Source organism: Ricinus communis, chromosome 7 (genome assembly GCF_019578655.1).
Source record: "Ricinus communis isolate WT05 ecotype wild-type chromosome 7, ASM1957865v1, whole genome shotgun sequence".
Lineage (NCBI taxonomy): Eukaryota > Viridiplantae > Streptophyta > Magnoliopsida > Malpighiales > Euphorbiaceae > Ricinus > Ricinus communis.
In genome coordinates this window covers 1941260-2066881 of record NC_063262.1, presented here as the reverse complement: position 1 = coordinate 2066881, position 125622 = coordinate 1941260, and the positions used below count along the sequence as shown (strand labels likewise).

Below are 125622 nucleotides of genomic sequence, written 5' to 3'. Positions count from 1 at the left end.
AAGGTTAAGATTAAATGAGGTGGCAAGATCGTGTATTTCGCGTGGATTGAAGAGACGCAGTCGATCATTATCCTCTAAGGTCATATGAACTGTAACCCTCGGTTGCCAAGCAAATCATGTTTTTCTTTTTTCTACGATTTTATTTATTTATAACTTTTTCAAATTTAATTTCAGTTTTTACAAAATAACCAAAATTGTACTTAATTTTTTATTAAAAATTAATTAATTAACCTTTTATTTTATAGGCTAATACATTATACCGTGTGATGTTTTCGAATTTTATGATTGTCATTTCTATTTCTAAAAATTTTATTTATATTTTACAAAATTATTGTTGAAATAGTTGTTTGTTTTCTTTTTTATGGACTTTTATTTTCAAGCTAGTCTCTCTCTATATATTTTTTTTGTACGTGTGCTTAATTTTTAGCACATAATTTTTTTATTTTGATATATATATTTATTTTGACACATAAAATTCAAATTTATATGTATTTTTATAATTTTTATAATTTTTTATTAATTTATTAATTAATAAATTATATTTTTAATCAAATATTCATTCTAATCCTAAAAAAATAACATATTAATAATAGATTAATATTTTAATTAAAAAATAATTAATTTTTAATTAGATAATAATTACTTTAATTATATAATGATTATTAAAAAATAGCATATTAGTTATATTTTAATATTATATTAATTAATATATTAATTTTTAATTAGATAATAATTTTAACTATAAAAATGATATTTTTAAATATTATATAATACTAATAAATAAATTATTATTTATATAATAATATCTAATTCTAAAAAATTAGTAATATTAATTAGTATTAATTTATATAACATTAGAAGTAATAAATAAATATTCTAAAGTTAATTTTATATTATTTAATGAATTAAATTTTTTAAATATTTAGAAATAATTAATTTGCTACTATCTTTTAAAATAATTATAATTTAATATTAATATTAAATAAAATATATTTATAAATATAATTTTATAATTTTAAAATAGTAATAATAATCGTGCATGAATGAAAAAATAATTAGTTATAAATTTAATAAATTACTTTTGTTATGGTTAATTACATGTTTTTGTCTCTCCGCCAACCAATGAGCAAGAGAGGAGTCGTTCGTTCCACATGAAAAAGAGCCACAAAGAAAGGAGTTGGGGGCCCCATGTCAAGCACCCAATTTACAGGGGAAGGGCGTTGAATTGAAACTGATAGGGTCTTGCCGTTCACGCAAACGTGTCGCCACATATGGCTAGAAAAATAAATTAATTAAAGCTGTTGTTTATTTCTCGATAAGATCTCTCTATGAGCAAAATTATTAATATATAATATATTTATTTTAAAATTTAATTTTTTAATATGAAATTTAATTATATATAAATTTTTTATTCATATATATATATATATATATATATATATTATTTGTATATATAAAATTTAATTTTATATATAATTTATATTTTTATTGATTAATAAATTATAATTCTTATTACACACTAGTTCTAATTCTCTTAAAATAGAATTAATATATTTTATTTAATTAATAATTATTTATTAATTGCTATAACATTAAAATAGATTTTATAAAATAATATTTTAAATAATATTTCTAATATTATATTTAATAATAAATTATTTTGATTATATAATAAATTTTAAAAATAGTAATATTAATTATAGTATAATATTGAAATTAATTAATAAATATTTTTTAGAATATTATTGGATTAATAAAGTTCTAAAATTTTAAAAATTAAAAAGTATTTAAATATAATTATTAAATCTATTTTTTAAAATATTATAAATTAATATAAAAATATTTTTTATTAAATTATATCTATCAATTTAATTTAATTTTTAAAATAATAATAATAACTATAAAATATATTGATAAACGACTAGTTATAAATAATTAATTTAAATTATAACATATTTATATCACATTATAGATTTGATATCGAATAATAATGATTTAAATAATATTTTTTCTTTTCATATAATTTAGAGTATATAAAACAATAAATATAAATATATAAAAGAAAATAATATGATTTTTATTCATAAAAGCTTGCGATTAAGATAATCCCAAGTGAAATGGTAGGATCAGGAGCTGAAATGTGTCAATGAAACAATGAAGTTAGTCATTTTCCTTTCAAAAATGCTCGTACTAAAATACCATAATTTCCATTAATATTAGTGGATGAAAATATTTTAATTTAAAAGTTTTCCCGAGTTTCGCACCAAACACAAACGTGTGAGAAGGCTATCCAAGCTTAAGCCCGTTTCTAGAAAATTCTGAGAAAATAGCTCATTATTTAATTTTATTTTTTTTAAGAAAATTACAGCTGTCTTCTTCTATTTCTATTTTAAAAAAAAATTACTTCGCCTGTCAATATCAAATAGCTGGTTGTATAAATTGTTATGAAAAATGTAAAATACTAAAAACCCTTGATATGTAATAATATAATAATCAGATCCCTATATTTCCAGAAACAAACTTACTAGTCCTTGACATTCAATTTCGTTATTAATTTAGTTATTGCATACAAATTGTAAGTGGAACCGAATGGGTACAAATGACTTAAATAAAATAAAATTTATTTATGTGTGCGCTGTGCCCTTCATAGCACACGAAATTAGCAAGACAGAATTTATACTTTCTTTATCAATTTTTAGGGACAAAATTATGCAAAAAGAAAACAGAAATAGTTAATACTGTTTTAAATCGTTATTAACTTTTTTGCCCTTTGATCCATGATTGTGTTTTCAAAAATTTTCAATCCATATCAAATATTTATATTTAATTTGATTTGTGACAGTCAACTGTTACTTTTTTTAGTAAACAATTCAATCCAGTTTTTAGTAGGCTTAATTAGTAAACAAATCAAGCTTGGATAATTGTTTTTTAACCTAACACAATACATCATATATTTAAAAATTAACCCATTTCTACATAGAGCGAAAGCAGTTTTTTCAGTTTAGACAGAACTAGTATTATTATTTGTATTATTATATAATTAAATAATTATTTTATTAATTAATATAATATTATAATTAATATTTTATTTTTAAGATTAAAAAAATGATCTGAGCATATATGGTAAACTAATTTATTTATTTTAGAGTATTTTTAAAATCTCTCTTTATTAATTGCTATGTGTAAAATTACTAATTACTTGTTTTTTTTAAATTTATGAGTTTAATATAAGCAATTAAGTTTTCAATTTCAATGTTGATTAACTATATTATTTTCAGTTAAAAAGAGGGGGAGGGAGAGAAAAGAAAAACCATATAATATTAATTATTTCTCTAAAATAAAAATTTACTTGATATATTTGTAAGTGTGTGCTTGATATATATCATTGGTGGCAATGTCCTTCTCTTATTGGTATGAAACTTTAAAATAAATTAATGAAATTAATCAATTAGTCAAATATGCAACCATAGTCATCCTTATCAAAACAGAGAATACTGGATCATGATAGTTTGAAATACATATAGAATATCTTCACATGTTATATATTTCATATTAACAACCGATCTTGTCAATGTAATAAGAATCTTGTTATTATACACTAAAATTGAGAGTACAGAACTCCAATTCATAAGTCACGACATACTTAATGTTAGTTAAACTAAAGATTTTGAACAATTTTCTACACTTGAAAAATGCAATAACATACAAATAAATAAAACTCGTGACACACAATATTAATTAAAACTATTTTTGTTATATAATTAAAGTAAACTTCACTATTTAATTAATAACTACATTGGTACATAAAATAATTCATCTAGAAACTCCTGTTCTTTTCCTTTCCTTTTTTTTTTTTTAAGTTATTAATAAAAATGCCATGCAATGATATTAAAAAAATATCTCATGCAATAATCAAAGGCAAGAATGAATATAATCTCTGCCAGCATCAAATTGGTACGTTAACCATGTGTTCCAGAATATCAATATTTAATTTCTCATTTCTAATTTTCTAACATAATAAAATGACAAATTCACATGTTTTTTGTTTTTATTAAATGCCAATTTTCGTCTGAAGTAAATTTTGTTCACATCATACCGTACTCGGTTTCTAATTAATGTTATCTATTTCTGTAAAATATCAGCATGTCTTATTAGTCCACAAAATTTAAAGTCATATTTCTATCCATTACTCTACCTGAAAATAGATAATTAAACTTAAATAAGGTAAAAGTATAGATTTTCACCATATTATATATATAAATATATCATTAAAGTTATAAAATATTTTTAAATATTTATATATAATTTGGACCGATCATACTCTTAATTTTTTTTTTTTAACAATTCTATTACTCTAGCTATTACTACACTCCTATTAAACAATGCCTTAATAGAGTTTATATGATTGGGTTTAATTTTAGCATATTGAGGTTTAGTTTACATAATTTTATAATTTTTTTTTTGTCTAGTTAGCGAGAGTATTACTCTCAATTTTATAATAATCTTAACAATTGTAACAAATTCGTCTATATTAGTTAATCGGATTACAAAAACTATATTAGTGATTCAACTCGGTTTAGTTTGAAGATCATTTTCAAAACAAAACTGAGTATTCGGTTAATAAAACTATCATTCAATAAAAAAATTCTAATTTAGGTTCGACTTAGGCAGCTATAAATAATATGTATATTCACCATGTTATAATAATTTTCCACGTGGGTAAATAAGACAGTTCTCACCACAAACAGTCTTCCTCTTAGGCTGCATTTTTCAAAGGTTTCATCCTAATCTAACACACACACACAAATAGCTTGCGCAATATATATATATATATATATATATACACGTCAAAGTATTTAATATTTGTGGGTCCTAAATAAAAAGCTTAGACCTGGATCTGTTGCTATAATTTGTCAACCAAAAGTTAGAGAATAGAGAAATAACTCGTTTTACGACTATAATTGAAGTTTGATAATAATGATATGACAAATGCTTAATTCAACTTAAAAGTAAGTAATTGCTTTTAGGACGACAATGAAACCTAACATCAACAATATTGTACGTAATTAGACTTGAGGTGTAACACATCATGAGAGCCCTACGGCCATATGCATGGTCTTTTATTTGTTTTTCTTGAGATTGTTTCATTTTTCGACTTCAAGCAGATGAATTTTTAGTTTCGAATTTCCTAGGAGGTTGAGTGTAATCTGAGTTACAAATTATTTTCTTATATTTATTAAAACTTAACGGAAATAAAATAATTTTGGGAGTATTTGGTTTAGAAGTTTGATGCAACTGATCTAGACAATATATTAAAGTATTTGGTAAAAACTTAAAAAACAATAGTTGATAGCTGATTTGATCTCAACTAGCTGCTGACAGTATTAGCTTTATTTTACAGCTTTTTCTTATCATTTGATAACTAATTTGATTTTTTAATTTATTTAGACATTATTATTTTTATTAAAATTTATTGATAATAACTTACTTTAAGTTGTTATTTTTTTCTAATTTTAAATTGATTTTATATAATTAAATTTTTATATTTTATAAATAAATAATTATTATTTAAAATTAAAAAATTTCATTTAGTAGAATTTAAATTTCTATATTTGAAAATAATATTTATAAATATTTTTAATAATAAATACATTTGAGCTAAAAAAATTAATTATAATATTTTTATCAATTTATAACATTAAATATAATATAATATAATTAATGATAAATCATATTCTCAATTGTCATTTAACAAACTAATAACAACCACTAATAAATTTTTACTAAATTGTTTAAATTATAAGTCATCAGCTAGCAACCACTAGCTACCATCTACATTGATCAGCCGAGCCAAATACGTCATTAATGTCTAAATATAAACTTTGAGTATCAATGTTTTTCTTTTCTGTCCTCTAATTATGAGCATAGGCAAGTAAACATTCAACACAAATTTTCTGAAAATATTTTAAAAAATTTCTTACATTTTATAGTTTAGATTATCAACAATTACATGATTATGTCCTTCTCTTTGAAAAAAGAAAGTATGAATACGAAGCATCTTTTGGCAGTGTTGAAGCCACTAATTTAAGTTCAACTAGGCATTATTGATATATTCCGAGGATAATAGTAGTACTAAAAATGGAGGCGATGGAGATATCACGATCGGTAAACTGAAATTTATGATATGATGCTGACACTATTGGAATGACCAAGACGCCAACAATTTAGTTCTACCTTTTGAGCAATAATTTTTGGAGGATTGGATGCCTTGCTAGCTTAAACTTGGTTTTACACAGGCCATTCCTACCACATGCACGCTTCCACTTGGTTGCATTGCATCCCAATAATTCACGGGCACTACTGATATTTTCCAATGGCTTGCCACCCAAAATTCGCCCCACTCATAATGTCAATTCAATTCAGTCTTAGAAATTGTAATAGGGTTCCTCACTGGCCACCTAAGAATGATTGTTTCTTTCTGTAATCTTCTTAATTTGGTTCGTTAATCCTTCCCCTCTCTTAGAAGCCATTTTTGGTGTATGATGCCTCTGTTGAATGTCAACTTTACGTTTACAAAAAGGCCGTTTTAGAGAAAAAAAGAAGAAGAAGAGAATCATTGCATATGGTAGTTTTTGATTAAATGTTGCATTTCAATTTCCGACGTAAGCAGCTTATAATTACTTTAATTAAGTTTGACAAATACCAATACTTATTAGGTAATACTTGAAAAAAGACGAAATTATTAAACTCAAAGTCTATCATTTTTTTTATTGTGATAGCCAAAGACACCCAAAGAAAAAATTAATAAAGAAAGAAAGTAAAAAGGCTAATTATACATCAGATCGTATATTTTCTCATATTAAAATCACGTAAATCTCCTTAATTTGATGTGTTAGTTTTGGTTATTCATAATTTACATTAAAGTTGGCATGCATGTCATGGAAAGAATGGCTCATAGATTTAATTTTAAAATAATTAATTCTAAGTGTTAATTATTTTAAAACTAGTTTTGTTACGGTATATTCTATATATATTATTCATTCAGCCATTTGACATAATATATTAGAATAACTAAAAGTTTCCTTTTAGGATAAGAAATTATTATTTAACTAGACATTCATTTATAATTTAAAGTATTCATTAAGTGAATTCTTTTTTCTTTATTCACATTGCCAAAATAACCAAAAGAAAGGCTATCTTGGGATGCTGTTTTGAGAGACGAATAACACCTACAATGCTGCATTGGCTACTTTTGATGGGTAAAGGTAGGAGTGGCATGTGAAAGATGTAATGATATTTACGAGTCAAACATGTATGTAAAAACATAAGAGAAGAGATACTATATTCAAGAAAAAATTGAAGAATCCAAAACCTAGCTAGTGCACATAATCTTTTTATTCCTCTATTATCATCTTTATTTATACATGCATGTCACTGTACGCTGAAACAAAAATGAATAGAAGAAAAAGGATATTGTTGGACTGAAGGAACCCTGTCTAGTCGCAGCATCATTACCCATCTGTCTATTATGGGGTTCATTACATTATACTTAGATATAGTCGTAGGCATATATTCTTACAAGAGTTATTGGCTTGGGGATGATGTCTATTGTATATTGCGGGGTGGGATCTCTTTTTGCTTCGCCGCACAAATTCTCCCATTTTTATTCCTTAAATCAAAGCCGTGGAAAATGAAAGCTGAGAGATCTTGTTCCAAGTGACGTGGATATGGGTCAGCCTTCATCCTCTTAATCTTATTGGTCAGCTTCCCTAATCTCAAGTATGTATTTGCTTTGCATTGAGAGGCTACAATTCTGTTCTATTTAGTGTGTCATGCGGGACTTGCCACAGTTCTTTCAGACGCATTCTGTTCCCTACAAAAGATCTCATGTATCACAATTTTTATGATAAGAAAAGGAGGCTTAGGATTTGTTTTCAAAGATATATAACATTTTCAGAATTAGCTCAAGACTTTTACAAGTGAAAATTCATCCTTTGCATTAAATGATTCTTTTTATAATAAATATAAAGTGACGATTATTCGGCATTATATAATTCACCGCTAATTGATCTTCTTATAATAAAAAATAATTTACTATTATACGTGATTAATTTATTAAATTATATATATGAAGGTTAGTTCAGATAAAAAAAAGAAAAAATTGACGACTATAATATAGAAATTTCAAATCAAGCATTCTTTAATTGGCTTTGTTTATAGCACCATATAGTTACTTTCTTTTTAATATTTACGATTTGTTCCATTTTCTTTCTTGTATTTTAATTAAGAAAAAAGAAAAAGAAAAAGCGTATATCTTTGGCAAATGAAGTGGAATGCATGACAACAAAAATAATGGGTACTCTGATTCAAGCCTTACGCAACCTCGTTAATGTGGTCTCTCCTTAATTTTTTGAAACTTGCTTGAGATTGAAGCATGGCAGCTGCTGTGTATATCTTGTTTGTCCAAATATGCTACAAATCCACCCAAGTCAGTCGCCTACTGCCTTAGGCTAAACGTTTTAAACAACTACTATAATTCTTAATGGATGCTTTGTCATCCAAGCCAAATAAAATAATTAAATAAATAAATAAATAAAGCTTTAGAAATTGATAAAGTTATAATTTTGATCATGCTCCATAAGATTTGCTTAAATAATCTTGTAATATCCAAAGTTTCATTTAATTTAATAAGAAGTTATTCAAACTAAAGTTATTTATTTACCACCCAGGAGATTTAGATAAAATGGTAAAATTTTCTTCTAACTTAACTAAAACTTCAAGTTTGAACCTTAGTTATGTATGTTATTTTTAAAGTAGTATTTTATAACTCGTAAGAATCTTACCCTACACATTTTAAACTAATTCTAAATATATTTATCAAAATAAGTTATTTATTTACAGTCGGCCTCTTAGTGATTAATAACTTTATTATATTGGAAAATTATTAGATGTTAATATCGAAAACTTAATAGACTATAGATATATTAAATATTAAAAATTAGAAGATTGACAGTATAAATTTTTCTATAAAAAAAAAAGAAGATTTTGGCACCCATTTACAAACAATTAAACTCTTAAGTAATATTGTGAAGTACAACACTCACTTATTAAGAAATTACTTTGTCCAAAAAAAAGAGGAAATTAAACCATAGAAAATGGATCATAAAGATTATAATATTTCCAGATATAATTAACAACAAGAAGTATGCTATGCATCCCAATTACAGAGTAGTCCTAATTAATATCCTCATATATGTAATTAGAGAAGCTTTATATTTGGATTTCATTTTGTTCTAATATTAATAAAAAAATCTATTAATTTTTACAATAAGAAAAAAAAGAGATTGCTGTCCTGCTATGTAGTTGACAGGACCAATGGGCATTCCATGAGTCAGAGTGATCTAATGACAGGTGGGATTAACAATAAAAATGGGAATGGGAACGGCACAAACTCAAAAAGGGGCTACTCACTCGCACAATGGTCCATTCCATATGTGCCTAAGGTCAATCAGTAGTGCGCAATTAATGTTTTAGACTTATTCTTTTTGGATATCAGCAGAGTTTTTGGTGGGTTGTTAAGAAAGGAGAGCTATAAAAAATAAAATAAACAAACTAATATGTAAAAATATTTAAGAACCTTGTCAACAAAGTACAAAACCTGACTCAGCAAATTAAACCCTTGAGCTGGCCTGAGTTTGCGCACCTTTAGGAGGTTGGAGCCTCTTTGCGCAGAGGCATGACACTATTGATGAATCATATCCGACAGACAGCTGATTAATTAATTATAATGCTTGTTTAATTAGTTTATCAACTAAGAAGAGTGATGGCATAATGGATAAGATTCCACACCTCCCTTCCTACAACCATATGAAACCATGTTTTTCTTTTTTAATGAAACCACATGTACCATGTTTGTTAGCTGTATTGGTTCCAAGTTTTTATAATAATGTTGTTGCTTTTCTGCAATTTGTTAGCTATATATCAAGATCAAGATTTAGATTTTATTAATGAGTCATTGCACTAATAATAATTATAGAAATAATCAATTCTTTACGCTCACTATAAAAAAATGATAAACTCTCATTAATATTGATAATATTGAAATCTTATGCTTAGGACAATGCCCCATCTTGTCCATCCACTTCATCTCAAGTTTTTGCTTATGCTAATCGTTCTTTTAGTGGGTTCCATCAAGAATGGATTATGCTGATATTCTAATAATAGAAGAATAGTATATATTGCATTCATTGAAGACATTCATGAATGCTCGCTAATTTTTGGTGTGCCTTGAAAACAGACTGAAAACATAAAAATGAATGTTTAGATGTGAGAGATAATTCAATTTGGAAGGGTATCAAATGTGTTCTTAAATCACATGGCAGGCAGGTTGTATTAGGTGATGTTTGAAGCCTCAGCTCCCCCGGGACAAGATCTTGAATGTATAGAAGAAAAGTAAACAGATCAGGACACTCCCAATTCCAAATTGTCTTAATGTAATACTCGAGCAGTAGGTAATTGGTCAGACACCAATTCAAGCATATTCATCTTGTTCCTGAATAACAATCCTGCTAGTCCCCTTTAACCAAGCAGGGATAGAACTATGAACTTATAAAAATATTGATGAGGATATCTATGTCACAAGAGTTCCTGAAGAGATTCCTAATGTATTCTCAGCAAAAGACAGAAATGAGGTTTCTTAGGTGCCGATCCATGAATTCCATTAGACAAACAATAATCTATACAGAGCTCCTATGGCCAAAAAAAAAAAATGAAAAAGAGAAAAGAAAATACACAGTGCTCCTATGAGCTTCTACCTATTGGACTATCATCCAATGTATGTGTACTATCAATTGTATACAGCCAAAAAAAGGGCATATAAGCCATAAATTTATAAAATCCAAAATGCTATGCCTATTTTATTGAAGGAATGCTTTTACGATCTCTGCAAGGATATGTCTTTGCCCAGTATCGATCCATCAAGTATGAGTAGAACAATAAAGCAACAAAATTTTTGCAGAACAAAAGACCTCTTGACTTCTGATGCCTAGCCAAGTTGACTAACCCAAAATGAGAATAATTTTCTTCCTGCAAGTTATAGTTGACATGATTTGTTGAGAAGACAGAATGTTTTTCTCACATATAGTTGAGGATTACCATCCCTGAGGCTACACTATCCTGATTCTGTGTATACTCACATTGTAGTACATAAAGATCCCAAGTGGACGTGTTAAAGAACTCCCAGAATATGCAGCATGATGAACCATAGCGAGTTTAAAGCACTGAAGCATCGAAAAATCCCACTAATGCTTATCATAGCACGGCCTAAAGCTGTCAAAGGTGTGGGTTCATGGTCTCCATCATAAGGCTGCATCACAAAGGAACTTTGAGAACACATTTCTGTCATATCCAAGTTACTCGTGGTTGATGCAGACAAACTTCATCATAGATAGGCAAAAGGACCACCACAATCCAGAGTCAAAATCATGGCCATTTGACTGTCACTAATAGAAACAGCACCATTTTTCTCGGTCGTTCCAATAGCAACGGGATTTCTATGGTCCGAAAGAGCTAGTCAAGGTACCAAACTCCCAGCAAAAAGGAGGTCACATATCTTCTCCTCCATAGGGAGACAGCTCAAACGATTACCATCAGCCATCAGGCTCCTCTTTTCCTTTCTGAAATTATCTGTTTCACAAACTCTGCCACTTTTTTCAAGACCAGCTAAAAGAACATTATATGTACCCAAAGAAGGATTTATGCTGTTCTTTTTCATAGTTTTATAGATTTTAAGTGCTTTTGCTGCACTACCAGCAGAAAAGTATACACCAATCATGGCAGTATAAGTAGCAGTGCACTTCTGTTCATCTGGCAACAAGTCAAAAATCTTTGCAGCACAATTGGGCCTTCTAGCAGATCCAAGCCTATATATTAAGAGAGCACTTAAATACAGTCCAAGAGAATGCCCAACCCTAATCGTTTCCTTGACAATCTCTAAAACCCGCAGAGATGTATTTGATCTTATCATAATGCCAATCAAGGCAAGATATGCTGTTCTCTCAAGGTCTATGCCCACTCTCATACTGTATTCAAAGGCCATTAAAGCACTATCAGTTCTACATTGACTACAGTTTACCTCAATAATGGTTGAGACTATCCAAGATTCTAAAACCATATTCTTATCAAGTACCCCGGCAAGTAAATGGTCAACTGCCACAAGATTTTGTTTTCTCAAGAGAATCAGTAGAAGTCCTTTATCTATCGGATCATTGTCAGCACTTGTAGTGAACTCAGACGAATCATCATTATTGATAGATTCAGCAGCACAATGAGGATTTACTTGCCTGAGGACTGCATCACACTCGCCGGCTATTCTTAGAATTTTGCGTGCTTCTAAAAAGATAGGATAACGAAGAGCAAGATGATTTTCTTTCATGTATTGAAGAATTGGGGTCATTGTCTTCGTCTCCCCAGCTTCGCAACATCTCTCGACCAAAATATTGCACATAGCTTTGTCAGGTTGTACGCCTGCTTCTTGCATTTTTTTGAAAATCTCAAGCGCTTCTTGGCATTTGCCTAAAAGCAATGACACAATAGAAAAGGTATGAGATTTAAAAAAAGAAATGCAATACTTCGACAAAAGACAGCCCAATAAAAGAATAACCATAAAGTTATCTGTGAAACACAGGAATGTCAATGATAACTAAAACAAATAACAAAGAATTCTCATAGCTTTTGCTATGATAGAATTGTCACTGAAAAGTAGTAAATATGGAAAACTTTGTTGTAATAAAACAAATATGACTTGGTATATTTCAAGAACAATCAGCAAGTACAAGAAAATTTGGCAGCAAGACTCTTATTTCTCCAGAACCATAAGTTATGATTTTAAATTAAATTGTAGGTAAATGGAAGTGTTTCCTTCCCTTAATATATAGCCGGGAATTGAGCCTAGAAGACTGACTTAGTGCAATTGTACTTTACCACCCTGGTAGTGCTACCGGTGTTTATTGTATCTATTACTAGTAACAATAGCTTGTAGAAGTTCAGTTTAATCAGGAAAGCAATGGATTCAGCTCGTCCCTTCACAAAATGTGGATAGAATGCCAAAGGTTCAAGCCATGATCTATTATTACATCCATATTGCTTACCTAAACAGCATATCAATTGTTCAAAAACAAAGAAAGGATAATAAAAGGTAAAGTTTTAAGTTCAAGGGACAAAGGTTATTTTGATGTAAGTTTAGATTGTTAGCCAAATTATAGAAAAAGGATAGAGTCTCAATTATAATCAATGAACACCATGAAAGAAGCCCTACAAGTTCTTAATAATAAGCACGCAAAGCCAAAAATTACCCTCCATGTATGTGGAAAATCTCATCTTGAAGCTTATATTATCATGCCTACCAGTGACAACTTCCAACAAACTCACATGGACAATAGAACAAACAGAAAGAGAGCAAAGCAGAACTCACCAGAAACAACCAGATACTCCATTAAGACAGTGTAGGTATGACAATTAGGAGGAATCCCACATTCAAGCATCTCCTTGTAAATATTAGTAGCCTCCTTAACTCTCTTATTATCAAACAAAATCTTCATAAAAGCAGTATAAGAAACAACAGTAAGATAAAGCCCTTTCTCTTTCATTTCCTCCCAAATCTTTATAGCCCCATCAACATCACCGTTTCTTGAAAGCCAATGCATAAGTGAAGTGTAAGTAACAGTATCAATCTTTATATCCTTTTCTTGCATTTGTTTAAATACATAATTCATAGACTCAATCCTACCAGCTTCTCCAAAAATATCAAGCATTGTTGTGTACGTAAATTGATCATGTTTAAACCCTTGAAATCCTGAAACCCAATTGAAAAAGATCCAAGCTTTTTCCATTGGAGGATGTGTTTTCAACACTTGATTGACTGTGTAAGAATCCCATTTAATACCCAATTTTAGTATCTGTTCTTTTGCAGTTTCCCATGTGGAATATTTCAAGATTCTATATATGTTTGAAACTGTGTTTCTTGTGTAAACATTTGGGTTCTGTATTTTATCTTTGTTTAACACTGATTTGGGAGGTTTTGTTGAAAATTTAGTGGATTTTGTGGGTTTGGATTGGAGAAGTGAATGGATACATTTTTTGGAAGTGTTAAAATCGTGAAAGAATAGATCTTTACAAATAGATGAAGAAATTAAAGAATTTACGAGGAATCTGCTGATGCCACTTAAATGCACCATCTCTAACAACTTAACCATCACAAATATTTTCACAAATAACTCAAAATCGTGTCAATTATTAACAGATAAAATAAAATAAAGCTGAATTATCAAAAAACAGAGCGCGCGGATTTATCATTTATCAACGAGAGACGTCAGGTCTCTTGTAGACGACAAGTCGTCGTTGTTTGTTCTGCCGATGCGTGTTGTTTCGTAAGGAAGTAGGAATCATAAAATGACGAGTCGTTTGTTCTCGCTAGGGGTTGTTTGGTTAATAAAAGATATGGTAGAAATGGAAAGGAATAAGGTTCAATTCGCCCCATGAAATTGTAGCTGAAGTTCAAATCAGCTGTTTTTAACCTTTTTCAGGCATTTTAGCCCAATATTTAACTCAATGTGATTCATTTAAACCCTTTTTTTTTAAAGAAATAAGAGCGTGAGTCTCAATCTCTTTTTTTTTTTAATAATACTATCTTTTGATTTTCTCTCTCTCTCTCTCTCTCTCTCTCTCTTTTAGTCCTTTCTCCCTCTCTCGGAACTATCAATCTAAGAGCCACCATAACTAAAACTACTTGAATCCTTCAAATCACCAGTGCTTCTAACCCAACTTTTAATACCTTGTCCATTACAAGAGAGCTCCACCTATTCCGATCTACCAACCTCATTTATCACCATAAAAACAAATGAATTCATCACAATCACTCCAAGAGTCAACTGCTATCACCAAAAATAATCATTATTCCATCTCCTCTCTATTGCTTCCTTTAATAATGAATCTTGTTGAAGACCCTTACCTGTACAAATGTATACTTCTAATTCTGTCATGCATATCTTAGGAAGTTGGATTTTGTTTCTTATATTGAGGCATAATGTTTGCCTTCAATTTCGTGGTCCACTTTGTATATAAAATATGGCAGCAATCAATAATAAACAAGTCAGAAATTCATCCAAACTGAATTTTCTCATGGTATCAGAGCGTAACCACGCATAAACCATGTCTAACGATTCAAATGGATCATCTAAAGGGGGAGTCAAGAAGATTCTCTATATATCTTGCACCCATCAGATCACCCAGGACTGGTCTTTGTCACGGTGCCATTCACTGGTGAAAATTTTCCACCATGGAAATAACTCTTTATGCGAAAAACAAGGGAGGATTTGTTGATGGAAGTCTACCATTACCAGATCCAAATTCACAAGATTTCCATCGATGGAAGAAAAACTATGCAATGGTGAAGGCTTGGATAGGGAATTCTTTGGCAAAAGAAATACATGAAAGTGTCGCTTATGTTGAAACGACACGAGAAATTTGGTTGGAGCTATGCGAAAGATATGGACAAAGCAATACTCCTCGCATTTACAAAATCAAGAAGGAGTTTTCTAATCTCGTTCAAAACAACAGTCAATCCTTGACATAATACTATACAAAGTTCAAGATTTTATGGCAAGAATTACAGATATGTGATCCTTTGCCTTGCTGTAAATGTGAAGCTGCGAAGGAACATTAACAAAGGCGAGAAAGGGAAAAAAGCCATCAGTTTTTGCTAGGACTGAATAACAATTTTGATCACCTGAGGTCCAATATTTTGTCCATGGATCCAATTCCATCTCTCAGCAAGATATCTTTCTTTAGCATTACAAGAAGAACAACAAACTTCCATGCAAAGAGAAGGAAAGTCTAGCCCAATTATAGAAGGCGTAGCTTTTGCGGCTACAAAGACTGAACCTGGAAACAGCGAGAAGGATCGTGGGAACAGATATTTAAACTTAGGAAATCAGAATCGTAAAAGATGTGAACATTGTAGCAAAGGTGGGCATATCAAAGAAGAATGTTTTGAGATAATAGGATATCCACCTAATTGGAAGAGCAATCAGCAAAGCCGTGGAAGTAGTAATAAAGGTGTTTTCGGGCATAATAAAAGAAATTTTGGTTATCGACAGGGGTCTGGAAACATGGCCGTAGGTGACCATCAAGCACATGGTGAGCGACAACAACAAGTGCAGCAAGTTCTTGGGTTGACAACAGATCAATATTCTAAACTTATGTCCCTTTTTGGTCCAACTACAAGTCAAAACCATGGTAATGATCATCAAGCAAATTTCATAGGTAAATGCACTTCATTTGAGGATCCTTGGATCATAGATAGTGGGGCTTATGATCATATGGTTGGAAGTGAAAAAAAACTTCATGATGTTGAGCATGTTTCTTCTTATCCTTCAGTTAAAATACCTGATGGTTCTGCCCTCAAAGTAACCCATGTTGGTACTGCTTATGCCACAAAGAATATTCGTTTAAAAAATACTATATGCATTCCTGGTTTTAAATGTAATCTGCTTTCAGTTGCAAAGGCCACAAATGACTTGAATTGCTCAATAACCTTTGTTTCAAATTCTTATTTGTTTCAGGACCTGAATACGGGGACGCTAATTGGAACGGGTAAACTCCAAGATGGTGTCTATCAATTAGAGGAAAATCATGACATAGCGAGTCAAAGTACATTGCAACTGGATCATGTTTTGTGGCACATGCATCTAGGTCATTTTTCTTTTAGAAAACTGAAACTAATTCCAAATATTCCAATTCCAAATAATGTTCATGAAGTGTGTGATACTTGTCATAGAGCTAAACAGTCTCGTTTACCTTTTTCAATTAATAGTGAATGAAGCATTAAGTGTTTTGATCTCATTCATATTGATATTTGGGGTCCCTATTCAGTTTCATCTTTGAGTGGTGCTCGTTTTTTCTTGACAATTGTGGATAACCATTCTAGGTGCACTTGGGTTTATCCCATGAAATACAAATCTGAAACTTATACTTATTTAACTATGTTTTGTCATCTGGTACAAAATCAATATGACTTATTTAACTATGTTTTGTCATCTGGTACAAAAACTCGCGTGTAAAGATAGTGAGGAGTGACAATGGTAGTGAATTTATTTCAAGGGATATGAAAAAGTTCTTTACCACTCATGGCATTGAACATCAAACTTCCAGTGTCGCTACCCCACAACAAAATAGGAGAGTAGAGCGTAAACACCGTCATATCCTTGATGTTGCACGATCTTTGCTTTTTCAAGCTCATTTGCCTACAAGTTTTTAGAGAGAATGTGTTTTAACTGCTGTCTATCTTATAAGTTTGATGCCAACTCCAGTAATAGAGAACAAAAGTCCATATGAGGTTCTTTTCCAAAGGAAACCCAGTTATGATCATTTGAGAGTTTTTAGTTCACTTTATTATGCATACAATCATGAAAGATAAAATAATAAGTTTTCACATAGAGCCTGTAGATGCATATTCCTTGGGTATCCATAAGGAAAAAAAGGTTATAAAGTTTATGATATAGAGAGAAAGAAATTTTTCATATCCAGAGATGTCATCTTTCATGAACATATCTTTCCGTTCCAAACCGATAACCAATCTTTATCTCCTTCATCTTTTTTCGATTTTATCAAGCAAAATTACCAGATCCATCTTGACAATGATTCACTCTATGAAACCTCACCGAAGCTAAGAGAAAACCATAATCTTGAACCTGAAAATTTAGCATCACAAAATGAATCTGCAATACCCTGTTTTGCATATGAAAATATCAATAACCAAGAACAGATTTCATCTCATCCTTCCCAAGATAACCTTATTACAGGAACAATGACACCCAAAATTAGCAACTCTCCATCACAACGTCCAAACAGAGCTAGACATGTGTCCACAAAACTCTATGGTTTTGACTATAAACTATTACCATCGTTGGCACTATCTTTGGAGACTTTTCCATCAGCTAACTCAAGTAAGTCCTATCCTATTTCTCAAAACCTATGTTATTCAAAATTGGCTCACTCCCACAAAGCTTTTTTGGCATCTATTACTTGTTTGGACGAACCAAATTTTTTCATCAGGCAGTTAAAGATTTAAGATGGAGACAAGCTATGACTCAAGAAATTAGCACGTTGGAGGAAAATGAAACATGGAGCTTGGAACATTTACCTCCTAAAAAGCAAGCAATTGATTCGAAATGGGTGTATAAAATCAAGTATAATTCTGATGGAACCATTGAGCACTTCAAGGCGAGACTCGTTGCTAAAGGTTTTACGCAGATTGAAGGATTAGACTATCATGATACATTTGCTCCAGTTGCGAAGCTCACTACCCTGCGATGTTTGTTGTCAGTGGCAGCCATACGACATTGGAAATTCATCAATTAGACGTTAATAACGCTTTCCTACATGGAGATCTTCAAAAGGAAGTGTACATGAAAGTGCCACAAGGTTTTGGTACGTCAAAAGATGATCGTGTTTGCAAATTAAAAAAAATCTTTGTATGGGCTTAAACAAGCATCTAGATACTGGTTTCAAAAGCTTGCACATTCATTACAACAACTTGATTTGAAACAAAGTTCTGCAGATAACTCATTATTTACACTTACACAGGGTAACCAATTTACAGCTTTGTTGGTATATATAGATGACATAGTCGTTGTTGGAAATGACTCGGCTACGATAGTTCATGTCAAAAATCATCTTGATACAGTCTTTCGAATTAAAGACCTCGATAATCTCAAGTATTTCCTCGGCATAGAAGTGGCCCAAAGCAAAGAAGGCATAGTGCTTAGCCAGCGTAAGTATACACTTGATCTCCTCGAAGAGACATCGCTCTTAAATGCATGGCCTGTAAATTTTCCAATGGAATCAAGACACAACTTGGCATTAGGAGTGGGTGATCCAGTTTTAGATGCAAGTCAATATCGTCGACTTATTGGTAGGCTCCTTTACTTGACAGCCACTAGATTGGATATTACATATCCAGTGCAAGTTTTGAGCCAGTTTATGCAAGATCCTCGTGTCCCTCATTTAAATGTAGCATACAAAGTTCTTAGATACTTGAAGGCAGCCCCTGGACAAGGTATTTTCCTTTCTTCTACTAGCAGACTACACTTGATTGCATATTCAGATTCGGATTGGGCAAGTTGTCCCTCTACTAGATGATCTACTAGTGGCCATATAGTGTTTTAAGGACATAGTCCAATTTTTTGGAAATCAAAGAAACAAAGTGTGGTATCCCGTTCCTCAGCCGAAGCGGAATATAGGGCGATGGCAAATGCTACTAGTGAATTGTTATGGCTATGTGCTTTGCTTCTTAATCTCAAAGTTAAATTACCAAATGCCATGACTCTCATTTGTGACAATGAAGCAGCCTTACACATAGCAGCGAATCCCGTTTTCCATGAACGAATGAAGCACATAGAAATTGATTGTCACTTCATTCGGAATCGATTTATAATACCCGGAATTTTATATATTTAATAATGAGTTTTTATTTAAAATTAATTTGATTTAATTTTTACTTGGTCTAGTTGGAATAATTTAAATGTAAATTTTGAATTTTAATATTAGACTAATAAAGGAGCCATTCTTTCTATATCCTATTAGTTTGAATTTTTAAAAAATTGATTAAGTAAATTATTGGGAAATAATTATATTTTGGTTATTCAAATTTTTTCCAATTTTATATATATATATATATATATATATATATATTTAAATAAAATTATATATGGGAAAATTATGGTAGAAATTGTAAATGATGTTTTTATAAAAGAATTATGGAGAAATTGGTACTTTAATTAACTAGTGGTATTAAATTTTAAGTTGGAAATAATTAGTAAATTGATTATTTAATTTAATTATGTGTAGGACTTAATTGTAAAATTATTTTTGGATGAGAATTAAAAGTATAATTTCATTAATATGGGGTTTTAATGGAAATTTGTATGCTTGGTATTTTTGTAAATACTTGTGTCGGCAGGGATATATATATAATTGTGCATTTTCAATAATTCTAATTTGGCCCAAATTAATTAGCTAGGGGCTTAATTGAAAGGCTAAAGAAAAGTTTGGGGGTTATTTGGAAATTCTGCAGGATGAAATTGTAAGTAATTGAGAAAGTTAAGGGGCCAAATTGTAATAAGAAAAAGTTCAGGAGCCTAATATCGATATGGAGAAGAAGAAAAGAAAAGAGGGATCGGGGACAGAGAAAGAAGATTGGGAGAGAAAGAGAGAGGGTGATGGTCGAAGAAGAAGAAAGGGAAGGCGACGGCGTGGGTCGTCGGTGGCGGCCAGTGCAGGTGGCGAGTGAGCGCTGGAGAATGGCGGCTGGAATCGCGTAGGAGGCCGTTCCGGCCGGCCTTTTCAGCCGTGGCGATCGGCTCCTCTCGGCGAGGGCTCTCTTTTGGCAGCAGCGGCGATGCCTGTGGTGACCGGAGACGGAAGATCCAGTGGAGAGAGAAAGTAGGGGTCAGTCGGTGTTTTTCAGCTTTTTCGACGAGCTTTGGCGGATGATGGACGATCGGAGGACGTATCCCGACTCTCCTCAGCTCAAGCTTCACAATGGCACCAGTTTTGTGGCGATCGGACTTCGTTTTCAAATCGACGGTCGAGATCGTCCGTAAATCTCTTCGGATGATCGGGTGTCAGATCGAAAAATTGGAAGCAAGGATCATCGTCAGCGCGTCGTTTCGAGTCCAATGGTGAGTTCGAATTGTCGATCAGACTCCGGCGGCTGGAGGCAAGTCGACCTGAGCGATTAGGCGTCTCGGTAATTTTCTCTGGCCGTTAATTTTGGAATTCTTAGTGTAATTGTGTGTCTATTGATTATGCTGAGTATTATCTTTATAAGTCAAAATTAATTGTCTGTCAGTTTGCATGCCTCGTGTTTTGTGTTGTGTAGCGGAGTCGGGAAAAATAATGAAGTTTGGGGACTCGACTCCTATTATTTGGATTGTTGGATTTTTGAAGTGTTTTTCTAGCAGGTCCTGGACCTGTTTTACGAGGGATAAATGTCCGTGTTGTAAGGAAGGTTCTGTTGAATTTTTGATAGAATTTACCAAGTCGAGATTCTTAGATAGTCAGTCCTAGGAATCTAGACCTAGGGTCAATTGTAATTGTTCAACATAATTGATAAATTATTTTCCGTGATTAGATGATCTGTCTGTTCGGCTCACTCCAACCGAGGCACCGGAGCAGAGCTAGAAGGTCGCTCGATTCTGTGAGTTAAAGTCATTTAATTATTGCACTATTGCTAAGCCTGATTTTAATATGTTATTTTAGAATTTATGTTTAATATGATTATTAGTATCGCAATATAAATGATTTCACTTGATTAATAATTATTGAAAATAATATAAATATTATTATTAGTAATGTTATAATAATACAAACGTTATTCTTTTTCCTTACAGATTGCACGTTGCTTTACCTTAAATGTGATGGTTGCGATTTGGGAAATGTGGCCTTGTAGAATATGCCACCTGGTGGGTTACATCAGGACTGTGTGCGCACCGGTAATGATCGTGGACAGGTAATAAGATTATTATGAGTTTTGCCCTGGTCGAGCATGGCTCTCTGGGCTAATTTGAGTAAATTGCTGGAGATAAGGTCCCTGGTCGTGCATTGCTCTCTGGACGCTGGCTTATTTGTATATCTAAGTGACCAGACTGGAGGTAAGGTCCCTGGTCGAGCATTGCTCTCTGGGCGTCAGTCTTATTGGAATAAGAGGGCTGAAAGGCTTAGGCAGATAGTGAATATTAAGTGACCGAACTGGAGTTAAAGACCTTGGTCGAGCTTCGCTCTCTGGGCGCCAGTCCTATTAGAATGAGATGCCGGAGTAAAGGTCCTTGGTCGAGCATTGCTCTCTGGGCGCTGGCATATTTGGATATTTAAGTGACCAGACTGGAGGTAAGGTCCCTGGTCGAGCATTGCTCTCTGGGTGCCAGTCTTATTGGATTAAAAGAGCCAAAAGGCTACTGGAATTTGGAGTTAGGGTTCTGCTGAGCCACTCGTCCCGTAAAAGTAAAAATATATTTTTATTTATTTATTTATTATGGTATGATTATAATATGAGTTGTATTTATATGTATGGTTTAATATACTGATTCAAATAATTAATATTTTTTGTGAAGGATGCAATAGTCTCTAGATTATTTGATTTTAACTTACTCTCGAGACTGACAGTCTCAATTTACTATTTTTTTCAGATCCGTGACTATTAGTCTTCCCACGACTCTTATCTAGTAACCCGACTCCTTCATCATCGAATGATAAATTTGATTTGGTATATAAATTGGTAAATCTTGGATTTTCCGCAGTAGTAATAGTAGATGTATCAGTTGTAAATTTTTTGAGATTCAGGTATCGCCTAGTTCTTCTAGCAGTCCGATTTAATTGTGTAAAATTTAATGTTACTATAAATTATGGCATTAATAATAGTAAAAGTTAAGATGAGATTTGTTTGAGTTGTGAGTGCCAAGCTTACTACGGGACTCGTTGGCCTTACGCCTACCCATTCCCTAGTATCGGTCACGGGCCTACGGATGGGGTCTTGACACGATTGCTGAGCAATAACTCCATACTGCTTATGTTCGTTCAACTGATCAGATTGGTGATCTCTTCACAAAGCACTCGGCAACAGTCAGTTTCATCATCTGCTTGGCAAGTTAGGCATTCGTGATCTACATGCTCCAACTTGAGGGGGAGTGTTGAAGACCCTTACCTGTACAGCTGTATACTTCTAATTCTGTGATATATATCTGAAGTTAGATTTTGTTTCTTATATTGAGGCTCTGTTTCTTATATTGAGGCATAATGTTTGCCTTCAATTTCGTGGTCCACTTTGTATATAAACTATGGCAGCAATCAATAATAAACAAGTCAGAGATTCATCCAAACTGAATTTTCTCAAATCTGCACTTCAAAATTTTGATGGATATGTTCTAAAATAATAAAAAAAATTATGCATATTTTTTTTTTTATTTCAAAGTCTTGTTTATGTTCTTGAACTAAAATAAACAGTTTTATTTTCTTTTGATTTTATAAATTAGAAAAAGAAAGAGATATGATATGGTATTTAAGCTTTTAACTTTTAGAAGATCAGATATAATTGTTTATATCTTCAATTAAATTAAATTAAATTTTTAAGAGAGTAAAAAGATAGAAAAATGAGTTGTTCTATGTTTAAAACAATTTGATTTATTTATTCTTTGTTTAGATATGATTGTTGTTGATGTTATTTGCAGGTTTTTTGATGCCATTATTGTTAATTGCTAGTTATGTTTTTCTGTTTGGTATGTTTATTGCAACTGTCCTCATTGCAAGAGATGATAGTTGTTGCGATTGACTAGTTGTTACTCATAGTGATGGTGTTACTGTAGATAGAGGTTGTGGTCGTCCTAGATAGATGCGGTGGTTATCGTAAATAGAGTCGGTGGTTACTGTAGATAAAGGCGAAAATGTTGTTGCAGGAGCAAAGAGTTGCATAAAAATATTATTTTTTATATTTTTTATTTTATTTAGGACTATATTTATTATTTGTTTTCTAGTATCACGCTTTTTTATGAAAAGTGCCCTTCACTCTTTTATTTTTTGACAAAAAAGGGTTAAAATGAGCCAAACCTGTTAAATATTGAGCTAAAATGGCCGAAAAAGATCAAAAGAGGTGATTTGCTACAAGTTCGGCGGGAGAAGGGGGGGTGGGGTGGGGGGGCGCAAATTAAACCTCATTCTAAATGGAAATGAGAATGGTGATAAATTGTTCCTTTTATTCAATATTTAATTAGTCAAAAGTTGCTCAGAAATCAAAATGGAATTACTATCATCCGGAGAAAGTACTCGATATAATTTAATTGAGAGACTGGGATGTAAGCCAGTAGTAAAAGTATTCATCTAAGAAAAATGTTTAAGTTCAAGATAAGCAGCCAAGAAATCCAACAAGTGATCTAGTCTCAGCTTATCAACAATCGCCAAGGCGAAATTGTTGTTGCAGGAGCAAAGAGTTGCATAAAAATATTATTTTTTTATATTAATAAATATAGTTATTTTTTATTTTATTTTATTTAGGACTATATATATTATTTGTTTTCTAGTATCATGCTTTTTTATGGAAAGTGCCCTTCACTCTTTTATTTTTTGACATTTTACAAAAAGGGTTAAAATGAGCTAAAAAGGGTTAAAATGAGCCAAACATGCTAAATATTGAGCTAAAATGACCGAAAAAGATCAAAAGAGGTGATTTGAACTTCAGCTCCAAGTTCAGGCGGGGGGGGCGGGGCAAATTAAACCTCATTCTAAATGGAAATGAGAATGGTGATAAATTGTTCCTTTTATTAAATATTTAATTAGTCAAAAGTTGCTCAGAAATCAAAATGGAATTACTATCATCCGGAGAAAGTACTCGATATAATTTAATTGAGAGACTGGGATGTAAGCCAGTAGTAAAAGTATTCATCTAAGAAAAATGTTTAAGTTCAAGATAAGCAGCCAAGAAATCCAACAAGTGATCTAGTCTCAGCTTATCAACAATCGCCAAGGGAACAAGTAAATTGCTCCGCCTTGAAATTTCTGTTAGAAAGATATTTTAATGACGAATCTGGCAATCATTTGGTATGGAAATCGTGTGAAAGCAACAGAGACAAAGGCAAGAACCTTCAAAGTCGAAGACTACCAGGAGCACTCATGGCTAAATATAAGCATTAAGCTCTCATAATCAGTTATTAATCAGCCAAGGGTTAAATCTACCGCAAGGTTTTTATTTCAATTCACAAGCTTCTTGAACATGACAAAATCTATCAGGATAACCACACTGCTTGTAACTTCATTGCCCTAAAGTAACAAGGATCTTTAAAAGTCTTCAGCAAAATCACCTTTCTCACCCCACTGCTTGTACATAAGCAGAACTAAGTTCACATTGTTTTCTTAATCCTAAACAAGTTGAAGTAGATTTCTGTTTTGCAGTTGCACCCCAAAGATCTTAAGAAACTTTTCACGATGAAGTCAGAACAAAAGCCCTTTCCACAGAATGACCTTAGTCTATTGGTCCTTTCCGTTGCTATGATATAGCCAGACTTTAATGGACAACGCTTCTAAAAAAAAGAATGCACCTACTCATCGACCCTATTAATATACAATTAGCCTAAATCTGCTTAACAATTCTATAACTGAAAACCAACAAGTACAATATTACCATGCCTACAATTCACTTTTTGATGTTTCGGGCAGCTGATGAAACTAATCAAGTCTAAGAATGAAATCATCTTAGTCTATATGTTTCTCTCTAGGATCAGCCATAATTTATGTGCTGCCTATTCATGAATTAGCAATAACAAAGTCAATGCTTTTGGCAAATAATGTTTCTAAATATTGCAATTTGCAAGCATCAGACTTGCCTAATGCTGTAAGTTCTGCAATAATGTAATACAGGACAGACAATGTTGGGGAAAACTTTAACAGAACATCTTTGAGACAGAATAGCATAAGCTTTTTAAATAATGTAATATTCCTTATAAAAATTGGACTCAAGTCGGTCATCTCAAGGTGTTCCAATTTCCTTTATGGAGAAAAGGCAAACTATTCAGCTGGGGCAGTCCGCACGCTTACACAGGTGTCGGATCATAATATTTTTACAGGACACTCTAATGCAACAGTTTGTGCTGAGCACGGGGGCATAAGAATTTGCATAAGATGACCAAGTTGACATGTCGATAGTACAACACAAGAAATAATGAAGGGCTTCTTCAGCGGTCAGGATACCTGATTATCCTCTGCAAAATCACTGTCCTTGCCTGTCTTATGTCATGACTACACTTACTAGCATGTTCACCTAAATCCTCAATAGTTTGCATGAACCCCTCCAGTTTCTTCTTGATGTCATCTATCACAATCTTCACAATCTCAAAAGCATCTTCATTAATAACGGCAATGTTGACATTCTGCAAGAGTGCGTCGATTTCCGCCTCCAATTTGTTGACAAGGATCCGTATGTTATCCATATCCTGGATTACAATGAAAGTTCCAACTTGCAATGAAATTACCAACTCCTTCTGCCCCTTCAATGCTTTCATATAACCATTCCAAAGCGAATTACACCATTTATCCACTACAATTGGAACAGCCATTGATTTCATTTTCTTATCAAGCTTCTTCTTTCGAAGCTGTAATTTCTGTAACATGGATACCTGCTGCCTATATACTGACTGGAAGAGTATATAAAATTCGTCAGTAAAAGGATCGCCAGCTGCCTTGAAATTACGTAATTCCTCTAATGTCTTTACGTACTTCGTTTCTACAACCCCATCATGTAATGCTACTTCTTCCTCGAACCTCCTAAGTGCAACCTGTATGATCAATTGACTATTTCGAGCTCGTTTAAGGCAACTCTCAAGAGCAGCACAAAAATCCAATGTTTTTGCACTACTTTCAAAGTACTCTTTGACCAAAGCAGACAACTCTTTATTATCCCATATATCTTCCTTGCATTGTAGAATGACATTGACCACATCTTGGTTCATATCCAGAAGGCAATTGGTAACCTCTTTGAGCGAATTAAAAGATAATGATCTAACTTCTACACCAGTGGAAAGGGAGTTCAAGACACGATTAGTCCTTTCATGGAGGGTTGTATCAAAGGCTTGCAGGTCTGGATCAAGCATACAAGCATCTTCATATGACGTCAAATCTGCTGTGTATTGGGAATTGGAATTAATTTTGAGAGGTGGAGGTGGAGGTGGAGGTGGGGTTGGGTTTGCAACACCTTTTTTCTTGCTAAATTGTCCTCCCATCATATCCAAATTGAAAATTAAGAAATCCAAAAAATGCTCTAGCTATGATTTTGCTATCATGGAAAGAAGTTGTATATCTTTATTAGTAGAAACGACGAAGCTAGTATCTGTTCCACTCAAATGCAAGTCAAAACCTAGAAACTAAGTTTGAATCAGATAAGAGAATCTAATTAAGGAAGTTCCACAAACTGAATCAAAACTATATCATACATACGGAACAGGAAAAACCCAAAGAAGTAAACTTTTTCCTATGATCTCAAAACAAAAATAATCAGATGAAAACGACCAAAAATAATAATAATCAGAAGTCAACCTGATTGGGTGTAAAAAAGTTTACTGTGCTAATCTTGTATATGAGACTGAGCTAGATTGGAAAGCACCTGAAAATTGAGCTCAAATACAAGTCAAGACTTCAAAGATCAAGCAGAAAGACGAGATGTCGAGAACCCAGCAAAGAATTATTACAGATTTAACTGTAACGGGAAGGGATTATGCGAAAGCTAGAATCGCAGCTTCGAAAAACAAAAAGCTTAAGGTCTGAAGATGTAAAGGAGGCGGCTCGTAAGAAGAGGAAATAAAAGGCATGGACAAGAAAATGCAAAGAAATGATTTGTTGTAAGTATGTAAGAATTCAATTGTTTGAAAATGTATATAAATTTTTTGATAAAAGGAAAGATCCTAGTCGCTGCTGTGCTGCTTCTCCATCTAATTGTTTAATGTCTATTCTGCCCTTCTTTTTCACCAAGTCAAATAAATAATACATGGTTGACTGCATTAATCTCTAATCTAAGTGTAGAAGAAGAAGAAGAAAGAAATGGAGAAAAAATGGGTTTGTTTAAAGCACTGAAGCATCAAAAAATCCCACTAATGCTTATCATAGCACGGCCTAAAGCTGTCAAAGGTGTGGGTTCATGGACTCCATCATAAGGTTGCATCACAAAGGAACTTTGAGAACACATTTCTGTCATGTCCAAGTTACTCGTGGTTGATGCAGACAAACTTCATCATAGATCGGCAAAAGGACGACCACAATCCAGAGTCAAAATCATGGCCATTTGACTGTCACTAATAGAAACAGCACCATTTTTCTCGGTTGTTCCAATAGCAACGGGATTTCTATGGTCCGAAAGAGCTAGTCAAGGTACCAAACTCCCAGCAAAAAGGAGGTCACATATCTTCTCCTCCATAGGGAGACAGCTCAAACGATTACCATCAGCCATCAGGCTCCTCTTTTCCTTTCTGAAATTATCTGTTTCACAAACTCTGCCACTTTTTTCAAGACCAGCTAAAAGAACATTATATGTACCCAAAGAAGGATTTATGCTGTTCTTTTTCATAGTTTTATAGATTTTAAGTGCTTTTGCTGCACTACCAGCAGAAAAGTATACACCAATCATGGCAGTATAAGTAGCAGTGCACTTCTGTTCATCTGGCAACAAGTCAAAAATCTTTGCAGCACAATTGGGCCTTCTAGCAGATCCAAGCCTATGTATTAAGAGAGCACTTAAATACAGTCCAAGAGAATGCCCAACCCTAATCATTTCCTTGACAATCTCTAAAACCCACAGAGATGTATTTGATCTTATCATAATGCCAATCAAGGCAAGATATGCTGTTCTCTCAAGGTCTATGCCCACTCTCATACTGTATTCAAAGGCCATTAAAGCACTATCAGGTCTACATTGACTACAGTTTACCTCAATAATGGTTGAGACTATCCAAGATTCTAAAACCATATTCTTATCAAGTACCCCGGCAAGTAAATGGTCAACTGCCACAAGATTTTGTTTTCTCAAGAGAATCAGTAGAAGTCCTTTATCGATCGGATCATTGTAAGCACTTGTAGTGAACTCAGACGAATCATCATTATTGATAGATTCAGCAGCACAATGAGGATTTACTTGCTTAAGGAGTGCATCACACTCGCCGGCTATTCTTAGAATTTTGAGTGCTTCTAAAAAGATAGGATAACGAAGAGCAAGATGATTTTCTTTCATGTATTGAAGAATTGGGGTCATTGTGTTCGTCTCCCCAGCTTCGCAACATCTCTCGACCAAAATATTGCACATAGCTTTGTCAGGTTGTACGCCTGCTTCTTGCATTTTTTTGAAAATCTCAAGCGCTTCTTGGCATTTGCCTAAAAGCAATGACACAATAGAAAAGGTATGAGATTTAAAAAAAGAAATGAAATACTTCGACAAAAGACAGCCCAATAAAAGAATAACCATAAAGTTATCTGTGAAACACAGGAATGTCAATGATAACTAAAACAAATAACAAAGAATTCTCATAGCTTTTGCTATGATAGAATTGTCACTGAAAAGTAGTAAATATGGAAAACTTTGTTGTAATAAAACAAATATGACTTGGTATATTTCAAGAACAATCAGCAAGTACAAGAAAATTTGGCAGCAAGACTCTTATTTCTCCAGAACCATAAGTTATGATTTTAAATTAAATTGTAGGTAAATGGAAGTGTTTCCTTCCCTTAATCTATAGCCGGGAATTGAGCCTAGAAGACTGACTTAGTGCAATTGTACTTTACCACCCTGGTAGTGCTACCGGTGTTTATTGTATCTATTACTAGTAACAATAGCTTGTAGAAGTTCAGTTTAATCAGGAAAGCAATGGATTCAGCTCGTCCCTTCACAAAATGTGGATAGAATGCCAAAGGTTCAAGCCATGATCTATTATTACATCCATATTGCTTTCCTAAACAGCATATCAATTGTTCAAAAACAAAGAAAGGATAATAAAAGGTAAAGTTTTAAGTTCAAGGGACAAAGGTTATTTTGATGTAAGTTTAGATTGTTTGCCAAATTATAGAAAAAGGATAGAGTCTCAATTATAATCAATGAACACCATGAAAGAAGCCCTACAAATTCTTAATAATAAGCACGCAAAGCCAAAAATTACCCTCCATGTATGTAGAAAATCTCATCTTGAAGCTTATATTATCATGCCTACCAGTGACAACTTCCAACAAACTCACATGGACAATAGAACAAACAGAAAGAGAGCAAAGCAGAACTCACCAGAAACAACAAGATACTCCATTAAGACAGTGTAGGTATGACAATTAGGAGGAATCGCACATTCAAGCATCTCCTTATAAACATTAGTAGCCTCCTTAACTCTCTTATTATCAAACAAAATCTTCATAAAAGCAGTATAAGAAACAACAGTAAGATAAAGCCCTTTCTCTTTCATTTCCTCCCAAATCTTTATAGCCCCATCAACATCACCGTTTCTTGAAAGCCAATGCATAAGTGAAGTGTAAGTAACAGTATCAATCTTTATATCCTTTTCTTGCATTTGTTTAAATACATAATTCATAGACTCAATCCTACCAGCTTCTCCAAAAATATCAAGCATTGTTGTGTACGTAAATTGATCATGTTTAAACCCTTGAAATCCTGAAACCTTTTTCCATTGGAGGATGCGTTTTCAACACTTGATTGACTGTGTAAGAATCCCATTTAATACCCAATTTTAATATCTGTTCTTTTGCAGTTTCCCAAGTGGAATATTTCAAGATTCTATATATGTTTGAAATTGTGTTTCTTGTGTAAACATTTGGGTTCTGTATTTTATCTTTGTTTAACACTGATTTGGGAGGTTTTGTTGAAAATTTAGTGGATTTTGTGGGTTTGGATTGGAGAAGTGAATGGATACATTTTTTGGAAGTGTTAAAATCGTGAAAGAATAGATCTTTACAAATAGATGAAGAAATTAAAGAATTTACGAGGAATCTGCTGATGCCACTTAAATGCACCATCTCTAACAACTTAACCATCACAAATATTTTCACAAATAACTCAAAATTGTGTCAATCATTAACAGATAAAGTAAAATAAAGCTGAATTATCAAAAAACAGAGCGCGCGGATTTATCATTTATCAACGAGAGAGGTCAGGTCTCTTGTAGACGACAAATCGTCGTTGTTTGTTCAGCCAATGCATGTTGTTTCATAAGGAAGTAGGAATCATAAAATGACGAGTCGTTTGTTCTCACTAGGGGTTGTTTGGTTGGTAAAAGATATGGTAGAAATGGAAAGGAATAAGGTTCAATTTGCCCCATGAACTTTGTAGCTGAAGTTCAAATCAGCTCTTTTTGACCTTTTTCGGGCATTTTAGCCCAATATTTAACACAGTGTGATTCATTTAAACCCTTTGTTTTTAAGAAATAAGAGCGTGAGTCTCAATCTCTTTTTTTAATAATACTATCTTTTTATTTTCTATTTCTCTCTCTTTTAGTCTTCCTTTCTCCCTCTCTCAGAACTATCAATCTAAGAGCCACCATAACTAAAACCACTTGAATCCTTCAAACCACCAATGCTTCTAACCCAACTTTTAATACTTTGTCCATTACAAGAGAGCTCCACCTATTCCGATCTACCAACCTCATTTATCACCATAAAAACAAACGAATTCATCACCATCATTCCAAGAGTCAACTGCTATCACCAAAAATAATAACTATTCCATTCTTTTCTCTATTGCTTCCTTTAATAATGAATCTACACTTCAAAATTTTGATGGATATGTTCCAAAGTAATGAAATTTTTTATCGGATTTTATTTGCATATTTTTTATATTTCAAAGTTTTGTTTATGTTCTTGAACTAGAATAAAAAGTTTTATTTTCTTTTGATTTTATAAATTAGAAAAAGAAAGAGATACGATGTGGTGTTTAAGCTTTTAACTTTTAGAAGATCAGATATAATTGTTTATATCTTCAATTGAATTTAATTTAATTTTTAAGAGAGTAAAAAGATAGGAAAATGAGTTGTTCTATGTTAAAAACAATTTGATTTATTTATTCTTTATTTAGATATGATTGTTGTTGATGTTATTTGTAGGTTTTTTGATGTCATTATTGTTAATTGCTAGTTGTGTTTTTCTGTTTGGTATGTTTATTACAACTGTCCTCGTTGCAAGAGATGATAATTGTTGCAATTGACTAGTTGGTACTCATAGTGCTGGTGTTACTGTAGATAGAGGTTGTTGTGGTCGTCGTAGATAGATGAGGTGGTTATCGGTGGTTACTGTAGATAAAGGCGAAATTGTTGTTGCAGGAGCAAAGAGTTGCATAAAAATATTATTTTTTTATATTAATAAATATAGTTATTGTTTATTTTATTTTATTTAGGACTATATATATTATTTGTTTTCTAGTATCATGCTTTTTTATGGAAAGTGCCCTTCACTCTTTTATTTTTTGACATTTTACAAAAAGGGTTAAAATGAGCTAAAAGGGGTTAAAATGAGCCAAACATGCTAAATATTGAGCTAAAATGACCGAAAAAGATCAAAGAGGTGATTTGAACTTCAGCTCCAAGTTCAGGGCAGGGGGGCGGAAGGGCAAATTAAACCTCATTCTAAATGGAAATGAGAATGGTGATAAATTGTTCCTTTTATTAAATATTTAATTAGTCAAAAGTTGCTCGGGAAATCAAAATGGAATTACTATCATCCGGAGAAAGTACTCGATATAATTTAATTGAGAGACTGGGATGTAAGCCAGTAGTAAAAGTATTCATCTAAGAAAAATGTTTAAGTTCAAGATAAGCAGCCAAGAAATCCAACAAGTGATCTAGTCTCAGCTTATCAACAATCGCCAAGGGAACAAGTAAATTGCTCCGCCTTGAAATTTCTGTTAGAAAGATATTTTAATGACGAATCTGGCAATCATTTGGTATGGAAATCGTGTGAAAGCAACAGAGACAAAGGCAAGAACCTTCAAAGTCGAAGACTACCAGGAGCACTCATGGCTAAATATAAGCATTAAGCTCTCATAATCAGTTATTAATCAGCCAAGGGTTAAATCTACCGCAAGGTTTTTATTTCAATTCACAAGCTTCTTGAACATGACAAAATCTATCAGGATAACCACACTGCTTGTAACTTCATTGCCCTAAAGTAACAAGGATCTTTAAAAGTCTTCAGCAAAATCACCTTTCTCACCCCACTGCTTGTACATAAGCAGAACTAAGTTCACATTGTTTTCTTAATCCTAAACAAGTTGAAGTAGATTTCTGTTTTGCAGTTGCACCCCAAAGATCTTAAGAAACTTTTCACGATGAAGTCAGAACAAAAAGCCCTTTCCACAGAATGACCTTAGTCTATTGGTCCTTTCCGTTGCTATGATATAGCCAGACTTTAATGGACAACGCTTCTAAAAAAAAGAATGCACCTACTCATCGACCCTATTAATATACAATTAGCCTAAATCTGCTTAACAATTCTATAACTGAAAACCAACAAGTACAATATTACCATGCCTACAATTCACTTTTTGATGTTTCGGGCAGCTGATGAAACTAATCAAGTCTAAGAATGAAATCATCTTAGTCTATATGTTTCTCTCTAGGATCAGCCATAATTTATGTGCTGCCTATTCATGAATTAGCAATAACAAAGTCAATGCTTTTGGCAAATAATGTTTCTAAATATTGCAATTTGCAAGCATCAGACTTGCCTAATGCTGTAAGTTCTGCAATAATGTAATACAGGACAGACAATGTTGGGGAAAACTTTAACAGAACATCTTTGAGACAGAATAGCATAAGCTTTTTAAATAATGTAATATTCCTTATAAAAATTGGACTCAAGTCGGTCATCTCAAGGTGTTCCAATTTCCTTTATGGAGAAAAGGCAAACTATTCAGCTGGGGCAGTCCGCACGCTTACACAAGTGTCGGATCATAATATTTTTACAGGACACTCTAATGCAACAGTTTGTGCTGAGCACGGGGGCATAAGAATTTGCATAAGATGACCAAGTTGACATGTCGATAGTACAACACAAGAAATAATGAAGGGCTTCTTCAGCGGTCAGGATACCTGATTATCCTCTGCAAAATCACTGTCCTTGCCTGTGTTATGTCATGACTACACTTACTAGCATGTTCACCTAAATCCTCAATGGTTTGCATGAACTCCTCCAGTTTCTTCTTGATGTCATCTATCACAATCTTCACAATCTCAAAAGCATCTTCATTAATAAGAGCAATGTTGACATTCTGCAAGAGTGCGTCGATTTCCGCCTCCAATTTGTTGACAAGGATCCGTATGTTATCCATATCCTGGATTACAATGAAAGTTCCAACTTGCATTGAACTTACCAACTCCTTCTGCCCCTTCAATGCTTTCATATAACCATTCCAAAGCGAATTACACCATTTACCCACTGAGCCAATTGGAACAGCCAAAGCACCTGCCAATGCTGTTACAACAGGTGGTGCAGCAATGGCAGCTGCTACCACTGAAAAAATCAACACGGAGACAAATGCTGAAACAAACAACACATTTGATACCCTCCTCCATGTCTTCATTGATTTCATTTTCTTATCAAGCTTCTTCTTTCGAAGCTGTAATTTCTGTAACATGGATACCTGCTGCCTATATACTGACTGGAAGAGTATATAAAATTCGTCAGTAAAAGGATCGCCAGCTGCCTTGAAATTACGTAATTCCTCTAATGTCTTTACGTACTTCGTTTCTACAACCCCATCATGTAATGCTACTTCTTCCTCGAACCTCCTAAGTGCAACCTGTATGATCAATTGACTATTTCGAGCTCGTTTAAGGCAACTCTCAAGAGCAGCACAAAAATCCAATGTTTTTGCACTACTTTCAAAGTACTCTTTGACCAAAGCAGACAACTCTTTATTATCCCATATATCTTCCTTGCATTGTAGAATGACATTGACCACATCTTGGTTCATATCCAGAAGGCAATTGGTAACCTCTTTGAGCGAATTAAAAGATAATGATCTAACTTCTACACCAGTGGAAAGGGAGTTCAAGACACGATTAGTCCTTTCATGGAGGGTTGTATCAAAGGCTTGCAGGTCTGGATCAAGCATACAAGCATCTTCATATGACGTCAAATCTGCTGTGTATTGGGAATTGGAATTAATTTTGAGAGGTGGAGGTGGAGGTGGAGGTGGGGTTGGGTTTGCAACACCTTTTTTCTTGCTAAATTGTCCTCCCATCATATCCAAATTGAAAATTAAGAAATCCAAAAAATGCTCTAGCTATGATTTTGCTATCATGGAAAGAAGTTGTATATCTTTATTAGTAGAAACGACGAAGCTAGTATCTGTTCCACTCAAATGCAAGTCAAAACCTAGAAACTAAGTTTGAATCAGATAAGAGAATCTAATTAAGGAAGTTCCACAAACTGAATCAAAACTATATCATACATACGGAACAGGAAAAACCCAAAGAAGTAAACTTTTTCCTATGATCTCAAAACAAAAATAATCAGATGAAAACAACCAAAAATAATAATAATCAGAAGTCAACCTGATTGGGTGTAAATAAGCTTACTGTGCTAATCTTGTATATGAGACTGAGCTAGATTGGAAAGCACCTGAAAATTGAGCTCAAATACAAGTCAAGACTTCAAATATCAAGCAGAAAGACAAGAGATGTCGAGAACCCAGCAAAGAATTATTACAGATTTAACTGTAACGGGAAGGGATTATGCGAAAGCTAGAATCGCAGCTTCGAAAAACAAAAAGCTTAAGGTCTGAAGATGTAAAGGAGGCGGCTCGTAAGAAGAGGAAATAAAAGGCATAGACAAGAAAATGCAAAGAAATGATTTGTTCCAAGTATGTAAGAATTCAATTGTTTGAAAATGTATATAAATTTTTTGATAAAAGGAAAGATCCTAGTCGCTGCTGTGCTGCTTCTCCATCTAACTGTTTAATGTCTATTCTGCCCTTCTTTTTGACCAAGTCAAATAAATAATACATGGTTGACTGCATTAATCTCTAATCTAAGTGTAGAAGAAGAAGAAGAAAGAAATGGAGAAAAAATGGGTTTGTGTAAGCAAAAAGCAAAAGATTAAAGATTAAATATGAAAGTATTTCTTTTATGTATCTCAAAATTTGCAATCAAATGTTCAATTTACTCATAATCATGATTGATGACTCTTTTGAATTCAAATTAACATTTGAGTTTGATTAGTTAATGGCAAAATTGATAAGAGAATCATCAAAAGAGTAAAATTATTAAATGTGTTGAATATCAGATCTTTTAATGTTGCTTTTACTTTCCAGATACCTCTTATCAGAAATTATATGGACAACATTTTCAGAGATATCCTTACTATTATTTTAGTCTTTGTAAGAAGGCATAAATATTTTAAAGAATCGTCCCTATCAAAATTCGAACTCAGACCATTTTAATGTAATGGAAGCTCATTTTATAACTAAACTGCCACCTATACAGCCCATGTTAGCTTTATTATATTATATTAATTTTTAAAATTTAAATTTTTTAATACGTGTGTTTAATTTATATCACATATAATTATTTTCTCGATATGTGCATTTATTTTTTATACTTAGAGTTGAAATTATATATAATTTTATAATTTTTTATTAATTTATTAGTTAATAAATTACATTCTAATTTTAAAAAATAACATATTAATAATAAATTAAATTTTTAATAATAATTATTCTAAAAAATAGCATATTAATTATATTTTAATATTATATTAACTAATAAATTAGTTTTTAGATTAGATAATAATTTTAATTATAGAAAATAATATTCTTAAATATTATATTCACTATTAAATTAATATTTAATTACATAATAATTTTTAATTCTAAAAAATAGTAATATCAATTATATTGATAGTATTAATTTATATAATATTAGAATTAATAAATAAACATCTTAAAAATAATTTTTGTATTATTGCAGCAATAAAATTTTTAAAAAAATTAAGAACATTTAAAAATAGTTAGATTTCTATTATTTTTTAAAATATTATAAATTAATATTAATTATTTAAAAAGTTATTCAATTGTATCTATAAACTTGATTAATCGGAAATAATAATAACGGTCGTGCAATGCATGGATAAAAATTAGTTATATATTAAATTATTAATTAAGAATATAATTTAATGTTTGAATAGTGTATTATATTTTAATATATTTACTATTTTTTAAAAATATAATTAAAATTTTTAAAAGTCTAGTTATATTTGAATATTTTAAATATTGAGTTCTTTTGTAATTCATTTATTATATGAGGGCATTTGTAGGTTTTTAATCCTTGATCACTTACTTTTAATCCTAATTACTAAATTAAGAAAGGGCTATAGAGCATTATGCTATATATAATTAAATATAAAGAATAATAAAATTATGATTCTTCTGAAAATAATACATAAATCGAAGATAAATAAATTATGGATACGTAATATCACCTAGAAAAGAAGGACAAATTTGAAAAGGCTAATTTTTTTTTTTTTCTAACACAAATTTATTAAGATATATTAGCCAATAGAATCAATATATATGTATCTATCTTCTTTTCTATTTGTGATTCAAAATCAAGTTCTACCTCGGCCATTTATTTTTTTAATTATTATTATTCCTTTTTTCCATTGAAACTTAAAGTATAAAGGATTCGATGCTGTACATCAGTTAGTCGTTGTAGTATAGTGGTGAGTATTCCCGCCTGTCATCCGGGTGACCTGGGTTCGATCCCCGGCAACGGCGAACATTTTGCACTTTGATTTTTGTTTTGGTTTAAATTTGACGGTCGTTTTTCAGGTATGACAAGATTATGAAACTCACTCCTCATGCATAAGAATGTAGCACTAAGCTGTTAATTGGTCTGATTAATTTTGATTGAAATGGTCTGCTGCGCTGGAGTAGACTTGAACTTGATTTCGTTACATATTCCTTAAGGATGTCTCTGCAACTTCTGTTGTGCTAATTTGTGGTCGATCCCTCAGCTCCAGTTGAACTACAAATTTTGCAATGCAACTGCAATAACTGGATTAAGAATTGAGAATTTGTATCAATTTTATATTTGAAATAACTTGCCGGTGACCAGAGCCAGAATTTTTTATTTTTTTTACAGTAGATATGGTTAGTTAGAGGAATACACTTTTTAAAAAGTTAGGAATAAACCTCCACATTTTAAAGAATGAATATCTCAACCTCCGGCACTAAATGTCTAGCCATCGTGTTAGTCCGGTGGTTCACGGCAGAAGTTCATTAAGATCGGTGAGTTTTGAAAATTGACAGCTACTGCTAAAATGATCTTGGCAGTAAATTCTGGAACAAAGAACAACCTGGATTTCACAACCTCGCTCATTTTTTACCTCCATTCAATAGCTTTTGAGGTCTCCCCTGAAACAGACTCTCACACTGGGGTCAAATTCAATAGGCTGTAGCAGTGTAGATCAAATAACTAGCAGCTTTACTGTGAAACATTTCAAACGAAGTTGAGCTACTCAAGTTCCCACCTAACGAATTAAACTAAAGAACATTATTTCCCCATGAGAAATTCAAGAAAACTTGAGAAAGTGATTGCAAAACAACTCTAAATTGACGAGTAACTTGCATCACCACTTATATACATGACATGATGATACCAACAATATACCCCTGAGCGCTGAGAGAAAAATGAAGTCGGACCAATTGCTATTGAATTGTATTGCTAAATTTGATATAACATTGTAGAAGAAGACTTTGAAGTTCTGTCATTTCATCTAAACATAGAACACAAACAGTTGACAGTACAACAACATTAGTTTTGCCTGTAAGCTATGTAATTAGCCAAAGCAATCAATGGAGCAGCCTTCTCAGGATCAAACCCAGCCAACTGCTCTTGAGCTTCCTTATTCAACTTCTCAGCAAATTCCCTCGACTTGTCAATTCCCATCAACTTCGGATATGTAACCTTATCTGCCACCAAATCCTTCCCTGCAGTTTTCCCCAACTCTTGAGATGATTTGGTGACATCAAGAATATCATCCACCACTTGAAACAACAGCCCAATATCCCTAGCATATTTCCTCAGTTTCTCAACTTCCTCGTCAGTCCCTCCACCCATTATAGCCCCTAACACCACAGCCCCTTCCAGCAACTTTGCGGTCTTATGGACATGAATAAATTCAAGTTTTTCTAAGCCCACTTCCGATAATCCTTCAGAACATATATCAACAACTTGACCAGCAACTAACCCTTCAGCCCCAATAGCTTTAGCTAATTCCCCAACTGCTCTAACAATTCTAGCAGGAGAAACATTTAAAGTGGCTATAGCGATATGTTCAAAAGCGAGTGCTAATAATGCATCACCTGCAAGAACAGCCACATCCTCACCAAAAACAATATGATTAGTGGGCTTTCCACGGCGTAAATCATCATTATCCATACAAGGAAGATCATCATGAATAAGTGACATAGTATGAATCATTTCTACAGCACATGCAGCAGGCATAGCCATAGATTCATTGCCACCAACCAGTTCACAAGCAGCTAAACAAAGTGCTGGTCTGACCCTTTTGCCACCAGCCAAAAGAGAATACCTCATAGATTCATGAATTTTAGTTGGTTCACGAATCGGAACAGCAGCATCTAAAGCTTGATTGATGGAAGCAGCTTTTTGGAGCATGTAAGACTTGAAATCAAAAGTGGGTGGTCTTGAATTAAAATTATCTTGTTCTTCTTGAAGAGTTTTCTCTTCTTTTGTAATAATTGCTGCAATAAAAGAAATGGGCTTCCTTGATTTTGAGCATAAAACAGGAATCTGCAAGCCTTTTAGAGGATTAGAAGAAAAAGATTTGGATCTGGATCTGGATGCTTGGTTGAAGATTGAAGAGGTATGTACCCAAGAACCTAAATTAACAGAACTCATTTTCTTTTTCCTCCCAAAGACACTTTCTTTCTAGTAGCTATGTAGTTTTGAAGGCATAAACAATGAAAAAAGATGGATTCTTTGGACAGAAATCTGAGCTTTAAGAGAAAGGATTGGAGTGAGAAAGCAGAAACCGGAAGTGGTTCAAAAAGAGGACAGACATAGAAAGCTGGATAGGATTTTGGATTAGAATTGAATATCGTCCTGTCCAGTGCCTGTTCTTTCCTTGTATGCACTATATTACTAATATTATTGCATTTTACATATATTCTATTATTCTGTATTTTATCGTCATGGATGATAATGGTTTCCAGTATCGTCTAAATTTCATTGGTTATAATAAATTCTATTTGGGTTTTGACACGTCTGTCTTCTTTTTTCTCTCTTTCTTTGGATTTGGCATTTTTTTAGCATGGTGCTTATTTCTTTTCTTTTTAAAAAATATTTTTCTTCCTCGCTTTCCTCGGTCAAATTGACACCTAGTGGTGTTCCACCAAACGAATTATCAATCAACCTGAAAACCCTATAAAAATATATACCATTAGTTGAAAATATAAAAACATTAAGTAAATATGAATTTAGCTCCTTTTGAATCTAAAAAGAAAACTCCTCATTTAGAAGAAAAATTCTAAAATCTAATCTAATTCAAAAAATTAGAATAAAAATTCCTATGAACTCGTTAACAGAAACTCAGCTCGTTTATAGACTTATAAATTTATTTATAAACTAATTTATTAATAGATTGTATTTAAGTTTATGGAGGATGTAAAATATTTTTATTTTAATTATTTTATTTTATATATATATATTTATATTTATCAATTTATATAAATTAATGTATAAAAATATTTTTTATTATAAAATATAATTACCTTGTATTAAATTTTAAATTAAAATTTCAAATGAATAGATTCTACATAATGAAATAAATGATATAATAGAATTAAAAAAATAAAAATAAAATTAATAAATAAATTTTAATAAATGAAACTCAAAAAGAGCTGAAATTTAATTCGAATCCATTATTATTAAATTCGTGCTGAATTCAACTTATTAAAATTTGAATCAGCTTAGCTGGTTTACAGCATAATATAGAGCTTTCTTTCGTAATTGGGGAGCTCTTAGATAGCATTTACTCTCTTTTATTGGCAGCTCTTTTATTTTCTAGACCCTAACTATCTTTCTCTTTCCTCTTTTAAGTCTCTTAATTTTTTAAACAGTTTAAAAATCATAGTTCTACAACTATCTTTTTTCTATATATATACATCTATAAATCGACCTAAAACCGAACATGAATATGCCAAAAGCTCAGAAAGACAGAAGTGTCACGATATGGCATGCTTCAAAATGTGTCCCTCCCGTTCGAGGCCTGTTCAAAAAGCGTTTCTCACTTCTCATTCCAAAATAGACATAATAATGCTGTTTAGCATGTGTCCATGGCCTGTTAAAAAATAGTTTTTTCTTAGAGAGGCCGACGCATGTTTTCAGGGCAAAGGCAGGCATTTGCATCCTCATCAAGTCCCATCAGCATTGTCATGCGTTTTAAACAGTGGCTACCAGTCATCTTCAGAGCGATGTGATTACCAAATTTCAAATCTCAATCAAGACCCAATTGACATGAAAGAAAGAAAATTAGCAGACAGAAGTTTCATATGATTCCGCTTGTACCTACCCATCCTCCTCTTATAGCCTCTTAAGGCCTTGATAATGAAAGTTCAATAGCCTGTTCACAGGAGGAAATATAAGTTATATTGTTAACAATAACCACCCATCAAACCATCCAATTGCATACTTCTAATTGTAAAATTTCTTTTGATACCTAATCTTGTCACAGATATTTATTACAAATAAATCCACTGGATGTACTCTTAACTGAATTATACCTAACAAATTGTGGTCCAGCAGTCCTAAACACTAGGCAGCATTACATTTCTAGAGTCAGAAAACCGCTTGGCATGCAGGATATTTCAGAAAAGTAATCTTATATCTTAACTTCCTTCTTCGTAACAAATTTGAGGCGAAAAATTTGTAGACGAACCCTCAATTCTCTTTTCTTTTTTCTCCAATAGGCTGGAAAGAAACTGAATCATGTCAATGCAATTCAATCCTCTATGATAGATGGCAGGATTTCATTTGTTGTACAAGTAGACAAAACTGAAGATAAGGAAGCCGGCCATCTGCAGTCAACAGGCAAGATGCTTAGCCTATGCACTACAAACACACAAACACAAACATCTGAAGACAACTGCGGTTATACTATATTTATGAGATTGAAAAAGTACCGTGGTGAAAGAAGCTCCATAATATGGATAGGCAGTTGTTATAAATCTTTCATATTCGTTGTGCCTGTAGGGCCGAACAGGAATCTGCCATTCATAGTTCCAATTGATATCAGTTAAAACAAATGCCTTAAAAAGTGTTTAACACAATATCAAGAATTCTATTTCTGTGCACATTTGCAACCTACAAGAATAGATCAAATAACAATGTGATGCATAAACATAATTACCCTCCAACTCCCTCCTTTACATTGACAATAGCAGTGAATTGCAACTCAAAACTATGATCTCCCACCTAACCTCATTCCTAAGGGTGCAATCTACCCCAGCCGAGCTTTTCAATTTTCAGGCTTGACTTGCATAAAACTATCCGAGCTCAATCTCAATAATTTTTTATTTATTTTAGAGCTTGAGCTCGAATTTGATTAGCTCAATATACTATATAAACGAGCTAAACTCAAAGTTTGGCTCGTAAATTATCTCGGTATTCTATATAAATAAGCTAAACTCAAACTCGGCTCGCATACAAGCTCGTATTTAACCTCTAACTCAAGCTCATAATAAAGCTCGTTAAGTAAGTTCAAGCCTATCAAATATGCAATTGTAGATTTTATAATTTAAAATAAACTATGTATAAAACAAAATATGTATTTAAATTCCAAAATCTAAATAATTAGACCAAATTTTTGATATAAAAAATGCATTCAACTCTTGAGCTCATAAACGAGCTAGCTCATTAACGAGCCAGCTCGTGAGCTTAAACGATCAAGCACTACTAAGCTCGAACTCGGCTCATCTACTAAACGAGCTCGAAAAAGAAGCTCAAGCTCGGCTCGTTTATCTTGACGAACGAACTCGAACGAGCTTTTATGGAACCGAGTTTCGAATAGCTCACAAGCGACTCGGTTCATTTGTAGCCCTAATCATACCCACAGAGACACCCAGGTGGCTAATCGAATGATTTCATGTATAGATCTTTGGGCTGCCTGATAGTACATCTCCAATAGTTTTGCCTTAGACAAACATGCAAGAACATTAAATAAAGCTACTGAAGAATCAAGTTAAGTAAATTGATAACAGAGTGAAGATATTGTCACAAGCTTACCTGCTTGGAAAGAGACAAGCTAGTGTATCCAAGCTTCTGATACTCAACCTTAAATTGGAAAACCCCATAAACATCAGGCACCTTGAATGATGTCTGGTACAGACCCTGAAGAGAAAAAGTATATCAATAATCAGAGACATAGGAAAAAGTAGCTTGAAAGGATAATAAATAATAAGCTACCATGAGAAAAGAGTACCTTCTGGTCAGTCGAGAGGGTTTTCAACACATAAGGGCTCATCATGTAGAACTGAACCTGAACATCATCCGCCACATATGGTTCCCAGCTCTTTCCAGACCATTCATATATCTCCACATAAAAGTCCTGCAAACAAAAAAGAAAAAATTTAAGAGCAGCCATCGCTTCAACTTCCATGAGAATATAATTTAAACCAGAACAAATGTAGTGAAGGCATTACCAACTCATCTTTTATCCTATATATTGCAGGTTCATCGGTTTCCCCAACTTTGTTGTGTCTAAGATTGACAGCCTTAAAACCAAGAACGAGATTTAATATTATGGAACAGAGAGAAGCTAAAGCAACAAAATCAAGTAATATTGGAAACAAAAACCAAAGCTAGCCAGAATATTGATAATCCAGAGCTCCCTTGACAGACTCTGTTGTTGAATTTGCCTCAGAATACTTTAATACACCCATGCATTAATAAGATAGAAAATACAATAAAGGATAGCTGCTGAATATGTCTCACCTTCAGATGACCCCTTTCATGAAAGATCCATTTGCTAAGTTCAGTCACAAACTGTTCATTGCCAGATTTCTTATATCTGTCATTAAAAAATAACGAATATATCACCATTCACTATTCAGAAGCACACAGAAAAAGGCAGGAAAAAAATGCATATGAATGACAAATAACATGTTCAGCTGACAATTCCATAATCCAAAAGAAAAAAAAGGCAATGAGGTAAATTCAAAATCTCTGTGATGGTTAGGCCCCTTTTCTGGTGCATGCCATTAGAAGCTGTTCCTTGCCCAAATACAGATACAAAATAGTGTTCAAAGGAATCATCTATAAGAAAAATGAAAGACATATAAGCCAGTAGCACTACCCTGAACCCCTTAAAGTAGCAACAAAAAACATACAGCCCCACGCATCACCATAGTGAGAGTACCATAGGAGCAGAGTGAGAATGCAGACTTGGCAAAAAGATACACCTACCGCCAGGCTAAGCCTATGGGAGCATTAACAATTATGTTTCAAATAGATCCTTATCTGTTGTACCTAGGATTGAAATGTATTCATTAAGTAAAAAAGTAACTGATACATAGAATCATCCTATTAACAAACAATGTGGATCACAGTAATGCTTCTTTTTAAGGAATCATATAAGCCCATAGCAAAGCAGCAGAAAAATGAAGAAGATGAATCAGAAATTGACTTACTTTATTGCACTCTCAGCACTTTGCACACCTGATTTGAAAAATCTGAACCACATTATGAAAAGAATTCATTATGCAGGAATACATGCTAAAGGAAAAAATGAAGCAGGAAAACATTGCAAAGTTATATACCGGTTACTGAACATATCCAAGGAGCCAGTAATCATAATCCGAGCATTGTTTCTAGCCTGCATTACATAAGAACTGTTAACCAAAGCGATTCCTTTTTTTTTCTTCTGTAAGAAAACTCGAGCAAAGTATGATGTAGTAAACATTAATTAAGCATTCTACGGTCATATATCTAAACAATTAATGTATAGCACCACTGTGAGTGTGAGTCGAGAAGCATTAATTACTGGCACACCAGAACATCTGATGAAACAAATAGCAAATATTCTTTCTTAAATGGAAAATTATAAATATCTCCAATCTAGAGCTATATAGACATGTCAAATAGAATGGACAGCAGAACACAACACGAGACTATTAACCATAAACAAAGGTAAAGCCAATAAGGAATCACTACATGATAGACTTTTCTCTGCATGAGATATGCAGAGAATATTGATCACAAAAATATGTAATGGTGTGAGCATGCATATGTGCTCCTGTTGTTTTAGGAGTTGGAGAAGAGAGAAAACAACACTTGGCTGACACAGATACCCAACTTACCTGCATTAGCGAAACTAATGAAATAGCGGATCCAGCTACTGATGGAGGACTTGATAGCTTGGAATTAGGGTTAGCTGAATATGCCGAAGGAGAAGCTGAAAGCACTTTCAGCACCTATACATTACATCACATGCCACCCAAAAAGAATAAAATAAACAATCTCATTCTGCATATAATCATTTAGCTATAATAGTAACGCAATAAACCAAGTCTCATTTGGTCTTACCAGGCCATTTGCTGGATTTACAGAATGCGCAATACCTTTAAACAGCACCGGGGCCTGTTTAATACAATTATCTTGAAAACATTAACTAATTAAACACTAAGAGTTTAAGCTATTCCATTAAGCAACGAGGAAAAACAAGAAACAACCTCAATCTTAGCTTTTCCTAATATAACATCAGACTCGATAAAATCAGTAGCAGCAATTAAAGTATGATCACCCTCAGTCTCCGAAAGTGCATAGCTTTTATGATCAATAACCATAGCTGTCGGATTCTGCATCATCAACATCATTATCATCGCATAAAAAACTCCATACAATTTAAAACCAAAAAAAAAAAAAAAGTATGCTAACCTCATCAAAATCAACACCACATTCAGTAGCAATGCTTTTAATAAAATCAGAAGCAGAAGAATCAGCAGCAATAATCAAGTCTCGTCCGGAGTCAACAAAGTCAATCACTGCCGCTAAATCTAATGCACCTCCAAACCCTAACCAAAACGCACAATATTAAAATAATAACCGAAAAACAAGACTAGATGAGAGGATTCTATGAATGAAGGAGGAACGTACTCTCGATGGAAGGCGAAAAGACGATAATGCCATCGTACAAGTACTGGCCATATCGTTGAATGGCGAGTTTTGGATCGTCAGCGAGCTTGAAATCGAGGTCGAAACCCCGAGATTTTAGGGAATTAAAGAAAATGGAGTGTGAGGACTTGAAAGAGAAGTCATCGAGTAATACTAAGATGCGGCGATCTGTTGGAGATTCTGGTGAGAATGAGATTGAGAGAAAGGGAAGCAGAAGTGAGATTATCGTTAATAATAGTAATGAGATCGATAGTTTCTCCCTCTCCATTGTCTCGTGCTGCGATCTCTCTCTCTCTCTCTCTCTCTCTCTCTCTCGTTCTACCAGACCTAAGGGTTTTTTTACTCTGACTAAGCACTTCTTGCAGTTGAAAGTGAATTGAGTTTCGCCGTCTCGTTTCCGCCGAAACGTTTCTGCGATTTTTTCCTTGGGGAAAGGTCAGATATGACCCTAATATTTATCACAATCCTCACATTGGTCCCTCATGTTTTTATTTCTCTAAAGACAAACATAATCCGATTTTCGAAAACGGGATATTTAACCCTCGCACTATCTGTAGTATTTTTGAATGGCAAATCCCATTAATAGAAAGCTTGAACTGTAAAGTAAATTAGTCCACCTTTTAATTATTGTTACAAATTGGACTTAGCATGCATGAGATTGTATCTCTTGCAACTCGATAGGCACATTTGGCAACGTGGTGACCCAGTTGTTCCATTTCTAGTAGCCAAACTTTGCATGGAGAGGAAACCCACTTGCTACCCAAGTACTATATGCATATATATATATATATATATATATATATATATATATATATATATAGGCCACTTCCTGGCAATTGATAAGGTGCATCAGGGTAAGAGATAAGAAAACAGCAATAGGAGGAGGCACTTGCCCACTTAGAAAAGTATAAAGCACTTTTACATTATACGGGTAAAATACTTTTGGGTGTATTACCTCTACTTAACATGAGCTAAAACCACCTAATTAGCGCAGTTAATGAAACAAAACCAACTAAATAAAAATGACTAATCCTATATTTGGTTGAAATTTATATAAAAAAAATTATTTCATTTGAGAAAAAGACACAAAAGAGAAAATAAAATGAAAATAATAAAGTTGAAAGAGATATTTTAGTATTATAGAATGTATTAACTTACTGATTTGAAATTTTTTTTAAAATTTTATCTAATTTTTTAGGATTTAGTTTAATTATAACAAATTCCACATAAGTTTGATTATGTATGATACTAAATTAACATTCACTTCGTTTAATGTTATCTTGTTCGAATTATATCGGGACGAACTTCTAGGTGGAGCTATCTATTTAGGTGAATATGCATAGCGGCTTTAACAATTGGCATAACAATAAGACTAATCTTTTGAATAAAAGCAACATTCAAAAAATAAGATGCAACAATGGATAGAATATCTAAAGATAAAACACCATTTTAGTACGTGTTATAATAATAGTATTAAATCAAATTATAAACTATGAATCCTTCTATTAAATATAAAATAAATCTATTACTCATGTAGATACATATCATCCAAAAAAAACTTAAAATATACAAGAAAAAAATTAAAATTGCATAAAAAAAACTTTAAAAGTTGATATAATAAATAAAAATACAAAAAGTAAAATCAATAAAAATAAATAGTGAGTAATCGAGCAAACTCGAGAGAATAGTAAAAATGAGACAATAAACACATAGTAAAAATTTTATACAATTGAATCTGACCCATTATTATAAACAATAAATATCCATAATATACAGATATCTAATTTATAGTATAAGTAAAATCTCCATTTTATATTAGGTAAAAGGTATAAAGATGCCCTTCAACTTATTAGAAAAGTCCAATTAAGTTTCTATCTTTTCTTTGGCTCAATTGGACCCATTAGTTTTTATAAAATGTCCAATTAACTCCTAATGCTAATAACGTCTAAATGCCGTCAAGTGTAAGGGTTCCATTATTTTGAGAACGTGAATAATAACTACTCCCGATTTAAATATTTTAAAGTCACGCCTATGTCATGTGAGAGATAAAAAGCTATTTTTTTTATTTAACTTACATCACAGCTCATACAACCGTGGAACCTCATTCCAAGATTAGTCTCTCTCCATAAAGTGTACATCTTTGTGGTTTATTGCAAAAACATATTGGAAGTGGTGGGATGTAATCTAACTCAAAAGCTTGCACTCATCCTCTACTTGCGGATGAGCATGATAAAGAAAATAAAAATATTATTGTTATTTCATATGAGGAAAGAAATCACTACTCTTTTATGTAAATTAGGTTTTATAGATACTAATCATGCAAAAATAAAAAAGAATAAGTGACTTTTTCTCTCTCACATGACATAGGCGTGACTTTAAAATATTTAAAACGGTTATTATTTGCGCTCTCAAACTAATAGGACCCCTACACTTCACAGCATATTAGACGCTATTAATATTAGGAGGTAATTAGATTTATTATAAAAGTTAATGGGTTCAATTGAGAAAGAAATACAAAATTAATTAAATTTTTCTAATAAATTTAGAGGTATTTTTGTACATTTCGCCTTTATAATACAAATCCCAAGTTACTAAGGTGGTTAATAATTTAAACTCACCACCAATAATCTTGTCATTATATCATTAATTTTTTTTTTTTTTAGTGTGTAAATGTTTTATATATATAATTAAGTATTTGGACAGATAAAATATATACTAATAGTGTTTTGCTAGTCTAAATGCTGACCATGCAATTGAGACCCATTTTGTTACCTAAAGAAATTGAGAGTAGATTAGCATAATTTAAAATAAAAGAATCTAAAATCAAAAAACCCAATTTGAATTTTAGCAAAACTACAAGGAATCGACAAATAATATAGATAAGTATATATATTACAACTATTAGTTTATCAACAAATCTGATAAAAAGGTATAACAATCTATAATTTAGATAAATGAAAAAAAAAAGAATTTAATTATATTATAATGAATATGTAAACGTAAAATTAGTTACAAATTGTAGGAGCAATTAACTTAAATTAAATAATAATAAAAAAAATAGAGTATTATATGTATGTAGGAATATAATTATTAATAACAGTCCAATTTGACAAATGGAAACATTCGGATCCTATTATTACATTTTCCCTTCTTTATTTTAATGTTTGGATACAGTACTTTAATAAAAATTAGAATACTTATTTAGGCCGAATAATGTCAGTTTTTTTTTTCAATATTTTAATCTTACGAAAATAGTTTTTTTCTAAAAAAATATTAATTTAGGTTATCTGTACTTTAATTTGTTTTCCTTCTTGTATTTATAAGTTTTGAATTAAAAATTTCCCAAACACCAAACTGTAAAACAATTGGAATCCTATTACTCATATATTTAATCAAATTACTGAAAGATTCAACTATTTCGATGGACATTCTTTGTAAAATTAAGTTTTAGTTCATAAAATTGAGATTTGTACAATTATAATTAATAAATTGTTATTCATATTATCAGAAAAATCATTTATTATTATTATTATTTTATTTTTCAAAAAGCACGACAGCGTATAGAAAAAGCAGAAAAATGCTGAAGTCTATCAGAGATAGAAAATACAAAACAAGGGGTAGAGGCAGAGTAGGCCATAGAGAACTACAGACGCCAGTTTTAGGGTCCACTTCTACTCGTCATTTGTTGCCAAAATCTGTCTACTCTTTTTTTTTTTTCCTTTGAGAAAATAATTGTTCTTATTATTATTATTATTATTATTATTATTGTAGTTTTAATTTTTTTTTCTTATAAGTATGATAGCATATGATATAATATAACTCTGCTCTCTTCTCTTACTCGAATCACAATACATAAACTCTGCCCATTTTTCCATTGCAGCAGGTACCTTCTTTCTATACCCATCTTCTTTCCTTATTTATCTTTCTCTCTTTCTTTTCTTTTTTCTTTCTTTTTCTTTTATGTGATTTTCTTGAAACAATTATTGATTCAATTTTGTTCTTTTAAAGAAGTAAGCTTTTTATCTCTCTCTTTTTTTTTTTTTTAAGTTCTCGTGGGTTATCTGATATGATTATTGCTCTTAAAGTTTTGATTTTTGTCTGGGTTTCTTCTTCATTCGATCATTGAATTTTAAAGTTTTCCTTTTGCTTTATGATTGTATTGTTAAGACTTAAAATGAAGAAAAGAAACTAGCTTTACGATCTATTAGAGAGGTTTTTATGTTTTAGATTGATATTATTGTATTGACTATATACCAAAAAAAAGAATCCACACACACAAGACTCGACAAAAGATCTCAGAGTGAGTCTTTCTTGATCTTTTATTTGTGTATCTTTGATGGGTTTTCGTGGATATAGATAAAGTTTGATCTTTGGGTATGTATAATTTCCATTTTGGTGATTTTCGTATATTTGATTGTTCCATGGCTTGCTTGTTGTCATAGGAGCTATGATTAGGCTGTTTAAAGTGAAGGAAAAGCAGAGAGAACAAGCTGAAAATGCTAATGGAGGAGCACCTATTAAAAAGCAAACTGCTGGAGAATTGCGTCTTCACAAGGGTTTGTTTGTTTCTTATATTTTTATCAGATATTATTATGTATAGAAATTTTTTTTCATAGAAGATTATGTATGGGAAATCTATCTCTTTATTTGGTGCTTACTTTTTGGGAATCTTTGTTTAGTTTATCTCTTAGGTATTTCAATGCTCTGTTCTTTTTGGTAACTTTAATACACAGGAAGAAAAGGAAAGCAGAGTATCTGGAAGAAATGAGTTCTAGTGCACATGGCTTATTTGGTGTTTATTTTTTGTTTCAGAGGGGTCTTAATTGTTGAATTGTAATCTCTTAGCTTTTTATACATTTTGGGGTTGGTTTTAATATGTTATGTTGTTACCTTAAGGGCTTGACAAGTCTAAATCTATACTGAGAAGCATAATCTCTGTTTATTCTGGCTGATAGAATTTGCTGAAGTGCATGTCATTTGGAGTTGTTTTAGATTTTAAAGAAGAGTGGATCAGAATTCTGATCAAGGAACTTGACTATTGAGTATTTGAAAGTTCCACTGGCCTGTAACTGATAATGGTGTAGTTGGTTTAAGGCTAAAGAGATTGGCAGGCAGTAATAATACTAGTCAATGTTCAAAGGAATTTTGGCATCTGGGTTAAACATACTCTGGCACATGTTCTCTTAATGAAAATTTCTATGAACTACATGCAATTTGTTGGTGTTTTGGCTTATAAATTTCTATGAACCACATGCAATTTCAATAATATACAAGCATGATTATCAGTTGATTAATGGTTCAATCATTTGGCTATTGGAAATTAGTAATTGGTGTTGAAAATTCATGTTCTCCCTGGGTGCACTTACTGATGAAAGTATAGGCTCCTGAAATCTAACTTGCCAGTTCTTTTTTCTGTTTAGATCTCATAAGCTGTGAAGTAAGATAGATTGTTATATTGATTTATTAGTTTCAATAACTGGATACTTGAACCGGTTTATAAACATATTCTTTTGATTAATTATTGATGTATTGATTCTGATTTAAGAAACTAATATTTTTAAATCAATTTTGCTAATTTGGCAATTCAAATTATTGTGACAAATTTGTATATGTTATCTTACATCACTTCTGGTACTTTGCTGTGCAGATATTTCTGAGCTGAATCTGCCAAAATCATGCACCATATCTTTCCCTAATGGCAAGGATGATCTTATGAATTTTGAGGTTTCAATCCGACCAGATGAAGGATATTATTTGTAAGGAACCTTTCATTAAAGCATCTAGTCTCTGAGACTTGTTAACGCAAAAATTTAACCTGTAACATCTTAACTTCTGTGTGATGTTTTTCTCCTTTGCAAATTGCATGGAACATGAGTTTCTATATCATAATCTCAAGATTCTTCGTATATCTCTTCTGGAAATATATTTTTATTTGGATACTCTTAATTCTGGTTAGAGGTGGCACCTTTTTGTTCTCTTTCCAAGTTTCTCCGATCTATCCGCATGAAGCGCCAAAGGTTAAGTGCAAGACCAAGGTAAAATAGCTAAAATTCTTTATTTTATGAAGGCCTGTTTTCCTGAAATATTTACTGTCAAAAATATGGCGGTTTGTGTCACACTTTAGCGTTCAAGCAATTGTATTTCTAACTTCCAGGTTTACCATCCAAACATTGACTTGGAAGGAAATGTCTGCCTCAATATCTTGCGAGAAGACTGGAAACCTGTCCTCAATATAAACACTATCATTTATGGATTATATCATCTTTTCACGGTATCATTTCTAATTTTTTTAAGTACCTTTCTGGCTATTTGGAGCCACTTTTTTCCTAAATTTTTTCTTCATATTCTGTTTGCAGGAGCCAAATTATGAAGACCCCCTTAACCATGATGCTGCTGCAGTGTTAAGAGACAATCCAAAAATGTTCGAATCTAATGTAAGAAGAGCTATGGCTGGAGGGTACGTGGGGCAAACCTTCTTTCCCCGGTGTATTTAGCTTTTGTTGTTGCGTGGCAAAAAGTACCAATTGGCTTACATTATCGAATGGTCAAATGCCTGTGGTTGTAAAATTTATCTGCAATTTACATTTTGTCATCCTTTTCAATTTTACTGAGTGGAGCTGGGGGCATTAGTTCCTGGACGTGCAACTGAAACACAAACATAATTTGTATGTTACTGTAACTCTTGTTGGGATTTGTATGTTGACTTGTTATCTTAAATTAGTGTGTAACAAGCATAGGGTTAGACTCTGTGCATGTCTTGGAGAATTAAACATCACATTTGTTTGCAGGCTTGCGCTCAGCATGTTTACTATGCCAACATCTTGTATACCTACCTGAACATTTCATGGTCTTGAAAAGATCTTATGATTTATTTGCTTGCTTTGGGCTTTTATAGTCTGAAATATTTTCTTTAATTTCATGCTGTATCAGCAGGAAAGACTCTTATGTGAGCATGAGAAGAAAAGGTCAAGAATTTTAAAACAGTTTGTTTATGGTGTAATAATGTCTCGCTGCATGTCATTCTTGACTGTGTTTTATAATTGTATATGAGTAGGCTTTCCATTTTTATTTGTGCCTTGAGAGGCTTGTAAATAAGTTGTGATTCTGCACTATCATGATGCCCATTGTGATCATCATCTGAAATTTCTAGCCCTCGGAACAGATTTTGTTGTGAGAAATTGGAAAGCAAATGCTAACTTGAGCAAAATAAGTGCTACAGAGGGTCTTGCTTTAAGCATAATCTACATAGTCATGACAAGATTGTAATGAACTAAAGCATTTTGAGAATGTGAATAGCACTAGACAGTTTGCAAACAAAATGCAACAAATTTCAGCATCAAAAAAACCTTCCCATCTGTTGTTAACAATCTGAAAAATATGGATGATAAAAAACAAATCTGTTTGTTGACTTCACAGTAATGTACCTCAATATGTTGCATGATCTCGTAAACAACAAACCGTTTGCTCATGAGAGCAGAAAGATATCGTTCTTCACTACATTGCTTGAGCCATGACTAGCCAATGCGGTTGAATTACATAAATCAGCAATAGGTATATGCTCCAATTTAAAAGAAGCAACAAAGGCATCATTAGTCAACAAAAACATTTTGTATGTTAAAGTGTAGCATGTCGATGTGGACATGATTCCCAGCACCTTCTTGCATCATCTTTACCTTCTTTGAATCATTGTAGCATCTCCATAATCCTACTTAAAATCTTATATTATGAAGTGAAAACGAGCAACAGAAACCAAATGGCATTGTCATCAGTCAAAGAAGCCCTTGAAAGTTGCAGGCATAAGTCACCATCTTATATGCTTCAATTGCCAAGAAGGAACAAAGAATCACTTCCTAACAAAATCTTATCTGTGAGAAAATGTAGTGTGTCAATATCCACATGATTTAGTCATGAAGCCTTACAAGGCTTCTCACGTCATCTCCGCCTCTTTTGCACTTGCGATTCTAGCATTTTCACGATCCTGCCTAAAAAACTTGTACAATGGAGTGTAAAACAAGCAACACAAACCAAATGGAACTGCCATCATTGAAAGAAGCCCCTTTGACAGTGCAGAAGCCTCTTGCACAGAACCTTTAACTGGATCAATAGACTTTGAATCATAGCCAAACATCTTTTCTGAAAGAATTCCAACCAAGGGAGCAGCAAAAGAAGAGAGTGATCCTTCAAAAGCACGATCAAATGCATAAATCATGGTTCGGTGTTTCACAGGAACCACCTCAGCAAACATTGGTGCATTGGCCGCAGTGCCATTCCAGCTGATAGTCAGGCCCATCATAAAAATAGTAACAGCAAAAGTGTGATAACTGCTTACTGACAGTGGAATTTCTTTGAGCAGAAACCAAGAGAATGGAATGCCCATCAAGGCACTGAACTGTGCACACATGATACGGCCAGAGTGAGGGTAAGTATGTGACAGTCGATCTGCTATCAATCCACCAATGAGGGAACCCAATGCACACCCAACAGCAAAGAGACTCAGGAGGAATGCTGTGCTATTGTGACTGAAACCTGAAGAAGAGAGATGGTGACATCATAATCAGGAAGTGAATAATATAAAGGTGAGAACTAATCTCTTAACAACAAATGTTCTATGCACTTTACATATTACTCTACATCATTTTCAAACCCCCCCGTTTAGTTTCCACATTCCAAATACAATATGGAGCGCTTCTGATTAGCACAATTCTAAACTCAAACATCTTAAACACTGAAAAGAAATAGGAGAGTGCGTAATGCCAGACAAGAAATAAATATTCCATCCATTAAAAAGTTCCGAGTAAAATAGACTTTGCATATGTGCTAACCAATTAGTTCAAACCACATAGCGAAGAACACCATGGCAGTCCATGGTAGAGAACCAACAATCCCCTGCAGAACAATTATCTGGAATGTTTTCACTTTGATAACAGCTTGCATGGCTGTCCAGGACTCTGTCCAAACGGATGATGCACTAGAACTGCTCCTTTCTATCAACTCATCCCTGCAGTAAAAAGCAGTAGAATCACTATGAATATAAGAAACAGAGAAATTAACTTCCTAATTTGTGTATCAAGAAGGAAAAAGGTCCATTACATCCAAGACCGTGATTATATGCACAATGAATATGAAATGTTAAACAAATTCAATAAGCATAAACAATATATATACAAAAAAAAAAAAACAACAAACTAAAGAATCTAAAGCAAGCGTTTGGTACCTTTCAAAACTTTCGCGGGTATCACGTGGTATGCTGATTGTTTTCCTTGGATCAATAACAAATAAGAAAACAAGAAACCCAATTATTGAACTTAATGTTGCCATCATGATGAAGGCACAACGCCATCCCGGGATGCCCCAATACTGCTGACCAGCCATAACAGTTGCCAGCACGCCACCTCCTATGCCACCTAAGTTCCCAATAAGGTTTACCAATCCAAATCCAGCGCCCCTCACACCTTCCATATAGCTATCAGCAATGAAGGATTGTAATGCTGGTATCACAATTGCTAGTCCAAAGCCATTAACTCCTCTCCAGAAAGCAACTTGTAGGAAATGATGGCTGGCACCCACTGCAGCAGTTGATAAGGCCCAGCAAAATGTCCCCATTGCAAGAACTGTAGGACGGTCATAGTTTATAACTAATACGCCTGCAAGGGGCGACGAAAGTCCCTGCACAAAGTTCCTTATGAAAGTAAGGTACCCCAAATCAGATGGCCCAGCATTAAAAGTTTCACTAACTTCTTTGTAAACAGCAGGAAGGAGGTTTTCATCAGCGCGCTCCATTATAGCAGCCAAGTTTATAAGGATGAGAGAAAGAGACACCCCAAAGATCTTTCTTGTTCTGTGAAGAGCAAAATATTGCCCGAATACAGAAGATGATGTCAATACATGAAATAGCATTTTTCTCAAGAAGATAAACAATTAATTAAACTAATAAGGAGTGTGATATCTTTCTAGGAAAAGAGGTTATACATCTCCTGCATGGGGAGAAACTAGCATGACTACTGTGGGCATGATGGAGGTCCTACAACACATTAATAGGCATTATTATCATCAAAGAGCTTTCGACTCTAAATTCATTTAATTTATGGCCTTTTCAACAATATAGACGAAGTCAACTACAATTATTAGAGTAGGCAGATAGTTTCTCTAGGGACTTTAAACTGTTGGCCTGAATTGATCAATAAAGACTGTGATCACCATCTAGAATGGAAAAAATATCACAAAGGCCAACAAATTATACCAGAAAAGGAACATTCTGGGATTGTATGAATAACACCTCACCACAATATCACAATGGTATTTCATACCTTATAACAGTGAGACCTTAACCAAATAAAGACTAAAACACAAGAGATCAAAACTGCATGAGCGAGACAATTGCTAATGCATAGAAGAAATATTTTAAACAGGTGAAGGTTAGCTTCAGTCATCAAAACAAAGACCAAAGTATTCCTCCATAGATGCACTCATGGCAACCTTTTAGCTAAATGAAACCAATCAAATAGTTCCTGTTCCAGACTGCAGCTACTTGTCCCCCCTCAACGACCCCTTGTTAAACACCAGAGTTAACAAAAATAAAGAAAATCTGAACCAATGAGTTCAAGTGTGAATCTTAACCTCAGACTTCAGCCTCATATATATATGGAGAAATAATAATAATAACTCTTCAGAAACATCAATGCTCTACTAAATTTCTTAATATCATATCCAATATATGCAATTATTTCTGTAATAGTACAAATTTATCACATAACTCGAAATAAATGCATAACGAAAGTAATTATTTGAGGTGCTAAAATTCAATAACCTTCTTTAAATGACAGAGAAGGTAAAACCTAATATTTCTTGCAAAATCATGGGGAAACCTCAATGTTAAATATATATATATATATACATATTAGAAAGAATAGTAAGTCCCAAATTAAACAACAGCCATCAGCAAGCCAAGGAGATGATTGAAAGTAATAAAAACTGTCAAACTCAGATGCCTTCAAGATTTGGTGTTTATTTTTACGCTGAAACATTTGAATTCTAACAATTATTGTAACATATTCAACAAAGTAAAGTCCTTTTCGCCCCAGAATCCACTAAAGCAACTGTCTTTCAAAAAACAGCAATAAATAACTGCCATAACATAACCCTTCACTCAAAACAAGTAGAGAACCTGAAACCGAAAGATCCATTACCAAAAAAGAAAAAAAAAAAAGAATGATCCTAAAAAATTGGAAAGAAACAGGAAGGTGAAGTAAAGGGACTCACTTCATGGCTTGGAGATATCTAGGAAGGAGAGACTTGTTCTTGTTGCTGTAACGATGAGAAGCAGCATCAAATCTTATTCGATTAAGGCCCATGAAAAGAAGAAAAAAACTAAGAGTAAACTCCTAGAAATTTGGAATAGGAAAAAACTAATAGCATCTATGGCGGATCTTACACAGCAGTGACAGTGACAACGACAAGTTGACTAATTGTAACAATAAAGACTCATCTTTTAACTAAATCAAGAAATTCAGAATAAACAGAGTATATTTCCTCAATAGAATACTCGTATTACACTACACAACAAGTAATGCCAATAAAATAATAATAATAATAATAATAATAATAATAATACGAAAGTGTATATATTTATTTTCTTTGCTTGTAATACAAAACCAACAAAAACAAAGAAAATGCGCGCCACGGATCTTCGTCCTCCTTCCAGTGGCGGTTCAGTTGGTTTGTTGATTTATTTTAAGTCAAAAGTGTGAGATCATTTACAGGATCAGAATTACGAAACACCAAGTAATGTGATAGCATGGCATCACCTCCTTGCGACACGTTTGCTTTTTGCAAAGTATTATTATCATTCTTTTTTTCTAATTTTCGAAAAATCAGCTTTTAGCATTTAATAGTCAAATGATGATATTAATAAATTCCCTGCTTCTACCTTACTAACAGTTTAATTTATTATGCCTGTGTTCATGGTAGGAATTTTGGCTTATGAATTTCATAAAAGAGTAGTTTATTTTTAAATTTAAAGAATTTAATTCAAATTTAAATTTATGAACTCGCTAAATGAGCTATTTAAATTAATTGCACTTTAGTTATTTTAAAATAAATTTGAAATTATATTTTTATATTATAAAATTTGAAATAAATTTGATTTCATTAAAGATTATGAATACAACACTGAATATAATGTACTTAATTTAGAACAGAGAATAAAAAGATTTATATTTTTTATTTTTTATTATAGTGTTAATTTTTTTATTTTTACTATATTAAAATATTAAAAATAATATTTTTAAAATTTTTTAAATTTTAGTCTTAATTTTTTAATTTTTTTGATAAAATAATTAAAAATAATAAAAATAACTAAAAGATACTATATTTTAGAAAAACTAAAATATATATTTTTATAAAAATTTAGACAGTAAAAATGATAATTCATTATTAATTCTAGAATATTTTCGAAAAGTTCCCGTCTTAATACTTTTACTACTGCTTTGGTCCCTCTCTATATGGCAAATGTTTAAAGGAACACAAGTATTTGACCCAAATCGACAAATAAACCCATGCATGGGTTGACATGAAGCATGGGTGGGCATACATATCATGCAACTAATCCAACAATTTCATTGGGCCTTGGCCTTGTTTGAAGAATAAGAAAAGGAATAGTTCGTAGAAGCCCAATCACAAGACATGATAAGAAAATATCTTCTCTTTGCAATTGATTTTATACCGGTGTCACAATATTTAACTAAACTCTTTTAACAATTTACATAAATTTCAAAATACACTAAATGAATTCAATGATATATTTCATGTCTTAATTACAATTTTTACTTTTTTATTATCATTATATTTTTAAATCTCGATATCCCACACCGAAAATAAATATGAGTAATTAAAGAATTCGGATTTTAGTTTTTAGTAAGCATGAAGTAGATAGATTTTAGTTTTGGTCCAAACAACAACAATACAATCTCTTAAAATATAAAATATATTGCATTTGGATCTCTATATTATCATATTATAAAAAAATTTAGTCCTATAAAATCTAGCATTTGTGAAGGATATAATATAAAGTATTGAAGTTGTGAAATTTGAAGTAATAGGGACTAAAGTGTATCTGAAGTTAAAAATCAGGGAGCATTTTGTAATCAATCTTTAAGAATTTGGTAGTAGTCCTTTCCTTCCTACCCACGCACGTGAGGGGATATGGGCCCCAATCTTTGTCGGACTAATAACAAAACAGTACAAAAACTTTATCAAACCCAAAGCACGCCCTTACAAAATCCAAAAGAAAAAAAAAAAAAAAAGAAGAAGAGAATCCTTAGCCGAAACAGTGCTTTGTTGTTGACCATCCTAACACGCGTGTACTAGCGTCGCTCCAATTTATGCACTCCATTTTTGTTTGGTTCCTATGTCGGCCCAAAATCTTTCTTAAACGTGTTGAGTTACATTCATAATAGAAATAAACTCCAATTCCCTTGTTCTTTTTATTCAGACTCCAATCTTGTTCTTTAAATAATAATATAAAGATAATAATAAATTATATAATAATAATAATAATAATAATAAAGGCATTAAATGATACTGGAAATATCAAGTTTCAGATGTACTTTCTATACAATTGTTATTTAAAATAATTAAATCCAATTGGATTAAAGAGGACATTCTATGTTATTGAAATGACAATGATATGGAGAAATCACTGTTATTCATAATTTTTTAAAAAGAAAAAAACACCATATCAAACATAGCTTAGAGCAGCAAAAATATTTATTTTTTAGAGTAAAAAGTTTTATATTTAAATATTTTTTCTACATTAAATCTATTTTAACTATATTTTTATCGATATCTCAATAAATAAAACAATATATAAAAACTTTCAGTGTAATATAATAAGATAACAATAATTAAAATACATATTATATTAAAACAATATATAAGATTATTTATAAGATAATCATATAAAAATAAATAACAAGATTTCTTTATATTAAATAAATAAATGACTATAAACTCTTGCGTTTAAATTTAATTAAGGAACTAACATAAAATATATATAATACAGGTATTATTTATATTAAATTTTTTCTCCGGAAGAACTTAGGTATTTTACTAATTTATTCTATGAGTTTTTTATTTCTATATAATAATAATTATTTATTATACTCATTATAATTGTGATAACTCCCTTAGTAGAGAGGTGATGGTTTAAAATAAATAAATAAATAACTTCAATTATTGTATTAAAAAATTAAAACATATAAAATACTAATATTATTATTGTAATCAATACTTCTATAAATGAATTCAAATAGCATGATTCACATATGAATAATATTTATATTTATCACAACTGATGATAACATTTTGGCTGATTTTTTTTTTTTTGTTTGATAGCTCATATATAATTATTGATATTAAAGCTATTCTTAATAGTACTAAGCAGCTAGAACTTGGATTTTTTTTTAAATATTATCTGCATTATTTGTGTTATTTTTAAATTGTGATTTGCGAATCGAGATTGTTATTTTTTATACTCACATAAAAAGTTAAAATTTATATAAAACTAGAGATAATACATTTTTATTGTTTATTTTGTTTGAAGTATAAAAAAGGAAAAAAGCAATATCTATCCTGGTTAGTGTAAATGAAAATTAATATGTATCCTAAGTAGTAATAAGTTATTACCATTTTTCATTAGAATCGTATCCAAACGGATATCTGAAATACCCCTACCAGTTCCCCAGAGCAGACATGGTTGCATAAATTAATAGTAACAAAGGAATTGGGGAGGCGGTGGTCCTGGCTTGAACGGGGCATGGTTCGCACGTGCGTTTGTTCTATAATTATAATTATAATTAGCTTAGCTAGCTGTAACGTCTCTCTCAAGCTCAGTTGGACCACACGTGCCCACGGCGCTACTATTGCGCTTCATGTCTCCTCCTCATGACTAGTCCCCTCTACTTAGGACATCGTCGTCCAGATTAATTTCTCATTTACAACCTCCTCCCCTTCACGTACCAATAATAATTATTTATTTCTTTTATAAGTTCCTCTGCATCCCGATATTTGACCAGTCTAACACGCACGCACCATCAAATAATATTATATAGTTAAAACAGTAGGAATAAATTTCCAAATGAATTACGGATTAAACTTCTTCACAAATGATTCACCATAATTAAATAATATTTACTTTTATTAAGGACACAATTAACCAAGTACAACATAATAAAAAGCTATTTTCTTTTAGTTATTATAAAATATAAAAAATAAAGAAAGAAAATTCAGCTAAGGAAAATAAAAATGCCAATCGAGAAGTGTTGTCTGATGAACGTATTAACAATAATATATTAAATTATGGTACGTTTTTTCTTTATCAATTAAATGAACTGTGCCGTGCGACTCTTCTGCTATTTATTTATTTATTTGATATTTGTAGTATATTTTATTTAATTTATCCTTTTTTGAAAAGAGAATCTTACACTTCTAAACAGTGTATGGGGACCACATCACGTGTACAGTGCCAAGAAAGACGCGTGGCAACGCAGCAGTTGTGGTCCCACTTAAGCCGGTGAGGGGTCCAATTTCGCATTTATTTTATTTTCATGGGTTTCTGCATCGTCGTCGCACGTGTGGATTGGAAAAAGCAACCGTAATGGGTCCGCTTTATTATTATTATTTTTTCTTTGTGAGCTTGCTGTTTGTCTACATCTGCACCGTTCAAACTGAACATCAGGGCGGTGCCAGCCACAAGCCACTCCTGGTCACCGGAGGAAGAGAAGCTTGCAAGTAATGGTATCCCTATCGTAAGACCCCCATACAGTCTATTTACAACTATTTGATCATAATATAGATGTTCCAATTGATGACTCAACAAAAGGGGCTCAAGGCCTAAAAAATTGAATTGATTTTGATTGAAGATAAAGTGATAAATGTGACACTAGGGACCATAACATCCAATGTATATAGTAATTTTGTAGATGTGCATACATCTTAATGCCTAACCTACTAATAGCTATAGATGATATGGTCCTAATAGAAAAAGAAAAAAAGAAATTGAAAATCTTATGCTTCGACTGTTATATTATTATATTTTAACCTGAGGAGTATTATAGTCTAAAAAATAAAAAGTTTAATATTAATTGGATATATTTAATAGCAATTGATCTATTTAGCTGATTATATTCGCACTTGCATCTTACTTTGGATCTGTTGGAGCTTTATATATGGTATAAAATAGTTAATATTTATATATATATACTTGTAATTTTCTTCTTCGCTGGGAATGGTGATACACTTAATATTAATAACAGCTAACCATTTTATACAGAGAAAACAGAGATATGGACGACAGAAGTGAAGTCGCAGTAGATTTATTACCAACTTTTAGTGGTTTTCTCTCTTTGCATAACACATAAATTAGGGCTGAAAGTTGCAGTGCCACAGCAACAGCACCTAATTATTACTCTTTAATCCCACACCAGTTCCAGCAGCCCAATTCTTACCCTTACTGCTACATTTTCCTAACCTAGTAATTCCAACACTCAGCCCTGCTTCAAGAGCCAATACATTGCTTTTAAATATTATTATACTAGTAGACACTTTATTAATATTTTATCTGAATTTAAAAATATATTTAATAAATTTAATTATAAAAAAACTAAAATAAAACTAAATCACTATTTTATAGATATTTTTAAAATTCATTACATCATTTTATAAATTTAATTATAGATAAAATCAATAGATATATAAAAACTATACATAATTAGAATTTCTTGATTTTTAAAAAAATAATTAGTATCGGAACGGGACAGAAGATGTATAAAAATAGATTTAAATTTTTTAGTTAATTAATTAATTTTTTTAAATATTTTATAAATTATTTTGAATTATATACATTTTAAAGAAAAAGTATAAATGCATTAATTTTAATATCTTTTTCTTCTTTTGAATAGCTGGTTTAAAATTGTAATTTCAAATGCGATTCATGCTCCTACCAGAAATAGCAAAAGTTCGATGACTCGATAAGGAGACGATTAATTAAAATTTATTATAATTTAATTAAAATTTTAAATATATAGCTATATTAAATTTTTTAAATAAATGTTTGGACATCTATAAAGATTGTATTTCACACACTCTAAATATATAATATATATAAATAAAATAAAAATGAGACATTTTATTATTTTTATTTTATTTTATCATATTATTCACTACCAATTATTATTATCAACTGAATAACTGAATAAATTCACCGTGTAATTTTAATGAAAATGTTGGAATAAATATTATAAATAGATAATTATAAAAATTAATATTGTAACACCATAAAATTTAAATTAAATAATAAATCCAACTATCACTCGTTATATTCTCCTAATTACACGTGCCTATGTTTCCTTCATGAGTTGCTTGTGGAAAAGGTCCCTCCTTTTTCTTTTCCTTCATTATTTTTTTATATTTCAGTTGTCAAAGTTGAGTACAGAAGTAGGAGATGCACAAATATGGAGTTTCTTTTTTGTTAGTTAATATCTTTTTCATGACCCAAGATTATTAAAATTTATGATTACCCTTTTCTTGATTTCAGTTTGATACTTCCTTTTATCTATATTTCTATTTCCTGCTGAGTGTGAAAAAAGGAAGTGAGAGAGCGATAAGGGGAATAAGAAGAGAAGAGGAACTAACAAAGAAATCAGCTTTTTCTTCTTCTTCTTCTTCTTCTTATTATTTTCTTTTTGTATTTCTTATGTGCAAAAACTCAATTAAGAAACCACTTTGCACTATTTTGTGATAAAGAAAGAGAAAAGCCCGAGTAAGAGTGCGTGAGGGAGGTGGGTTTTCCGGAAAAATGACTGCCGGTGGATCATCAGGAAGGTTACCCACGTGGAAGGAGAGAGAGAATAACAAGAGAAGAGAAAGAAGGAGAAGAGCTATAGCTGCTAAGATATATTCAGGACTTAGAGCTCAAGGGAATTTTAAGCTTCCTAAACATTGTGATAATAATGAAGTCTTGAAAGCTCTATGTGCTGAGGCTGGTTGGATTGTTGAAGAAGATGGTACCACTTATCGCAAGGTTTGTTTTCTGTTTTTTTTTTTTTTTTTTTATTGTTAATTTTGATGGATGGTTGTCTTTTATTATTTGTTTGATTTGTTTCATAGATCTATATGCATAGTTTACAGATCTTGGTCTTTTGTATTCATTTGGGATTTGTGTTTTGATTTCTTGTTTCTAGGTTCAATTCATTTCAGTTTATTTGATGCTTGATCTGTGGGATTTCTACCCTTTGATCTAGAAGATCTTGAGACAGATAATTGGTTCTTTCATGAATTCTTAGTCCTTATTTATTTGCTTATTGAATCCAAGATCTTATATTCTTTTGCTTGGTTAAGTAGAGATATGATCTCTAACTGTTTCTTGTTTTCCTGATTTTGACTGTTGATTATATCTCTGTTTTTAGTATTTTTTGAGTTTGTTTTTATCGTTGATCTTGTTTATGTTGCTGGGACTTTTCCTATCAATTATACCATTCATTCTCTTTCTTTCTTATTACTATGATCTGTAACAAACAACTACTTTCTTAACATTCATGGATAATCGTTAGCATTGTGTAGAATGTGATTGAAATGAATTGAGGTGAAAGTACAAGTGTTTGGAAATTTATGGTCATACAGCTCCATTATTGTATAACATATTTGTAGTGCAATTTACCTCCAACAATGACTAAAAACTCTTGTAATGTTCTCTCACAGGGTTGCAAGCCACCCCCAACAGAGTTAACAGGCACTCCAACGAACATAAGTGCATGTTCCTCTATACAACCCAGCCCACAATCCTCCAATTTCCCCAGTCCCGTACCTTCCTACCATGCCAGTCCATCATCTTCCTCATTCCCAAGCCCCACCCGGTTTGAGGGAAACCCCTCTACATACCTTCTCCCATTCCTACGTAATATTGCTTCAATCCCTGCGAACCTCCCACCTCTTAGAATATCCAATAGTGCTCCTGTAACCCCACCACTTTCTTCCCCCACTAATAGAAATTCAAAGAGGAAAGCTGATTGGGAATCCTTCTCAAATGGGTCCCTAAAATCATTTTGCCATCCTCTTTTTGCCCTCTCCGCTCCTTCCAGTCCTACGCGTCGCCAGCATCTTACCCCGGCTACAATACCTGAATGTGATGAGTCTGATGCCTCCACTGTGGATTCTGGCCGCTGGGTGAATTTTCAGGCAGTTGCACCCCAAGTAGCTCCTCCTTCACCAACCTTTAATCTTGTCAAATCAGTGTCTCAACAGAGTGCTTTTCAAGATAGAGTAGATGGGCATGGAGGATTAGGCTGGGGACCAGCAGCAGAGCGGGGGAGAGTGTCAGAATTTGAATTTGAGAATGCTAGGGTGAAGCCATGGGAGGGTGAGAGGATTCATGAGATAGGGATGGAAGATCTTGAGCTCACACTCGGGAGCGCAAAGGCTCATGCTTAAGCTAGTGGATAATCTATAAGCTTGGTAATGCAGTGACAACAGCAATAGCTGGAGTTTGCTGTGCATTCCCAATGGCATACTTGGTCTAGATTAGCCAATTGAATGCTAGCTATTACTTGGGATTTTAACTGCGATTTATGCAATTGCTGGGAGATCTCAATTCTTATTTGGCGCATCCTATATTTCCTTTTAGATGTACAGTGTGGTTTTCTGGGAGCCATTGCAGGAATTTAATTAATGTGATTCAATCGCTGTCGAGCAAAGATTCTGGCTGGCTTCATGGAAGGACTTAGGACCACAGATTTTCTTATGTGGATATTGCTGGAGCAGTTGTGTGGGAGGTTATGTTCTTCCTACATCTGTTCATGTTATGTTTAGAGTATTTTTCTTCAATTTTTCATTGATTATAGTACCCTATTTAAATTACCGTTAGGATGGTCTTTGAAGCATCAATCAAGCATATAGAGATTGTGTAATTTTCTTGTTGGGGATTTGAGTTGTTCCATATACTCCGTAGACTTTGTAGAAATCTAAACTCCAACCGTGAAGCTGATCACTAGTTCTTAGTAGATTGTGAGGAAAACTTTTTTTTTTTAATCATTTAGTTTATATAATCCAATCATGCTATGTGGCTAATCTTTTCCGGCAGGGGAAAACAACTGATTTTTTATTTACTGCTTTTTCATTCATTAACAAATACTGTTACTTTTGGTGGATATTATTACTACTGAATAAAACAAACATAAGTGTACCTGCACACTGACTGTTGCCGAAAACAAAGCATGTGTTACTGAATCTTGAAGGTGGCATCTTAATCTCTCGTACTGATTTTGCTTAGGAAGACCTTCTACATATATACATCCTTGGGAATAATTGGGATATAGCAATGTAGCAGAAAGGATGAGGATTACTTTTGGAAGGATGGAGGAGATGTTGAAGATATGTGAAACTAACAATAAAGATGTGAGGTCTAGTGATGGAGGCGATAGTGATAGTGATGGAGGTTAATCCCACTTAGCTGCATTATTGAACATTTGGTTATTGTGTGCATAATTGAACATCTGCTCATTAGTTAAAGTAGAGATAAAAGCCATATAATATTATTCATTACAAGCATGCAACTTACGAAAAAGTTGGACCATTTTGCTTGTAATCTAGTGGGGGATAAGTAGAAGTAGGTCCATTTCCTGCAAAGCGCAACGTGAAGGTATTTGGTATTGGTTTGTTATCAGTAGATGAATATGATGTATATGCCCACACCACAATGACTTTCTTCTGCTAAATCTTATGGCATTTTGTGGGTCAAAGGAGCATCTTTAGAGCCGAACCTCTAAAATAGAGGGCCCCTCTCCCCATGTGATATGTTTCTTCAGCTTTGTTATTATCATCGTCCTCCACCAAACCCATTCTAATATATCTTCCTCAACTCTTAAATTATTGGATTCTGCATTCTGCATTCTGCTGTGAAAATTCTGCCAAGCGTAGTGTGTGTACTTTCATTTCTGTTTTTATCTTTGCCTTCATCATTTTGAGCGAGAATTTTCAGGGTAAAACTCTCATAATGTGGGTTCTCTGAGTCTATATTACTGCCCTAAACGTCTGGACAAGCTACATTACCTTCCTTTTCGGGTGGGCCTTTCACATTTTTACCTTTGGGTCAGAGATGTCAGGACTCAATTTTAGACCTGAGGTATCATATCAGTCTTTTATCTGATGTTAAAATTTAATTTTTAGAAAAAATAATAAAAAGTAAGGGCCATTTTGAAATACTGATGGTCAGATAAAAATTTATTTTTAGAAAAAAGAATAAGAAATAACCCTTCATTCCTCAAATACTGATTCTAGTTTCAGAGGAGTGGGAGGCCTATATGAGCTGAATTCTATTAATATTAGTAGCATGCATTGTTATGTTTTTCGCTCAGATTTTATATATTAAAATATATATATATATAATTATTCAGTATTAAATGGTAAAACACTTGTCATTCTCTTATTCGTAGATAAGTAATGGATTTATTCTTAATAGTTAAAATTATAGTTTCATAGGAGTTGAAAAATACTTGGGATTGGTCCAAGCGTATGTATAATGGATCTTACAATATAAGTAAGTGAGACTTTATAAACATATTAAAATTAGTAATAAAGGGCAAGCTTTTGCATGAAAGTATTTGAAGGCATTGTCATTCTGATATTATATGGAGAGATTTCAATTTATCTATAACTTTTTTTTTTAAGAAATATTTAATGATATGAATTAATAATATTATATTTTTAACTATATTAACATGGTGATAAACCTGAATTATGTGCTACGAATCAAAATTATAATAATAATAATACATAAGAATCCAGCAAGAAAATTAACAATTAAATTTTGTATCACTAATAAGACATTAAATTTTTATAGTAATAATATTGAACTCTAACTTTTGAATATACTGAAATATAAAATGCATATAGAAGATAATTACTAGTTAGTCAAAATTATTTCTTCATTTTAAATTATAATATAATTTTCTTAAATGAAAAACGATTTAAACTTTATACGTTTATTTTCAATTTCATAATTATTGCTATTTATCTATTTTATTATGTTTTAGAAGAGTCTCATCTCCTCTGGCAATATATGTGATTTATCTTTTTCCGTATAATGATTTCTTTTTCTTTTTTCGAAATTGGCATATTATGGATTTTAATACTCACCTTCAATGTCTTACCTTGTGGCTAGGCTCAAGTTTCCGTTTAACATTTTTATATTTTTATGACTTTTATATATATGGATAATAAAGACATTTGCGATGTGTGACATGATTCTAGACATGATTCCACCCTTCAGAGTGTTTTTGCTAGGGGCATTCTGTCAAGTTGCAAGCTTCTTAAGCCCTTAATAGCAACAATACCAAAATAATAAACTAAAACAGCAACTGCTTGTTCGATTGATAGGCCTCAAGAATCCAGATATGTGTCTCAAATTTGAATTTTGATATACTTTACTATTTGTAAGAGTCCGACACACTCTAAATGACTTGTTAAATTAAACCAACTTAAAATTAATAGATAACAAAATAAAGAAACGCTTGCGGAAAACCCTGATTGCTATCGGAAGAAGAAAAAGAATGAAATATTTGCATATGATCTATATGATTTCTTAGTAAAAGGTGGATAAGAAGTTGAGATTCGAGAAACCTGTGGAGGGTGATGCTAGTTTTATTATGATTTCTACTAATTTTTTTTAGCAATGGTCTTAAGCAGTTTTAGTCTACAGAAGGCAGACTCTACATAGAAGTAAAGGAGAAGCTAGACCATTTATAAACAAAAGTAATGAAAAAAACTAGTATTTTTCTAATCAAGTTTTTAATTGTCATAAGCTATACCATATAAATAACCCAACTAAATAGAATGAAATATTGCTTTTTCACTCTATTAAATGTGCATGTAAAATATACATACATACCTTTGAAAAATTTCATAAATATTTGTCATATTCTCAATGTTCAAATATAAAATATTTAAAAATATGCGTAACTTAACTCGTCAAATGAATAAATGCAATATTTTGGAAGCAAGCTCTTCAAATACTAGCCAATGATCCACTATCCTGCTCCCATATGGTCATAACACGGCAAACGACCTGAACAAGTCCTAGTCTGTTTCTCTTGATCATTATACCTTAATTTCAAATTGATCCAATCTCCACGGCAATCCACAGGCCTATCACAGAGAACGGTGTTATGCTTTTCCTCCGACCCACCGTGATCGAAGGAGCGAATACTTGGCCCTAAAAAAAGTCATTCATGAACCCTTTGAAGGTCTATGATCTTGAAACCAATACGTGTATAAATTCACCACTGATTACTGCGATGGAAATGGTTTGTATGCACATGCAAAGAACGATATAGTACTGCTCCAACAATGAATAGCCTTGTGTACATATAAGTATGTATGCACTAAATGGATCTTTATTCTTATTTTGTCATCTGAGGTTATAATGATGTTAGCAAAATTAAATTCAACGCATTGACTGGAGAAGTAGTCTATTGTTATTGTCCAGTTGGTGATATAACATAGCAACACAAATTAAACAGGAATTTCAGATTTAACTTTACAGCAGTTGCATATCTATTCGTATTGTATTTAACAAAATGGCTTTTGTTTAACTATCTTAATGCACTTTTATTTACACAACTGTCTAGCATGTGGATTTTTTTCCTCCTTTGTTCTTTGTTCTTTTGATATAAAATTGTGCAAGTGGGTATCAATTTCGAAAAGGACTTGTTATCAAACGGTAACCATGACTCCTGCCCGTGTCCTAGTCTACATGCAACCCGATCGATAACATAAAGCGCCAAGGTTGAAGCTGCGAGACAATATTTAGTTCACTTTCTTTAACCGTAAATTACACACCAGCATTTAATTAGTCAATCTAGAGTGCAAAGAAAGCCATGATGAAATAATCTAACAGTCCAATGTCTTATTTTATAATATAAATATGTTAGATGTATTAGACCTGAACAACCAGATGTGTGTTGAGTACATACGTATGGGGGTAGAGATACAAACTGCTGACGGTATTTTGGTGAACACATGGCACGATCTTGAGCCTAAAACTCTCTTTGCACTTGGAGATGAAATGAAGTTAGGCTGGGTGTCTCAGGTGCCTGTATACCCAGTTGGACCACTCGTCCGACCGGCTAACGCAACCTTGAGGAGTAAAGTATTCGATTGGCTGGATATGCTATCTGAGAAATCAGTGATATATGTTTCATTTGGGAGTGGTGGAACCCTTTCAGCCAAGCAAACAATGGAGATGGTTGGGGATTGGAGTTGAGTGAGCAGAGGTTCATCTGGGTGGTGCTCCCGCCTATAGAAAATGATTCAGCTGCAACCGTCTTTAAGACGGGTCATAGAAGTGATGACACTCCAGATTTTCTGCCTGACGGGTTCTTGACTCGAACCAAAAGGATGGGAATGGTCGTCCCAACATGGGCCCCACAAACTGAGATCTTGAACCACCCAGCGGTGGGTGGATTCTTATCACACTCTGGTTGGAACTCGACTCTGGAGAGTATAGTCAGTGGGTTGCCAATGATCGCATGGCCACTATATGCAGAACAGAGGATCAATGCTGCAATGCTGACAGAGGATAACGGGGTGGCTGTTCAGTCCAAGGCTAAGCCATTGAGGGAGGTGGTAAGTAGGGATGAGATAGAGACGATGATTAGAGAGATCATGGAGTTGAAAGGCGGCGCGAGAAGGGCCAGACTAGAGACACTAAAATTAAGTGCAGAGAAAGCTTTAAGAAATGGTGGGTTATCACATAATTCACTTGCTCAAGTGGCAAATGACTGCAAGATTAAGGTGCTTAGAAACAGAACTCACGAGCATGATCACCTGCTTTGAATCCCTAGTAGCAGCAGCAGCTGGGATATGTGTTTCCTCTATAATGAATGATAAATAGGAAACTGAAAATACAGCCACAAGTAGATCGATGCTGCTGCTCATCATCAGATAACTTGCAATGAGAAGGTATGTATTTTACTCAGCTTTTTCATTTTTATCCTTCCAACGCTTATCAGAAAAAGAAAATTTAACAGAATAAAAAAAAAAAGAAACACACGAACATAAAATATGTAAATTGCAGACCACATGTTTTTTTATTTCTTCTTTTTTTTTTTCCCTTGTAATCTTCCCTTATAATTAATCGCCGTAGCAGAAGTAAAACCCACATGGAGGAAACAGTGAAAGTAACAAACTAAGCTATCAGTCTTCCTTCTCTTTATTTTCCCTTTTGCACACAGAGAAGGGAATGGGGAAAGAATAGAAAAGCTCCACCTAGAAGCAAAGATGTCATGCGCATATAGGTTCAGTGGCTTTCTTCAGCCATGCCTTCTCAGATTCATCCAAATATGGGGCCAATATATCCCTACATCTTGAATGATATGTGTTCAGCCAGTCTATCTCATCGGGCAATAACCGGCTCACGTCAATTAACTTGTTCTGATAGGGTGCCTATATATCAAGATACTATACAAATATTAATATGCAACACTAGTTAGCAAAACCATACGACTCTAGCAAACATACAGTCCTAATTGAGAAGTGAAGGAAAAAAACAAACAAACATGACATATTAAAAAACTACAGCTTAAGGATAGTAGATTCATCAAATTAAAGGGGTATAAAATATGTAGAGAAAAGCATGAGTACTGCTTCAAATTTGATAGTAATACAGTTTTAAAAGCAGTCATTAATGGCATTGGTTCAGGCTATCAGTATAGGTTGACGGCTGGCGAGCTTAGCTTAGAGAAAAGGTTACTTCTAGTTCCTTTCGGGTAGCGCGTTTTAACCTGAGGGCAGTAATTCTAGTTCTACAGTACTTTTATCTACAATTAAGAACTCCTGAACTTGTATAGAATTTTCTTATATATCAAAAGACAGACAATTGTCAATCACAAAATTTTTCCAAGTAACAGACAAGCTGCCACATGACTGATTCCCAGGGTTTGCTTTCAGGATTCTTGCTGAATGTAGGGAATAGAAAGGCTGGAAGCCCAAGCCAGTGCTTAAATTAAGCTGCTTGGAAATGTTTCAGGATGCACTATCCTAAATTGGACTACTCTTATTTTCTTTTGTTTCATTTTATTACTGTTCCTGACTGGTTTAGCACAGGAAAAGTTGTTAAATTACTATTCTTACATTCACTCAGAAATGATTCCTCTTTCTGCTTTTCCAATTGATTAAATTTATTCAGTTTTTTCTTGCACGAATTCAAATCAAAGTCTTGCATAAAGGACCCAACAAAGCCAGAATGTGGAAAAATGATGACATGAAAAGATTTAGATATAATCAGTAAAAGGCAAAAAACACACTGCAGACTGAGCATAAATTTCACATGCACTTACCCATGTAATGTGCTCAAATGATAAGTAGCCCTTCTCACCAAAATTGAATGGCGTTTTACCATCCTTAACTATAAGCACATTCTCCAATCTTATGCCAAAGCTTCCATCCTCATAGTATCCAGGTTCTGAGAAATGCAATTCCAACATAATTAAGTTCTCCATCAGTTTCTTGAATAGAGAAAAAAAAATGCATCCTTTTTACCCATTAAAACCACATTTTAGCATCAGTGAGAAATGCTAATGTTTTAGGATCGAGATTAATGAAAATAATCTAGACTAGGATCATAAGCCAAAAATCATATGGTTCCTACATATACGTCACTAATAAAAGTTAATGTCTGATTGTGCCCAGTAAAGTGCAGGGTCGAGAACTCAGAATAATAATGCATGAACAGCAGCCATCTGAGAAACCAGAGCATCAGAGTATAATTGTCACAATCCAAAAGCTGAGGTAACACTTTTAGATACCTTCTTGAGCATGGATATTTATAGACCTAGACTAATAGGGGACCACATCCCCAGTGGTCACCTGATTAAACAAAGAAATATAAAAGGATAATTGATAAACTCATTTGGGATATAATTCGCGATGAATTTCGACTAAAACTGTGATACTAACCATCTGTTACAGTCATAGAAGCTTGTAGTGGCACATTGCGAGCGTGTGGCCTGAAACTAATTAAATGGGGCCCTGCTCAAGATAGTTTAAGGGGAATTCAGCAGCAAGCTTATTTATCATAATGGTATGGAAAAAGAAAAAACAGTAAAGGCACAGGTAGACATTATCACAAACCTTCATGAACATTCAAGTAGGACCCAATTCCATGACCAGTACCATGCCGGTAGTCAAGACCGTCCTTCCATAAAGGGATGCGAGCAAGAATGTCAAGGGCATGACCTATTGAGGAATGACCAAAACATCAATATAAGCAGAATTTATCAATGTGCTAAATCACAAGCTACACTTTTAATCTGAAACAACTCATTTATATATGAAAAGTATTAAGCAACAAAAGCAGTAAAAGTTGAAATACCATTTGTCCCATTGGGAAAACGGGCATTACCGAGGGCAATGTGACCCTTGAGAACCTGCATCAGAACACCTTCATAAATTAATATCCAAAGAATACTAATAACAACAGCAATAACAATGATCGCAAGCTCAATGTCACATATTATTTCACTTCGTATAAAATTATAAAATGAAATGGATGAGGCATCTTCATGTGATAACTAATAACAAAAAAGAAACTATATTTAGAAATATAAATAATCCAATGCAACCTAAGTATTAGAGAAAAAAACAACATATCGTTAATGATATCAAAGCTAAGCTATATCAAACTCAGATACAAGCAAATTAAATGTCGATAGAGAGAAACTGAAGGCACCTACTGCAGTATAGCATGCTTTCTCATGCGCTGATGGTTTTCCAAAATGGACAGTGCGAGTTATATCAGTTGTCCCATCCAGATACTGCATTCATGCCAACAGTATTAATTGACTGGCATTTTAACAGTAACTTCTGCCAACAGCTATAAGCCCAAATAATTGTGTCTGACAAACCTGAGCTCCTGAATCAAAGAGATAGATGCTTTTTGGATCAAGCTCAGCACAACTTTCGGCCTGTGGAGAATAATGGATGATTGCAGCATTTGGACCCACTGATGAAATTGTAGGGAAACTTAAGCCTCTAAAGTGCTGCAATTTAAACAAAATAAATAAATAAGAACAATACTATCATGCCAAACACCTCATGTACATACATAAAGATAAATGCTGTACCAAAGAATAAATTTCAGCAACAAGTTAAAACAAGCCTGGCACTTTCACCTACAGTTCTTACCACCGAGTCAATCCCAAACCTACAGCAACTGATGGCACTGATCTGTTCTAAAATGATACCACTAGTTTGTCTCTTTTTAATTTCTTTTCCCTAATAATATATTAACGAAATTACCTCTTTTGATGCTCGAAAACCTTCCAGCTTATCACTTACAGTCACCTCAGTCAATTTCCTAGTTTCCCTGCTACAGCACATGAGTGACATCACAAAAATAAAGCGACATGAAAGGCAAAAAAAGATACTTTTGGCTAGTTCCATTCCTTTCAACTTAACCAATGGCAAATGTACTCCAGAAAGCTATAAAAATCGAGAAATTAATCACATTAAATACAGCTACTGTCTACAATATCACAGCATATTATTCAAGTATTGTATATCTAATATAACAAATAGCACTTAACATGTAACTTTGTCGAGCTCTTTATCTTAGCATCTGAGCTGATGCAGTATATTCTGAATACAAAATATCCAATATAACCTACTTTGAGAGTCAGGTTATATCCAGTGTCGGAAGCAACTTCCAATATGATACTTTTCAAACATCAGCTATAAATGTAAACAGAGGCCACAAAAGTTTCCAACATGAGAAGAGCCACTTACATATCCTTTTTCTTGTTTGCACTCTCCCCCTCCAAAAAGTAACCAGAAGCCCCATAAATCTCCTGCATCTGCACACACAAAACAAGCATTGACAGCAGATTTAAAAATGTAGGTTTTGAAGCATATTGGTGATAAATCAATTGAAATAAATTCGAGATTTAAGAATTGAAAGAGAAAAGCTAGAAGATGGCAGTAATTTAAAAAAAAAAACTATCAAAGTTTAGAAAGCCTGGATTTCAGAATATACCTGCTTATCCAACCAGACAAGATATTGCACAACAGCAGCACCATCACGAATGTGTGCCTTTTTTAAGCCATCCAACTCAATGGGATTCTGAGCCAACAAAACAATCAGTTAATTAAAAAAATTACTTTGAAATATGTTGTTCAAAACAAATATCAATCAACTCTAGCATGGTATCTTATATACAACTTTCACTGGGTGAGTATCTATATGAATAACTTGTAAGATCACTCATAAAATACCTTTAGAGCTTTTGCAAGGGCCAGAGGTGACTGCTTCAAAAGCACTTTCTCAGAATTCAACTTTGAGTATAATGCATAGCAGCAAGAACCAGGATCAACCCATATAAAATCAATTTTCTTTCCTTCTGGTTCAGCTGTATCATTTCGACTTACGTCAGTCTCACTAGAGTTTCCTTTGACTACAGATGAGTGAAGCTTATCAGACGCAAGCAAGACAGCATCTGGACTCACTGCAGTGTACTCCCGAACTTCAATTTCATTATCCTCCAAATAAGAGCTTACCTAGCCAGAATTACCATATCAAATTTTGTGTTAGCATTAAAATTGGAAAATGGACAGCAGAAGTGTGTTAAATAAATTTATTGAGCATGAAAAACAAATGGAGCACTAATATTAAGAAGATAAAAAAAAAAAAAAAAAGATAATGAAAAAGGAAACTTGGAAATCAGAAAAGAAAATAATGGAAAATCAGATAAACATATGTAAATTTCAGGAAAAACCACCGCACATATGCAGTGTAAGAGGATATCTAGAATTCAAATATATTGCAATTCTTACCTCAGTAGAGACCTTTCTCTTGTCCACGTAAAGGAAGGCTGAGTTGGATGTAACTATAGCAAATGCATGGACAACAGGACAGTATGATACATCATTACCACGGATGTTATACAACCAAGCAACCTGAATAGAAGAAAAGACGCTAGACTTGGGTAAACAAAATTAAGATGGGTACAAAAGGCCAAAGTCTAAAAATGTAAGCAAACAATACAGCCATTTAGAAGGCATAAATTCACCTCATCTAGTGTTGCAATGATCATCCCACAAGCTTTCTCGTGTTTAAGTTTTACTCTCAAATTCTTCAACTTGTCTGCAACTGAACGACCTGTAAATTCCAAAGGATGGACTACAACTGGATTTGTTTCTGCTGGTGGTCGATTTTTCCAAACCTCATCTACCAAGTTGGTTGCAGTTTGAACCAACTTCTGCTTTTTCTCAGCAAAAGCACCCTCCCATCTCTGTGCCGTGTCTACTGATACACACCACGGGTCAACACCAACAGATGCATTTGCCGGCAGATTCTAACAAAATGTAAATTTCAATGCTTATTTAAAGAGCTCATAAAAGAGAACAAAAATCAACTGTACGATATGCAACAACTAATCTCATAAGAGAATACATTCGGCCCTCTTATATTTTAATATTTAATAAATTAATAATCTCTATTAACTAATAAATATTGAGATACCAACTTCGCTTTTCTTTAGATAATTGAACTTCATAAATTAATAATTCTAATATTTAATAATTTTTTAATCCATCAACTATATCGACTCTAGTACCTGATCTCACATGACAACTATTGAAATGCATAACTCAACAACAACTCAAGATAATATATGATATTGGGATAGCAACCCAAAAGTGCTACTGAAAATTGAATAAAACAAATAACAATTCATGCAAACAGAGCTGAATGCATGTATCCATAACTCGAATAGTTAGTATTTCATACCACTTGTGAGCCCTAATTAAAAGTCGACCTCAATAATCCAAAGACAGATAACAGCATATATGAAAGTAGAAGAGAAAGTAAGTGAAACGATTAGGAAAGAATAAAAAGCGGTAATGATATAAATTCAGAAACAATGGATAGGCATCTCCTTACAAAGTTATTCAATTATGTATATCCAGCAGTCTACAACATGTAAACAGGTCTAGTATTTACTCACATCAGCCATCCAAGTATCCACAGAAGGGTCCTCTCCTATACGCATAAGTATCCACTGATCACTGAGTTGTTGTGTTGCCTGCAAAAAGTATCTTCCATCGGTCCAAAGCCTTGCTTCATTCTTTGTAATAAGCGCCAAACCTGAAAATGAAATTCATCAAAATGAAGAGTGAAGTAATATACACCATGCTCGTATTACAATTTACAATCAATTTACACCTAATCAAAAAAATACAACTTTGGCTAAAAAAGCAAATATTATACTTACAAAACGAAACAGAAAGTATATAATCAAGTTGATTCAATTTTTAAAATACCAATACTAACCTGCACTTCCAGTGAAACCGGAAACAAATTCACGCCGCTTGTCACGAGCAGAAACGTACTCACTCTGAATTATTTTCAAAAGAAAACTGATTAAATACGAACAAAATACTCGATTTCAATTGCATGACAAATAAAAAATTGAAAAATCGAAAATAGAAATGAATAAACCTGATGATAATCTTCAGAGGGAACAACTAAGGCATCAAGAGGAGGAGAATGAGACGACATAAGAGACCTCAAGGAAGTAAGTAAGTCTGCCATGGCTTTTTTCTTTTCCTTTTTTTTTTTAATTATAATCTGTTCGGATCGATCTTCTTTCAGTTTGAGAGACAGAGAGGAGATAATTTAATTTATATAAGCAACCTTAGAATGTGAGAGTTTTAGATGCTTTGGGAACTGCAAAAATCTTGCTTGAAATTTACGACATGTACCACTGTTTTTTATTCTTGTCATTCCATTTTTAACGCTTTATAAGTAACAGTATCTCTAAGATATTAGTATGAGTACATGGTAACTTGTAAATCCATAATTACTGATATTATTTTAATTTTAATAATTTATTAATATATATATTTAGATATTAAACTAATTAATTATTTATAAATATTTTATCATTAATTAATAAAATATATTATTTTTATTTTTATTCATTAATAATTTTCATTATTTTCTAATTTAATTAATAGTAGTCAATAATTATAAAAAAATTTATATAGTTTTCAATTATAAAATAACTAAAGATTATATATAAATTATGGGTTAATTGCACCGCTGGTACTAAACCTTTACACTTTTTTTCCAAATGGTACCAAACTTTCAATTTGTTTCTTTTTGATACCACTCCTATTATTTCTGTATCTTTCGCCAGTACCAAAGAGGAATCCGACACTTATTTGCTGATGCGGCTGCCGGATTTATAAAGGATAACACACCACTTGCCACATATATTGCTGACTCAACAAACAGTTATCCGACTCAGCAACAAAAACCCAGATGAAAAAGGCAGCATTTTTAAAAAACAGAGTAAATACATATTTATCAATAAAAGACGTCGAAAATGGAAAACAATCAATCTGATCCCAACTAATTGATAAAAAAGACAATCCAATAAAAAGCAATAAAAACCCAGAAGTTCAGCAAGAATCATAGCAGCAGTGCTGCAAAAGCGAAAAGCTTGAAATCTTAATAGGAAAACCACAGTAAGGAGGAGTGATTCAGGAAGTAAAAACTTGTGTTGGGATAATAAAATTGAAGAGATAAAGAAAATGAATTGGTTGCAATTATTATAATTATCTTTGAAATTGAAAGAGTATTTCGAGTATAATTGAGAAAGGAGAAGAGAGAAAGAAAGAGAGAGAAGGAAAGAGAGGAGAGAGAGAAGGAAAGAGAGGAGAGAGGAGGATTGAAGGAAAGGAAGGAGAGAGAAGGAGGAGAGGATTGAAGGAAAGGAAAGAGAGTATAAATGAGCAACAAATGTGGCAAATAATTTGTTATCCTTCATAAATCTGGCAGTAATATCAGTAAATAAGTGCCGAATTCCTTTTTGGTACTGGCGGAAGATACAAAAATAATAGGAGTGGTACCAAAAATAAACAAATTGAAAGTTTAGTACTATTTAAAAAAAAAGTGCGAAGGTTTAGTACCAACGGAGCAATTAATCCTATAAATTATCTTAAAATATTTACATATAAACTTATCAATAATCCAAAATTAATTAAATATTTGATTATATATGAAATTGATACACTTTATTTAATATTAGAAGTGATTATAATTGAAAAAATTAATTTATTAATTAATATAATGTCTAAATATAATTAAAATACTATTTTTCAATACTGAGATTATTACTTAATTAAAAAAACAATTAGAATAGTCATCTATGTCAAAAAAAAAATTTCTCTCATTGAAGACGCAAGACTCGACCCATCTAAACAGAAAAGAAAACAGAAGAAGAGAACAAACATGAAATGGTAAACCTGATGGAAAATGATAATTATCCCTTTATTCAATCAAGCTCGTACTATGTCAAATCATGTACAAAAAAAAAATCAAAAGTAAGAAGCAACAATAATGTAAAAGGAAAAGAAAAAAGAAAGAAAGAAAGAAAGCTGAAGCTAGTATAAGAAACGAAAGGGAAAATGACGAGAAAGAGAAAATTAAATCGAAGTTCCTGAAACTTATAGCGATATATACTTTAGGCTCTGCAATTTCAGAAACGCTATTTCTAGCTCTTGACATTTGACAGACACATGGCACTTTTTTGCAATCAAAGTGATGAGAACCAAAGCATTTGCCCAAGTATCAAACCTAAGAGACTAATCTTATGAACTTTTGCATATACAAAGCGAGGAGAAAGTCCTGTCACCCTCATCAATAATCTTATGAACAACAGAAATAGCATTTCTGAAAATGCAGAGACCAAAGAATTTTCGGAATAAATCTCAAGACTTGGTTGTACTTTTCCCTAAAAAAAAAAAGAAAAAAAAATCCTTACATCTGACAGAAGGCCAATTACAAACAAACCCAATCAAATAAATGAGGAGAAAAGAGAGAGAGAGAGAGAGAGAGAGAGAGAGATAGACAAATGTGTTGGAAAAATTAGTAACATGATCAAGCCTGGGCAAGCCTCTTCACTACTGTAGCCATATATTTGCCCTGATGTTCTGCAAGTGCCAGCTCTAGTTCAGTTGGCTCTCTTGAGCCATCACCAGCATAAACGCCAGCACCGTAGGGAGAGCCTCCTCGTATAGAATCCATCTTGAACATGCCAGCGCCAAAGGTGTACCCTATGGGAACAAATAGCATTCCATGGTGGGCTAATTGAGTAATTGCTGTCCATCTGCCCCAAAATGAAACAAGAAACGGTGGAACGGGAAGCGACAGTTAGATTAGATATAAGGTCTACATAAAGAGCTTTTCTATTAATCTCTTCTAATTTCGAAATCTATGAGAAGAACAGTGCAAAATGCAATGACCCCGTACAAGTACTTTCAGCTGTTCAGTTCCCAAACTCTGTCAAGTACAACTAATATAATTATTACCGGTGCCAGAACAGACCACATGCACACCACCTCACAGACAAAGAGACATATTAGCTTATGACAGCTTAAATATATCTGCTTTCATTACTTTTTCAATCTCCCAACTCTAAAATGCCCATCAAACACCAAAAGAATTACAAAAACACATCAATCCAAACCAGAATCTGTTAGTGCCAATCACAAAGTTGGTATTTGGGAAAAGAACAAATTCTCCGGAACATCTTTAAGACTAAGGCCTTGTTTGGAATAAATCATTTGCAATAACTCATTTCAGCTGTATTCTTATAAAATCATGCCATTTGATTTCTTCCAAAATGCTATTAAAATGCCTTGTTTCAATTATATGTTGAAAGAGCTAAATTCTAGCCACCATGAATTTTCTAAATATCAGCCCTCACGTTAAAATATGAACCGGTCCGCTTCTAACTAGCTAATTCAGCACAAGTTGAACTGAAAAAATGTTCAGTTTTTTAATATTCTAGTAACAAGTAGCATTATTATCTGCAATTCATGTACCTAATTATCCATCTCTGCAAATTTTATAACCTAATGCAGTTCAATTCTGATTATAAGCGAATAACATAAAAACACAAGAATGCACTTACGCGGTGGTTTCTTGGCCGCCGCCTTGAGTACCGGTACTAACAAAGAAACCGGCAGGTTTCCCGGCGAGTTTCTGTTCTTCCCACAATTGACCAGTGGAGTCAAAAAAGGACTTCATCTGAGCAGCCATACAACCAAACCTAGTAGGAAACCCAAACAGAAGACCATCGGCCTCCGCTAATTCCGAAGCTGTAATCTCCGGAATTTCCGGATCTTTAACTGGCGCTTTCATATTCTCCAAGACGTCAGACGACAGCGTTTCAGCAACTCGATATAGTTCACCTCTCACTCCTTCAACTCCATCTATTCCTTTCTTCATTCTCTTAGCCAAACACTCTACGTGACCGTACATGGAGTAAAACACGATGAATACTTTTAATTGCGATGATGTGGTGGAATCCGTTGCGTTTGTCGTCATTACTACATTACCATCATCAATATCGTCTTCGATTTGGATCGGAGGAGCGTCGCGAGATGTATTCTGTGGATCTTCGGCGACGGCTGGTCGTTTATTTTTGCTTGGAACACATCCACCTCCTTTCCCCATCCCGAATTATCTAATCCCAATTCCCAATTCTGGAACCAGCAATCCGAATTCGAGAAAGGAAGTGTTTGTTTGGCAGCTTTTCGGGTCAGATGGGATGATTGTAGAAAAAGCTGGCTGAGGTTCAGAAGTGTTGAATACAGCAGAGCGGGGGTTTGTTTGACATTTTCGAGAAATGAAGAACGGTGGCGTTTCGGAGTTTCTTTTTTTCTCTAATAAGCGATGTCGTCGTTGGGGTGGTATTAGGTGATAAAGCCGGCGGGCCATTCTTATTGGCTAAGAATATTGAGATTGGGCCTTGTATAGCGGCGTTACTGGTGGTTAATGGGGAATGAGTGTCAAGCATGACAAGTGACAATGACACGACGCTGTTTTACATATTTGAACTGTTTTACCTACTTTATTTTTAAAAAATATAAAACAAGGTTATAAATCTTATTCTGATTTTATTTTTTCTGAAATCATTAATTTCTTTTAGATAAGTAAAATTTAAACCCTAATGGTTACTTTTGAAGTAATTTTACTTACATTAGTTTGAAGTACTAATTAATTATTTTACTAATTTTATTTAATGAAGCGCTAAAACATAGCATTTGGAATCCGATCAATTTATTCTAGCTTCAGACATTATTATTTATTTTATTAAATTAATCTTTAATATATAATAGTTAAAGATTTTTTTTAAAAGAAAATATAGAGCTATTAATTCAGTTTGTTCTGAAGAGTTAAGGCCTTGGATAATATAAATAGGTTCCATGTCTTCCTAAGTCCAATGGGCTCTCTTGACGTTTGGACCAGCACAAGAAAATATGTTGACAAAAATGTGTATTTGTAAGTGGTGGGTTTTCTTGTTCTTCTCATTAAGCATTTATGGTCTAAGGGAACTCATAATTCAGAAACATCCACCTCAATAATTCCAATTTTAGTTCTAGGTCAGTCTTCTACTCCAGCTGGACTAAATTGGCCCAATAGATAAATAAGCATGCGTATTGCTAATTGCTTAACCAAAATTCATTTTAATTCAAGCCTACAAAACTGAATTAGTCCCTTTAGTCTATTTTTGTAGTTGTCACTACATTTTCTGTATATATGTCATGTGTTTACAATTGCTGGGCCTTTCAGCATTTAGACACATTTGATGGGAGTGAACCCAAGAGAGCTTTCTGATGGGAGTGGGAGGGTCCTAAATGAAGGGCATCTAAATACCCATCAAATGTTGCTTGGCATGATAGGAACTAGGAACATGTTTTCGTACGTGGCCAAGTTTAATCATGATCTCTTGCTAAGTTATTTTTTGTATAGATTGCAAATAATGCTTGATATTATTGTCATATTTCATAATGGTTGAAGGGGTAGGGTTTGATACAAATGCAATAATATGAATGGGGATAAGATAAATTAGTTGTGTTTTGATTAAAGTAGGTAGCTCGGTCTCACTCAAGTGATTAAAGGGAGAGGTGTGTGGGTTTTAAGGATGCATCTTAATCGCAATTAATCATAGCATTATATCTAAATTAAACTTAATAATCATGATAACATTGTACTAAAATGCTTTATGAAACATTAAGTGGTCGCAAAGTTGGTGGATTGGGAGCAACAATTAAGACTTTTACATGGAATCGCACTCAATACTTGAAACTTTAGGCACAACATGGTATAAGAAATGAAAAAAAATGGGAAGAAATTGATTAAGATGGATTTTAAATTTTAATACCTTCATTATTTTTTGCCTTTCTAGCTAAGAGGTACGTACGATTTCAATTCATTATTATAAAAACAATAATAGCAATAATAATAAAAAAAATTACTAATGCAAACTAATGAGCACTAATGTTACAAGAAAGGACAACAAAAGGCTGATATATATATATATATATATATATATATATATATATATATATGATTGTTGATTTTAGCCTTTATATGTATATGTACTCTTGGCAATTACATATTCCTCCTTCATGGACCACCATTAATGCAGAAGATCGAAAATTCAATTCATGTTATTTTACCTTTAAAAAAAATTAAATTTCTAATTAGATCACCATTTATATTGTTCAAATAATCAATCACATCGAAATTACATTGTCCCGTTTTTAAAGAGTGATTATGTGGAGAATTTCTTGACTTAGTTATGTTCGAATATAAGACTAATTATTTTTTAGATGGTGTTTTTTCTCAAAAAAATTACAATAATTTTCATATTTAATTATCCATTCTGACAATATAGAAAATTGGCAAGTCAGTTATTGACAACTATACTTCTCTTTGCAAAAGTTTGGAAACATTAGAAAAGAAAATCTGGACCACACCATTGATATGATATCGGGTGGAGAAGAAAAAGGTGGGTGACAATGCAATATACCACTGTCTTTGGATCTGGGACACCTGATGGATAGAAAACCCTGGAAGGCTTGCGAGCGAATCCGTACCTACAACATATGCAACCCCAACAAATTGGTAACCATACACGTGTTTAAGTAATTAATTCATTAAACTTAATCCCTAAAACAAATCAAGATTAATTAATTAAGTATCAGTGGTCACCATGTGCAAAAGCTGATTAGGCAATTGAACACAGGAGGTTTAGGAAAGAAAAAGACAGCTTGGAATTCGTAAAAATTGTGTTAATTAACAAGGCAAGGCAATGGGAAGAACCAAAGGAGGAGAGGACAGATGATTACCCACTTGTCCACTATCCAGGTTTAGTTCTTTTTTGCTATAACTATATTTAAAAAGAAAACTAAATGAATCATATTCATCGTACTATAAAGTAAATTTTTTATATATATTTTATTCGTATAAAGAATAATATATTTGAATACTCTATCGAAATTTTTTAATAGAAATAATAAAGCGTTAGAATTAATATATTAATTATATTATTTTATTTCACATGCTATACATATCTGTCAATAATCAGATCAGTTTACTCACTTACCGCTACTCTTAAAACATATGCATATTAAAATATTTATTAATTAATTAAGACTATAATAAGTCATAATTAAAGGTAACAAAACTTAGCAAGCTGTTGGCGAGATTTGTTGCTTTGAGGCATGGAGAATAATCCTACTTTATATTAGTGTTTTTAGTGTTTTGTGAGAACTTTTAATTTACTTTAGTGAAAGTGACACGCTATAGAGGAGTTTGCCTTCCAAAATGGAAAAGTATAAAGGCTCTCTCTCCTCTTCAAATCTTCATTGTGATATTTTTTTTAAGTATTTGACTATCATCTTTTTCACCAATGGCTAAGACACTAAGATATGGACTAGTTATCTTTGACAAAAATCGTAGGATCTTAATAGATATGAAGAAGTTTTATACATACTTATATATCTTATTAACCCAACGTTAAATTGATGGTTAATTTAGTAATGAAAGTGACCATCTATGGTGGTAGCCTAGTGATTGAAGTGATTTTACCAAGCTATATGGATTTGAGTTTAAATTTGGTTGGCAACAGTTATTGATATATTTATGTTGTTTTAAGACCATCCAGATCACGTTTTGGTTGCGTTTCTTTTACTTGGTTCTAAAATTGATTGTGCAATAACAAGCTTGGTTTTCATTTCAAGTTAAAGGCAATAGAGAGAACGCGTATTATTATATGTTCAACAAAATCACTATTACTACTGATGATTCTTTTTTTTTTCCGCCTATTTACAAGAAAAAAAAATAATTTTTAAAAATGAAAACAAGTAATCATCTTTCATACAACACATATTTATTTATTGGTTATGTAATTTGACTAGTGAATTAAATTCAATAATTAACTATAAAAGGTTAAATCATTATTTATATTCTTAAATTTGTATCGAGTAGTTAATTTAACATTTTAATTTCTGATTTAACTTAACATATATCTAATTCTTGCTTTTTTTAATATTTAAAAATTTTTAATTTTCAATTTCACTTAGCATGAACATGAATTTTTTTTTTAGTAATATTTAAATACTTTTATGGATATATTGAATGAAGATATATGTCAAAAAATATTTAAAAATTATTAAAAAAATAAATTCAAATATTTATTAAGTTAAATAAAAAATTAGAGTATTAAACTGACTAAATAACTAAAATTCATAAGCAAAAACATGCATTTGACCATTATAAAAATTAAGCGATCTATAATTTACATGGATAACTTTTTATACATAAATATATATATATATTTATGTATAGAAAAAGTAACTATTTTTCATGAACCACTAATTTTGCCGTTGTCCATCCAATTTAATCGGTTGTAATTGTATAGGGTAGGTGTTAGCATCTTGAGTTTAGAGCTAAAGTATATAATAAAAATCATATTAATCTACCTAATGGCCTAAATCAAGGCGGAATTCAAGGGTTTCTGAAATCTAAGTCATCATAAATAATAATTAAAAAAATCAAATGGTTAATAATAATAGAAAAGAGTTATCTTTATTGGATTAGGGAGAGATAGAAGTTGATGTGTAACAAAAGAAAAAGATCATGTGCAGTGCCACATACACTTAACAAAGAACAAATTAAATGGAAGGTGTATCTAATTCTAGTGTATGAGGAGGGAAACATGGAAGGAAACTGTGTGCGGTATATACAACATAAACAAAATTAATATTAAGCTCAAGGAAAGAAGAGAAGACCTCCATGGGTTATGACATAGATCACCACCACTCACAATATATCTTTTTAGCTTTATGGTCATATTGACATTAGAATTTTATATATATTGTTAGCTTAGGGCCTATGTGTAGGGATTATATGTAAGAAAAATGTTGGACAAACATATATATATTTATACAATACATGATATTTGTAAAGTGAAATGTGGTTAGTGGACATGCCTACTCTTTCCATGTCACAACAATTTCACTAGATTTTTAATTACTTTAACCCTTCTATCATATAGTTATGAATGTATAAGCTGAGCATGAATAATAGCTCGACCATGAAAAAATAAGTTAACTGTAAGGGAATAGACCGACAATAGAAGAATAGATAAAAAATGAAGAATAAGTCGACTATAAAAAAAATAGACTAACTGTAAGAAAATAGACCGACCATGGAAAAATAACACTAATTCGCATATATAGTGAAATAATATAATAATTTTTCAAAACTGCAATGTTTGGAAGTGTAAACATCAGTCCACATCAAAAGAAACATCCATATTTTTTTAAAAGTTTGAGAGTAAGTCCTTTTTTTTTTTTTTTTGGTTAATATGTATACAAGAGGATACCTTTGTCTTAAAAATTAAAGAAAAAAAGATGACTCTCTATAGGGAATTTGTTTTAGGTCCATATATATTACGTGAAGATAGGCATAATAGTGATATATTATATATCAATCATCTGGACATAAGATAGAGGTTTCAATTGGTGAACAAACTATCTATAAAAGAAGGTAATATCTCAAGCCAGCAGAATTAATTAACAGTTCGGGACCACTTACATTCCCTTAAAAAGTGAATGATGATGAAAGATTTGGTTGCATTTCGTTCTTCCTTTTAAGAGAAAACTAAAGAATTTGTTGACGCATGTTCAATAATCAAGATGCATAGTATCAGATTAGATTAGAGATAAGCCATAGAGTATTGGACATATAGTTACCCTTTTTTTAAATAAAAATCACAAGAGAGTAAATTGAATAGTGTGCCGCATAAATTAGAGACAGTCGTTCTCTTACATTTATATAAAAAGGTGTTAAATTAAATAATTGTAATTTCTTTTAATTATCTGGTATACTTTTGCTTTTCTTTTTTATTTTTATTTTTTTTTAGTGTTCTGTTTGAGAAAACTCGAACTGCTATAAATAAGAATATCAAATCAAATCGGTATCTGATTTTGATTAGCAATTAAGTTTTCTTTAATCAAGAGGATAACTACGTTTGAAGGACTTAAGATCTAAACACCAAAAATAATATTTTGGTTAGCATTGAAAATATTTAGTTGGAAGATGGGAAACAAGGCTTGCAATTGTCGGAATACACATGACACTCAATTAGTTTAATTTTCTTTGATTATTTTAGTCAAAGCAAAAGCTTATTGAAACTCATAAACAACTCAAAAGCATACAAAGGAATCCTAACCACACCATGCGCATCTTCTTCCTCTCCTTTCCTTTACTCTTTTTCTTTTCTATAATAATTATTATTAGAACAAAAAAAAAAAAAAAAGAACCTCCGTCCAGAGCTTAAGACACAATTAATTCCAGCAGCCAGATTAAGGGAATCTCTTCTCCAACTAAAATGCATTCATTATCACTGGCTACGAAAGTTTCATCCTTATCTTTCTGGTTATTAGTATTTATTAAAAGAGCTCATAAGAAAGTAAAATCCCCAGCAGATTATTGCACATGAAAAATGAAGTGATTTTATATATTATTTTAATGTTATAAGAAAGTTCTGAAGCTCCCTTCCTCCATTTGTAATTAAAGATTTGTATAAATATTTTTTAAATATAATTTATTTTCTTATCCATATATCATTTTCAGATCGTATTTATAATCAATGTTCTATTTTGTACAATCGTACTCATTTAAATGTTGTATTATTCATTATTTATGCGAGTGATTTCTACCCATCTTCTGATTCTACCATTCATAACAAATTAAATCAAGACTAAAATATTAAGTCGTGTTTATAAAATATTGTTATAATAATTGTGATTATAATATTTTGTTCAAATTTGAGACATTAAGAAAAAAAGAAACCACGTAAATTTATTCCCATTAGTAGTTTCATCCTTATCCGTTCTTACAATCTTTTTCTATCTATACTTTAATCTTAAGTTTAACCATACATACCTAGTAAACAAAAGACACAATCAAACAGCCTTTATCTAAATATATACATATACATTACTTAGATTAGAACCAACTTGAATTAGAAATTGATAGCCCATTTTTCTAGAGAACCACCCCTCTTATCTTATCATATGAAGGAAAATACATAGTTGTCAAAACTTTATTGGGTTCTAAAATGTTACATGGACACATATAGTCCTAGACAGGCTAGAGTAGATGTTAAAGAAAAGAATTATAATTTCAGGGCATGAATGAATTATGTTCACAGGTAGCAAACCTCCAATCAAATCAACTCTTTCTTTTGACACTCCCCACTCATGACAATTCCTCCACTCTAGCTCTCACTTGCAAAAAAAAAGCCCTACGTGTCATTTTTGAAGAGGGGTCCAAAATGGTTTGCTGGAGAGATCAAAATGTTCCACAATAGGGAAATATATATATATATATATATACCCTATTTCAGCAAAGAGTTAATGCCCCCTATTCTCCTTCAATATCATCCCTTTGCCTCATTTAAGCTAAGTATTTGTAGTCTAATATGCTTGCAAAATGAATTGACCCTTCAACACGAACACCTATTACGCATTATATCCCAACCTGCCAATTTTTCTAAATTTGACCTAAAGAAGGTGGCTAAGGTTTTTACGCATTCATATAGCATGCATTTATAGATTATTCCTTAAGATAAGCATTAATAAATCAAAGAAACTAAGACCCATTTCACATTTGTGAGTCGCTCTAAATTTCATCCATCTCTTTTACAAAGAGAAGAAAAAGAAAGTTTTTTTTTTCTTGGTATGGTACGCAGACCTCATCATTCAAAATAATTGATATCCATTCAATGTCTTTAATATTTTCTTTTCACAAAAGAATATATCTTGACACCAGCAATTCGTGCACTCATCATCATTTATACAAACTATCTACTTACTTGTTCAATCCAAATTCTTGAATTATACTTTATTCAGTACTAAGGAACAGTGTCAGAGATAGAGAAGGGGACCATGAGGCCATTGCCCCTTTAACCTCTTAAAAAATCTTAACATTTTCCTCAATAATTTCTTCATTCTTTTTACCTTTGGCTCCCATTAATTTATTGTTTAGATATATGCTTTATCAATGGCAAAATATATAAAAATTTATTAAAAATAAAATTTATTGACTTTCTCAATAGTTATTAATTTTTATGTCTCAAATCTACACAATATGATAATTATCTCTTAACGCTATAAAAGTTATTAGTATTGGTCGATGGCGATAGAAATTTCATAAAGATTTATTAATTTTATGTATAAGAATACTAACTAGGATACCTTTAGCTCCAAAAGAAAAAACCTAGGATACATCTTGATAAACCTCTATGCGGTTACTCAGAGAAATATTGTTATATTAACTTAATACACCAATTAACAAAATTATGACATTTTCCACTTTTGATTTTTAACTATCTTATCAATTATAAGTCAGATTGATATATAATATAAATAAAATGTAATAATTTTATAAGAAATTGAGGAGGTAAAAAACTGAATTCGTGTAGAAGGTAAAAAGAAAGAAGGGTAATTCTAACATCTTGGCGGCTGTAACGTAGAAACGTAAGAAAAAGGGAAGGGGTATTGGTGGGCAGGGTTTGAGGTAAAGTGTGAAAATGTAATGAGAAAGATACACGTGGATGGATAGAATATGTGGTCCCATCTGAGTTCGTGGGGGTAATGACACGTACAGAAGTGTTTAGTTGCGACCCATGTGCCCTTTGCTTGGCCAACTTGTCCTTGTCACTACTATATCTGTATATATATATATATATATATATATATATATTATTATTACCATGGCTAGCTAGCTCCATGACTTTGCCAGCCAGCCTTACCCTTAGTTCTAGCCATTTCTCTCCTACTTTCTTTTTCAAAGCTCATTTAAAACGCTACTAATTTTGAGTTTAAAAAAATCTATATATTTATTATAAGCAATCCATTAGAGATTGATCTTAATTGCCTAGTCTTGACTTGCTTATTCTTAATCCAGCTTTGAGGAGTCAAAATTTTCAACCCATTATCCCATTTTTGAAGTCTTGTTTAATCCGACTATATTCCTATTTTATTGGATGAGCCGTGGATATTGCCAAGACAATTTATTTTTCTTAATTCTTTTCCATTCATTTAGTTCAAAAGTTTGTTGCTACTAGTAAAAGAGATGATTGGCACAGTGATTTATTGTATAATTTCAAATACTAATAAGTTATTATCTAAAGTTTAAGGTGTAATGAAAAGATATTAGATTACTTATTCGAATTAAAAGAGTTAAGATTAATCTTATAGGTTATTATTTAATGGATTTAGTTTAGTTTGATTTTCTTTTTAACTCCTTGTTGTCATAGCCAATATAACTCGAGATTAGACATTGTGTCCAATGAGATCTCAATGAAATAATAGAACTTTATATATTAAAATTAATCTCCTCTTATTGGATTTTTTTTTTCATAATACGTGCCTTGAAATCCTACCATCTGAAATGATTGAAAATATAAATATTTATTTTAAAATTTTAAAATAATTACACAAAATTATTAAAATATAAAATTTTAGATTTAATTTGTAATTAGGCATTGGTTCAGCTATTGCTTTAGTTTGAATTTTGTTAAGTAGAAATCGACCAACTTACATTCACGTTCTTCTCATTTAGTCCGATCATAATTATAGACAATTGATTAAAAAGTTTCATATAGTTGAATGTATACTCTCATTTATTCACCAAATTTATGGATGATTGATATATATATATATATATATTAGTTTTAAGTAATTAAATATGTGTTAATCATTCAATATTAAAATGTAAAATACTAGTATGTTCGTTTTACTATCATTCACTGCGGTTTATAAACTTTATGTAGGCAATAATTTCTCTAATTGATTAAGTCATTCATTGTTGACATAGTCTTTCTTAGTTCAATCCTCCATCATTTATGCTATTACTATATCATGAAACAAAGAGCTAGACGGAGAAAATGAATCAAACAAATATCAGGACTTTGCTTTTAAACTCATTATAACAAACAAATAATGGCCTGTATAGTATTGCTCCACTTTCAATCAATCTTGAGAAAGAATGATTAAGCAATAGAAAGTTACAAGACCAGCTTTTTAGGGTTTTATCTTTCTTGTCCTGCGCAAAAGAAAAGGGAAAGAAAAAAGAGCGAGAGAGACATGTACAGATGGTGCTTCTGATACCGCTCGTGGCTGTCTGTCTCTTGATCGTGGAATATGAGTTGAAACATAAACCTGCCTCCAAGTCTAATGGATTTGGTCCATACCTATAACATATATATGACTGCTCTAGCTCTAAAAGAAAAATAAGAATAAAGAAAAATTCTCGTTTAGTGATTGGTTGCAAAGAGAAACCAGTTACAAGCTTTGTGCTTCTTCTTTTTATCCTTTGATGATAATCTTTTCCCTTTCTACCTTTTTTTTTTTTGTTTGTGTTTCAGTTCTAGATTCATTGGTTCTCTTCGATGGCAGGAACATGAAGCTTTTTGCAGGACAGACAAAGTGGCCATGCTTTTCTTGTCTACACTTGAATATTCTTAGAAAGCTGGTCAAGCCATTGCCACATGTTTTAGTCCCCTTCTATCTATGGATTCCATTTAGGTCATCTTGTCACCATTTTCCATTTTAACTATAGCTGAAAATTAATTCTGAGAGAGAGAGTAGAGGGTTAAAAAGAAAGGGACGTACCCTATAGATGAGTGGATGAGAAAGTGACTTCAGTTGCTTGATTGGACGGATATCATGGAAAATTTAGTGCAGTTCTTCATATTTAATATAATTTGTCGTAAAGAATCTAGGAAAACGAAAGCATGCATGATGTTCATTTCATTTGCTCTACAAGGAACATTGATAAATAGACCAATAAAAACAGAAGACTGTATCTGCCTAAAATAGAGGAGCTACAACATTAAACTCCTACACAACACTCCCTTTCTCTCGTCCCAAATTAATTTTAAAATATAACTTTAATTTATTTCAACTCTTATATTTAATATTTTGAAGTTAAAAAATGGTATATCACGTGAGTGGATAAAAGTTGAGATAAATAAATACTAGATATATATATATATATTTTTTTTAATTTTAGTATAACAAGAGAAACACATTAATTGCAGTATCAAATCTGACTTTACCATGTAGTTATATGTAATTTATATTCTTGAGAGTATAGTTTAAGTTTTGTGAGAAGATATAGATATAAATTTTCCCCCCTCGTTAGATGAGGTGAGTTTCTACTAATACAGAGAATAATAAATTAAAATTTTCCACATATTTGGATAGCCAGAAAGTCTATCCATAATAATTTTACCGCCGTTATTGTGTATACAAAATTATATAAGTAATTAATCATAATACTTAATTATCCATTGAATAGACTATTTAATTAATGAATATCATAGGTAGGATTTTTCTTCTGTTGATCATATCCAGGAATTTAATTGATTAAACATAAAATAAAAAAAAAAATAGCAAGAAGGGGAATCACAGGCATGTAAGAGATATGGTGGTAGCTAAATTATGTTGTCCCAAAAGAGGAGGAGGAATTGTGAGTAATCCTAGACGTCAACAATGACGAAATCTCTAGCTACTGGTCTCAAATTGCTCCAATCACATTAATATATTAATCATTCTCTCTCTCCCCCATTAAAAAAGAACAAAAACGAGATTAAAAAGAAACGGGTCCTCGTCCTTCCTTGATGTTTCATTTCTAAATAATAGTAAGTTAATAATAAAAACGCCATTTGAACGGACAAATAGTGTGGAAAGTTTTTACATTTTCACCCATTCTCGAGCCACGCATGGAGCAATATAGTTTAAAAAGGAAAACATAGCTTTTGCTTAAGCTAAGCCAAGAATCTTGTAGCTAAGAAAAGAGTGCGGCTTGGCTATTCTTTTCTTTTTCTTTTTTTCTTTAAGACATGGAAAGAGAAGAATACCACCCAATTGGACAACAAAAGTGACTTACATGTCCAAATCCAGAGGCCAACCGTACTATATTGTTTATTGACTTCGAGGGTTTTCACTGCTCAGGTTTGGGATCCCAACCACATGAAATTACAAGACTGTGTTGTTGTTTTTTTGAGTTTGTGCTCGTTGCTATGCTCACACTTAATGCCCTTCCTTTCTTCACTAATTACCTAATTAGGACAGCCTAATTGACTAATCCACCCTTGCTTCTCCCTTATCTGATTTGGATTAAATTCCATAGTTGAGTTGTGTTCACACATACCACCTGTCAGGAAAATAGCTTACATGGTTTTGCAATGTCTCTTTGTTCAAGTGCTTCACATATAAAGTTACACACAATTAAAGAACCCTATATGCTAAAATGTGAATGTGATTATCATCTTGAGAGATGGGCATTTTCTTTTCATATATCCATATTCTTTCCTTCTTGTTTTATGTGTAGAGGGGAAGAGAAGCTTTAACCTTTATTGACATGGAAGTTAGGCCATATGTACTGTTTTTCTTTTAGTCCGTTAAGAGTGAATTATTTCTACCAGCAGAACAAGGACAGTGGAGGACGTTGACCCTTCTTTTTGTCTCGCATCAAAAGTAATCATATAGATATATAGCCATATTTTCATGAATGGCAATCTTGAAATTGTAAACAAAACACATGTCCTTCATTGTCATTAAAATTCTGTAGCCAAAAAGAAAGTCTTGTGACAAAAAACACCCTTGAGTCCTACTCAAACCTGTTATAAAAATGCAACTCTTCCCATGTTTCCTCCAACTTGTCCACTCATTTTAACACACACACACAACAAAAATACTACTCATAACATAGCTATACATATAGAGAAAAGATAAATCAAAGAGAAAAAGAAAGAGTACTGAAAGAAACAGAGATAAGAAAAATGATGACAGCCACCTCGAATCAAAAGGTTGAAGATCACACGGTACTCCTTTCTCAATTGTACCCTGGAGTATACACGCAAATGGTTCCACAACAAGGTTAGTACTACTAAAAGAGTAAAGAAAAAAAAGAGATATATATATATATATATATATATATATATAATACATGCATACAGAAAGAGATAACCACTACTATCCATATTTTTCTTGCTTGATCATTATATATCGTTATTTCATAACAGGTGAGGCTAAACCGCGAAGAAGGCGAAAGAGGAACAAAGGAGGAGAAACAGGAGTGACTGGAGTAAAGAAAAGGAAACTCAGTCAGGAGCAAGTTAATCTTCTTGAAATGAATTTTAGTAACGAACGTAAGTTGGCATGTGAAAGGAAAGATAAGCTTGCTTCAGAACTAGGACTTGACCCTCGTCAAGTTGCTGTTTGGTTTCAGAATCGAACTGCTCGTTGGAAGCACAAGAAGCTAGAGGAAGAATACACTAAGCTCAAAACAGCCCATGAAACTATTGTTCTTGAGAAATGTCGCCTTGAATCTGAGGTTTATCTCTATCTTTATCTCTGATACGTTTTTCTTTTTTATTCAAGATTTTAAAGAACCTTAAGTTGATTATAAGTTACTTGATTCAAGTTTATTATTTTACTTTCTTCTTAGACTTTGTGAGTCCTGAAAGATACTCAAACTTCTAATAATCCCATTTTTACACAATCAAATTTCATTAATTTTCCTCATGTTTCTTGGAAACCAATCAGAGAAGTAATGGAATATATATATATATATTAATCCTTTCTTTATTACTTTCTACGTGTATTTAGTCAATAAAATAATGGAGATTAGTGCTGCCTAATCCCGTGATTTATGAGTTACGATCCATCTTTCTTTTCTTGTTTTTCCTTTCTTTTTTGTTCTTTTTGGTTCACTATGATCACTATAAAAAAAAGTCAGAATTGGGGACGAGAATAGCAGTAGAAAAAAAAAACTAAACTAATTGCACTCGATCTTTTTTACTAGAAAAAACTAGCATGACCCACCATTTTTAACGTTGCATGAGCTCTAGGCTTGGAGAAAAGCTACGCCAGGTTCTTGGGTTTGTGCTAAAAAGACCTAGCACAGACATGAACAGAATTGACTAGGAACAGAGTACTGCCACTTCCAAGGCAACAGATGAACAAACAGAACTTTGATCCTTCAATTCATTAGTATTTTCCGTAGAAATGTCGTTTAACGTTGGCTGTTTCTGGGCCTTGACAAGAAGCCCACTCTGGGAGTAACACCATTTATCTTCTTCCCACATGGGATAGTGCACGCCTTGTACGAATTTTGCATAAACAAAAAAAAAAAACTGTCAAGAATCTCATTCTCTCATCATCATATACATCTCTCTCTTTCACTTTTCTTTTATTATTATTTTTAAATAAAAAATCTTTCAACTTCATATGAAATTGAGATTAATGTCTGTGCTCTTTTTGCAGGTCTTGAAGCTCAATGAGCAACTGTGTGAAGCAAATAAAGAGATTCAACGATTAGCAGATCGCGTCGATGGAGTTTCGAGTAATAATTCCAGTTCAATGTCAATGGAAGCCCTCGACCCGCCATTTCTTGGAGAATTTGGGATGGAAGGATATGGGGATATTTTTCACATACCAGAAAACAATTACATTCATGGAATGGAATGGATGAATCTTTTTATGTAATTAATAAGTAGCTAATTGTAGTATTTAGATAGTAATTAAGTAACAATCTATTGTAAATTTTATCTATCTAGCGGTTAATTAAAGGGGTGTATGTTGATTACTAGAATCTGGATATAAAATGTCATTAGTTAGTAATTAAATTTAACTTGCCTTTTGACCCAAAGCAATGGCAATGCATTATCTTACGTAGCCTTTTTATTCTTTTCTCAAATACATATATCAGTGCATTAAAATGGAATAATTACAAATGCTAGCTCCCCTAAGATTAATCTTATTATATTCTTATGCTAATGTGTTTTTAAAATTATTATATTTCGACCATTAACGGAATCCGAAATAGTAAAAGAAGACTAACAAAAGAACTATTTTGTTATACATATTTGAAGAAGAGGAAGAACTGCTATACCTAAAAATACAGAAACAAAAATGTATAATAGGGCAAGCTGCAGGGAGATATTTGTAATTTTTTATAATAAAATTGCAAGCTAGATATTATTAAACAACAACATTATATAAATTAAAACATAAACAACAATGAAATAGCTTACAGATAAGACTGAACTTATATATGAATGGATAAAGAAAAGGAATTCTTATTAGCAGAAGAGGAAAAACTATCTATTCAGACCAAAAGAACATTTCGCTTGGACAAAAAGAAGGGTGCATATATAACTACTAAATTACTCAGAAAGAAGATAAGACACAACTATGAATGTAGATATTGGGATAAGGCAACACTAATTTAGGAAAGACATTTATGGATACCTTATCTTCAAGTTAATGACAGAAGTGAAGACTGATAATATTGTTTGAATGATGGGTTTGTTATGAGAAAGTGGCATGTTGCTAAGGTGTAATCTGATTGCTGATTGGTTCTGTACTAACACTGGAAACCATTCCTGTCTAGTGGCCTGCAGGAAAAAGGCTTAGTTTCTAACGATGATGACATTGCAAGATTAAGACAGCCCACTGTTTATCTCTTTGCACAGGAAAAGAAAACAGTCATGGGGTTGCATATTCTAAAAGAAACATAATGTCCTTGACATTGCGTCAATTACATGACATATTTCATGTGATCAATGGGAAAGAAAACTTTTGAAAGTTAAACAACAACAGTCAATTTTAAGAAATTTATTTGATTTGTATTTATTTTAATTATTAAAGTATCATAAAACACTCTTAAATTCATCACCGTAAATTGCTCGACGACTTTTTAAATTCATATTTGTTTTCTATAATTTTTAGGAGTTAAAATCTTTTTCCTAAAATATAAAAAATAAAACATAGCTCTTAGACTCTTTAGTAGCTCTTAATGAATTTGTTTATTATTTCCCTTTTCTCTATTTTTTTTTTCTCCTTTTCTCTTTCACTCAAACTACATAACAAAACCTTCATTAATAAAAAAAAATAGAAAAATAAAATAAAAAGTGTCACTGTAACATAGATAATTATTAGAAGGAGTTTAATTAATTATAATAGAATAAGAAAGAAAAAAAAAAAAAGTGTTAGTATTAAGAGGAGGAAAGATCACCATATTCTAGGAATCTATCTTAGTATAGTTCTGTAATATGATAAGGAAGAAACAAATCATTAATTCTCTTCAAACAATGTTATCCTGCCTGATTAAAACTGTGACCCTTCCGGGATAAGATTTTTGTTTGTTTTTCTGAAACGTTTCAAGGATAAGAAATTAAAAATGGCAAATTAAGAGAATACCGTAAATAGAGGGGAATGTCACCAGAAGCTTCAACACCTAAAATGGATATATCAAACCAGCGACAAATTTGTGGAAGATGTCATTCAAATGTCTCTCACTGTACTCCTATGTTAGACTAAAGATAAAAAAAAAGTATGATAAAAATGGACGACAAAGCTACTTTCTCATCGATGAATCCTGCTGTGATTTGAATTTCTTTTATACTACCACTTGCTTCACTTCTTAATCTTTTTTCTATTGTTTCTTTTTGTATATCGCCTTCCAGAATAGTATCTCTGATAATTCTTTGTAAACTGTAATATTTCACTGGTCTAGAACTTTATGTTTTTTACCATTAAATAAAATGAAGACAACATATATTGATCTATATTTAATAGTGTGATTTTTCTCTCTTTTCCCCTTTATCTTATTGATAGATATTCTAATCTTTTAGTTTTTACTATAATTTTTGATGATATGGACAGAGAGAAGACTAACTCTTATTGATAGAGTAATGATAACTTTCCATCAAAACACCAATAGTTACAACTCTTAACGTCATAATATTTTACCAATAATCATAACCATTCAATTTACAATCTTTTATTAACCAATAGAATTTAATCATTAATATATTACTATAATTATATGAGTCATTAATTTTTTAAATTCTTTTCTCTATATTGGTGCTCTTGATTTTAGTTTTTCTTTTTATGTTTCTTTTTGTTGTAAAGTTTTGATTTTTGTTAGTATTTGACGATGGGTTGTTTAAAGTCTTCGTGGGTTTATATTGGTGAGTGTCCACCAAAAGCTTTCTTTGGAAAGGTTGTGATTTTTTAGGCTTACAACAACTAAAACTAGTATATAAATCAAATCAATTCTATAATAGTATATAACATTTTTTATTAGATATTATATTTGTATTAGTGGGTTTATTTATTATCATTAATTATCTGTAATTAAAAACAATTAATACAAAATTAACATTTAATAGAGAATGTCATATGTCATTATGTAATTGATTTACTGTATGAATAATTTGGTAGATTGAGTTTATCTAATAAAAATTTAAATTTTTTTAGTAAATTCTATTATTTAAGCGCAAAAAAGACAATAAATGATTGTATCGTATTGAATGAGATACCTAATTCTTGATTATATAACATTCTTTCAACATCTAATCTCTATCAATATCATCATTGGATATATTTAAAATAATTTATTTATAAATTTAAATTTTATATATTTAATTGAAATAAAAATTTATTTTAAAATTATATTTTGAATAAATTTATTAAAAATTAATGATAACATTCTGAACAAATATTTTATTATTTTATTTTATTTTCTTACTTATTTTTATATCTTCTTTTTCTCTATATTTTTATTAAACAAAACATTTACATTGAATCTAAATTTAAATTTATTCTGAACATAATATTCTCTTTAAATATTATTTATTTATATATGTATATCCACGAGTGTAAGAAGATGATACCATCGCTGTGGCCATTGCAGTACTGCCTTCTTCAGTCGTTTTTGGCAAAATTTTATACATATTTTATATTTGGTCCCTCAGTAATAAACTAATTTCATTCTCTCTCATCATCTAAATAAATTTTAATTTAGTTTTTCCGCAATCCAATGAGTCCCTTCAAGTCATTGACAAAAAATAATTAAGAAAATAAACCGAAATAATTAATTCCAGTTCAACTTTTGGCTTCCTGGCATTACATGTATACCATTTAATAGCCCTATCTAAAAATATAACTCGAAATTAAAGAAGTGGGTTTACAATTTTTTTATTTAATCATTTATATATTATTTTTATCAAATCTACCTTTAAAATAATTATTTTATCTATTTCTTTCTATTAGTAGTTTTAAAAATCTAGTTTAAAAAAAAATAAAAAAATGGTTCGGTCAACCCAACCCGAAAAAAGGCCTCTACATGTAAAAATTACAAGGGGATGGTCCAGGTCTGGCCAAGTAATTGAAACTAACCCAGACCCAAGTTTCAGCCCAATAAGTGAAACTAACCCAGACCCAAGACTTAATTAAGTCCTCCTTTTTTCCCTCAATCAGCTAGAGTTTGTTGGCAAAAGTTAATTTGAAGGTTGTAAATTGTAATAGTACTACTCAATCAATTACAGCAACCATTTTCTGTCTTCTCCCATTTACTTGCTCCATTTCTATGAGAATTCTCTGTCTGTTTCTTGGGATCCAAACATTATATAAATCTTCCTTTATACCATCATAAAAATAAGCCGAGAAGCCCGAATTATATGATAATAATGTACATACAAGCCCTCTTTTTTTTTTTTGCTTGCATAAAATAATCTTTACCTATAGTTTTAAAAAATTAAAGAGATGACATCTTTTGTCTTTTATAATTCGGCTTTTCAAAAATCTAACTTCTAGTTTGACTATGAAATATATCACTTTCTAAATAAATATTCGACTTTGTATTTTATTTTTAAATTTAATATTAAATTTTAATTTAGTCAATTTAAAATCTGAATTTTAATTTAATTTTACTGATAAATTATCTTGTTAATGACGTGACAACTATAATTATATATAACCGTCATTTATTTCATTTGAATAATAAAAATGTACACATGCTTTTATCATATTTAATCCTAATAACAAAAAATAATGTAAAACCTAATAACTCAAACATCATTACTTTGATAATAATTTACAGTCATTAAATGACGTTACATTATATCCTTAACATTTAAAAAAAAGACGTATTTCATATGGATCGGTCCATTATACTTTTAACAGAGCAACTTTTTGACAACCACAATAAGAAACAACAGTGATTTGCGATGAAAAAAGAAAAAAATGAGTCGGTCTTCTTCTATAGAAATCGATAAGAATTTGATGTTTTGAAGGAAAGCAATTGGCAATGGGTTACTAAAAAGGAGGGGATTCGTGAGTAAAATAGAAAGTAAGGATTTTAAAGTAAAGTTATTGTTAAATTAGAAGTGAGTAGAATATGTCTAATTTTATTTTTTTTTTATTCAAATGATGTGAATTATAAGTGTTAGGTATATGTAATTTCGGCTGTTATATTATTAAAATTAAACAAGTATTCGCCAAAAAAATAAATTAAAAAATAGATATTAAATTAAAATTTAATATAGAATTTAAAATTCGAATAATTAACTGGCTCTTTCTGGTGATATAAGTAATATAAAAATAAAAATAAAAAAGATAACTTTCATATGACATAACATTGTAACTCATTGCCATTTAAGGCTAATTCTCATAAATCACTATTAAGCTCTACGAGCAACATTTGGAAATCCAAATTTACCACAATGATTAAATTCCAAATTTCCTTGATTACAAAGCATTTATTTATTGTGGTCCCTTCCCCACTACTTTTTTCCATTTAATTCTAATAAGGTAAAACTTAACTAATATGCTATGTACTATAAAAAAATAAATATAAATATATTTTGATTACTTTGTCGATAAATAAATAAAATTTATTTAGAAGAGTTTTGGATGATCCAATTTGTTTTTTCTTATTTATTTTTATAAAAGTATAATTGTTAAATATTTATTATGGTTATTGATTAAAATAAATTTTAAAAAAATTATAATAACATAAATATATATCTCTATTTATATATTGAATTAATAATAATTAAATATATTTATTAGTTTTAAATAATAAAATATATATTTATAATTTAATATCAAAATATATATATATATATATATATATATATGTATTAATTTACTATTTTTACCGGAATATAAATACGTAAAAATTAATATATTTTCAAATCAAACAATTAGAAAATAAAAAGTACGTAAAATGGAAAAAAAAACCAATGAAAGAATACATCTTGCCACGTAATGAGATACTCTCCTGTCATATAACATCCGCTCCACCAAAAAAAGACTAAAGTTAATTAGAAGATTAAGCAACATAATTATTTCCCAAATATGTTTATTAATAATAAAACTTTCCTTAATTGAATTTTCCTATTTCCTTTTTTTTTTTTTTCTTTTTCTTTTTCTTTATCTTAATGTTCTTTCAACGAGAAAAAAACAGAAGGAAGAACATACTGTTTAGTTTTTCCTTTTGTGTATAAAGAGAAAAAAAGGATATATATATACACACACTCTGTTCTATATTGTCTCTTTCTCTCTCTAAAGAATTACTGTGTAATGCAATTGCAAGACCAAAGGCTCAACCAAGGAAAGATCAAAACTTTAACAATGTATAATGCAGATGATGAGGAAGAAGAGATCAATGCTGTTTTACGAAACGACTTCGTTTTCAACATTGATGAAAGCTTGCTGATTGATCCTCGTCGTGTTCTTGTTCGTAGATTAATAGCTGAAGGCTCTTATTCTCTTGTCTATGAAGGAGAGTATGTTCTTTCTATTATTTGCACTCTAAAAGCTAAAGGCTCTTTTGCTCTTCCTTTTTTCTTTCTATCCTTTAGGTCAACCACATTGTTTGCATGTTTTCACGTCTTGTTTTTTGATTTTCTTGGGTGATTCTGTTTGTCTTTTGAATTGGGTTCTTTTGTTTTTTCAGGTTTATTCTTGGTATTTGAATTACGGGTTCTGTTCTTGGAATGATAAACCTTAGTGGGTTTAGAATTGTTTTCTGTTGGTTGTTGTTTCTGTGTAATTAGTTAACTGCAACTTCAAGAATTGTTCTTTTATAAGATTTTGGGTTCATTTCTGCACAAAGAAATTATTTTTGTAAGTTAGGATTATACTAGGATGCTGCATTTTGATTTTAAGTGAAATCTTCAAATTCTTGAATGTTGTGTATGTTTTAGAATGCCCCAGGTGCTAGGGTTGCATTTTCCTGGTTGTATATACATTTTCTGCTTTCCTTCTAAAAGCTTTGTTTATTTTTCTATTTCCATTTGTTCACTATTTAAAAGTAAAGCAAGTAGTCAATATGATCCATTACTTTGTGATGTAAGAGCTCTAGGGCTGGTACCAACTTGTAGATTTAGGGACTAGGCTTGCTGTTGCTTTCTTAGATTGTTTGTAAAACTGATTGCCTTCAAGCATGTTCGTTAAATATGGATCTGATATCTGATATGTAATTAATTTATGCAATTCACTGTTATGCACGTGTCTATGCACCGTGTTATATGAATATGAATGTGTCATTCCATTCCAGACACGATTTAGACTTGTCCGGCGCATTACCAAATATATGAAAATGGATCATCTGGATTAACTTTATATGTGGAGAGCACTCTAATTGACTCCATGTGGCGTGTCCATAAATTTCTTGCAGACAATTTCGACCTTATGGTTTGTTTGTCAGTATACAAAAGTATAGGACGGCATTCGAAGTTTCTAACTTGGCTATTCCGGAGTTTTCTTATATGATTTTAGTATCTTAGTTGCTAGAAATTTTGTGGTTGTCCTTATGCAAACTGCCAATGCAGCTCCCATGTTATATGACTCCATTTGGAGCTGGCAAAACAATCATTGCCATACGTAGTCTCTGCTTTCAGGGAACAGAATTCATTTAAAAAGAGTAATTAATTTGACAAGTACATAGATAATAATATTGCGAGCCGCAATATCCATTAGTCGAGCTTATGGTGAGTTTCCTACCTCTTATTATGAGTTTGCTTTGAGATTGTGGACATTTATTGACATTCTGAATGATGTATTTGTTAATTAATAAACGACAAAATGTAGGCCGTTAAAGTAAATCTTTTTATGAATGTCAAAATAGGAAACTAGATGCTTATATAAGGTAGGTACCAACTATTATTAAGGGGAACTCAAGGATGTATTTGGCATAATGCATGTCTAACAAACACTTACCACTTCAACCCTAGGGTTGATTACTCGTGGCGCTTGTTGACATCACATTATGGGGTTTAGGTTTGGGGAAGTAGTAGTACACGTATTTATTTTATATGTAATTAATAATATGAAATATGATCAAAATATTGAGGCCAGTTATGGCTCATTGTTAGCCAGGTTGCTGAAATTGTGTCTGAATGATGATTATAGTTAGATTAGCATGTGAGACTAGTAAAGGGGAAAATTATAAATGACATGCAAGAACTTGAAATTGCTTTAAGAAGTCAAGATGCATAAATCTTGAAAAGCTAGGTAAATTGTCCATATGTAATGAGACAGAATACATTATTAGTGAGGTCTGAGAAATGATAAAGCACCTTTCTGAATGTGCAATAGCAAACAAGATCAATAATAAGAATAAATTCTTCTGATAAGATGTATGTGGTTGCTTGGTGCAAGTGGCCAAATGCGATCTTCTTTCCTGGTTGATAATATTCCGAGTTAAAATATTAGCTATACACAAAAGACTCCTAAACAGGATTATGCTCGGATGCTTAATGAACTGCGATTACTCTGTCTTATAACAGTGAAGACATGGCAGAAGATGATAAAACTTTCTACAAATTTGTGCTGAAATCATTATTATATAAGATAAACTTGAAATATGTGCTTGTTGTACATGTACCTGTTGTACCTTCTCTTGTAAACATTGAGTTTTTGTACTAAGCCTTAGTTGAAGAACTTACTTGTTATCTTGGATTTATGATGTTAATAAAATTATGGAATATGCTTCTAGGTTTGAATCCAAACCTGTCGCGGTGAAAATAATACAGCCAATGAAAACATCAGCTGTAATTCTTGAACACAAGGAGAAATTTCAGAGGGAGGTTGTACTGCAATCTAGGATGAAGCATGTAAATGTTGTGAAGGTATTTAATTATAACTGCTCTTTTAGTTTTTCGAGGAATAATTATATCAGCTATTAAATACACCAATATTCTTTCCCCTCTTTGTACATCCATTTCTTTATTATGCTCTTCTAAGTCCCTAGTGATTGAAGTCTAAACAAAGTCAGGTTACATCTTTGTTTAAAGATTTCTATTTTTAGCTTCCCTGACTGAATAGTCAGGTTATACTAGTATTATTTAAGGATAAGTATTTGTATCACTTTATGTTTTCCAGAAGATTAGCAGTCATCTATAATGGGTTATTAACTTTTATGATTAGGCATGTTTCCTTTTTATATTTTTGCAGGCATGTTACCCTTTTATATTTCTTAGTTCTACTTCTACTTATCTATCCATTCCCTTTTGCAAACAAAAATGCTTATAATATCTTAAGTTGCACATAATCTTAGTAATTTAGACTTTTGTCGTCCAATGTCTAAAAGTAATTTTACATCATTAATGTCTCTGCTTTCTGTAGAGCTTCAGGTTCACTGAAATAAATTAATGTTTAACATGCTTTACCTAAATTTAGATCTTCAATACATATTGGTACTCACTCAATTCCTATTTTGTTTTTTAATATTGTATGTAAAATTTTGATCATCAATCTCCCTGCTCCTGATTAAGATTTGTTTTGCAAAACCAGTTAATTGGTGCATCTGTGGAACCGGCTATGTTCTTGATTACTGAACTTCTAAGAGGTGATACACTACAAAAGTATTTGTGGAGCATCCGCCCTAAGCGTTTGGATCTTAGACTTGCTATAACCTTTGCTTTGGATATATGTCGAGCTATGGAGTACTTGCATGACAATGGCATCATTCATCGAGATCTGAAGCCTAGTAATTCCATTTTCCTTTCATCTTAATAGTTCTCATTCATTGCACATAGCAGTTGATTGGTCATGCAAAAGTCAATCTGGGTCTGGATTAATTGTGTCTGTCGAGTTAGCACTTCTAGTTTTTTCCGAAATAGATGAAATGTAAATTTTGAAATCCGCCTTTGTTTCCTAAAATGAAACTAAGAGCACCAATGAACTCATCCTAAATGTTTGTTTTGCTAACATATGTGGGAGGCAGCATAGTCCGAGCCAAACAAACTACAAAATTTCCCCATGTGGAATGAGTTTATGCCTAGAATTTAAAACAGGATTTAATATATATCTATTTCAATAATTATTGTGTTGACTTTGTGTAACCTTCAATGAATCTTTGGGCAATTACCATAATTGTTGAAACCTTGTTTGTTTTTATCAAATAATTACAGAATCTTTGTGGCTTTCTCAGGCAATCTGCTTCTCACAGATGACAGGAAACAAATTAAGGTGGCTGACTTCGGGCTCGCCAGAGAGGAGATAATGAATGAAATGACTTGTGAAGCTGGCACATACCGATGGATGGCTCCTGAGGTATGTTTACTTTCTTGGTTTCAGGTTTTGCATACTACGGATCTTTTTACCAAGTCTGCTTCTATCTGTTTTCCAAATTAGCTATTCAGCAAAGAAGCACTTCGAATTGGAATGAAGAAACACTATGATCACAAGGTGGATGTGTACAGCTTCTCAATAGTTCTTTGGGAGTTGCTCACAAACAAAGCTCCATTCAAGGGAAGGGATAACATAACAGTCGCATATGCTGCTGCAGCCAATGTACGCTGTCCAACTTTCTCCTAATAAAGAAACTACTAACCATTACAAGTACTTGTCCTTTTCTATGTATTTGGTTTTCCCCAAACCATATACAATGAGCAAACTATATCAATGATTCTTCTCTCACTTGCAGAATGAAAGGCCTAGCTTGGAAAATGTTCCAGAGGAATTAGCCACTCTCTTGCAATCTTGTTGGTCAGAGGACCCAGCTCTTCGGCCAGAATTCACAGAGATAACGAAATATCTTACAAATTTCATGCACAGCCTTTGGCCTGCAGAGATGACACCTCCCATAGTAATGGAGATTGGAGAAGATCTCGAGGACAGTAGCCATGTGACTAAGAAATCTGATGAGAGGATGAAGAAACGCAAGAGCTCTTCACCAAGTTTCCTTGTATGTTTTGACAGCTGCTTATCAGAATAACATTGTGGCAAGACAAAGAACATGTTTTGGCGGTTATAAGGGCTCCGATTAGGTTTGAGTTTAATGTACATAATCAATTGTTTTCCCCTCAATTGTCACTAGATAGCTTGGGTAGAAGATAGGCTGTTTACACAGAACTCATACAATAGAATAACAGAAAAAAAAAGTTGATTTCTTTTTAGGTCCTTTTTGGTTTCTCCTGTTAATTTCTAAATCAGTTATGCTGCTCTCTGTGCCCTCCCTTTGGCATTATTCTTAAAGATGATGATGTCTCGCTTGTCATCATAAGTGAATAGTTCATGAAGGTGAGAATATTAAATTTGATTCCTTCTAATCCATATACACTCATTTTATCTTTGATCATATACACTCAGTTATCTATAAGCTTTAAAGAGCTTTCTTACATTGTTATTGCTACAAGCTATGTATGTTTTGATGGTTGTGGCATTTTCAGTTCACAGAGGCTACAAGTTTTCTGTCATGCCCTTTTGCTATAAGTTTGATTAAAAGAAAACAAGTTAGGGTTAGTGGTGACTGGTGAAATTGTATTCTGAAACATTCAAGGAAAGAGGATTCTCAAGCTCAAATCTTTTGTTAGTGGTATTATAATAAGGTAAGCACTTAGTTATTAGAATTGAATGGTACATTTGAATTCTTGTATATGCTAATCCAATCACAGTTTTTATTAAATGCTGTTTTTTATTCACTATAAAATAATATTTTTATAAATGAGAATAAAAAATCTCAATTAAAAATTTTCTAACTCTCGAGAATAAAATATCATGAATTTCATGTTATATCAAAAATTGCCAAACAACAGAAATTTTCGAGGAAAACTATTAGGAAAATAAAATAATAATAAAATCTGAAACTCATTTCAGTTCTGCCAAACAGAAGGTCCCATGCCATTGCCATCTTCCAAAACCCTAAAATTCTGCTTTGTGGAAAGGAAAAGAATAACAGAAATGACGTGGCACAGATAAAAACAGAAGACAAAGGAGAGAAGAGTAGTTGAGTTAATGTTTATGTTAGTGAGTCAACAGTTTGTAATAAGATTAAAAAATTAATTAAATTATGTAATTAGTAGAAAAGATTATCCGAAAGAGAAGTGGCTGTCAATTATGACTCAGACTCATCCATAGCTACAGATATATTATACAACTAAAAAAGAACCTGATCCAGTAACATATGGACAGCTGTATCCCTCATTCCAGCACGTGTCACCTCCACTCTCTCCTAACCCTAATCTCTCTCCACCGCTCACACCTCCACCTCCACCTCCCCTTCTCACTGGCCACCGCCTCACCACATCATCACTCTCTTTTTGTTTTTAAGACCCAAAAGAAAAATCCAATCTTTTTGGGCCTCTAACAAACAAAAAGACTTGAACAGAAACGGGGACAAAACAGACAGTGAAACTGAGATAGATTATAGAAACTATAATAGATTTCGACGTTGCATATTCTTTAAGGGGGTTTTAAAGATTGTGTCTTAGCCGTTGGATTTTGTTTTTTTCTTTTGGTGGAAAAGGGAAAATAAGTATCTTGAAGCAAGAAAAATAAAAGGAAAAAGAAGAAAGGTGTCTCCTTTTCTTATTCCTTTGTTTTTGGTTTTGGGTGTTTATAAAGTTTCCAACTTGGACTTCCACATCACTCTTTCTTCTTCCACGCCATGAAACCAGGTGCTCTCTCTTTCTCTTTCTCTCTCTTACTAATTTTTCTTTTTTTTTTTTGGTTGCATGCTTATCTTTTATTAAATGCCTCTGTTTAGCTTTGTTTCTTTATTTTTTCTGTACAAACTTATGATTCTGGGATCTAATAATTATACTATAAGGAACCAAATATTTTGTTGTCGGTTTAGCTGTTTTGCTCCTTTTGCTGAATTGGGTTTCCTTTTCTTTTTGTCTGTTGAAGTGAAATGGAATAGTTTGATTTGGTTCTTTACTTGCTTATATGGACTTCTTTAAGCTTCATTAGCTTTACTTGGGTGTTAATGTTTAGAATTTTGTTTTAGTTTTTAATTTATGTATTTAAATGGTAGGTTAGGGATATGTTGCTATATATAGCCATATTTATTCTAGCTTGAAAAATGACTTATGAATCTTTTTCAAATTGGTTCTAGCTAATATCTCTTATTCATTATGTATCACGAGCTCAGAGAAATATTTTGTGTGGTAAAGTCTGAGATTCTTGCTTTTATTCTTTTGTAATAATGACTTTTCCATACTGGCTTTAGTTTATTTAAATTACAGAGTAAGAATAATGCTGACTTCCCATAGTTTGTTCAATCAATGATAATTATGACTTGGTGTGTGTTCAAGTATAATATATGGAAATTTGTTGCCTCTGAATTATTGCCATGTAAAAATGACTGCTAGGTCATAAGAAAGGGGGTTTTCTGGATACATGGCTATAGTACTAAGATATTATTTTTCCTTTAAATATTATCAATTCCACTCAATATTGGTGGCAGATTTAAATATTTGCCCAAGATCTTAAAAATTATAACATGTTCATCTTTATCGCACTATTTGTTTTAAGATGGCTTCATGCTCAGTCAATAAATGGCAAATTGAGATTATGTATCCAGAGTACTACTGATGTGGCCAGCTAGGTTTATTGTTATTTGTACTGGAACAATAAAATGAAGCACATAATAATATTATCAAGCTGTTTGCTGTGTTGCCATTTCTTTCACATTTCAATTGCATCCAGTTAGTCTGACTAGTGCAACCTGACGAAAGAGCAGATTCATTTTCTATATGTGAAAGGAAAAAAAAAGAAGAAGGGTGGCGGGGGAAGAGCTGATTTGTCTATGACATTTTGCTTGAAAAGTGAATATTACTCTGTAGGAAAACCGGGTATAAGTTGGAAAGTGTATTTTAAGTAATGCTTTTTCCACAATTTGGCTTGCTGCTGAAGCTTTAAAAGGCTCCATTTTGATCAGTTCTTTGGAGATTTTTGCGTTGAACAGTGTCGGCAGACAAAGAGCATACTGTAATATCACTTGAGAGGTTACCATCTTAACCCAAGAAATAAATAGAAAAAGAAGAGAGAATTTAAAGAGGCCGTGGTATCCTATTATATATATAATGTGCTAAATAATTGCTTTCTGTTCTTGTCAACAATGGCAGTAACAAGCAATTTTTATGATACAACTTTTTGATTTCTGACAGACATGGTTATATTCCATGATGTCTTCAGGCTCTTCATAGATACTGCTAAGAATATACAAGAAAGCGATAGTAAAGTGTTGGATTGAAGGGTGCTTATTGAGTTGATTTGAATGGGGACAGGGGAAGAGAGCACACCTGCTAAGCCTTCCAAACCATCTTCAGCTCAGGTACTCTGCGTGTGCGTGTCTGTGTGTGCGCACATGCATGCACGTCTGTTACACACAATATGCTGTGCACAATTTACTAATCTTTATTGATGTTTATAGGAAATACCACCAACACCCGCCTATCCTGATTGGTCAAATTCTATGCAGGTTTGTATTTATCAAATCCTTATATTTATTTAGCATGAATGAGTAAAACTTAAATGCTTACATGTCAGCTACTTGTGTAGGCTTATTATGGTGCTGGAGCCACTCCTCCTTTTTTTGCATCAACTGTTCCATCTCCAACTCCCCACCCTTATCTTTGGGGAGGCCAGGTAAATAACCACATTTTTTATAAGAAGATACAATGTTAAATCTGGCAATATGTGTCTTTCTGAAATTCTTACTAAGGAGGAGTCTCTTAATTGCCTTTTCTGTTGACAAATTTTCAGCATCCATTAATGCCACCCTATGGGACCCCAGTTCCGTATCCAGCTTTATATCCTGCTGGGGGAGTATATGCCCATCCTAATATGGCCACGGTAGTATTAAATTTATACTCATGTAGTTGATTAGTATAAAATTTGGCATGTGTAACCATTACATTTTGGAACCATTCCAGTCTTAGTATAGTGCTAAAGTGTTAATTTGGCTATCTTATATGGTTGATCATTGCTTTTGTAGCCACCAAATCCAGCACAAGCAAATACAGAGTATGAAGGTAAGGGTCCTGATGGAAGGGAAAAGGCTTCAGTGAAAAAATCTAAGGGCAATGTAGTGGGCAAGGCAGGTGAGAGTGCAAAGGCAACTTCAGGTTCTGGAAATGATGGTGCCTCCCAAAGGTTGGTGTAGCCAAACTTTATTGCTAAGCTCTTTATATGCTTTTACATGCTTCTCATGTAACAATATTGATTTATATACTTTTCCATATCATGAGCTTTTGCTTTTGTCTAATAATGAAATACATACTTGCAGTGCTGAAAGTGGTAGCGATGGCTCCTCAGATGCAAGTGATGAGAACAATAACCATCAGGTATATGGCGATCTATTGTTGTTATTTGCCTTCAAACGTGCTTTTGTGTCCTCCTAATTCATTCAAATGATTCTAGTGAAGTTCCAAACTTGGAAACTTATTTTATTCAATTGATGTGCATATACAAACCTTGAATAAAGTTGGAATGACAATCATTATTATGTCTTGACCTGTTAATGGAAAGTGGTAACTAATTGTATGCTCTTTTTTCCAATGTCTATCTGCCCTAATTTCTGCAGGATTTTGCTGCAAATAAGAAGGGAAGTTTTGATCAAATGCTTGCAGATGGTATCTGTTTTGTCTTTATCCCAAATGGTTCCAGTTTTATATTCTCTGATTTCTCTGTAACCACATTGACTTTGTTGCAGCCAATGCACAAAATAACACTGCTGGAGCTTCGGTGCCTGGGAAGCCTGTTGTGTCTATGCCTGCGACTAATCTAAATATTGGTATGGACCTATGGAATGCATCTCCTGCTGCTGCTCCTGGAGCTACAAAAATTAGGCCAAATGCATCTGGTGGCTCATCAGGAATTGTTCCTGCAATAATGCCTGAACAGTGGATTCAAGTACGGAACTTGCATTTCTCAAGTGTCGTCATTTTTTTCTTTAATAATTCTTTAATAATTTAAGGGTCTGTATTGCGATTTTTTCTTTTATGTATAAAATACTGTCTGCGTTGTCCGACAACCAAACAATATTTTCTTGGTTCTGCATCATGGAATTTCATTTTTTCCCTTGATAAAAGAGGCTAGGTTGCCGTTGGAAGTCGTCTAATCTTTCTCCTTCCACCTGATTATGGGTTTTCCTTCTGGTGATAGGATGAACGTGAATTGAAAAGACAGAAGAGGAAGCAATCTAACAGGGAGTCAGCCAGAAGATCAAGATTACGTAAGCAGGTACCATTGTAGTTTATAGTTTTCCGGTCTCTGGATGTTCATTTCTTCATATATGATAGTGTATATATATTTATGATTTGGGATGAGGTCGTCCGGAAAGATAAAAATATAGTGGAAGAAAAGGCCATGTTGGCCATCCTGAAAGCAGGTCCCACTCCAAGGCAAAATGGGGCTTACCTTTAAGACACTTGACATGTTCTCCTGAAAATTTATACGGCAAGATATTTCTAGTCTGGGAAAGCATTCAAGAGCTTCTACAGTTTTTAGAACTGGTGTATGTCAAGTTGAAGGTCTAATCTTGTTTTGGATTCGACATAATTATTGCTTATCCTGTTTAAGGAAGGAGTAGCTTGAGCTGTTAAAACTACTCATGGTTCTCTCTTTTGCTTTAAAAGGTCAAAGAGCCGAAGCAATCAAAACTTTTGGAGTGTTTTTCCTTATATTAGTCATGCAAGACATTTGACATCTCTTTCTAAATTTTTAATTCTATTTGCTTTGGTTATCATCCTAACCAGGCGGAGTGTGAAGAGCTACAAGCCAGGGTAGAGACTCTGACCACCGACAATCGAAATCTTAGAGATGAACTGCAGAGGCTTTCTGAGGAATGTGATAAACTCAAATCTGAAAATGATTCTATTAAGGTTTCTTCTTTTCAGATGCTGCCCATAATTCTCATTTAACGCCCCCATTATTCCCATTCCCATGCATACTGGACATAAGATTATTATGTTCTTTTTCTTTTTCATTACCTAATAGCTAAGTGGTATCCTTGCCATAACAGGAAGAATTAACACGGTTGTACGGCCCAGATGCAGTGGCTAACCTTGAACAAAGCAACCACTCTTCAGTTGTTCAGTTTCGTGGCGACGAAGGAAACAGTTAAACAGTCAAGAGGAAACAAAATGAGGAATTTTTCTTGACCTTGAAGTTAGAAGTAGGTTATGGCTACCTATAATTGAGCATAGAAACATTGGCTTCCTTACTGATCTACACCCTTAACCCCCTTAGATTTAACTGTAACATTTATTTTTACAAAAACTTTAACCCGAGTTGCGAGTGGTTTTATTCGCATGTTGTATCATGTATTGATCGATTTGGTTAAGAATATATAAAGCATCATACTGTTTTCTTCGTCTGTGTTGGTAGGAGCCTTGCTGGTTTATCAGTTCTATCCACGTGTAGATTCTATCGAAACATCTGTTGGCCAAAATTTCCCAGTTAATGGATCAACAAAGGCCTTTTGTGGACGGCAAAATGATTTAAACTACAAAAGGAAAAAAGCAAAAAGGAGAAATGTTTCTGGAGCGGTTGGGAAGATAGAAGCCAGCAAAGTGCTAAAAGATATTGAAGATAGAAAAGTGCTTGAATATTTCAAATGTTTCCCCCTTTCAGGCCTCATCATCGTGTATATGATTTTGACATTTCGAGAAACAGCCAATGAGCCGCCAAATATTGCACCAGCATGCAAACCAAAATACATTTTACATCAAGACTCGTCAATGAAGAGGACAATATCACAAGAAAAACAAAAGAAAAATCACTAATGGACTTGTAGATACACGTAATCCTTGATTCCCACATACAAAATGCACTACTATGGACAAGAATGCGGACAGGTTTTTATCAGCTGATTTACCGCATGTACTACCTTTGATTGATACGGAGTTATGTAGAATTTGAATAGGATTATCATCTCATAGAAACATTGCAAATGGAGTTAATCACCGTGATCCGACTCAGTATTTGTGCTTGTTCTTGTATCCTGTTCAATTGCAGGGAACTCTCCTGAGTTATCAGGTGCACCATTTCTCGTCTGACCAGCTGCTCCAGGAACAAGAATAATAAAATTTCAATACTGGCCAAAATACGGCTTAATCAAATCAAGATCTAGCCATACAACTGGGCATACCAACCTGGCCCCATAATCTTCAAGAGTACAGCCTTAGCATATTCAATTTCTGCTCGGTGAGTGCTGACAATTTTACCCTGCAAATTTGAATTAGAAAAGGCCTAAAAAATCTGCATTTTCATAACTAAAGAGGAATTTACATTACAAATAATGTGCTCAAACACAATATCCCAAATTTGACCTGACAAACATTAGTGTAAGAAGTAAAAACATGTATATCACAATTTCAAAATCTAAATATCATAAATTATACTAACTAGCCAAGACATGATAAGAACATAGGATCCTTACCAACATCAGTGGGAAGTAAGAATCTGGTCAAAAGCTATGTTACATTTTCATAATCTAGAATATACTGCCCTGCATTGAAAATTCAGGCAACTACAAGAAAAGGAATGTAGAAACATACCATTTCATCATATGCAAAGCCCATAAGCATATCAACTCTAGCTTGATGCCTCAAGAAAAATGGACGCAGGTGGTTTGTATATATTTGCTTTGCTCCCTGATTGACAATAAATGAACCAACTCATCATGAACTCATCCCATGTCTTAATACACAATTCATCATAAAGATGTACACAAATTAGGTACTAGAAGCAAATCAAGTCAAACCTTGAATCTCATTGAAGAAATTAAATTTCAAAACAACTCACTTGGATCACCCGCGGGACTAAAGGCGCATGGAAGAAGAGACATGCCTTTATTCTGATAGTAATTGAAAGATCAAATACAAGGAGCTCACATGCCAAAGATGTCATGAAATTGTTACAACTAACGTCAGCGTTAATGCTGAAAGAAAGGATGAATAACAGTGTTTTCATCTCACTGATTGTGTTAGACATTAAAACAAAGCATGGACATTTACACTGACCATCCCATCACGATAATGAATTTAAGAGGCCAATGTGTCAAAACAGAAGTCATAATGTTTCTATTTAAAATCTGCCAATCAGAAATCAACACTAAAAAGCTTACTTGAACAACAAAGAATTGAAAGAAGTCTGAGTTCAAGTTGGAAAGCAACAATTTTTCCTCAAATGAAAATTATTATTTTGCAAAATGTCAAACAAAAATGTCTAGCTTTATACCCTTACCCAGTAACTCCTATATGCTTTTGAAGCATCTCAGAGTTTCTAACAAAGCAATGCCTTTAACAATTTTATATCCGAAACATAGAAAAGAAATGGAATAAATAGATGAAATAGTGCTATTAAAAAAGAATGTATTCAGTATTAATATTTACATCAGTTGATGGAAGCTGAAGCCACACTAGAAATGCAAATTTCACATGATAATACATAGGAAACCTGCAGAAAGCAAAACATTGATCAAGTAATGACACAATGTATGGGTATAAAGCAAACATGCATATGAGAGAGTAGTTATTTTGGGCACAGGTTTGAATATTTCTCAATTCATATGTTGCCTTTATATCATTAGACAAAACTCATCTCAAGCAAGCAAATGGGATTGTATAAACTTCAGAACTAAAACACTTAAGGGGTTCAGAACCATACCAATAGAGCAATTTATCTGTAAACACTTCCACGAGGCTGAAAGAACCATATGCTGAAATAACAGGAGAAAAATCAGGAAATATGACAGAAAATGGCAAGCAACATGTATCGCCATTATCCTGAGGCTACTCAACTGCACGCTTCAAATAATAATAGTGATAATTCTAACCTGCCCAATATATTAGCCACTTCTGTTGCTCATTTTGATCTTTTCTCTCAATGGCCTTCAACGTGGAGTACACAGGTAATACGACCCCAACTGAACAGCTGCATGACCAAATGTACACTATTTATTATTATACTGGGCATATAATATGTGCACAGTATCAGTTTTTGCATCAAATCTAAAGAACAGGAATTGGAAACAAAAAAGAAATAAAAAAAACACATGAAGCAAAGAGTAAACAGGAGAAGAACACACTAATCAAAAGCTCACCATGCTGTTCGAATCACAATGTTGGATCCAAGTGGGCAAAGAAGCAACCGCAATCCGACCTGCATCACATAGTATAGACTCCGAAAATAAATACCAAAGATTGAAACTAAGAACAGAGAATTGAAACTTTTCAATATTCCGAAACAAAGATTTACAGACCTACAATTATACAGACACTTCCTGTTTTCCACCAAGGATTCTAACTTTACTACTCGTATAACGAAATGCTAGGTTTTCCTAAAAATTTCTATTTCGATCAATAAAGATTAAGAAAGTTAAAAATCGATGCATATCGAACCTCAAAATTTACAAAATTAAAGGGAATCAAGATTATTGTTAGAGGTAATTAACGCACAGAGAAAATAAATAATTTAAGACGGTGAATTTAAAGGAGAAAGTGAAGAGGATAACCTCGCTTGGTATATTAGATCCGAGAAAAGCCATTTTCCATTAAAATCAGCGAAGAGAAAGAGAGTGTGTTTTTAATTATTACAGAATTATAATAAGTTAACAGCGGACTAATTGGCGGTTTTCTGCAAGGAAATTTCGCGTTTTAGTACAATTTATATACATGTTACCAATTTCAAAAAATTGTTTCACTTAGGATTAGCTCTTATGTATTTTTCACTTGGAATAAGATTTTAAATATATATTTTTTATCGAAATTTATTGAGTAATAAATAGTTTATCTGACAATTACTATTATTTATTTATTTACCAATAACTATTGTTTCTAGTTTGAAATAAATATTATTTTACTCTACAAAGCTAATATACATTATCAATTAATGATAATTTGATATGTATTTATAATCTAATATTAAGGGTATAGTTAACTGATTCATTTTTTTACACTAGAACCCATTAATTTGACTTATTAGTTAGTATATATATAATTCATGCTAAAAATATAATAAATATGCGATATTTTAAAAGTGATTTTATATAGAAATAATAATTATTTTTGTGATAAAATACTAATAAACTAGTCAAACACATATCAAAATTTTAGTTTAAACAATCATTTCTATTAATTATATTTTCATTCAAGAATTATATTCTGTAATTTCTTAAATACTAATTTTTATTAAGTGTTTTTATCCTATAATAGCAAAATTTAAAACATATTATTATCTATTGTTGTCTCTCTAAGAGTTTAATTGAATTTAAAAAATTTCACATTCAAATTTAAATTTAATATGATTTTTTATATTTAAATATATATTATTTAAAATTATAAAATCTTAAAAGCGAGTAAATAATATTGCACTTTATAGTAATTGAAAAAAGAAATTGTCAATAATAGTGCACTTTATAAAAATATCCTCAATTGACAATTAGAATTTAATAAATGTGGGCATGAATTCAAGATATAAAAATTATTTTTTATTTTAATAAAGTAATTATTGTTATCTATGATAATTTATCTTCAAGAAACTACATAACTTCTTTCAATATTTTCCAAGCTATTTATGTTTTGTAATTAATAATATGGACTCTTACTTGTTAGAAAAGTTATGTTTCAAGTTTAAATGGACGACACATATGTCAATATTTATATATAAAGTATAATCTTTCTACATGTATCTTTAATATTTTAAATTTATATTTTTATATTTAATTATTATATTTTATTAAAATATATTTATATAATTTTATTGCCACGCCAACCTAAATACAAAATGATATTTACATATTTTGATATTCTGTTAAAACAAGTCAATTATTTTTTAATTATTAATTTTCTAATAAATAATTATTAAATATATATTTCTCAGTGATTAACGTAATATTATCATATACAATTAGCTTTCACATTTTATATTTTAAAATTATAAATTTTTTATAAAAATCTAATAAATATATTTTTAAATAATAATAATAATAACAATAAAAATTAATACATACTTTCAATTAAAAATGATCTAATTTCTGAGATGAAAGAATTACTATTTACATACATAATTGAAGATTAAAAGGAGATATATGATCGTGTCATTTGGACTCACAATCATGTGTTAATTTTTGTTTACTAGCTTGATTATAATTTGGGTAATTTTATTTTTAATTTTTTGTAAGTGACTTTACATTTAAAACAAGTTTGTGAAACCGGAAGATTAAAACACTAAGAATGGTGGCTACCGAGCCTCACTTTCTAGCATCAGATCATACCGACAAAAAAAGAGAAAAGATAAAACTAGAAAAAGGAGAAAAAAGAACAAATTGGCATTTGGGATGATACATAATTATTACATCCCAAACACACCCCTAAAACTATTAATTAATTAACTAATTATCACATCATAATAATGATAAAGCCCGACCAATATTAATTAATTTCTAACATTTCCATACTGACGTGGCGATGAGGGGTCTCTCATGCCAACACAGCACCAACTCAGCTTGTCGTTTCGCCACATAAAATCCTCTAACTTGCACCTTCCCAAGCAAAGACTCAGCTTGGAAATCAGAAAACTGACTAAACGGCATCACCCTCATTCCCGCCCCACAGAAGACCTCCCTCCACGGCGGCGACACCCTTCTCCCACACCCTTCAACCGCAGCAAAGATCCGAGGTTTCAACAAAAACATCTCTATTTTCCTAGCCCACTCTCCACCACCAGCTGCTGCAGCATCAAGTGACTCAAATATCATAGAGTAAAACTCAAGACCATTAACAAAATTCCTCCTAAACGACGCCGGTTCAGACTCTCCCCATCCTTCATTATCTACAACGACAACAACCTCCGGCGAGACTCGCCGGATATCAGTCACAAAAGAGTTGATGTTATTATTGCTTGAACCCAGACGACGGAAGGTGGCTGAAGATAAAAGAATGGCAATTTTCTCTCCTTCAATGAACTTTATTGATTTGAATGATACCATTTCGAAAGTACGAGTAAGAACAAACTCAATCTGGAACCTGATCTTTAGTTCAAGGGCGTATTGGGATAGACACTGTTTGATCAACTGGGTTTGGATAGCGTAGTCCTCTGTAACTACTGCAGTGATTCTAAGAACTGGGGAGGTGAGCTTATTACAAAAATGATCGGTTTTCCCAACGAGTTCCCTCATGAAAGATGCGTACTGGCAACCAAGACCGATATCGAAGTCTATAACATGAATAAAAGGAGGAGAGTCGTCTAGGGTTTCGAGGATTGCTTGGTCTACGGGGAAGTGATTGAACATTGGAATAGGAGAAATACCTGAAAAGTCCTGATAAGCTTTTATAGTTTGGACAACTTCTGACCACGAGGTTGGGTGAGTTGGCGTCCGAGGTGAACCGGCGAGTAGATTTTGGAGAGCTTCTTTGAAGAAGAAAGCAGCCCTTTGAAGTGGTTTTCCGACCGGTGATTGTAGACGGTGATTGAGACGGTCCAATATCACGTTGGCAAGTTGTATTTCGCTGGAGTCGATACAGTCTGCTGCTCGGATAAGCTCTTGAATAAGATCAAACCCAAAGTTGCTCCAATTTCCAATATTATGAGATAAATCAAGAGAATTCAATTTTTGAGTTGGGATGTTGAAGCATATATCATTGAAATCAGGATGGTGAAGCAAATGAGGAGGATCGTTATTGGAAGGCGCTGTGAACTCCTGGAGATTATTATGACTGTGGATTATGGACTCGCAAGAATTGACTTGAGGAATGTTCTTTAGCGTAGGAGTGGAATCCTCATGAAAGTCTAATTCTTTCATGATAAAATCCCAATCAAAATTCTGCAGGACATGCTCATCCCACTCTAGAGAATGATGATGCTCAGGTCCAGACGCCGGTTTGCCAGACACTGGACTGGGACTTCGCCGGAGGTCAAGAACTGAGGTAGGCTCGTAGCACAAGTTTGGAGCACTACTGCTGTTATGGAAACCAATATTTCGGCTGTTGGTGCTGTTTTTCAGGTTTGCAGATTGAGATTGACGATGGTTGTTGTTTTGTGAGGATGAAACGGGAACTTTCATAGCTAAGAAAACACAAAGCTATAAAGGCTAGAAATATCTTCTTCTTCTTCTTCCTCCTTCTTTTATTGGCTTGTTTTGAGTATAGAGTATAGAAAGTAGAAGAGGGAAATGGAGTTAGAAAGAAGGAATTGGAGGGGCCTTTTGGCTGTTATGATTGCTAGCTTTTCTTTAATCTTTGCGTGTGCATGGGATATATGTGGGGAGGATTGTGATATAAAGAGCGAGTATATATTATATACATACATGTTCGACATGAGTCTGGCTCAGGCCATTTCTTCTGAAGCTTGAAACTCAAGATATTGCTTTGCCCTTGCTTTTTGGGATTCTCTCTTAGCTCAGCTTGTGCTGTTTGTACGTGCTGCTGCTGGTTTTAATTCATTCATTCATGCAATATTTTCTAGTGTCAGCCAGGCTTACATTGGTATGGTCAGTATTGCAACTAGTATACTATATGTGCAGCACACTGTTCATTTCTTTTTAATCTTTTTTTTATAGTTCCATTATTTATTAATGAATTTGATTGATAAGTTTCTAAACATGAAGTGACAAATCAACTTTTAGCTATACCTAATCAGTTAAAGTTAATTAATTGTAGTTGATAATCATGTTTGTTTCTTATCTTTATATATACATATACACAGAAGATGAACTCAAGCAAGGGTCAAGATATATGTCAAAGTTGCCACTTGCCAACAGAGTGCATGTCTTATGTCTTGCCTGTCATTTTCTCTTTAATAATAATATATTGGTTTTCTAACTAAAATAATAATAATAATAATAATAATTAAATTATAATAGTAATCATATACTAGTTGCTTCTGAATTCTGATTAAGCAGATATAGCCGTTGTCAACCTTTTTCTAGAGCACACTTTATAATGTTACCTTTCCTGAACTTCATCAAGTCCACAGTAGGATATTTAAATGGTATTACATAATTATCATATATATCTTATTATTTAAAATTAAAAAAAATTATACTCATATTTATTCATCAAATCGATAGATAATTAACACATATTTATTAATTTTAAATAATAGAATATATATCTAATACCAAAATATAAAACATTCATAATGCATGTCACTCTTCTATTTGTTGTAGTATATACACCATGTTTAGATAAAAAAATAATTTTAAACTAAAAAATATGTGTCAATAATCTAACAGCTTGGTAAAAATATAAACCTCTACACCAGTATTACACCTTTTATGATTTTTTTCTATCACTTTAATTATAATGATATTTTCTTAACTTAAAAATTTAAAATCATAATTTCTTATTTTTAAACTCAATCATGTATTAAACTTGAATATTAATAGATTGAATAATAGAATACAATTTCTATATAGCCATACTTTTAACTATAAAAAATTATAATTTAATAGAGTGTGAAAAAAAATATGGACTGTTTTAATATAATTTACTAATAGGACATGCCAAAATCATATATAGGTGAAGTAAAGAAATATTACATTGAAAAGAAATAATATAATTTTAATATATAGCATAGCATAGAGTTTTGAACTATGTATATATAATACTAATAATAAATTTTCTTGAGGTAAAACTTAAGAAATGATTATACTTATCACGATGTGGACTTAAGATTATAGGCATAAAATTATTCATATATAAAGTATAACAATTTATATATAATTAAATAATATTAAAATCATATAATATTAATCTAACTTCTATTATTTTATAATTTTGTAATTATTATTATTAGAATAAAAATAAAGTAATTTTATATATAAATCAAGACTAATAACATTATGGGTATTAAAAATTTCCCAACATTATAATACACAAATAAAAATTACTATATGCTAAGGGAAATAAATTAAACCCGTATTAGAACCTTCATTCAACACTTGTAGGATCTAACTTTTATATGTATATATAGGAATGTAGATTTAATGTGAAAGAGGGAAAGCTACTATACATTGCATATATTCCTAATTTTTAATAAATTAAAGTTCCAATTACAAAAGACAAACACTTAATATTGAAAAAGTAACTAAAATGTTTAAATGAATTATAATTTACAATTAAATAAACAAAAGTTCTAAGGATTCTATAATCTCATTTTTCAAACACAATCTTCCAAAATGAAAGAAGAGACACAAAAAACAAACCCACAAAGAAATTAAAAATGGATGTAAATGAATGAGGTATTATCAACCACTAAACGACATACAAGTCAATTGCGGGCGTTAAAGTTCCATATTTTTGGATGTCCCCACAAGAAAAATTCTGGACCCCACTAATTAAAGTCCTAAATGCAAAGCCAAAATCAAACTCCACCCTCTCTCATCGTCACATCAAATTAAGTAAAGCATTTTATTAATTTTTCATAGAAAGAAAAAGAAAAAAATGTAAAGCATTTATTTAAGACTTAAAAAATAGCCATTTAATTAGACCTAATCACTTTGCACATGGAGAGGACTTGTAGTAAAAAAATATATTATTATTGACTATGCATCTCCCATAGTACACTGAACCTTTTCTTACCGCCCAAATAATTGAATATGGAATATCATATTTAATCAGAACCTGCCAAATTGGCTTTAATTTTTCTAATATCTTATGCATATATTTCCCATAAATTTCCATATCTTTTGGGAAGACAGGTTAAGTTTTATTCTCTTCTATTCTTATTTACACTATTGCCCGATGCAATTAAATGTTTTTTTTATTTTTTATTTTAATATTACTCTGCTAAATTCCCTCTAAAAATCTAATTTTACTATCAAAAAGAGGTTGTAAATAAGGTGTTTTTAATTTATTTTATTTATCTTGTAAGTTCATCTGAGCTCTTTGAACTAGCCTATACTCTCATCAAAAACATTGATCTCGACTTCATAAAAAATGATCATGTGTGAGTATAAAGTTATATTTCTTTATATATTGATCAAATCTCGAATTGTAAACTATTACTATATATATATATATATATATATATATAAATAAAAGTATCATTTATTTTCAAAATTTTCAGCATTAGCTAAAGAGAATTGGTTTAAATTTTAAAAAAGGTAGCACAAAAGTAATCAAGAATCATCTTAATACGTTCATACTTCAAGTTAGCAGAAATAAAAGAAAAGAACGACCAAAGCAAGAATGAGCCTTTATAATTAATAAAAAATTAATATGTGTATATAATTATTTTATATTTTAATATTGAATTTTTAACACATATTTAATTATTTACAGTTATTTATAAATGAAGTATACTAGATTTGGATTAAAAAAATATAAAAAAAGGCAAAAACAAAAGATTTTATGAAATTTCATTTGACTTTATAGAAAAAATACAAATATTGACCATATGATTTTAACCTTTTAATATAAGAGGTCCTATAATTTTTTCATGACACTTTAGTATTCTGAGAATTATATAATTAGTAATTTGTGTCTAAATTCATTAACACCATTAATAGTTTTGGAATTGAATCTCAAATGAAGTATGATTGCTGTAAAATTAGTTTTATCGAATAGATGATGAAATATAAAGTTTTCTCATTTTATCACATCATTCAAAACTCGTCTTAATTGATTAGAATTAGAGAGAAAAATTGAATTATGAGTAATTTTTCTATTTTTAATTTTTTTAAAATTTTATAAAAACCAATATGACTAGCTTGAAATAAAAGTTAATTAATAAAAAGTGAAATGGCAATAAAATCACAATTAATTGATACTATTTACTTATTTATATTAAATAAATTACAATTATTTAATTAATAATATCAATATATCTAACAATAAAAGAAAAAGGTTGTATAAATGGTTAAATCTTCCTAATTTTCTTTTTACAGAGAATGGGGAGATGACAGTATATTACATGTAGTGGGGCCCTTCAATTTGTTACAAAATGCATATGGGTCCCAATAAATTGACATGGAAGTCTGGTTTGATTGGCCATATGCTGACTTTGGATGACCCATCAGGCGGCTTTTTGTCGGACATGCATGCATATGCATAGTCAGCGCGTAGAAATCACGCCCACGTAGGCTTAGCTTTTCCCCTTTTGGCGGCAAAGAAGAGAAGAAAAAAAAAGAAAAAAAAAAGAAAAGAAAAGAAAAGGAGGAGAAAAGAGAGAATATGTTCTCTTATAAGAGTGATAGTGCCATATCATTGAACATTTGATTGATTGGTATGTTATTATTATTATTATATATAAATTTGAAACTTTGATTAATAAATAAAAATCTATCCGTTCATTTCTCACGTACTAAAAAGAAAACAAAAGTATCTTATAATTATCATATTTCGTGTTTTTAAATTATTGGGCTATTGAACTTTTAAATGATAAAAGAAAAAAAAAAGAAAAAGAAATTAAGAAAGACTGATTAGAGTCGTTTCAGAAAGCAAATATTATGGGAAACATGTCTGTGGTGATGTAGGCACTTATGTCGTAATCAAGTTTATTAGTATGCGTCTCTCCCTTAATTAAGCGTATAATAAGTTGTATATTAAGGGGATCCTATGCTTCGTGTTTCAGAACAATCAGTTTTAATTAACAGATAACTATGTTGATTCTTGATCATATATTATTCTTAAATTTATTGAAACTCATTTTGTTTGTGTTCATATTTTACTTGTAGGTTTTGAATCCAACTCTCTTTACAATTCTTAATTGCATAGTGCATATTTCTCTTTTATATATAGATAGAGTTGATTCATAAATATTTTTATATATCTTTCATTTTTAGGGCACAACTTATATTCATGCTATTCATAATTTATGTTTAAAAAATATAAAATCTTACCCCTTATATTGACCTATGAGTTTCTTTTATATTTTCATGTGATTTAAAAACAAGTAAAAATCAAAAAGAATTTTTGAATTACAAATTGTAATTTATAACTTTTATGATATTAATATTAACCTGATCGCCTCCATTAAAAAAATTGAAGGATTCTAAAAATTAAAATTCAAAATTTGAATGATAATTCTTATAACTTTCTTTATCAGTTGCTCCTCCATATTAAAAATGAGTTATAATACATAGTTTTATGACGCAAGTTTTATATGAATAAGATTTTTGGCTCAATATATATATATATTGTAATTTATATGTGGGTAAGAGAAGGTTTTGACTGAATATATATTGTTAAAAACATAAATAAATTAGAATTACTTTGAGATAATATAGACTAACATTTTTCTCTACACCAAAGAATTTACAATTTTCAATGGAATTGAAATTACATCTCTTTTCTATTCTTTTTCTTTTTGGTAAATATCTCTTCTCTGTTTCCATTTAAGAGTTGTGATATATTTACTGAATAAGGCAACTTATATTCGAGTGGGTGAAGTTTTCCCTTCAGATTGAAGTTGTCATTTCTAATGGTAACTGTCAACTATATAAGTTACCCTAATTGTTATATTTACTTATTGCGGTTGTATATTCTTAAGAAACTCAAATTCCACAAACAAAAATAATAAATAATAATAATTATAACTAAATTAAGAGTTCTGATATAATTGATACAAAACCAACTGTATATGGGTCACAAATTTTAAACCTTATAGCAATAAATTGTGACATATTTAGATGCATGATTGTTGAGAGTATATATAAAAACAAGTGGGAAGAAAGAAGGGTCTCTAATGGAATACAATGTTTTTTTTTTTTTTTTAAAAAAAAAAAAGAAAAAAGAAAAGATGAAGTAGAAGCAGGTCGAGTTAATTAAATTTTTTTATTAAACAATCATTTTATGTAAAGAATTGAATTATTAGATAAATTTTATAAACTAATAGATCTCTTAAATAGTTTATATTTCTAACATATTATTGCATAAGATGCCTATTAAAATTAAAATATGAATAAAACACAGATCCAAATTACCTTACATAAAATATTTAATTAATAATATTAGAATAACTAAAAATTAAATGCTAAACGATAACTATAATATTACGTCAAAAAGTCACCCACATAAAAATTAAATTATTAAATAATGCTCCAATAATAATTTTACATCTCTAACAATGGTAATATGTTATAATTACCTAATATGAAAAATTAAAAAGAGAAGAGAAATCCTATATTATTTTTAATATAGCCCTAAATCATCATGTAATCAAATCATTTAAGTATTATAACAAGTACTAAAGCATATTCTTGGTTATTAACTGAAAACGACTACACTATTAAAAGAAAATGCAAGGCAGAACCCAATTAAATTGATTCCCTTCAATGGAACTTTATATGAGCCACGCCTTCCTTTGATTATATATAAGTACATGAAGCTCGTGATTAATATTA

At 32.0% G+C, this 125622-nt stretch overlaps 17 protein-coding genes and 1 non-coding gene across 29 annotated transcripts; 7 read left to right on the top strand and 11 right to left on the bottom strand.

The window, feature by feature from the left end:
• Positions 1–10286: 10286 nt before the first annotated feature.
• LOC125368608 (pentatricopeptide repeat-containing protein At2g01390-like) lies at positions 10287–14313 on the bottom strand. The gene is made up of 2 exons (XM_048376768.1): positions 13472–14313; positions 10287–12573 (listed from the first exon to the last, which is right to left on the bottom strand). The coding sequence occupies exons 1-2, from the start codon at positions 14250–14252 to the stop codon at positions 11573–11575; spliced, it is 1782 nt and encodes a 593-aa protein (XP_048232725.1). The 5' UTR covers positions 14253–14313; the 3' UTR covers positions 10287–11572.
• Positions 14314–25376: 11063 nt separating this feature from the next.
• LOC8264181 (UPF0496 protein At2g18630) lies at positions 25377–27417 on the bottom strand. The gene has a single exon (XM_002525047.4). It carries the CDS (start codon positions 26820–26822, stop codon positions 25776–25778), a length of 1047 nt encoding a protein of 348 aa, XP_002525093.1. The 5' UTR covers positions 26823–27417; the 3' UTR covers positions 25377–25775.
• Positions 26881–30864, bottom strand: LOC8264180 (pentatricopeptide repeat-containing protein At2g01390). Its single transcript, XM_002525048.4, is given in 3 exon segments — positions 26881–28956; positions 29855–30243; positions 30245–30864. Coding segments are annotated over 3 exon segments (1761 nt in total). The 5' UTR covers positions 30616–30864; the 3' UTR covers positions 26881–27955.
• Positions 30865–32640: 1776 nt separating this feature from the next.
• On the bottom strand, positions 32641–35464 carry LOC8283807 (UPF0496 protein At2g18630). Of its 2 annotated transcripts, XM_048376652.1 has the most exons (2): positions 34277–35464; positions 32641–34165 (listed from the first exon to the last, which is right to left on the bottom strand). In XM_048376652.1, the coding sequence occupies exons 1-2, from the start codon at positions 34817–34819 to the stop codon at positions 33647–33649; spliced, it is 1062 nt and encodes a 353-aa protein (XP_048232609.1). In that variant the 5' UTR covers positions 34820–35464; the 3' UTR covers positions 32641–33646. The 2 variants fall into 2 exon arrangements, with proteins under 2 accessions (XP_048232609.1, XP_002525095.1); XM_002525049.4 differs by having other exon boundaries at positions 32641–35462.
• A 1812-nt stretch (positions 35465–37276) lies between these two features.
• On the top strand, positions 37277–37348 carry TRNAD-GUC. The gene has a single exon. It is a non-coding gene; the product is annotated as a tRNA-Asp (tRNA).
• Positions 37349–38253: 905 nt separating this feature from the next.
• On the bottom strand, positions 38254–39769 carry LOC8264179 (geranylgeranyl pyrophosphate synthase, chloroplastic). The gene has a single exon (XM_002525050.4). It carries the CDS (start codon positions 39495–39497, stop codon positions 38388–38390), a length of 1110 nt encoding a protein of 369 aa, XP_002525096.1. The 5' UTR covers positions 39498–39769; the 3' UTR covers positions 38254–38387.
• A 1460-nt stretch (positions 39770–41229) lies between these two features.
• LOC8283805 (dolichyl-diphosphooligosaccharide--protein glycosyltransferase 48 kDa subunit) lies at positions 41230–46154 on the bottom strand. The gene is made up of 13 exons (XM_015722952.3): positions 45750–46154; positions 45531–45667; positions 45326–45451; positions 45180–45233; positions 44954–45067; positions 44414–44469; positions 44285–44326; positions 43590–43665; positions 43298–43369; positions 43078–43203; positions 42882–42986; positions 41780–41863; positions 41230–41674 (listed from the first exon to the last, which is right to left on the bottom strand). Exons 1-13 carry the CDS (start codon positions 46033–46035, stop codon positions 41627–41629), a joined length of 1326 nt encoding a protein of 441 aa, XP_015578438.1. The 5' UTR covers positions 46036–46154; the 3' UTR covers positions 41230–41626.
• A 3240-nt stretch (positions 46155–49394) lies between these two features.
• LOC8264183 (NEDD8-conjugating enzyme Ubc12) lies at positions 49395–52554 on the top strand. 3 transcript variants are annotated; one of them, XM_002525052.4, is made up of 6 exons: positions 49395–49650; positions 50210–50323; positions 51415–51523; positions 51724–51802; positions 51922–52038; positions 52124–52554. In XM_002525052.4, exons 2-6 carry the CDS (start codon positions 50215–50217, stop codon positions 52259–52261), a joined length of 552 nt encoding a protein of 183 aa, XP_002525098.1. In that variant the 5' UTR covers positions 49395–49650; positions 50210–50214; the 3' UTR covers positions 52262–52554. The 3 variants fall into 3 exon arrangements, with proteins under 3 accessions (XP_002525098.1, XP_025014195.1, XP_048232570.1); XM_025158427.2 differs by lacking the exon at positions 49395–49650 and adding an exon at positions 49756–49777; XM_048376613.1 differs by lacking the exon at positions 49395–49650 and adding an exon at positions 49916–50067.
• Positions 52555–53149: 595 nt separating this feature from the next.
• On the bottom strand, positions 53150–57466 carry LOC8264184. 2 transcript variants are annotated; one of them, XM_015722909.3, is made up of 5 exons: positions 57027–57466; positions 55503–55605; positions 54982–55433; positions 54590–54765; positions 53150–54293 (listed from the first exon to the last, which is right to left on the bottom strand). In XM_015722909.3, the coding sequence occupies exons 1-5, from the start codon at positions 57116–57118 to the stop codon at positions 53695–53697; spliced, it is 1422 nt and encodes a 473-aa protein (XP_015578395.1). In that variant the 5' UTR covers positions 57119–57466; the 3' UTR covers positions 53150–53694. The 2 variants fall into 2 exon arrangements, with proteins under 2 accessions (XP_015578395.1, XP_002525099.2); XM_002525053.4 differs by having other exon boundaries at positions 54982–55605; positions 57027–57464.
• Positions 57467–63194: 5728 nt separating this feature from the next.
• LOC8264185 (BES1/BZR1 homolog protein 2) lies at positions 63195–65846 on the top strand. The gene is made up of 2 exons (XM_002525054.4): positions 63195–63843; positions 64521–65846. The coding sequence occupies exons 1-2, from the start codon at positions 63619–63621 to the stop codon at positions 65247–65249; spliced, it is 954 nt and encodes a 317-aa protein (XP_002525100.1). The 5' UTR covers positions 63195–63618; the 3' UTR covers positions 65250–65846.
• Positions 65847–69523: 3677 nt separating this feature from the next.
• On the top strand, positions 69524–71977 carry LOC8264186 (anthocyanidin 3-O-glucosyltransferase 5). Its single transcript, XM_015722911.3, is given in 3 exon segments — positions 69524–70060; positions 70063–70775; positions 71763–71977. Coding segments are annotated over 2 exon segments (909 nt in total). The 5' UTR covers positions 69524–69738; the 3' UTR covers positions 70650–70775; positions 71763–71977.
• On the bottom strand, positions 70872–77556 carry LOC8264187 (aminopeptidase P1). Of its 3 annotated transcripts, none has more exons than XM_015722949.3 (16): positions 77308–77554; positions 77140–77203; positions 76814–76953; positions 75878–76162; positions 75642–75764; positions 75084–75365; positions 74845–74931; positions 74598–74665; positions 74112–74181; positions 73718–73852; positions 73547–73627; positions 73186–73240; positions 72945–73049; positions 72771–72842; positions 72152–72276; positions 70872–71258 (listed from the first exon to the last, which is right to left on the bottom strand). In XM_015722949.3, the coding sequence occupies exons 1-16, from the start codon at positions 77398–77400 to the stop codon at positions 71097–71099; spliced, it is 1947 nt and encodes a 648-aa protein (XP_015578435.1). In that variant the 5' UTR covers positions 77401–77554; the 3' UTR covers positions 70872–71096. The 3 variants fall into 3 exon arrangements, with proteins under 3 accessions (XP_015578435.1, XP_002525102.1, XP_015578436.1); XM_002525056.4 differs by having other exon boundaries at positions 74112–74178; XM_015722950.3 differs by having other exon boundaries at positions 71139–71273; positions 77308–77556.
• A 1563-nt stretch (positions 77557–79119) lies between these two features.
• On the bottom strand, positions 79120–81591 carry LOC8264188 (probable NAD(P)H dehydrogenase (quinone) FQR1-like 2). The gene is made up of 2 exons (XM_002525057.4): positions 80789–81591; positions 79120–79981 (listed from the first exon to the last, which is right to left on the bottom strand). Exons 1-2 carry the CDS (start codon positions 81331–81333, stop codon positions 79753–79755), a joined length of 774 nt encoding a protein of 257 aa, XP_002525103.1. The 5' UTR covers positions 81334–81591; the 3' UTR covers positions 79120–79752.
• Positions 81592–93881: 12290 nt separating this feature from the next.
• Positions 93882–95880, top strand: LOC8264189 (homeobox-leucine zipper protein ATHB-40). Its single transcript, XM_002525058.3, has 3 exons — positions 93882–94124; positions 94271–94581; positions 95514–95880. The coding sequence occupies exons 1-3, from the start codon at positions 94028–94030 to the stop codon at positions 95733–95735; spliced, it is 630 nt and encodes a 209-aa protein (XP_002525104.1). The 5' UTR covers positions 93882–94027; the 3' UTR covers positions 95736–95880.
• A 5402-nt stretch (positions 95881–101282) lies between these two features.
• Positions 101283–106449, top strand: LOC8264190 (serine/threonine/tyrosine-protein kinase HT1). Of its 2 annotated transcripts, none has more exons than XM_048376444.1 (6): positions 101283–101827; positions 104041–104173; positions 104838–105033; positions 105496–105599; positions 105681–105839; positions 105973–106449. In XM_048376444.1, exons 1-6 carry the CDS (start codon positions 101622–101624, stop codon positions 106261–106263), a joined length of 1089 nt encoding a protein of 362 aa, XP_048232401.1. In that variant the 5' UTR covers positions 101283–101621; the 3' UTR covers positions 106264–106449. The 2 variants fall into 2 exon arrangements, with proteins under 2 accessions (XP_048232401.1, XP_015578396.3); XM_015722910.3 differs by having other exon boundaries at positions 101286–101827; positions 105478–105599.
• A 1120-nt stretch (positions 106450–107569) lies between these two features.
• LOC8264191 (G-box-binding factor 1) lies at positions 107570–112646 on the top strand. 5 transcript variants are annotated; one of them, XM_025158428.2, is made up of 13 exons: positions 108000–109123; positions 109210–109276; positions 109467–109605; positions 109705–109752; positions 109833–109919; positions 110037–110126; positions 110269–110426; positions 110560–110617; positions 110857–110905; positions 110986–111185; positions 111438–111515; positions 112031–112156; positions 112297–112646. In XM_025158428.2, exons 3-13 carry the CDS (start codon positions 109549–109551, stop codon positions 112396–112398), a joined length of 1053 nt encoding a protein of 350 aa, XP_025014196.1. In that variant the 5' UTR covers positions 108000–109123; positions 109210–109276; positions 109467–109548; the 3' UTR covers positions 112399–112646. The 5 variants fall into 5 exon arrangements, with proteins under 5 accessions (XP_002525106.1, XP_015578442.1, XP_025014196.1 ...); XM_048376446.1 differs by having other exon boundaries at positions 109439–109605; XM_002525060.4 differs by lacking the exons at positions 108000–109123; positions 109210–109276 and adding an exon at positions 107570–107944.
• A 201-nt stretch (positions 112647–112847) lies between these two features.
• LOC8264192 (HVA22-like protein k) lies at positions 112848–115978 on the bottom strand. The gene is made up of 8 exons (XM_002525061.4): positions 115792–115978; positions 115381–115439; positions 115114–115211; positions 114945–114996; positions 114671–114734; positions 113834–113929; positions 113429–113501; positions 112848–113336 (listed from the first exon to the last, which is right to left on the bottom strand). Exons 1-8 carry the CDS (start codon positions 115822–115824, stop codon positions 113233–113235), a joined length of 579 nt encoding a protein of 192 aa, XP_002525107.1. The 5' UTR covers positions 115825–115978; the 3' UTR covers positions 112848–113232.
• A 1519-nt stretch (positions 115979–117497) lies between these two features.
• LOC8264193 (scarecrow-like protein 15) lies at positions 117498–119792 on the bottom strand. Its single transcript, XM_002525062.4, has one exon. The coding sequence runs from the start codon at positions 119338–119340 to the stop codon at positions 117721–117723; it is 1620 nt and encodes a 539-aa protein (XP_002525108.1). The 5' UTR covers positions 119341–119792; the 3' UTR covers positions 117498–117720.
• Between the last annotated feature and the right edge of the window lie 5830 nt (positions 119793–125622).

Excerpts from the sequence above, each read along its gene's own strand:
- LOC125368608 (XM_048376768.1), bottom strand. The coding sequence starts at position 14,252 with ATGGTTAAGTTGTTAGAGATGGTGCATTTAAGTGGCATCAGCAGATTC. Across the intron at positions 12,574-13,471 it reads GGAGTATCTGGTTGTTTCTG|GCAAATGCCAAGAAGCGCTT; the intron begins GTGAGTTCTGCT and ends CATTGCTTTTAG.
- LOC8264181 (XM_002525047.4), bottom strand. The coding sequence starts at position 26,822 with ATGATGGGAGGACAATTTAGCAAGAAAAAAGGTGTTGCAAACCCAACC.
- LOC8283807 (XM_002525049.4), bottom strand. The coding sequence starts at position 34,819 with ATGATGGGAGGACAATTTAGCAAGAAAAAAGGTGTTGCAAACCCAACC.
- LOC8264179 (XM_002525050.4), bottom strand. The coding sequence starts at position 39,497 with ATGAGTTCTGTTAATTTAGGTTCTTGGGTACATACCTCTTCAATCTTC.
- LOC8283805 (XM_015722952.3), bottom strand. The coding sequence starts at position 46,035 with ATGGAGAGGGAGAAACTATCGATCTCATTACTATTATTAACGATAATC. Across the intron at positions 45,068-45,179 it reads TAAATCCAGCAAATGGCCTG|GTGCTGAAAGTGCTTTCAGC; the intron begins GTAAGACCAAAT and ends TGTAATGTATAG. Across the intron at positions 42,987-43,077 it reads CCCTCTCGACTGACCAGAAG|GGTCTGTACCAGACATCATT; the intron begins GTACTCTTTTCT and ends TTTTCTCTTCAG.
- LOC8264183 (XM_002525052.4), top strand. The coding sequence starts at position 50,215 with ATGATTAGGCTGTTTAAAGTGAAGGAAAAGCAGAGAGAACAAGCTGAA. Across the intron at positions 51,803-51,921 it reads AGGTTAAGTGCAAGACCAAG|GTTTACCATCCAAACATTGA; the intron begins GTAAAATAGCTA and ends TCTAACTTCCAG. Across the intron at positions 52,039-52,123 it reads GATTATATCATCTTTTCACG|GAGCCAAATTATGAAGACCC; the intron begins GTATCATTTCTA and ends TTCTGTTTGCAG.
- LOC8264184 (XM_002525053.4), bottom strand. The coding sequence starts at position 57,118 with ATGGGCCTTAATCGAATAAGATTTGATGCTGCTTCTCATCGTTACAGC. Across the intron at positions 55,606-57,026 it reads AGATATCTCCAAGCCATGAA|AACAAGAAAGATCTTTGGGG; the intron begins GTGAGTCCCTTT and ends TGCTCTTCACAG. Across the intron at positions 54,766-54,981 it reads ACCCGCGAAAGTTTTGAAAG|GGATGAGTTGATAGAAAGGA; the intron begins GTACCAAACGCT and ends TTTTTACTGCAG.
- LOC8264185 (XM_002525054.4), top strand. The coding sequence starts at position 63,619 with ATGACTGCCGGTGGATCATCAGGAAGGTTACCCACGTGGAAGGAGAGA. Across the intron at positions 63,844-64,520 it reads ATGGTACCACTTATCGCAAG|GGTTGCAAGCCACCCCCAAC; the intron begins GTTTGTTTTCTG and ends GTTCTCTCACAG.
- LOC8264187 (XM_015722949.3), bottom strand. The coding sequence starts at position 77,400 with ATGGCAGACTTACTTACTTCCTTGAGGTCTCTTATGTCGTCTCATTCT. Across the intron at positions 74,666-74,844 it reads TTGTCTGGTTGGATAAGCAG|ATGCAGGAGATTTATGGGGC; the intron begins GTATATTCTGAA and ends TTGTGTGTGCAG. Across the intron at positions 74,182-74,597 it reads GCAAACAAGAAAAAGGATAT|CAGGGAAACTAGGAAATTGA; the intron begins GTAAGTGGCTCT and ends CATGTGCTGTAG.
- LOC8264188 (XM_002525057.4), bottom strand. The coding sequence starts at position 81,333 with ATGGGGAAAGGAGGTGGATGTGTTCCAAGCAAAAATAAACGACCAGCC. Across the intron at positions 79,982-80,788 it reads GGCGGCCAAGAAACCACCGC|ATGGACAGCAATTACTCAAT; the intron begins GTAAGTGCATTC and ends ATTTTGGGGCAG.
- LOC8264189 (XM_002525058.3), top strand. The coding sequence starts at position 94,028 with ATGATGACAGCCACCTCGAATCAAAAGGTTGAAGATCACACGGTACTC. Across the intron at positions 94,125-94,270 it reads GCAAATGGTTCCACAACAAG|GTGAGGCTAAACCGCGAAGA; the intron begins GTTAGTACTACT and ends ATTTCATAACAG. Across the intron at positions 94,582-95,513 it reads AATGTCGCCTTGAATCTGAG|GTCTTGAAGCTCAATGAGCA; the intron begins GTTTATCTCTAT and ends CTCTTTTTGCAG.
- LOC8264190 (XM_015722910.3), top strand. The coding sequence starts at position 101,622 with ATGCAATTGCAAGACCAAAGGCTCAACCAAGGAAAGATCAAAACTTTA. Across the intron at positions 101,828-104,040 it reads TCTCTTGTCTATGAAGGAGA|GTTTGAATCCAAACCTGTCG; the intron begins GTATGTTCTTTC and ends ATATGCTTCTAG. Across the intron at positions 105,840-105,972 it reads CATATGCTGCTGCAGCCAAT|AATGAAAGGCCTAGCTTGGA; the intron begins GTACGCTGTCCA and ends TCTCACTTGCAG.
- LOC8264191 (XM_002525060.4), top strand. The coding sequence starts at position 109,549 with ATGGGGACAGGGGAAGAGAGCACACCTGCTAAGCCTTCCAAACCATCT. Across the intron at positions 111,186-111,437 it reads TGCCTGAACAGTGGATTCAA|GATGAACGTGAATTGAAAAG; the intron begins GTACGGAACTTG and ends TTCTGGTGATAG. Across the intron at positions 111,516-112,030 it reads GATCAAGATTACGTAAGCAG|GCGGAGTGTGAAGAGCTACA; the intron begins GTACCATTGTAG and ends CATCCTAACCAG.
- LOC8264192 (XM_002525061.4), bottom strand. The coding sequence starts at position 115,824 with ATGGCTTTTCTCGGATCTAATATACCAAGCGAG. Across the intron at positions 114,997-115,113 it reads GTGGCTAATATATTGGGCAG|CATATGGTTCTTTCAGCCTC; the intron begins GTTAGAATTATC and ends CTGTTATTTCAG. Across the intron at positions 113,930-114,670 it reads TTCAGCTTCCATCAACTGAT|GGAGCAAAGCAAATATATAC; the intron begins GTAAATATTAAT and ends ATTGTCAATCAG.
- LOC8264193 (XM_002525062.4), bottom strand. The coding sequence starts at position 119,340 with ATGAAAGTTCCCGTTTCATCCTCACAAAACAACAACCATCGTCAATCT.